Genomic DNA, 131,692 nt, shown 5'->3' with positions numbered 1-131,692 from the left:
TGGAAGCTGCTTTGCAAAACTTATTTCTGGGCCTCAGTACCTTTCACTTTTCAAGATGAAGAAAAGAGGTGTTTGAGATGATTTTTACTTGTGATAGAAGTGCTAGTAAATGGGATCCTGCACAAACTGTGTTTGGGAGAACAGCCTTGCTGGGAAGAGTTTATTAGTACCAAAAGGGAAATTCAGCAGAGTAAACATGCTTACTTCCAAACAGATCATGTAATGAAAGAATAGGATGGTGAACTTTTACTATTGTGAAAGCAGGCACCTATTTTCTGGTTGCACTACTACTGGTCCTCCTGTATGATCAGGGAGCTTGAAAAATTGCCTTTCTGAGTTACTCAGCAGAGTCTCATTGTATGCAAAGTCTTTTCCCAGAGATGTCAGGAAGAAGAAGGACTATTTTGTGCTGATGGCAGATTAACTGGATCCTGAATTGTGAGCATGAGGTCTTCATTTCAGGAAGTACAACAAGTAACTGGAGAACCTCAAGCTACACTGTCCAGCACTTATGGTAGTCTGTGAAATATCAGGCTTAACAGCCATAGAGATGACATCTGTTTTGGTTCAGGCTATGGTTGTTACTGACATGCTTGTTTTAAATGGATGGCATCTGTTGCCTTCTCTCCTAAACAGTGCTGGAAGCTGAGGGGGGAGGCACAGTTCAGCTTTCTTACCTCAAGATGTTTTGCAAGCCCAGGCACTGCTGGCCAAACTTTCACCCCTAGGTCTCCGGGAACAAGTGTTTTCCCTCCCAGGAAGGTAGAGCTCACCTGCCATCAGCTCACACCCGCTCTGGGGAGCCAAATTGCTTGCTTTCCTCACTCACTGCAGGAGAATGCTTAACTTGGCAAGTACTGCAATGTGTATTTCTCGCATCTGGAGGGAACAAAGCGAGCAGGGCACCACTGCTGGGCACATCAGAACTGCAGAGAGCCCAGAGCTCCATCCCTTTAGAGAGGGATGGCAGGAGGCAACACATCCCATACATCCACAAGAAAGAAATTTGGGAGATTTAGTGAAACAATTGGGAAGAAGGATCATAAAGTTACACCTTCAGCACCAGACACTGTAATTCCCTAGCGCAAGGGAAGTACGGATGGTATTAAAGCTCTTTTTAATGGCTGATTGCTATTAAATGCTTCTAATATGATGACAGCTTATCCACACGTGACAATCTTCAGTCATCCGTGGAAACCTCCACAGTAGGACAAGCCACTTTCTGCATTTTGTTTTCTGGTGAGTTGGGACCTGGCTCACAGTAAGTTCTGTTTTCAGCTCAGTCTTGATTTTTCATTACCTGCACTGTGACCCAAAGGACAGAGAGAGATGTTGGGGGTGTGCTCAGGACTTCTTAATGTACTGCACTGAATGAGGCTTTTAGCAAGACAAAACCCACCTCAAGAAGCTCATGACCATTCAAAACCATACCCATCCTCCTTAGAAACCAGTAACAGTCTGAGAGGAGAACACCGTATCCTCTGTCTTAGAAAATGGTCCTCAGGTCAGGACTAGGTAAAAATCCCAGAGACCTGTGTATTTAGGAGAACCCAAGAGGCATGTTGGGGAAGATGGCAGCTGTGGGAGCTGACAATTCCAGTCTTTCTGGCTAAATACTGTCAAACACACTTTTGCTGGAGGTGGGAAGCTCTACAGAGAGAGACCTTCAATCTACAACCTAAAATAGGGGGGGTGCCTGAGGCAACCGGTGTCCCCCACCCCCGGGCCCTAGCTGAGATGCAGTTTGGCTGCCACCCCCCATTGCAGCTCTTTCCACAAAAAAGAATTGTACTGCCTTCTCGGGACGCAGGCAGGGGCACAGGCAGAGTCTTTTCTGACACCTCTTCAACCACTAGAATTAAATCTTCCTTCCACAGCTATTGTAGCTTGCAGGAGATCAGATCGAGCAGCTCCTGCAGATGGCATCTGCATCCTAGGGATGAAGTGAAACCCAGGCTAGAGCACAGTAAGAGTCTTACTCGACGCAGTGCATTGGAGAGCAATCAGAGGAGCTTAGACAAACTCTGAACCACGCTTCCGTCCCTCCGCTGTTCAGCTTCCCACCAGGGTCACCCATCTGCTGCTCTTTAGCAGAAGAGGAGCTGCTCTGGTCTTGCTGTCCTGGCTTCTTCAGTACAGGCACTCTCAACTGTCATCGTTTAAATGTACACGCTATTGCTCACTTCCAAGTGCAGTTACAGACCTGAGGCTTCCAGCCCTTCTTCATCCCTGCATTGCTACCAGAGGTTTCTGCACCCCATCAGCCACAGCAGAGATAGAAGCAATTAATTGTTGTTGCTGGTTGTGCAGTCCTCACCACCTGAACGTTTCACCTCCACATGGCCTGTCCAAGGAGACAGCTGTCCTGCTGCCCCTTGCCTTGCAGCCCCAAGGCAGATGAGGGGTCACCTGGCTACAGCAGCGCTCTCCTTGTCCCATCAGCGCAGGAAGAACCAGCTAGAGCTATACGCTCCTGGTGCCTGAGCCGTGTAGTGGGGAGAGTGGAGCAAGAGGAGCTTGGCATCTCCCATACTCACAGCTTCGCTTGTTTGCGTGTGCAATTTCATTTGCTTACTGGTAACCCCTTACCATGCTCTTCTCAGCAGCTTTGTGCTGAAGGTTGTTGCTGGGAAGTGCAGAGAGCATGCACTTGGGGTGGAGACAGGTAGACCTGAAGTGAACATACAGGGGAGGAGGAGGAGGAGGAGGAAGTGGAAGAGCAAGTCCCTGAGCTAAGCTGAGCAGTGTGGTGTAGCCTCCAGAAGAACAGCAACAGCAGGAAGTGGCATTTGCTGGAAGCATTTTTAAAACCAGTTGGGGAACAGCTGTGCTGATTTTAATCCAACTGGACTGAAGTGCCTCCAGAAGAGCCATAAAGCCCTTTGATACCTGCCGCCCAGGCTCATCTCAGTTGAAAGTCTTTGTTCTCTTCATAGTGGTATTTTTCTGTTTAGAAGTAATATACTGCTGCCTGCAATCAGAGGCCCCACTGTAACATGGACTGTGCATGTGTAACAGAGGCGGCTCCTGCTGTAAAAACTCTAGCACCTGAGAGGCGACAGGCAGCTGGGGAAGCCCCGAGTACCAGGAGCATCAGGAGCCATGGCACAGCCCATCTGCTACACACCACTGTCCTGTCTGTCAGGGACTCCTTGCCGCAGCTGGGTTTCCTGAGGAGGGATAATATCGTGGCTCTGGGCATTTTTATAAATGTGTGGCAGTCTCAGAGAGCTACAAGAGCAAGTCTGAAAAGGAGCAGGCTGAGGTTTCAAGGGCAGGTGTGAGATACAGTCTCAAAAGCATATGAGATAATAAATTGGTAGCGGAGAGGCCCTGAAGGGCTGGCTACATGATCATTTCTAAACCGTCCCAGTGAAGTTAGTAGTCAGTCTCCCGCTGGGAGGTCACAGGGTCCCGTGATATGTGTACGGTTTCCTTGGATAACAGATTAAACCTTATTAATACAGGCTGCCAGCTGTACTTCCAGCACTGATCTGTAAGTACAGCTATTCCAACAGCGTGCGTGTCACTTACAGCCTTGCTCTGAGCAGACCTCAGTGACAACATCACACTTGCTGTGCGCACAGCAGGCCTGCCCTGCTGCGCCAGGCCCACACGGGCTCAGGCAGTGCCCGTGTTATCCGGGAATCCTGAGATGAGTTTGGCAGAAACACACCAGGCTTTCTGCTCCCCCATCTGTTTCATCCCATCCTTGAACCTTCTCAGTTCTCTCTTCAGAACTTCCAGCTCAAAATATGGTATTTTCTGTTCCATGTAATTTAATTTATATAATCCAAATTTTTCTTCAAAATCAGAGGAAGTGACACAGAAGGACACTCCAGCCTTACTGCACTGTCAGATAGCATTGTGTGCAGTGATAAGGTGACTAGTATCCTGTTTTAGAAGTGCATATAGTTCAGATTTCTTTCTCTCAGATCTTTTCATCATTTCCAGGGATTAGGAGAAGCTTCAGGCTGCCAAAAAGCTCTTACCATAAACAGGCATCTTCCATATCACCAGTCTGAAGCTCACAGCATCATCTGAAACATGAAGAGGGACTTGGAACTAGCTTTCTCATATCTCTTGTAATACCGTTGAGTGCCAAAATTACTGGGATGTTTTCTATACGTGGTTGCATTTTTTCAGTAGAAATCCTACCCTAAACCTACTGAATTTTCCTGGCTAATGTTCCATCGCTGACAGGAGAGGTTTGGGGCCTGATTGTTTGATGTTTCTTGATAGAAAGAAATGTATTTCTGAAAACATTCTGAGCATTTTCTGCTTAGCGCTGTGTTCTGAGATATCTCATTTTGGAGAGGGCACTAGAGATGCTACTTGTACTATCTGCAAGTAAAGACAGCGAGGCCATAGTGTTCTGTTATTCAGCATGTACTGTTCATGTTTCCATGATCTCAGCAATGATTTCCTGCCTCAGATTCTTTTGTACACTTCATTGTGAGATTTTAAATAACTCATCATTCCTCTAGCTTTTATCTGTTTCTGCCTTGTACTGCATTGATAGTCTCCATTATGCATTATTGCCATCAGAATCTAAAGCTGAGGTGAATTCTAGGCATAGCTTGTTTCCATTATCACCTTTATGTTGAAGGAATCATTTGTCTTCATTATCTGCAGCTGCATCCCAAAGGATTTTGAAAAGGTATGTGCAGTATTTTCCTCTTACGAGAGCTCGGGTTTTATGCAGGACTTTCCCTCTTTCTCCTGCCTGTTAAAAAAATAAAAAAAGTTGCTGCTCCACTGCTGGCGTGACAATACAGAAAGCGCCTCACAGATGGACTGACTCTCAAAGAGGCAAGAATCTTCAAATCCAGCAGATCTTAGCCTAAACCCCACTCTTTCCCTGCTGCATTATGAATCAGTATACCCTGGTGTAGTTTCTTTCCCTCTGCAGTTTTCAGCAGACTCCATCTTTTTAATTTCCTCTGTAACTCTGCCTACAGCTGGCAAACTAATCACTGCCTGAGCAATGCACCTCAAAATATTTGTTTATGCTAAATGAGTCTAGCTGGATTTTCTGTTCCCTTCATCCGCCAGTTATCTTAATCTGTATCAATGTTTGGTTCATGGTACTGAGCCCAAAGAACAATTATTTTATTCAGCGATGGAAGTGAAGCAGTAGAAAAAACCAGTGTGAGCTAGCTGTGAAAATAAGCATGCTATTAGCATGAAGAGAAGGAGAAATTTTTAGCAACAGCACAAGTTAGACAGTTACAAGGTCATTGTGTGGACTTAAATGTACAATTCAGTTTCTTCCTACTGCAGAGTCTACATGGGTACAGACCTCTGTTCCCACAGAATATTTAACACTGCAAACATCTGGCTTAGACAGCTGTTGAACATAGGTAATTTCAGCTTCACTCCTTTTGCCTTCAGTCAATCCCTCCCCTAGCCTTTGTTGCTGTGACCTAGATTGTGAACAAATGCTTTCTGATGGCATTTCAAAGGAAACTAATCTCGCACTCCGACTGCATCGTGACTGGATTCATATGTGCTCCATACTCTGTGCGTGCATAAATTTATTTCTGCCTCCATCCTTGAGCAGCAAAACCTTAATGACCTGTCCTTACACACAGCTTCATCGGCAAGGCACAACCTATGGAAAGACGACTTACGTGGCTTTTCTTTCTCCAAAAGCAAAGCTGCTGCCGGCTATAGGGACTAGAGATTTATCAACACTGTTCACAGGTATTTCAAAATTTTAACGTACAAAGTAAAATAAAAGCCTTAATTAACAACTGCAAAAACACGTTGTAAGACTGATAATGACACCCTAGTAATTACCACATACGCTGGTTATACTGTGCTAACCAAATTCCCTGTCCAATTGTGCTGCCTGAGTGGAGTAACATACAGTCAATAATACACCATGTGGAGAGCAAGATACCAGTATTAGCGTTTTCCTTGGAGTGAGACTTCCTCACAGCCCCTTGAGCTCTGGGATCAATAATGAGACAGAGCAAAAGAAAAATGCAAGTAAGAAAGCCAGCTGCTCAAAGAACCCTTTTAAATTGATGTATGTACCATTGGATTTCTGCATGAAAATGGTGACACTGAAATGGCCCTTAGAGAATGATGTATCAATATTAGCACTGCTAAATGTGCAACTTACATCGTATATGAGGCGACTTCTGCTTTGTTCATTTATTTCTCCGAACTATACTGCCCATTCCCTTCCTGTTAAAGGTGCTGAAGCATCTGCTGTTGCATAAACCTGCCCTTACTGTTTTTCACACGGACAATGCAATTGTCCTATTCCCATGTTATTAAAGTCTTGCTATTACAAGGGGACAGTCTGATTTAAACCTCTCTGGCACTATCACATTTACACAAGCACTTACTCCCTAAGAGGGACTACCCCAGAGAAAGTGCTGGGTATATGGATTTGAAACATGCAGCATCGTACTCCCAGGTATGGAAAGGTTTGAGTTGGCATCCCTCTGATGCTTCCTCTCATAGACTAAGAGCATCCTCCGCATCACAGTAACGAAAAACACAACTCTTTCTTTCCACCCCCCTCCCAGGACATCACTGGCATTATTCTTGTGCACATACAGTCATTTACTCAAGTGGAGTGCTCCATGCTGCTCACTGAAGCTAAGACATGGATGTAAAGGGGAATGAAATCAGCTGCAGTAATTCCTGGCACTGAGGGCCAGGGCTGATGGGCTTCCTTCCAGGGACATCTGGTCATTAACCCTCACAGAATAAGGGCTTTTAGGTCCTTTCAGTCAGGACAATGGGCTGTATGCTAGGAAATGCTAACTTCATGCAGCAGAGGCTTAATCACACCTTTTGGGACTTTAAAAGCTGGTAGCTATTGATTGAGGCAAGGGTGGTGAAGCGAGGTCACAGCTGCCTTCATCTTTCATATGGGGTCCATGGAGACCACACGTAGTAGCATGCAGAGTTCCCTATTGATTCAAGTGGCCTGGCAATTAAAAAGTCCTGTGTTCATCCTTTCAGTCATTTACCTTTCACCAGATGAAGCCAAGTGTCCTCAGCCAGTTATCGTGGCTGCCCAAACCAAGCTGGATGCACCCAGCTGTAACTCCAGACTAAAGCTGAGCACAGCTTCATTTCATGGGAGTGAGGGTTGTCCCGAGTCACACACGCACCCCCCACGACAGATGGGGCAGTGTTTCCGAGGCCCAGACTGAGCCAAGGACGCAGTGAAGTGAAAATGGCGTGGCTCTGGAGGAAGGCTTCGCTGGGGAGACAGCTGAGAGGGGAGGTGCTGAAGCCAGGCTACATGAATGATTTCTGTGCTGCTCTAATCCTCCTCCTGTCCCTCCAGCTCCCCACTGAAATACAAGAGATGACAGCCTGCGTGTGGAGCATTTGAACCCCGTGAGGAAGAGGAACGTGTCTTTCCATCCGCAGGACTGTTGTTCCAGGGCATTTGCAGAGACTGAAGCTTGGGAGGTCCTCAGACCGTCTTTGTGCAGCACCTGGCACCGTGCAGTATGGGGCCGCAGAGCAGCCCAGTCCTCCTGTGCACCGCAGTAACAGAAATGGTGCCTAACTCCAGCAAAGGCACGGTCTCAGCCCACAGTCAGCTCTGGGGCTTAAAGCACATACGAACTTCCCAGCAGGGCAATGGATGTGTCTTTTCATAAATCACTTTGTTGCCCTAATAAAATAAAAGGCCATTTAATTTTCATAGCCCCGGTTTTATAATACAATAGTCAAAAGCACCCAGTTTATCACGCACACAGATGATGAGACAGCTGAATAATGCATTCAAGCTACAAAGATTTCCAGAAACAATAGAGGACTTTACCACTGGTTATGGAGAATACAACATCTCTGGTGCAGACTTCATGCAGACTGAATGCCTTCTGGCTATTCTTGCAATGCTAAGCATGAGAAGACAGTAGTTATTGTACCAATATAAGACAAATTATGCCCTTAAAGTCATGTATACAAAAGGCACTGTTGCTATTTTTAAAGTCAGCAATGCAGCTGGCATTTTACAGATGAACCTTAAAAGACATTCCTTCTGCCCACACCAGCAGTTTCCTTCAGCAGCCTTGCACCAAGATCTCCCAGTGCAGAAGTGTGTCTGTGCATGGACAACACATGCTATGCAGCCTTTGAGCAAGTAACCATATTGCTTTCAAGTGAGCAACGTCCAACACACTGTCTGCAGGACTGAGGCCTTAACTAGGTGGAATGAAAGCGCTGTGTGAAAGGGCATCCTCCAATATAAGGATAGTCTTGCATCTGTTTTCAAAGGATAAAAGTGTGTCCCAAACAAACATCTTCCATTTCGGTGAATCATGGCTGCACTCCCTGACCATTCGCCTGCCTGTCTTTTCCTACATTCCTGCTCCTGTTCCCAGGCACACCCAGGAAGGCACGTCCTGACTGTGGCCAAGCAGGTGCAGAGGAGGAGCAGGAGCAGCAGCTGCTTCCTTGGCCAAAGGCAAGCTGGCTTTGCCTGCTGGCTGGCACTGGCTCCGTGCGTAGCATTCTCTACCCTGTGGCTCCATGACATCTCACATTTGTGTGAGGCATAGGTCTCACATTTTATTTCCATGGACACCCCTCCAAAGCCAGCTAGGTCCTTCCATCTTCTGTGCAGCTGTACTAAACTCTGGACAGTGCAGAGACTCACTGGACTCCGCTGGGAGCATATGCCCCAACTACAGAGCCAGGAATTTATTTTAAAAAACACCTTTACATATTTGTAAGCAGCTATGGTAGTGAAATCCGTGCAAGGCAATAATAGGATTTCATAGGAATGACCTAAAAATTGCTGCCCAGACTGCAGTGTAAAGAATGATTATAGACCTCCCAGAACCAGGTAACTAAGCGGGAGGTTCATCCCATTCCCAGCCAGTGAACACCAGGATGTTTGTAGGTTCTCATTTCCTTGAGACTGACCTCATCTGTTTACGACCAGCTTATGTGAACTGTTGCCTGTAGCAGACGCACGTCAGTGCGCTGCCATCAGATTCTTACGCCCTACTCAATACAAAGGGCGGCTGCCCCCAACCATCCCCATGGGCCACCGCCTGCTTCTGCCTCCAGCCACCCAGCTGTGACGGCAGCTATCTGTGAGAGCGACTCTGCGACACTGTCACTGTTGAATCAGCTCCAAAAACCTATCTAACTCCTGTCTTTCTTATAGAGACACATCTTTTAAATTCTTGTCCCAATATCTTCATCTTCAAGGCACAAACTTTTCCTCCTCACCCAGCAATTTCCTTCTGTTATTTGCTTTGTGTTATTAGATGTTAAAGCCTGACTAACAGGCACCCTAATTATTGCAGCATCCAAATGACAGGCTTCAGGCAAAATGATAATTACTTACTCAAAAGTATTCATAAAATTAACATATTCCTGAATAAATTCAAGCTAAATTTAACAGGCCACTGCACTTACTACAAGCATTTAGTGCATGCAATTGTTTAAACTTAGTAGAGAGCAACTTACTCTTTCACAAGATATCAGGGTCAAAAGTAGATGTAACCAAAGTTTGCCCTAACAAGAGCAAGTGTCAAACAGTTTAGGGAGCTACACAGCAATTTGTTCAAATTCACATGAGTTAAAAAGCATACAAAGACGCTCTTCCCACGCTTTTAATTATGGCAGAATATTCAAACTCTTCCTTAAATTCTGTTTCTCAGCCAAAATAAAGAAGAAAAAAAATGGTAGGAAAAGTTATAAATTCCCTTTCTCTCCTCCTCCCTACCTTGGAACAGATTCAGGGCTTTATTCTGAGATCCTTCTATGGTTCCAAGTGTTGTATTTGAGATTTTTTTAACTTCTATCTACAACGCAGAGTGTTCCCCGCTGACATAACACACAGAATACTATCCATGGTGAGAGGGGAAAGAGCTGTTTGAGTTTTGTACGGAAAATCTTGTGTGCCACAGTGTCAATCTGCACAGTAAAATCAGAAATCTTTTGGGAAAATAACGGAACGGTACATTTCACAGCAGGGTTCACCATACCTGCAGGAGGAGACAGTGTCCCCTTCCGTCACTCAAACTGTGTCATCTGTACACTCTCACGGTATTTTACCCTGGTTTCCCGAGACTGGAGCAAGGCCCTTCAGCCGTGCCATCTGTCTATCTTTCAGTCAGATAGAAGTGAGTAACTTTTGAGCAAAATTGGTCACTTTCTGAAAGGCAAGCGAGCACTGTGTTGATCTTTAGCTGTTAGTACTAGAGCCGCGTGAGAACTAGGTGTTCTGACATGGTGGCAGTTTCACACACAGACAAACACACACTACACCTTTCTTGCCTCCTTCCTCCCTTTATTGAAAATGTAATTTTGTGTCTGTGCTACTTGGGACTCTGGATACAGGGTTGGGAGAAACATTGCAAGATGCGCCCCAACCCAAGTCCTGCAGTATCTTCAGAGATATTTTTCCAGCAGGATGAAATGTCAGCGATAAACCAGTGGATTAATTCATTCTCCTGTTTCTTGAACAATAGCAAGGAGGAAAGCTCTGTCCCTGAAAATGGTCCTTCTACAGCATTCTGACCCTTCCCATAGCTGCCCTGTGCCCTGTTTTGAAGGTTCTCTTTGTTGCTGCAGCAAAGGCAACGACCGCAACATTTCTGCCTAACCTGTGCCAATGGAAAGTGTTAGAGACCCTCACTGTTTGTTCTTCATGTTCATTACAAAGTATTGATATCAAGTTCATTAAAGGAATTAGGAAATAAATCACACTTGAGAGAACATGGTGCCAGTCAGGTCCAGATGATTCCAATTTACTTCACTAAAAGACTTCTGATTAAAACACATTGCTGGTGAAGTGCCTTAAAAGGAACTTGGACTTCAAGCTCTGTAATAACTGCAATATGTTCTCAGTCTCTAGCCTTGTCACAGACTGCATAAGCTCAGTGTTAAAAACTCCTGCAGAAAGAGTTATTAGGTGCTTACTTGAGACACAGACTTCTCACTGCAGCCATTGCTGATGTCCTGGCACACTCTATGGAGGATCATATGCAAATTAATATCGTTATTTAGATGTTCCAGGCTCACTATGCATCGTTATGGCACAATGTCAATTTTACATAAACTTCCACATATGGAACATTTTAAAAATCTCCCAACTGCAAGAGAAATGGAAAGAAATAGCTTCAGCAATCAGCAGCCTCTTAATGGCATCAGAATCTCAGCACTGACATGGGCAATAGCTGGCGGTCAGAAAGTCTCTCCGAGTCACAATGATAACACTGCTTTCTATCAAGATTGTTTTAAATCACTGATCTTTCTCCAGAGGTGCTAAGATAAACGCCCATCTCGTGGGTGTATTTTCTGGGTTTGTGTCACAGCGCAGAATGGAAGCTAAACACAAAAGGATAGCAAACTCTTCATTTTACTCACAGTCGGTAGAACCCCTAAGTCCTTGGCCATCAAAACTGCTGTGAATTTCAGTGATGCTGTCTGTCTCAGCCCAACCTGAGACACCAAAAATTCTCAATGCATTTTAAAAGTGACGGGTCTCTTGGTCTCTTTGATGGGAGTAAAGAAGTGCTGCCATATTTTTGTGCATGTGGAACACAGCAGCAAGGAAATTAGAGTGAATGGGACACAAGCACACAGAGGTATTTCCAAGGTGTGATTTGGCGGCATACTAGCTGTGTGTTCTTCAGCCTGCTAAAGAGATATGCAGGTTCACAGGGATCTCAGGGAAGAGTCTTAGGCACAGGATACAGGAGGAAAGAGGACCTTTGTACTGACCTACTATAGCTGTTCCTATCTGCAGTTTCTGTAAGATCACTTGATTTCCAATTGCACCTTTATCTCCCAGCAGGCAGCTACTTGGAGATGAAAGCTTCAGCCCTTTGAAAACTTTCTGGGAACTCATCAGACCTATGATGGAATCAGTCTACCAGCTTTACATGAACATCTTGTAAAGATTAACATTGAGATACATGTCTGCAGGGCTTTTAAGAAATTTGTAGTTCAGCCAGTGACCTAGACTGTCACCCCCTTTCTGCTTGAGCCACTGAACTGCCTCCCCCAGTAAGCAGCTGATTTGTGCAGGAGGCAGCAGTATCGCAGAAGGCTGCAGCACTGCCTGCTGCAGGAATCGTTTCAAGCCTCACCACTTCCCTCTCTAGCTGCAAAGTCCATAGAGCACATTCTAACAGCAAATCATGCTCAAGCTTGTAAAACAGATTAGCTGCCAGATTCCTCTCTGAGAACATGGCAAAAACCCTGAGTGCCTGCCACGGATCGTGCTGGCGGAGCATCACTGACAGGCCCTCGGGTGGAAACAGAATGAGATATAAGACAAAATCCCTGGTTTCAGAACTTTCCTCTGATTCAGCAGCGTGCAGCAAGAGTCAAGTTAAAAGTGAACTGAAATTTCGAGAATCCTGGGGTTTTCTTGATTGCGATCAAAGCTGGCCTTATGTTCTGGGGCGCAATGTGGGGAATGCTGAAAATGAAGAAATTAGCAGAAAGCACTCTGACATCTATTCCCACCTATTCCTCCATTATTAATAACAGCATTTTTCCCCACCACCATCCTTAGCCAGCCAGCCAGCCATCTGTAGTATCAAAGGGAACACCTCAGGTTGTTACACTTCTGACATGGCAGTATTCAGACAGCACATGTTTTAACAGGATTCAAAGACTCTGGATTCTGCAGCCATGTGGGATTTGGAGCTTCCCGTCAGCAGAAACAGATCTCTTTGCACTCAGAGTGCAAAAAGTGATCACTTGAGCCAAAGCAGCAGTAGCTCTCCAGGGCACAGGGCATGCGCTGGGACAGCTCTGTTCCTACACAATAGTAGCTGGTGGTACAAATACGTGTGAACTGAACAATTCAATGCAATATCACATTTCTGGCTGAGATATTACTTTTTTTTTTTCATATTTTGGGTTTCCCAGGGTGGATTATTTTGAATTCAGCTTCACTGCCTGATCTGTTTACTAGTTAAGATGTTTATTTTTCCTGGAGAAGAGAAAAACAAGAAATGTTTTATAAAAGCAGAAGTATGGAAAATCAAAAGAAAATCCTAAAATGAACTCTTCTTGCCTTAGGGCAGAGAATATGGCTGCTGTGTCCTAGTGTTCCACTCATGTGGGGAAGTGGGTTTTTTTGTGAAATGTTACACACGTGCCAAGCTGCTGCAGATATCTGTAGAGCCCTTTCTTTGCCTTGCTGTGGCTGTTAGTTATCAGCATGGTCAATGCAGCGCACAGCACTGCAGGCGTTGTGGGGAGTCAGTCCCTAACCACAGCTATCTGTGGGCGATGCCCTCAGGCTTTGACTCAGGTCTGCTGCTGCCTTTCCAAAAAAAAGGCACAGATCTCATGCAGAGCCTGTGTTATATGCCAGCTTTGTGCTGGCATACACAGGACACTAAAATAGTTGTAGATACCTAATGCTGAGGCAACTGAATACTCACTTGTACTCTATCCATTCAACCAGCAGGACCGTTCAGGCAGCTGCAAGGCAAAGCCTTTGGATTTCAGGGAGGAAGAGTTCTCACCTTCTTAGCTATCTGTATTCTGCTGGCCTTGTGTGGAGAAATGCTCTCAAACATAAACAGTGGTATGTGATAAACTCACTGGGAAGGGTTCCCTGACACATTCACTCATATGGTCAGAAAGATCTTAGCAACAAAGCCTGAAAGTCATTTGGCCATCACCACTGAGCACTGGCAGACCCCAGAAATCCAGCTTCTTGGGCAGGGAGACTGGCAAGCCAGCAGACACCAGCGGGTTGTTACATGCACAGGGGTCCACCGGCTGCCATCCAGACGCAGGTGAGCTGTTTGTCACCATCCTATGCTCGTCACCACTGAGTGCTACCAGGTCAAGTGGCAAGTGCTGCCTAGAACAGAGCGGTGTGAGGGGAAGGGAGCTCCGGCTTGCTCCCCGATACACAGAGCTGCCAGCTGGGCTGTCCCAGCCCCCAGCCCACATCCCACCACAGGCCAGATTACAAGACCCAGTGATGCAGGGAGTCTGTCTTTCCTTTGAATCTGGAAGGCACGACCCATAAAATCCTCAGGGCCCTTTTCAAACACCCACAAGCTATCAAGGAACCCACAAACCATTTGGGTAGCCCTTAGGCTCTCCGCTGTCCTGGCACTTTTGCCTGCAAACACCCCTCCCTGCTACGTGCAGAGTGGCTGCCTGAAGCTCTCGGGATCCTGTTCCACCAAGCAACTGTTTAACACTTGGACACAGTGAGACCAAGTTTTTGTGGATGCCAGCTACAGTAACCTTGCTTCCATCACGTCATCTAGGGAGAGTGAATTCATGGTTTCTCACACAGAAAGTGGACAAAACTGTCTCTGATGGCCACCCTGGCATTGCTCAACTTCTGTGTTCCCCCAGGAGCTTAATCTCAGCAAAGAAAAGAAAGGCAGAAGAGAACTGCAAGGCTTTTAGCCAGTAAAATCACTCTAAATCCTTGTGTGCCTAGAGCTTTTAAATCCAGGAGGACTCACAAAATGCAATTTGGCCTTTGCACTGTTTCAACAATGAGCCATAAAACTAACACCCTGGACCGATTCTAGTCTCCGTAAGAATTTACCCATGCACCAGTAACTCTAATGTAAGTCCATGGAAGTCAATCAAGTGGTGAAGCTTCCATGCTGAAATTACTACAGAAAGGAACTTCTGCTGTGCCAGACTGCAAATGAAGCTTAGGGGAACAGTTTCAGTCCTGGAAGAAGAACGTTCCCAGTTATGCAGGGTAGTTCATATCTCAAGAGCCTGTTTTTAATCACAACCTCTACAACCCAGTCACACAGCTCACACTTTACTACTTGGATAGTAGTTGCCAACTGGATGGAAACTTGACTTGGTATTTTTGAGTTAAGGGGAAAGCTTTCTGAAGGATATTTGCTGGAGCAGCACAACAGCTTAGCATGAGCTTTCCCAGAAACGGAACACAGCGATCACTGCTCCCATTAAATGCACTCGCTTCAGGCAACGCAAGGTTCATTCGTACCCACACCTCGCCGAGCTCGCAAACCGTCCATCAGGGCTGCTTTAGACACAGGCAGAAAAGGTCATTGCTAAGAGTAGCATTTTTCTGGAATGGCAAAACAGCCCTACTACCTACTGGCCTTGGCCATACTGCCTGCCTCATCAGCCTGTCCCAGCCCCCCACACCCACCACCCACTTTCTGGGAGGCAAAGCACTCGCAGTGCTGGTGGGCTCCTGTTGCTGCAGGACGCAGCATGTGCCAGCACGTCCTGCAGCGCAGTGCGATTCACTCCTCAGCCTTGATGTGGCAAGACAGTTTTGTCGGCACCACAGAGAAGCTTTGAGCTAGCTCAAGCCTGGCACTTGTTATGGAGTCCCTTTGGCACAGCTGATTGCACAAGCAGGTCCAGATACTCCTGAAATTGAATTTGTTTGGAGAAAACCACCCAACTATTTTAATTTCAATCTTAAAAGAAGACAGAAAATAAAGATAGATGACTGTCATTCCCCCTCATGGTTTAATTCTTACCGAGAGGTAGCTTCAGCTGCATCCAAACCACAATTAACTGATTTCAGTCCACGCTTCATGTGAGCTAACGTGCACTGTATTTAATTGGTACCAACTGAACCAAAGTCTTGGAAGCAGGGTTTGGCTTAAGGATAGAGTGTGGAAGAAAAGATCCCCCTTTTCAGTTGCAATATTGTATCTTGAGTGCTGATGGCAGAAAAAGAAAGTGTGACCTGTCAGAGCAGAAACAGAAAACATCCTACGTTCTCTCCTGTTGCACTGCTATAGCTCACTCTGCAATATATAGAACAGGAGGCTGAGTTCTCCATGGCAATCTGACAATCCTACCAAAGGGGATTCCTCTGCATAGCTATGTGAGTGACAAAGAGACAAAGCAATTTGTTTCCCACGGATATCCCAAGACGATCAAGATTCGGACCCGTGTTCCCATTCTGAATACTGAGCACAGTCCAGCGAACAGGGCACATGCTCTGCTTATTCTGAACCTCTTAAAAATCCTCTATGACTAGGTGACATGAAGCAGATAAATTATTCTTGCAAAGCTGAACAGATAAGCTTGGCTATGGCACTGAAATAAGTAGTGCTCCTAGTCTCAGTCTCCAGGTATTTCCAGGGCTGAACAACAGAAGAGTTTCTGGTTCATTAGAGTAATGTCTGTTCAGCTTGAATCTAATACTTGATAGTGCTGTGGCCAGAACTCTTGAGCCAGAACAAATACATTAAATTGGGTGTTTCTTTCATTCTTGAACTATGGCCCTGGTTTGTGAAATACTTGGTTGTTCAAAGAATGAAATATTGAGGCACCAAACCCGAGAGCTGTAACGCTGAGGGGGAGTGCAGCCATCGGTAGGTCTCTGTCGCGGGTGAGGAGGTAGGCGAACGGCAGCTTTCCGCAGCGTTACCTTTCACGGCCCAAGACAAGTGAAATCTGTCAGATTCTGCTGACTCTGCTGACCTGAGGTGCTTGGGTGTGATGACAGTAAGTATTAGTCATGATCGCAGTGTTATTTGTCCTGTAGATACAGCTGGGTTTTCTGCTTGGATAATGAGTGCCCCAGCAGGGACAGTCTGGGCATTCTTCAGGGATGCAGCAGGGAAGAGGGTAAAGATCTCGCCTGGTTCTACTGAATCACAGTCCCAGTAACCACAGGACACAGGAATTACTCCTCAACAACTCTGCCAAGGAGACAGGACAGCAAGAAGGAGAGAAGCAGAGTCCTGGCTCTGAGAGCGCCCTGTGCCAACCCTTGCCAGTCACTTGCCCTCCCACAGGAGGGTCCCTCGGCAGCACCACACCAGCTAACAGCAGCACGACACCGCTCTGACGTCCACAGCATACAAACTGTTTCAATCTAACCAAAGCACTGCTGGGTTTTCTGTTAAAAACACCCCAAAACGGCTGTGAGTTATGCCCAATAAGTTTAATAATTGACGAAACCATAGCAAGGGACAACTACAAAATACAAAGCAGACATGGAAAATGATGGCATAAAAGTAGGAAGGAACAGTGTCTGCGATGAAAAGTGAAATCAAAATACACAAGGGAGGATATGGGTTCAGATACAACACACACGGTCACATACAACACGGCATTGGCATTAGTAACAGCACACACAGATACTCATTATACTGGGGATTTTTCACAGTTCTCCACTTCATCCCAGATGACAAGTAAATTGATGGTTTTACTCTCTTACATAAATTCTTGTGCACACAACATCATCAGCACCAAAGGTCTGGAAAAGAAACAGAAATCAATCAGAAGAGATGGAATCAGCAAATATTTAAGATATTTTTTTGTTATTTTTGCTATAGCAGCTAGTTCTACAGCAGAAATACATTTTCTTATGCCTTTTGACAGCCAAGAGTAAAGAAAGGAGTCATTTTGGAAGAGGAGTGCAATGTAAGTGACCTTTTTTCCAAGGCAAGATGAATTTTGTTAGAATGATAAATGACACAGAAATTCCCTTTCTCTGTAGTTTCTTGGCATGCATTTAAAATAAACATGAGAAAAGAAAGAGAATTTGGAATGTACTGTTATATTTAGAAACAGTTGCAGCACTTTGAACTGGAAATGCTGAGGGTGGAATTCAGATGGCATGTTCAAAAGGTATTCTTTGGTATCCGCAGGTATAAATCACAGGAGTTCAAACGAAGCCAAAGGAGCAATGCTGAAGATCTGGAGAAGGTACACCCAGCCTGTAAACATAACGCTGCTGCAAGATGCTGACACACCTTGCTGGGATACCGAAACCTCCCGGGCTGTACGGTGGGCAGTGTCAATCGCAACCTTCTTTGAGGATACTGTGACCTTAAGCAGTGAATTCATTAACTTTGATAAGGGTTGGAAATGAGGACACATAACGCCGAAAAATGTGGTGGAGATCACTCCTTCCACATCACTTAAACCTCATTTCCTATACCAGGTTCCGTACCTCAGTGCACCTTCATTTTCCAGAGACTTCAGAGCTGGTGTTACATGATGTTACACCACCGACTGAAACAGTTTCAGATCTGCATCTGACAGCCCGTGTTTTTTAAATCACTGTCGTTCTGCACTTAAAGGTAACTCCACCAGAGCAGTACGGCAGTACAGAGCATCAGGACACGCATGCGGGACAGAATTGTGGCAGCGACCTGAGAAAGTGACCTAACCCCCAAGCACGTGTCTGTAGTGGCAGGTCTGGCAGGCTAAAATCTAAGCAAGCAATTAAACATGAAGGAAATAATGGCTGCAAGAGCAAGGAAATACTGACTGCGAAAAACCTCACGTTCAGCTACACTGACAGACAGTTCTGAGCTCACCACCACTGAGCTGCAAGGTGGGATGCTGGGCTGTAAGAACTGCCAAGGTCTCACTGAAAAATATAATCAAGACCTACCCCAGTGTGTCAGGAAAATTCAGCTGGACTTTATTTGTTTTAATGATTTCTACACCTGTTTTGGCCAACACCTCTTTGAAAGGACTTGGCTTTAAAACTGACTCTGGCTTATAATTTGTTCACTTTACCAAGGAGAAAAATTTGTTAGTATTCTGGAGGTACAGACTTTGGGTTTATGCATATAAAAAGCTTATCATATTGATCTTTATATAAATTTTTAGCTATACATGAAAATGTAATGTTAAAGGATGCAGATAGTTTCTTGCTCACAGCACCAGCTGTAAGTACCCTTACTACGGCTTCCTTTGGCATTTCCAAAATTATACACAAAGGTGAAATTATTTTGGCAGGAGCCTCGCCAGAGAAAGCAAGTCAGAGTCAAGGCCATCCAGGGCTTGAGGTTGTCTGTGGGGACTGGAAGGTCACTGCGACAGTGACTGGCTTCCTGTGGCATGTTCAGGCACTGCTAAGCATGGCGAAGTTTGGGTCCCCCACTGATATTTCAACACAAATCACCAATAGTAATGAACCCATCTTTGTACAGTTTCTTCAGGAGCTGACAGGGCCCCGGTCTGACACCTGGAGCTGCATCCCAGGACGTGAGCGGGTACCACACCACCAGCTCAACCAGAAAGGCTGCAGCAGCCCTTTGCTAAAGCTCTCGTAAGCTCCTAGAATGTTTAAGCGTCTTCTTTCGGGGAAAGTAAGAGACAAACTCCTTCCCCCAAACCTTGCTATACACAAGGATTGTCATCCTCTGCAACACGCCAGTCTCACAGTCTGAAAAACCACTATAATTTAACACAATCTTTCAATCTAGATCATAACAAGATAAAAGGAATGCAAAGCCCAATTGCAATTACTCTGGAGTACCATGCAGCCGCTGGGCACTTCTCAAAGAGCCAGGCATCCTTTCCTTGAAGGCCCAGCTTAGGTTCTGTGGCTTCTGACCTGTTTCAAGAATAAGCTGCATTTTTTAGCACTTAGATTTTATACCTTACACCCATTCAGATGATTAGCAACCTAATTCCATACTGAAGCACATAAATAAATGGCTTTGATTGTCATGGTTATGCATGTGGTTTAAGGGTAGACTAAGGTAAAAGGCATTTCTTTATCTTATTGTAACTTACTACTGTTGATAAAATTCCATTAAATGTTGCTAAACAAAGCAAAAAGGAACATGTTCAGACTTGCTGTCTTCCTTTCCTCGTGGTTTCTCACAGAAACATCTACTATGTACAGCTGGGCCCAAGCTCAGGGGAAGATCCACATCAAAAGGTGGTTACTCCTCTGCCCTTCACACTCAAATCCTTGTATTCAGGGGTAGGATAAAGCAGTTTGGTCTGTGGTTCCAATTCTAGTGACAGTTCCTATCAGAACAAACGGACTTTAAAGATTTCCGTGACCCAAAGGAGAAGAACTTCCTAATAAAAAGAAAGAGAGCAAGCAATCCTGGCTATTTGGTGGTGAAGTTTCACCAAAGCAACTAAAAAAAAAGTGCAACGCTACCAAACTGCAATTCAAATCTGATGAGAAGATGCAGGATTTTCATTAGCTTGCAAAGGTCCCACTTCTCTTACAAAACGCTGCAATGCAAGGCTTCTGTCTAAATCTAAACCAGGATTTTAAATGTGCAATGGCTGCAAATGACAGAATTGTTTTCTTCACTTAGCTTGTCATAATCTATAGTTGAGTCCAAAAGCACATTGCAAACAAAGCCCCGCACAGTGGGTAATCCAACAATTGACCTCTAACATGTTCACTCTGAATCTGATGGCCACTGGCATCATTAGAGATTGAAAGAGAATTACAGGGCAGTAATATATTACTGTATGAGTAAATCTGCTTTTTGAAGGCCTTCTTTATAAACATTTGCCAAGAAGCCTTTGTGATAAATGGAGCACACAGTATAATTAGGAAGACTGTCATTGAAACAATCACCTGGGAAAGACCACTTCTGCCAGTGTATGCAAAAATCCCGTTAACCTGCTTGTGACTGACCAGCCTGCAGAGGCAACTTACAAAGGGAAGACAGAACACATCGGCAAACAAATGGAGAAGAGAGGAGATTACTTAAATGAATCCTCAGGGAAGGCTTTGTCCACATGCATACTTCCATGTTATCCAGAATAAAGATATAAATCTTTCCAGTAAAGGCATACTGCGTATTTCTGTTCTACTCCTGACTCCTGTGATGTTCCATGAAAGAGGTTGATCATTACGGTCAGAGAAGGTGCAGCCCTGACCTTCACACTTGGACGTTAATAGCAAATCACCCAAAATACAACCTCCCTTTCTGCAGGATGTGAATCACAGGACCATGCAAAATCAGGTCATTTACCAAGGTAGTTAAACATTGGCACTTGTGTTTGCATACTGCTATATTACAGAGTTTCCTCCGAGCCATGCAATGCGTGAATGACAGAGGTAAGAACGTGAGACAAAGGTAGTCTTGAAAGCCAGTACACAGCAAACATCTGAGCTACAACTGATACTGTAAAAGGCTATATACATAAATATAAAAATATATATATATAAAGATGCAAATGGCTTTGGCTTCTTGGAGCACTAGTCTTAAGAAGAGCAGCTGAGGAAACCGGGGGTTTTTAGCCTGGAGAGGAGGAGACTCTGGGGGGACCTTATCACTCTCTACAACTGCCTGAGAAGGGGTTGCAGGCGGTGGGGGTTGGTCTCTTCTCCCAGATAAGAAGTGACAGGACAAGAGGAAATGGCCTCACGCTACACCAGGGGAGGGATAGGTTGGATATTAGGAAAAATTTCTTCACTGAAAGGGCGGCCAAGCATCGGAACAGGCTGCCCAGGGAGGTGGTGGGATCACCATCCTTGGGGGTGTTTAAAAACGCTTAGGGACATGGGTCAGTGAAAGGCTTGGGAGTCTTGGGTTAATGGTTGGACTTGATGATCGTAAAGGTCTTTCCCAACCTAAATGATTCTATGAATCTTTCTCTGCTTGTATGTTTGGGATGTGACCCAGACTAGGCTGTACTAGTGAGCAGAGACTGCAGATACCTAAGCCCCCTTGTAACTCTGCTCATGGCAAATAGTAAATTAAAGCATTAGGTCCATGCAACACATACGTATGTGTTATTATTATAAGCTTCTGAACTTTTATCAAGACTGCTTTAATGAGGTCAGCAGCAAAAAAACCCACTGACCTCAGTAAGAGTAGACCCTCCTTTTGATAACTGATTTTACTTAAGATCACTCTCCAAAAGCTATAGAAAAGTTAAACACTTAGGTAGCCTAACCTTGCTTGATACCAGGCTTAGGCACATCACAAATCTCAGCATTCGGCTGCAAAGTATCCTGTCAAATCTGCACTGACCCGTCTTACCTACTATGTTTAATTTTAGAAGCCAGCAATATTATTTAAAAAATGTTCACTCGCTCATCTAGGCTCCACAGCTCACCAGTTTTAATCAACTATGGCATAATTTTTCTGGGGAGGGAATGTAGAATAGAAACCATGCTTGAAACCCCCCTAATGTTCTGATCTTTGACCCTTGCTATAATTGATTCTGAGAACCCCTGTGTGATACGTGAACTGTGTAAAATGCGGTTTGAGGCTGTTTTTAAAGCCCCTCTTCAGTAATCACCCACTTCAAAATGTTTCTGTGTTACAGATTAAACTAAAATATATAGAGGCATGAGCAGCCATGAAAGCAGTAATGCAGATAAAGTCTGAATATAAATGTTTCTCATTTGAATAGCTAACATTTGGAAGAAGCATCCTTTAACTTTGTAAAGAGCCAACCTTTTGTTCTTCTGACTTACACAAGTGATTGATAGCTCATTAATGTCCCTGACAAAAACACACAGCCACAGCAAAAAGATAGAGTATAAAAGAAAAGAGAAAGAGTGTTAGAATAGACTTTATCCCAGATCTTAATTTTTAGACAAGGAAATAAATATTTTTATGTTATATTCTGATCTTAATTGCTCAAGTGCTAATCCAAGTATAATTTATGAATGTGGAGTTGTAAATACAGATACTCTGATTCTCTGTGGTTACAGTCTTAAAGTACAATGTAATACAATCTAAAGATACAACCAAGACAAACAAATGTGGACTTTGATGGGGAACTGTCATTTTCACCCTCCCTTGCTCGCATATTCCCTGTAAAATTTTTTATCTGTATTGTTCAGCACTTCTAAAATGCAGCACTGAAATCCCAGCAAGTGCTTCTGATGGGATTAATATAAACAGCACGGATGGAAGTAGTTGCAATGTTCTAACGCGTTCACAGCACCTTTTTTTATAAAGCAGAGCTTGATCCTTCTTCCTTTATGCAGCTGAAAGGACTTTTTCTAACAAGACTTTAAACCTACCTCTGCCATTGTATGAGCCAAATATTACTCATGCTACTGATAAGGGTAATCTCATTCTCCATGCTGCAAGGAGCCAAGGAGAATTAAAGGCAAACTTAACTGGTACCTGAAGGTAAAGGAAACCGTTGCTAACTAGTTTACTCCCAGCATCTGTGTACCAGAGGATGTGATGTGACATGGAAGACCACATATTGCTCCAAGGGAATATCTTTGAAGAACATAAGGAATACTTCTGCCAGGATGCAAGAAAGATTGATAATTACACAGTAATATGGTTTCTATTTTAGCTCTGTGGTAGTCATGACAATTCAACACTGATTTTTAAAATTATTATTATATGTGATAATAAATGCATTTATTTAATGTGCTGTGTTGGGGAGAAAAATACATCCTTCCACTAGGAAAATGTCATAATCAAATGGACCCCTTAAGCGACGTAGCATATTAGATTAAAATGATGTGGCAAAGCTCCAACATTTATGCAGCCAGTATTAGGAGAGTAAAACTCATTCCTTACCCCCTGCCTGTTGCCCCAAGCCTTTTTTCTATTCATGCCTCAGTCTAACACAGTTTAGATTCCTTCTTGCAAGTTTTTCTGAACAGGGTATGAGTTTTCCTGATTTCTTCTGCAAATGCATGTAATAGCTGAGCAGGAGACTCAAGGCATCTTGGAAGATTTCTTTGGATAGAGAAACAGGCGCAGAGACTGTGAGAATTAAGTACCAGCCTTACAGAGTTCCTAAACTGCTACGTCGCAGGCTCTGCCCCATAAAGACAGCTTCCCAGCTGCAGACATCTAGGACTTCACAAGAATGTGGTTTCCTTCTCCTTATTTAAGGTGCTCTGCCAGAATGGAAATGAGGAGGGCTTACCGGAGCACATCAGAAAGAGCAAAGGAACACAAAGTATTTCTCAGGTAGGGAGGGAGGTTTGAGAAGTGTGAAGATGGGAACTGCTGAATGTTTGAAGTGGTATGGGCAGCAAGACTGAATGAGAATGAATCTCAGGCCCTAGAGAACCCTAAAAAAGCTGGGGGAATGGAAGAAGAAAGAAAGAAGACAAAGAAAGATCCCTTCTTACTGTGATCCTAGGTTTGAAGAAGTAAGATGTAAGCAGGGGTTTGCAGACTCAGATCCAAGGAAAATTTCCAAGCATAAGATAAAATATTTTACAATAATCTAAGATGAATATTGTATTTATTAATAGATTACTTTATCTTAAATTGAATCTTTCTTCACTGGTGGGATGAAAACCCCACACGCAATCGATGATGGGATCAAATAGGATCACAGGGTCTCCTTACAAAGAGCTGCTATCCTTACTGTGCTCCCCGTTACAGCTGAGGAGCACACCTCAGCCAGTCCCTCCAGGTAGTTTAGCTTCTAAACCCAAATAATAGTCTGGATGGAATATTCTAGCATTCTAAAATTAGGGGCCACAGACAAGAAAATGTCACTTCCCTTACCCTCTTCTGCCTTCCTCCAAACAGCAGAACCCTTTGCTGCCTCCCAGAAGAGTTAGCTTTGGCCATCTCAATTTCTCTGAAGGACCAGACCCCTCACACTCACCACTGTTACTCCTAGAAACGCGTCATTGCTGAGCATCAGGGTGTCAGAAGATTCTGAACACCTTGACCCATGTATTTAAAAGATTTAGTACATTCAGTCCCTTCAAGTGTCACGAGGGGCTTGAAAATCTTTGTCCTGAGGACCAAGTCATGTCCTACCGTTTAATAAAGCAAAAGAGGCCACTACACTCCAGAAGGAGGCAGGAGAACGGAACTGCACATCGTATTAAATAGTGACGGGCAGAGACAATGCTCTGGACCATGTAGAAGCAAACACTACTGTTTTCATCATGGCCACGGTAAAATGGTACATTTTAGTTTACCGACGAACACAGTCCCAGCTTGGAGGAGAGGGGAAGGGGATCAGTTGGGGGAATCCGAAACCAGGAAGATTACTTGGGATCGTGATCAGCTGAGCATGAGTTCCCAGAGTCTTTGGATATAAAGCAGAATAATTTCAGGTAAGAGTAGGGAGATGAAGTCACCACTACGTCAGGTGCTAGTGCGGTTGCTAGCAACACAGTTACGTGTGGTTCCGATGTTCATAGTTTACAAAGGATACTGATAAATTGGAGCTTATGGAAGCACTGGAAGAACAATTCCAGGAAAGCTTGCTTTATACTGAAGGGCTCAAGGTCTCCCAGTGGTTTAGCTTAACAACAAGAAGGTTCTTCCTTCCAAGAGGCAGCTTGATCAGTGCTGTTAAGACAAGTATTTGCAGTAACTTCAGGCATATTATTTAGGTTCTTTTATACGCAATATGTAATCATGGAAGTTGAATCCAGACATGTACAGATTAGAAATAACGTGTACTTTTAATGGAAAGGAAATCAACCAGCAAAACAACTTATCAAAAGTTGTGATTGAGTTCCTACAAATGGAAATATTTTAATAAGAAGGAAGTTTTTCTAATTTATACCCTAGTTTGAAAAATAATTAATTCAGATAATCTCAACAGACTGCATTATACAAGAAAAAAAGGTTAGATAGCTTTATAATCTTTGAACCACTCTGGTTTCTTAACCAACTTCATTCTCCTTCCCCAGCAGGGCAAGTTCACATTGTTGATTGCAGGAGGCAATTGTATTATGACTGGCTTTCCTGCTTTCCCTGGAGCAGTTCTCTTCATTTAACAGCTGCCTCATTAGTTTGTTGCTTAAATAATAAGCTACAGAAATGGATTGTTAGAAAGCTGGAACAATTATCATTGTGAATGTATTTTGTCCACTGCATTATACATAAAGATGTGAAGCAGAGATCAAAGTACTTTGCCTCCCAGAGTTTTTTGATAATATAAGGAATTCCAGTGGTTGAGTCAAAAGAAATTATCCAGAATTGGAGTATTCATTCAATAGAAGTCAGTGTGATTTCACTAACAGCATACACCTCCTCATAAGGGGTGGGTGAACTGTTCCAAGATGTCTGGAATAATATTAACACTTTAAAAGCCTTTTGTTTACACTTGGTTAGGTTTGGGTCCTGTTTTTGTTTCAGATGCAATCTTAAAAACAGAGTTTCAACTGCTTTACAGAAACACCGGGGAGGGTGTTTGTTTTTTAAAGTGCAGAGGTTTAGTTCATGTGAGAGTCTGAAATAAAATCTCCCTGCTTTGATGTTTTCTTACCCGTCGCTCCAGCAGCCTGTCTTCCATGTCCAAACTGATGAGGTGTAACAGTCAAATCAACTATTTATCCGGAATTCGCCAGTAAGAACATGTACAATAAAATGATTCTGAACTCAAGCTGAACTGTGCGACTTGTAACCCGGAGAAAGTGTGTCTCTATCCAGTTTTGAATATCGTTTCATTAATGTAGAGTGACTACTGAGGAAAGATTCAGTGAAGAGAACTCAGCTGTAACAGACTGAGTTCAATATAACTCGCCAACCCCCCACGATTCGCAGCACACATGGCAAGGCAGTTGCAGAGGTGCTGCCCAGCGCGCCTGCTGCGACCCTGCTGCCATAGGAGGGTCACGCCGGACTGGGGGTGTTGGCTGACTGCACATGTGAAAACCGGCGTATTGCGGAGAAACTCAAGGCAATTCTGAACTGGTTCAGATCTGATCGAGGAATTGGGGAAGGTGGCAGAGATGGGGAAGGAATTACATGTTCATGAACAGAATGAGATTAGAGTATGCTAACAACATGCCACATCTTTCCTGCTATACAGCGTGTGATTGTGGATAAGAAGCAACTTATTATGCACATGACTAAAAGAGAAGGTTCTCCAGAAATAAGGTCAAAATGCCTTGATCTCACTTTCACCAGAGAAGATCTGCAATAAATCACACGAATTCTTCGGTGGTGGTATGAATTTACAGAGCAGAAGTGGCCCACTTGTGATTATTCTACCAGTAGGAGTACAACAAAAGTTATAGCAATAAAATGTGACAGCTGGCATAGATCTTCATTTGTTCTTAAAAAAACAACCCCACAACAACAAACATTTTAGAAGAAAGGAAAAAAAGTGATGTATGAATTGTACTGCAGAGGATTATGAAAATGGTAGTTTTCCAGATGGATTTCAGTAAGGAAAAATAGTAAGTCATGCTACATGGTAAAACTGTTAATATGGTGCATGTATTGGGTGGGTTCAAGTTTCTTACCAAAATCAGCTCATCATTAGCTAGCTCTCGAGTCCAGTATGTTTTGGGGCCATCTCCCTCAATAAGAGTTTGTTTGCAATAGATCTTGTTTTCATTCTCCCAAGTGGCCAAACTCTGCAGGCAAGAAAACCATTAGGAATAACATTAATTATATTCCCCAGCAGCATGAAGCAGAGACAACAATGAGCAGCAGTGAGAATAATTGCTGCAGCAAAGGAGCAACACACAGATAAAGGCAAAAAGAAAAAGGTATCAGTGGAAAGTGGTGAAATCAAAATTAAGGTGTTGAGGGGCCATTTTGGAAACAGGCATATATTAATCAAAAAGTAATTGTAAATGTGTCTTTTCAGTGTAAATCCACATCTGTTGCCAAATTAAAAAGCCACCCAGTTTTCATAAAACGCTTGATGCTGAAAAGTGTAATTTAGAACCACGTGATAATGCAGTGTCTACATTCCCAAGCATCTTTGCACACATGTGGTTTGATCTGACATGTTATTTATCACTACAGAATCCCCTTAGTGTAAAAGCATAAAGAACCTTAAGTATCGTGTCGTCATCATAAATAACACAGTACTTGTCACTTATAACCTTTCATGCTATATGGCACTGTGCCATGTTAACTGTATGTTAAACACTTACTGTGCTAACAAACTAGAATAAATCACAACTAAATTAAAGAAACTTTGTTAAAATCCTAGTGTTTGCAGTATTACTTTTTTTACGGTTGTGAGCCTGGAGATTGAAATACCCTTAGGCATTTTTCAAAGCATTTCAATAATGACTACGAAACCACTGAAAAAGAAAAAGAAGAAAAACATAGGATTTTGTTTAGCTTTCACAAACAAGCAAGCCCTGACTCTGCTGCTTTTCATTCTAGCACTGAACTATTATTCTACAGTGCAATGGAACAGCTGTGCAGAAGGATGCCCTGTAATGAATGTGCAAGTAATGTTAGTTTGTGAACATATACATATACACATACATGTGTGTGCATATGTATGCATAAGTTCAAGTTAACAATTCCCAGACTTTTGAAGGAAAAAAGCCTTTACTTTGATTTAAAATTAGCTGTTTAAGTATTTTTTTCAAAACAATAGGTTTTTTAAGCCAACAACCCTTCACAAACAGCAGTTATAGAAGCTATGCCTTGCAGTATGACTACATAGGACTCCCTCTTTGTCTGTATGAACAATGGATCAAGTTAGTTGGCAGAACAAAACCCTCCACCCCGTAAAGTGTATCAAAATCTATCACCAGTCAGCAATTTTGCCAGATATTGTGAATTACATCCTGAAGTATTATTTTATTATCTGTCAGTTTCTGCTCTGTGGCCACATTTTGGTTATATACACACAGCAGTACGACTTACTCCTGAGAGTGGACTATAAATAATTTCACAACACATGGAAAAAATTTACTACTTCACAAAACACATTTCTTTCAGATTTTTCCAACTTTCATAGCTTACAGCCATAATTATTGTTTTTCCATCTGCAGTGATAAATCCTGCTCTAGAAAGCAGGTCACATTTATTGTATATGCATTATGCATGAAGACACTAAAACACTACTTTTGCCGAACAAGATAAATTAGCAAAGCCGGCAACATTTCCTGAACAAACTGTTAAATATATGGTAACTCGTCCTAGAGATCAAGTGGATGTCCTACATGGTCCCTGATGCCCAGAATCTGCCTCCCTTTTGCATAAATTTAAATTTACAGCAGTTGCGCTGGAGACAGTAAGTTCGGAATTTTAAGTGGCGCAAAGGGTTTCAGGAGCCAGCCCACGATCTAGCAGAGGTCGTATTTGGGAAAGTCGAATGTTTCACCAATCACAGGGTACTTCTAAAACTGTATTCTTATTTGGGACTACATTCTGAAAGTCTTTATTCATACTTCTTTTAGAAGTGTTTCCTATATTTCCCTGACAATGTGAGAGTGCCCGAGGACAGGATAACTAACCCACCCACGCCTTCGATACCTTTTTTGCGAAGGACAGCCACGGTCACCGCCCAGCCCTCCGACGGCCGGACCCCACAGCGGGGCCGCCCCGCAGCCCCCGAGCGGTCACGCCGGGGGGACGCAGGGGCGCGCAGGGCTCAAGCCCCCACGCTCGGGGAGCGCCGCCGGGGCACTGCTGCTGCGGGGGTGGGTGGGGGGTGGGGGTGTGTGTCATCATGGCTGCTGCAACACCGGCTGCAGGGCTGCCTCTCGCTGCTAAACACTCACCTGACAGCAAACCGGAGGCACGCACCTGTGCGGGAACGGGTGAGGACTGCAGCCCCGGTACCGCCGGTCCGCGGTCCCGCTTGCGAACTCGGCTGGTTCAGTTCAGGACAAAAGTTATGTCAGGTCTGTGCACCAGATTCTGACTCTTGAGGTCTCTCTTGCTCCACCGTTCCCCGCGTACCCGTCAGGGACCGGCTGGGCAGAGCTCGGGCCGCACGGAGGGCTGCGGGGGAGCGGGGAGCAGAACGCGCCGCTCACCCCGCCGGCCCGGAGCTGCCGAGCAGGGACCGCCGCTCTCCGGGTACCGGCCCGCTCCGCTCCGCGCCCGCGGCTCTGCCCCGCAACGGGGACCCGGGCACCGGCCCGCTCCGCGCCCGCGGCTCTGCCGCGCACGGGGGAGAACGGCGCTGCCAGCCGAGGGACGAGGCGCGGGGAGCACCCAGAGCCCCCCGAGCGCTGCTGGGGGAAGGGGGTGGGGGGCTGCGGTGCCGCGCCCTGGGGACGCCGCCAGCAGGTGCGTTTGTCCCACCTGAAAAACACCCGCCCGCCCAACATCCCCCCGTCCCGCTCTCCTCCTACCCTGCACTTTCGCCCGTCCACCGTCTCCTCCTCGAAGCTCTCCCCGATCTTGAAGTTGATCTCGGTGGTGCGGACGGTGGTGGAGGTCTTGATGTAGAACTGGTCCCCGTCCTGGCGGATCTCCACGTGCGGCTTGGAGGCGGCCGCCACCGCCACCTTCCTCAGCATGGCGTTGACACCTGGGGGAGCCGGGGGAAGCGGAGCTGCAGGAGCCGTGCCCGGCCCAGCCCCGGCGCCGCCCGCAGCGACAGCGCGGCCCCAGGGCTCGGCGCGCAGCCCGGCCCCGCAGCCCGCCCGCCCCGGACGGCAGCGCGGCCCCGCGGGTCCCGGAGGCGCCCCCGCACAGCGCGGCAGGAGCCGCCGGCCCGGCGCAGCCCCCGAACCGGGCAGATGAGGCTCGGTCTGGCCCCGCCGCGCCCCCGGCTCCCCGCCGGCACCGGGCACCGGAGCGCGGCCCCGGCCGCAGCCCGCCGTCCGCCCCGCTGCCGGGCTCCCCCTGCCTCACCCAGCGCCTTGAGGAGCTCGTCGAAATTCTCGCTGCTCCTCATCTTCCAGGTGCCGGCGAAGTTGGGCATGGCGGGGCGGCGGCGGGGACGCGGCGCTGCTGCTCGCTCGGCGGCTCGGGCACCGTGTGAGCGGGGCGGGCCGCGGCGGCGGCTGCAGCGCGGGTCACACCCCCCGCCCCCCACCCCTTCCCCCGGGGCCGGCGCCGCCAGCCGGCCGCCCCCTCCCCGCCGCCGCCCCGCCGGCCGCCCCCGGCCCCATCCATCACGCCCTGCCCTCCCGCCGTGCCGCCTGCCAGCTGCCTGCGGGCTGCCCCGCACGGGGGCCCGGCTGTCGCTTGTCCCGCAGCCGCGGTGCGCCCCGAGGGCTCGATGAAAGGCCGCAGAAGCGGGCAGGGAAGGGGCGGCGATCCCACGGGCCATCCCAGTGGGCGCAGCCCGCCCGGGCGCCGGGCTGGACCCCTCACGGGAGCACCGGGCACCCCCGCCCCGAGCCGGGCCCAGCGCTGCCACCGGGGGACCGCCGGCCGCGGCGGTGCCGGGGCGCGGGCCCTGCCCGGGGTGGCGGGGTGCAGCCCCCACGCCTGCCCCTGGCGAGGGGCGAGGGCCGAAGCCATGGCACCCCCGCGGTCTGACCGCGCTGTGCCCCCCCCGGCAGCCGGCGGGCAGGGCTGCAGGACCGGCCCGTACTCCGGTGGCACCGGGAGGAGCAGTGCCCTCCGCGGTCACCAGCCTTTCTGGAGCAACACATCGAGCTGTCTCACGCTTCTCAAAATTAACACCAGTGTGCTAAAGATCAGAGTGCCGCGCTGTGCCTCCCGCGCTTCCCACGACCGTTTCCATCATCTTTGCATTGAATCCCTGTGTCAGGTCAAAGATTCTAAATTAAGATTCCTTATTGCTGCTGATTTATCCACACAATTAAGGGGAACAGAATCTGATGGGTTACGGCATGTGGTGTTTTTCTGCTGTTGTGCATAAGGAAATACTCAAAACATTCAGGGGTCTGTGACTTCCCACTCAGAACAGAGCCAGATGTATTTTAATTGTAGGAAAACCTTTGCTGAGCCAGCTTCATGGTACATTCACAACCGTTCTTCACTTCTTAGGCTCACTCTGTAAAACCAGCAAGTCAGTTACTTCAGGTATGTATAAAATGCATTCACTCCTGGAAAATGTATAGCTCTGGGAGTTAATTTAGCCATGTGTTAGGCAGGATTCTCCAGTTCCTACATGCTGAAATTTGCTCTCATTTCTTATCCCAGGAAGTGTTTTACCTGAGTAAGAACCACAGAACAGAACCGAATATTTGGCTGTTAATAGTCACTCTTTTTCTACTGATTCTTTTTCCCCTGTCTTTTCAGAAGGACACCCTGGAGACCTGGCATAGCTCTTTAACTGAAATATTTTGATGGAAAATGTGGGTTTTTTTCCCAGGAAATGAAAATTTCAGTGAGGGATATCTGTTTTTAATAACAGGGTTTCTCTAAAAAAAACCCAAACCAAGGAACCAGAGCACAAAGCATTTTCCAGTTTTTACTAAATGACAAAATAATTGGTCCCCATCTGAAATACTTTGTTTAAAGATTTCCAATAGCCTCAAAAAAACTCTAAAACAAACAAACAAACAAACAAACAAAACACTTGGGGAAAAAAAACGCAGAGACACAAATCGCTTCCCTATTGCAGGTAGGGTCAAGCCTTACAAAGAGAAGGCTGCAGGCCCAAGAAACCCCTACCAGGTCTGTGTATTGCTATGAAACTGAAGAAAAACGCTGCTCAGTCCCTCAGTTTCAACTTCCTATTTGCGCAGCTGATGGCACACTACATGACCCAGGCCTGCTTCCAGAATCTTGCAGAACATGTGCAGCGAGCCTCGTGGAAGTGATACGGCGCACGCTTTGCAGGACAAAGTCTTTAGCTACCTCTGAGAATAAGTTTGTGCAGCATAAAAGAGATAGGAACCACCGATCTCTGCCTGAGAAAATAAATTGGCCCAGAAGATTTTAAGGGGGAACAATTTATTCTTTAAAGGACCATTTAAGTTCCACAACTCTTCTTTCCTTTGCTGCACCACCAATACGAACAAGAACTATTCCAGCACATGTTGGCTGTGAGAGTGTTGCTAAGATGCAGGACTTGTTTTCTGGGTGCTGGACTATGGCCATTGACCAATTTTATCAAGACCAGGAGAGAGCCCTCAGAACACCCTTCATCTAGAAAGTGCATCAAGCTAGAAGGAGCAAGGGCCTTTGGGCAATAAAGGGTCTCTTCTGCAGGGGCAGTATGTTGAGCTATTCATCCTGATTCCATAGACATCAGTTACATTTTTATTTACATGATAATCTTGTCTAATGACCATGAGGTACCGATCCACCTCTACTGTACAGTTTGTGAACCCCCAGATACGCTCAGGGGTGTCTGCCTGGCCCTGGCGGTGTGTACTCATCCACACCTTACTCACACGCTGAGGCATTCCCTTCATCCATGGCATACTGTGGCCTCACCAACCGGTTACGATCAGACCCCGAAGTTCAACCACAGAAGGAATTGTCTCTCCGAGCCTGTGTGGCCCCTGCTGCCAGCACCGGCTGGAGACAGGCACGTGCGTTTCCAGAGCCAGGACCTTCCCTGTCACCAGGGGTTCTTCATGCAGACACAGCAGCTGAGCTGATCACCAACAGCTCTTCCTCCCTTGCCCATTGAGTTACATTTTTCTTTGCATCCTTTCTGTAAGCTTCTTCCCTTTCCTTTTAAATCATTCATGTTTCTCCTCTCTATCTCAAAAATATGCACTCATGTTTCTCTGACTTTACTAATTAATTTAAAAGTCAGCAGGAGCTAAACTCCAAACTCATAAGGAACCACTCCATCACAAGTTTAAAAGCAAAACAACTCATATTCCAGTCCCTTAAAACAGTGAAAGCTCAGGGAGAAAAACGGTCTTTTTGTTTTTCCATTTTGTGTTTTATGAAAATATTGTGGATTGTAATCCCATTGCAGATAAGGCAACAGAGTGAGATGTAACTTAAAGGGCAACAAATTTCACATGGCTTTTGTACTAGTTACACCAATTAATTATGCATATAATAATAAGATATAAAAGTCAGTGAGAGCTACGTTTCTATTTTACAAGCTGTGATCATAGCAATTAGCTCAATACTATTAGATTCATTTGCATGCTGAACTTTTTAAAGTTTAAAGGAAAGAAAAGAAAAAGATAAGGAAGAAAACATGGAAAGAGGCTTAAAGGGAAGGAAAACAGAGGTGGGATGTAAGGTCCACAAAGAATATAGCACTGTTATAATAAAAAAAATTAAGAGGAGACAGAATGTGAATTAGGATGCATGTCTTGGATCACTCGAAGGACAGAAATAATATCGCTGTGGCAGATATGGCTCAAATCTCCACTGTTATAAGGTGAAGGTAGCTCCACTGAGATCAGAAAGCTATACTGATTTATATTAGCTGAGAGTATTGCCCAGGGACTTTAACCCTCTTCATAGATCCTTATCCTAGCACAGCAGCAATAGATGTTTATCAGGTCACACTGAAATAACCCAGACCAAAAGGCAGTTTTACTTTTCTTTTAGTCTCCTTCTGTATGTAATTTCCCCATTAATGTTATGGAAAACAGTTTGATTTTCAAAACATCCCCCTCAGCATTTTTTCCCCTTGGCATTTATTTTATTTACCTGAATCCCCTAAGGCTGGTCCTTCCTTGCAGATGGACCTAATTAATCTCTCCAACAGTGCTCCTAAGACAAAAGAGAGTAATATATGTGCAGATGGGACCGGGGCACTCCATCATCCATCCAAATAAGTGACCAGTAATGTGACCAAAACTATCCCCTTGGGGTTATTGACTGACCACTGCTAAGTCACACAAGGCTCAGTGTAAACAATAAATTTTATTTACTAAGGTGGTACCCTAGAAAAAAAAAAAAGATTGGTTTAAGGGAGGATATAATAAATTATTTCTGACATGAATAAATTATACAACTGAAAGGCAAACTGCCATTGTAAATTTATCTGCCAAATTAATTTACAATGGGCCTCTAGCATGACAATAGTTGAAACGTAATATGAATATACGCAGAGTAACCAGCATTTCTGCAGTGTTGCCCCGTATCTTCTACTGCACTCTCATTAAGCTGAAAGAATGCCCACTATTCCCAAGCTAAAACGCTAGAGGGATTTCCAGTCCCAAGTTATCCTTTTGGGTTTTGAGACCTAACTAATAGGAAAGTAAATGAATTCTTGGATTGTTAGAGGGAGATAGGAAAGCGTTTGCCAGTTTTATGTTCCTGAAGAAAAATAAATATTATCATCTTAATTCCTTCCCTACAGCATAACCTTTCAAGGGGAACTAATTGATCTGTGTTCGCTTCCGCTGTCAGGCTTTAGGCTGGCCACCTGCTCTTTCTATCTTCTTTTCTGAACTGCTACAAGAATACAATAAAGTTGAGAATTGTCTTCTTAACCAAAGTAAAATTTGCTGCTCTTACTCTGAAAACAAAGGGAGTTTGATTGGCTTTTCACTTGGGCATTAATTCTGCAGACTGCTGAGCAATTTGATCCTGATCCGGCAGTGCCTATGAGCAATGTTAGTAACACAATAACTATGAACTGTGTTTTAGAGGTGCTCATGGGTGTGTTTTCCTGGGCCAGTACCAGAATAAACCCACAAATATCAGTGGAGAGGAAAATCAAGACCACTGAGTCTCAGACTAATATTCTATCTGTAATATAAATTAGTTTAGATCACTGCTTTGGAAAACCACTTACAAACTGCTAAATCGTTATGCAGAAGGGTCATATTGAATAACCAACATCCGATACAGATTTTTAGTAGTTGGACCTTTTCATGTACGTGCACAGACTTTGAGCATTGACTGAGAGTGTTAGGAACATAAGTGACATCACCTTCTGTCCAAACCATCCAGCTACCACCAGCTGCCTTGAACAATTCCTGCCTCCCAAAACTTGGGTTCCTCCTGTGGCTTGGCAGCTGGAAGGGAGTTACCAACCCCCAAGCCCCTTCAGTTCAGATAAAGCAAAATGGCAGAAAATAACAGTTTTGAAGCAACATGAACCATCTGCCAAGTTTTAAATACAGCCTTGTATGAAAAAAATCTATTCAGATGATTAAACGGAGCTTTATAGAATAGAATCAGAGAATCATAGAACCATTTAGGTTGGAAAACACCTCTGAGGTTATCAAGTCCAACCATTAACCCAGGACTGCCAAGTCCATCTAAACCTTGTCCCTAAGCGCCGCATCTACCCATTTTTAAAACACCCCCAAGGATGGTGATCCCACCACCTCCCTGGGCAGCCTGTTCCGATGCTTGGCCGCCCTTTCAGTGAAGAAATTTTTCCTAATATCCAACCTATCCCTCCCCTGGCGTAGCGTGAGGCCATTTCCCCTTGTTCTGTCGCTTCTTATCTGGGAGAAGAGACCAACCCCCACCGCCTGCAACCCCTTCTCAGGCAGTTGTAGAGAGTGATAAGGTCCCCCCAGAGTCTCCTCCTCTCCAGGCTAATTTTTTATTTTATATATACTAACTTACATTTTATTGGGTAAAATACTGTGCTTCAGAAAGAAAAAAAAAGAATTTACTGAATTTCAGAATCCATAATGGTTGAGAATGTCCTGGGGGTGAAAGTCATGCTCTGTGAAGAGCTCTATGCATGTTTTAATGGATTTTTTGTGGATCTGTGAATCAAGGATGGCTCTCTGAATGAAGAAGATCCTGGAGAACCCAAACAGATTTTTTACGAACTAGTCAATCAGGCTCTAGCCTCCTTTTCTCTTTCCCCAGCTTATCCTTTACTGAAGGAAGCTAAATGAAATAGTCTATTCAGACTGATTCAAGCAATTTTGGGGATGCTTCCCTTTGGCCCAATACCTTTGCCTCAGACAAGATGATGAACAGCTCTCCAAGCAGCAAAGTCACTTGCACTTGCTCAAGGGCAACATAAGGCAAGGCCTGTGCTAGGAGAGCTGAGGATCTGAGGAAGGAGCTTCCTGAGCTCCCACGGTTGGGACACACTAGTCTATATAGATCTCTAGGGAATAAAACCAAGCTATCTCCAAGGCAAAAAAGCCTTCATAGGTATGTCCAAGTCAGGAACAAAGTTACCGTTCCCCTATCAGAGGCTTTTAAATAAATACCTCCTATGGTGTATTTATTAGATGTCTCCAAATGTGCACTTGAGTCAGGCAAGGGGTAGAGATGTTGATAAAGCAGCTTTTAACCCCAGCTTTTCCTTTGAGCTATGTCTGGTAGTTTCCCTGTGTGGTCACAACAAATAACTGAACAGTGCTAGGAAAGCAAGAGCAGTGCTCAGCGCGTCGCACAGCCTTGCTTTGATACTTCAGGTCGTGACACTGCTGAAGTTTGGTTGTTAAATTGGAAGCATTACCCATAATCACTCCCCATAATCACTACCTCAGGAATCACGACATCAGAAATCAGTGATTTTCACAGAAGCTTTCAAGAACTCTGCAATTCTCATTCACTTCAACAAAAGGCATTAATAAAGCTGTAGCTGTCAATATAAAAGTAATCAAACCGTGTCAGCTCTTCTCTGAAGACAACGCAGGTCTATTAAGATTTGCTTATTTGGGCAGATGGACCAAGCTGATGCATGGTCATTGGAGACTCTTAAAGGACCTTGGTCTCCAGGGATTGAGGGCCATGCTATTTTTTCCAAATGTCCAGAAGAAGAATGAGTGAATTCAAAGGAATATATTCTCATTTAGGACTGGGCTGAACTCCCAACAGGGCCATGTCCTGAAGCTATAGGGGCCACGCCATTTGCACAATCCTAGGTTTTACTCTGGTGCCCTGACCTTTATGTATATGCTAACTTCAAAAGCTTTCCACTACATCTGTCAGACAAAAAGAAGATGAAGAAAATTCATTTTCCCTTTCCTAACAAAACAGAGCACTTAGCATTCCACATAAATTAGAACCAGGAAATAGGGATCTCATCCGTTAATTCAATTTAAAATTCCAAGTGTTTTTGAAAGGTTTTTTATCAGCCCATTTCAAAGCAGTAATAAGTCTGAGGGTCTGGAGTTAGCCCTTACCGATATAAACAACTATAATTTCACTAGTTCCAGTGAAGAAATGACAATTTATACAACCAGAAGATGAGGTCTAGAAATATGTAAGCCATAGGTGTCCTAACTCCTACCAATCCTTCTCCCATCTTTGTTTTGTCCTGCTAAACTTTGCTCAGAAAATGACCTTGAGTACAACTGCTCCTTCCATTGTTAACCCTCTGACCTTCTAAACTAACATCCTTTGCTCTTTCTAATTCAGAAGGTTTCTGGGGCTTATTAACTAAACAGGCCAAGTGACCGTTCCCAACTGAAACCAGAGTCTTTGACAAGGAGGTCATTGTTTTCCAGGCTTCCTCCCTAGTACTAGATCTGCAGATTTCAGACTGAAAAGGAATAATGCAGACATTCTTTGTCTAAACATTATCTGGAAAGCATCAAGATAACTCAAGCCACTTCCTCGTCAGTTAAGATTAGAGGGGTCATCTCTAGGGACCTAAGTGATTATGGCCACAATTTTCAAACTTGGATGCTGAAATTTGTAGCAAACTATACAATAAGGTGTCTAAATGAAAGAACCTCTGCCTTCAGAACTAATAATAATTTGAACACCCGCTGATGTCAGTAAAAGGAGAGGGTAGTCAGCTCTTTCATGAACAGCAATATTTTTACGTGCCTCACTATATGCTTAGATGAATAGCTGAAAGCAATCAAATTTGGAAAGTATGAACAAAATTCTCAAAAGAAGATGCTGTATTTAGGCTTCTACATGTATAGGTTAGGATCCACATGATTTCCAAAAGTGCTTATGAGTGAAGTACCTATTTTTGAAAATTCTTTCCCTTTTCTCTAGGTAAGACATAAAAAGTTTGATGTTCTGAATGGATGTACAGGTTGATGGATCTTCGTATAATACGACCTGGAAAAGCAGAAATTCTGGCTTTTCAGAGATATCAGAGATACGGGGGCATACTACTAGGGGCTTCAGTCCATTAGGAACAGCAGACATTTTTACATTCACACAATCCATTAGTACAAATAAGTAACTCCCTACGGAGTTTGTCTCATTTTTCTCAAGAGCCCCTTCCTCAAAAGAGCCCATTCAAAATCTAAGAATCTAAGAAATCCGTTCTGTACATCTCAGAATGTCTTTGAACTCTTATTTTAAAGATGATGGCAGTAAATCTGCTGGAGGAGTAGAGGCTGTAGTTCTCCCATCAGCACCACCTAGTGCAGAACAAGCTTCGTGTCGCTGCACCCCCACGTAGCTCTTCCATCTGCATCCCAGATGCGTTCGGCCTTGAGCAGTTTTCTATGAGCATCTTCCATCAATAATGTTAACAGGAAAAACATGGGAGAAGGACAGGATATTATGTCAAGTTATTTCAAGACATCAACTCTCCAAGTAAGACTAGGTGAAACACTACAACTGCATTTCAGGAGGGCATCTTCATAAAAGCTGACCCACAAACAATAGATCTGTATTCCCCTATCAAAGGGCAACTGCTGAACTTTAAACTTGACTGTGCTGATGTAATCTCTCTACTTTTCAGATCAGAGGTGGCAGAAAAAGGGGCCACAGTGAAGCTGCAGGGGTAATTAAATTTTTATTTCAATGTCATATCAGTTTATTTTGCAAAGAGCATTATCATCTTTCCATTTGAGAAATCTAAACAGCAATCCCAAACTGCAGATTTTAAAGTAAAAAGCTAAACAATTCCTTTTTACTATTAATTGCCTTGGGTCACTGAATAAAGAGCACTTTCCTCATTTGAACTCAATTTTTGCCACCAGAGCGTCAGATGGCTATGGCTTTGCAACCCATACAAGAGATTCTCCCTTTAAAAGCGGGGAGAAATAAAAAAAAAAAAAAAAGGAAAAAAGAACGGCATTGTTTGTTCTATCATTTAGAGTGTTTGTGTCTGGGCAGACAGTCTACAAAAGCAGAAATGTCATTATGAGCACATTTTAAAAGCAATACTAAGTCTACACCCAGAAGAAAAACTCAATAGTTCCATGTAAACAGCCAGACCTAAATCATAAAAAGGCCTATGAACACGGACAACGCTAATCTTTTTCAACTACGCACTGTTTTTTAATATTACATTAAAAAGGCCCTGCCAAGATTAAAGTCCCCATTATACCAGATGCTACAGATGTAATTCTGTCTACATCTTTTCATTCATAAATAATCGTGAATGATATTTTCTTGGCACAAACAGATCAATGTATATATCTAGGACCCAGGCTGCTGAACCTCTGCTAAAAAGAAGTCTACAAGGCTAAACAGAATTGCTACAGAGAAATGGAGCCCATATTTCAGAGACATAACTCAAGATTTTGACATCTGGAAATAAAGAAATTGTAGCATACAGATTAATTTTGATTTTGCTTAATGAGCTATGACAGAAAGCCACTCAGCTGAATGCATCTTCCTTTCTGGAACAGGAAGAGTTCTGCCCAGAATACCACTGACCTGGAATGGACTCTCTAATTTTGTTGTTGGTGGTTTGTTTCTGAACTTCCGTGATCAGCTACTAGAGTAGTAGTAATGAAAAGACTCAGACTAACCAACTTAGAGGGGAAGAGAGTTTAGTAATGGAGGCTGCTTTTCTGAACAAAGAGACGTTCCACTATCAGCAGAAAGATGACTGGGCTGTCTGTGGTCCAAAACAGGAGGGAAAGATCGGTAAAGATCAAGGCAACTCAACTGTATTCGGGAGCTTGTTGTGCTCTAGTAATTCAAACTCAGTGTCTGTTCAGGACTTGATATGCTGTGGATTTCAGTAGGCTGTGGCACAGGTGTAGCAGCTGTGGCACAGCTGGCGCGATGCTTAGGCAATCAGCCTATGGGCCACCAAACACCTTCGCCTGCAGGCCCAGATGCAGGAGCCATACGGGTGGGTGAAACCCGAGGGGCACGAGCGCTGACAAGGGAGGGAACTAAGAGCTGGTGGGCAGGATTCAGCACTGGTTCGGTCACAAGGGAACGGTGCTCTCCTGACAAGGCACACAAGGACGGATTGTGACACCAGCTACAATTGTCTTTTTCCGCTCTTATTTGTGTGAGAGGTTTGCTGGTCTTCTCAAGTGACACCAGGAAACCTCTCTGCAAAAGAACACCACTTTACTGCTTATGATTTTGAGATATCCCAGTTCCAGAAACAATATTTGCCTTTGCAAAATGGGCTAAGCACCATGGACTTAATAATGAAACATTTACATTAACTCGTTAGAACAATTATAGACGCAAAAAGCGAGGTTCACCATCCCTTTTAGGGTAAACAGCATATAAATGCCTCCTGACTTTCTGCTGCTAAATCAGACCTTCATTCCGATGATTTATTTCCTGCTTCAGAAAGACGCTGCCTGTGGCTGTGATTAGGCAGGACACACTTCCACAGCAATCTCTAATGCTCTTCCCGGGTTCTTTAGTCTAATGCCTGTGACAGCACAGTTTGCTGCTGGCTAAAGGTTTCCAACTCTCTTTTATCTGACGGTTCTAAAGGCTTAGTTGTACCATGCTCACATGCAGCAAGTGGTGTGACACTGACTGTACAGAGCATGTCACACCACTACTCACTTTGGGCAGGAAGAAAGCCCATAAATACATGTAACGTACTGCTGGCTTAAGCCATTATCTCACGCATCTGACATGATTTGCGTGGCCAGTTCAGCTGGCACACGTTTCAGACAGAGCTCCCAACTTTGGAAAAGGCTAGGCAAAAAAAAAAGGTGAAGTATTTGACTAGTCATACTGTATGATCCTGCTGAGGGAACCAGTCTGTGCAGCCAGCTCTCAAATGTCATTCCTTCCTGTGGATGCTGTGACATTAATTACATCCGACAAGAAGAGTAGGTGGGCCACCGTGCTAAATATGAAACAGACTCACAACGGCAATGAAAAGTGAGACAGGAGCAGAAAGGATAAGTGACAGACTGGAAAGACAAACAGACAGCTGACTACCTGTGTGGGACTCCAGCTGAAGCAGTACTGCCATATGCTTCCTGAAGCAAGAATTAAAAGCCCTTAGTACCTTGCAGGATTTGTAACTTGATTTTCCTAGCACAGACCTTAGCTCTTCCCAATAAACCCATTAATGAGCTGGAAAAAAAAGATCTGCACCATGGTCTCCCAATTCTAAATGTGTATCAAAAGTGGAATGTAAATAGTCTGTAAGGCCAGCTAGAGCTCGTACAGCACTGATGAAGTGCATGACAGTCCTGACTATTGTGACTAGACTGTTTACTGCTGCTTGTCACAGCCCAACAGCAGCACATCAACACTCCGCTTTCAGAACAGATTAAAACCTTTCATTTCCTGGCCTTGGGCACTGACAGCAGTAGAAAAGAGAAGGTCATTTATTCATGATATCTCTGCTTGTTTTGCAGTAGCTCTGCTCGAGTGACTCTTTGTGATCTCTAGACACCATGTAATGTTGTAGCAGATGAGAATATTAGGGTAGCACTGTATGCATGTGCAGAAAGACAACAGGAGTATTAGAAACATTTACTTTACAAAGCCATCAAGCGTACAAGCCAACACACTGGAACAGTTTTTAAGTTCTTGGCATCTCCCCCAGGCTGTTTCATTTGTACGTGTACAAAAAGAAAGAATGTATATTTGGAAGTTTATCAGAAGAATACAAAGAAAAATCACTTCCCTTAGCCTGCAATTTGAAAGAATAGTACTGTAGATAATACCATGTATCTTAATATTATTTTTACATAAAACTGATGTAATTTAAGGTGCCACAAATTAAGGAAACAAATCATATCTGTCTGTAATTGTCCTACAAATTCCTGTAAATGTAAAGAATTGGAGAAAAAATTTCTTCTGATATTATTTTCAGATTCTTTACCCTGTGAAATGTAAGGCCCAGTAAATCCTGATGTTTTCTTCCAGTTCCCTCTGGATCCAGCTCTGCCCTATGGGGTTAGTTTCAATTTGGAGATGAGAGGGAAATCTAGTGAATCTTAACCAGGACTGTGCATGGTCACTGTGGCAATCCATGGGCATGCGGTAGCAGGGTCACAGCATTTAGTTGTTCATATCTTTACCAAATAAACAGTATAGAGTAAAGCATTTAAAAAATTAGAAGTGGTAGCAAAGCCACAGACCTACAGTAAGACTCCATGCAGCACCTATTTCTGTTCTAAACGCATTGCTTTAAATTGATTAGATTTTCTGCCTGCTGTATCTCACTCTCACAGCACATATTTACAGTGACAGCATGAAAGCAAAGTCACACTTTTAAGTGAGATGCCAGAATTGGAATTCAGTAAGGAAAAAAAATGTGGAAATCACGTTTTAAAAATCCTTGTTCTATCCCTGTCCTCACAGGAAAGCACATTGACAGAATACGCCTCTGGGTCAGGCACGAATAGAAAACAAAGACGAGAGTGCTGTACTTGCACGCTTCTAGAGGAACCCCTGTGGTATAAAGCACTGCGGGGCAATGTGGCAGGCGCACAGACTGCCGCTGCAAATGCTAATATGGTCTGCTGCTTTAGGAAACCATTAGTTTTCCTCCACTTGGATCTGTCCTGCGAAGATTAACTCCTACCAGAATGGATGTCACTGTACTGATCTCTATGAACTTCACCTGCCAAAACCCAAATTAATGTCTTTCACATACGTACACTTTTGTATACAGCACCTCCTCACCATTTTTCCCTACACCGAATGGTGCAATCCTGCAGCTAGAATGATAATACTTTACCTATGAGACTGATTTCACTGTTAAGCAAGCTTTTATAAGAAGGCAGTATTTTATCTGGAACATTATAAAAATTGAGCAATTTGCTATCCCTTTCATTAAATGCATGTCACATTCACATACAAAGAGCATTTTCCCACCAGCTTAGAAAGGTACTCGTAACTGAACTCTTAATGCAATTGAAAATGGGGGAATATATTCAAACGGAAATTATAAAGAAAGCAGCTAATGACTTATTTGTGCCACTTTCAGAGTTTAAGATGTATTTTTTACATCATGGAGTCTGCATAAACCATTGCTTTTCACCCTACACCATTTAAAAAATAAACGTTAGTAGTCACCAAGTTTTTAGTTATTATCTACTCCAAAGTAGGTAGTGTTACCTTTCTGATAAAGCATAATATACACAGAAACAGATCTTTACCCACTATACAAATAAACAAACCAAACAGCAAAGAATTCCAACTGCTGTTCTAGGAAAGTCTGCATCTTGGATTTGAAAGGAGCTGTTTTGTTCAGCAAAACTGTTAAATCCAATCATCTCTCAATGATTGCGTGATTCCCTGTGGCCACAAGAGCTACTTCTAGTTTACTTGATGATGCTTAACTAAGTCTCCATTAATGCTCATTTTTAAACAGTTTCATCATTACCAAGACTGGCTACTATTGACTGCAAAGAGGTTGACTGCAAAGAGGGTAGCCCTGGGCACAGGGATATCAAAGATTAATATATCAGCTTATTGTTCACCAGTGCAATTTTAAGTCTATCTATATCTGTCTCTGAAAGCTTTCTAAACTAGCTAATGGTGCAGTATTATAGTTCTCATTGTATATAATTTTATTTTATTATGCTAATTATTCATGGTTTCCTTACCCCTGTTATTATAAAACATGAGCTGATGGATGTTACAACAGTCAGGGCATTCCGGCTCAGGCATCTATTTACTCCATTTGTAATGCATGTTAACATGACGATACATCTGTTCTTGTTACTTTACTATTTCAAAGGATACCGATTTTGAAATCAATCCAATTATTTCATCTGGACGTTGTTTATTACATAATAATAATTCAGAGCAGATTTTCCTAACCTTGCTCAGAATGGGTTGTATGCAATCTCTCAAGTACGCCGATTGAAACCAAAGAGGCTACTCCAGGAGTAATATACTGTTGCATGTGAAAAAGAGAAGCAGACTCCATCCCATGACTGTTGTTACCATGATCGTTGCAGAACCTGTTACACCGAGTGACAGACGATAAAAGGGCCACGGTTCGTAGCTACAAATGGTCTTGAGAGCAAAGACAAGTAGCTTATGCTTAGTGTGATAAAGATACAAGAACAAGTGAGTCTGCACAGATGAATCAGAATGGTTATAGCAAAATCATTCTGGATAAAGCAATCCAAAGCATCAAGACAGAGAAAGGAATATTACAGCAGCAGAGACTCAAGTCCCAGGATGAAGGCTTAGCCCTGTGGCTGTTATAACCACAGAGCTATTACGGAGAAAGACTCTACAAGCCTTAGAGACGGACTTATAATAACATAGAAAAGAGGCAAGTCCAATGTGAAGCCCAAGTCTGAGAAACAGACCTGAGAAATACAGTGAATGATTATGGTTTCCTCAGCGACTGGGAAACACAGAGAAATGGACTTAAGGCAGAAAGGAAGGAGGGAGTCAGGGTATAGGGAAGATAAGGAGCTCTTTTTGGCTAGATTGAACTTCAGCTGGTTGTGAGGCCTTAATGAAAAAAGACAGACCTGGGAGATACAAGTACAGCGATTCCAGTTGTAACTGTAGTAGGAAATGACGTTACTCAGAGGTAATGTAAGATGGGCAAGAAAGAGATTTATTCAACAAATATGCTTTAATAATTGTATGCTGTTACTAATTTTACACTCATTTTACAAGGTCAGTTCTACCTCCAAGTACAACTGAACAACTACAGCTACACACAGAATGCATTTCCTTTGAAACAGTGGGGAGCCAGAAGCATCAAGGAAACATTCGCCCCTACACAGAGAAGGGGATCTCCAGAAGAAATCTGCACTCACCTACTAGAATGGGGTCTCTGGATTCACTCCGAATCCTCAGGTTTGTTCTTCCTTCTCTGTTTCAGCTGTATGTTTACATCCTGATTTTCTGCAGTGCTCACTGTCTTCTGGTGCAAACTTTATTTACACTCCACATGAATCCTTTATCTCACATAGGCCTCATATAGGATGGCAAGAGATGCCAGTTTTACATTCCTGGACCTCTGATATCAGTGCTTTTAATTATAACAACTCTGCAAGAAAAAACGCACCTAAACCACAAATATTCTGCCTACAGCATTAATTTATCTGAGCATGTGTGTTTGCAGTGGAATGCACTGTAATGATACTAACGTTCTGAAAACCTTAATCCCGAGATAAACATGTCTCTGATCAGAATTCAGTATATGGTCTGTGTTGCAGAACATGGGTCATGGACTTTGGGTTCATCAGAGGTAAAAACAAAAACTCCAAAGAGGAAAGGTTATAGCTGTTCTTGCAAGGAGTTTGGCATGATGTCAAAAAAATGTGTTGTCTTGACAGGATCGCCTTAGGGCAGGACCATCTAGCAAACCCTAGGATTTCTTGTGTTCTTTTTTTGGGCAGTTACCTAAAAGAGGAGGAAGGGATGAAAGAAACTCTGGAAAGAGGGGTAGTCGTGACCCCCAGCCACTTCGTGTGCAGCAGCATCCACTCACGGGACAGCAAGCTGCAGCAGTGCCAAGGGCAGCAGAGAGCACACCCTCCCCCCTCCCTCCAGCCTCCTCTCCCCCATTAAACGTGCTGGAGCTCTGGTTCCCTGGAGCCCAGTACTGCCCACACTGCCCAGCTCGGCTCCTCTTGCCTCAGCTGAGGTCTACTCAACTTGCAGTAGCTAGACCTCACCACAGAAAAGCAGGTAAAGAAAGAAGCAGTAGCCTGGGGCCGTCTCCTTTCTCCTTGCACAGTGTAGCAGTCTGAGAAAGTTAGATCAGCCTGAGAGGATGGTCAGTCCACCCTAACTGGGGGTGTATCTCAGATCTCCCTGCTCATCTTCCCCTTCCCTTATGGACTGCCTCCCAGATCTGCTTTACCAATCAAAACATAGTCCAATTAGGTTTTCAGCAGTTTGCTGAAAAGTCGGTCAATGAAGCGCTTGGAAGGAACTGAGATTGTGTTTTCCAAGAGATTAAATTCCTTCAAGGGCAGAGCCTTTCTTTGCTGCCTTACACCTCCCTCTTGAAAACATTGGAATGTTTGGGGAACTGTCACATTGGATTTTGTTACCATGCTCTAATGCAAGGAGACTGGAAAGTGACCCAATTCGTACAAAAAACCCCCAACAAACCAGACCAGCAACAACAAAAAGAATTTGTGCAATGCAAAGATGGCAAAGCAAAGGGGATTGTGTTTACTCAGCAAGCTGGTATTTTCTTTAAGGAGCTAGGCAATGTAAAATCCGCACAGACAGACTTACTCTGTTAACAACTGAATTTTGTCCACTTGCTTTTGGAGGAATCCTAGCTCTCAAATTCAAGATGTTGATCACTGAAGACATCACAGTGATCTTTCTGCTATTATTCAGTCTTTCTAAGGTAAAACTGTCCACTGAAACCCATGACTTACAGTCTTTAAATCAGCACCTCATCAGCAATTGCTGCAACATATTTCTATTACCACACATAATAAACCCAGGAACTTCCCATCTCTGGAAAAGAAGCTGTTCATTGTGCTGAGGATAAACAGCCAGCCAGGTTTACTACTCTTCCACTTACAGGGTCAGGAGGAGGATGACTGGATTCTAGCTATCCAGGACTTAAGGCTCCAAAGTGTATCAGATTCCACCTCATATTACTAAGTCTCCCTTAGCTTTTGTGCATTACTCTCCCAGCAAAGGCTGCCTTCTGGGCACTGCTCAGCTCCTCAGAAGCCGAAACCTGGAATCAGTATTTGGAAACAGGAGACGATTGGTCCTTGATACTTACACTGCAAATCTGTAATTTGTTTTTTCTTCACATTGTAAATTATTCCAATTCTAAACACGTGCTGGAAAAGCTGCTTTTCACAATCTAAAACTGCTGCAGAGGATCATGTGCCAATATATAGACCACCCAGCTATGAAGCTGCATTTCCCGTTCTCTCTTCTGATGTTTGATAGAGCACCTTTAATATTGAAAAGTGACTTTTCTCACAGAGGGCCCCAAAACCTGCACACATTTTATCAAAATGCCTGGAGACTCTCCTAGGAGCATCTCCAACTAGGAACTGGAGATACTGACCTTGGCAAAACATCAGCCTAAAACATCTCCTTAAAATTGGTTCTTCAGGATTTGGGCAACAATCTTCACTGAGGAGTTGGGAGAGAGCGTTTATTACCTTCATCTCCTGTTAGTAAAGCTCAGAACCAGCAAAATACTTAAGCATCATGCTTCAAAATACTTTCACTTCAGCGTTAAAACACTTAGTGTATGCTTAAATATGCTGCTGGGTCAGGACCTGAGCACACTTGTATGTGCTTAGTTCAGAAGCGCAAAAGATCCACTCTCACAGACCCCCATTCGTAATGGCAACCCAGACAGGAGCACTGCTCTCCTTTCTCTTATTCAGTACTGAGTTACTGGGCCAAAACTACAGTTCTCTGCTTTCTAAGATCGCGTCCGTGTGGGCAAGAACCAGACCTCTGTCTGTCTGTTTGCACTAGGCCGGTGATTGCTGTGCTGGCCAACACTCACGTATTTTTGCTACTACCTTGCTCAGCAGTAAAATTTCTGTGTGTGAAACTGCCAGTCATGGACTTGTACCGGTCCCGTATGCTATTACTGTGAGACACCATATATCACAGTAATACCCAGCAATGGTATTAATTTATCAATATCAATCTTAAAAATTTATATTATTTATTTATTAATTTAGGCAATTATTTTTATTTATTTATTTTAATTATTATTATATTTACTGTTAATAATATTAATAATACATATAAAATTTGAAGCATCCCAGTCATTTTCATGGTGACTGCAGTACCTCAAACAATAAACCTCTACGTGCCTGCCAGTAACCAAGATATGAACTACGACGAGTAAATGAGAGCTACAGACTGCACTGCACGGAACCTGACGGCGCACGGCAAGGGCCTGAAAGCTCACTCTCTTCATTCCCGACGTCAGAGTTTGGGGGTCAGCAGGTAATTGTTTTCATGCAGGATCAGCTCTGGCCCAGACCAGACGCACACCGACGCGTTGCACACAACTCCACGCCACAAGGAGCACCAAGAGCTGCAGCTAACTGGGTCACCGATGGAAGGACCGCGCAGCACAGCCGCACAAGCCAGCTGGCCTCTTTCGGAGGGACACAGAGGGCACTGACTCCTGCACAGTGCAAAAGCCACTCACTAACCCCTGCCAAACATCATATGATGAGCACGTCAGGGTTCCTCACCCTTGATACCTCTAAGTCTGCTCCTGAGGGCCAAGACACCACAGGGAACATTGCACTCTCAGTATTTTCCATGCATCCATCGCTGAAGAAAACCTTTCCTCAGAAGTTTCGTACCATGGTTTTGGGAACTTGCAAGTCCAGTTTGGAAAGGACATTGCGTTTTAGATGGTATTTCCAAGCCAGCAAAATTCATGAATCTCTTGTCAAGAGCACAGGGTGCGAGTTGTCACCTCATAAATTAACACAAATGTTACAGTTCTCAAAGGATAAGTTTTCTTGTCAGGGAAAACACACAGAACTGAAGATTTCCTTGGGATCACAGTGTCCAAATTCCAATACAGTGTTCTGTGCTGTTGGCAAAAATCTGCCAGTCACAGTGAAATCAGGCAGCATTTTTCTTTTTTTTCTTTTTTTCTTTTTTTTTGGGTGTGTGTGTGTGTGGGTTTTTTGTTGTTGTTGTTTTTGTTTTTTGGTTGGTTGGTTCTGTGTCTGACTTAGAAAGCTTGAGACCTCGAGGATGACTACCTCACATACAAAATCTGTTATTTCCTCATGCCATGCTTCTGCTCACGTCACTAACACATTGCTAAACACAGGGGGACCAAACTAGTTAAATAATCATCTCATTAGAAGTCAGGAATTTTATTCATTATATGAAACACCCATCACTGGTGCGACATCAAATGTGAATGAAGTACCTATGATGGGAACTCACAATAGCAGGGGAAAGCGTACAGCATATTATCTGAGGTATTTATGGAAACAATTCAGCACACACTTGAACATGTGCTCAGGACCTAGTAAAATCCGTGAGACATGAACACATGCCCTTGCCGTGCAGAAATGGTATGTTGAATCACCACTGTAAAATGGGCTTTCACAGCCAGCAACTGACACAGATTTAACAAACATACATCGTCTGATTCAAGCACCTCATCCAGAAGTAGCTAGACGTACTGTTGCATGATGTGCCATGCTTAGTCCTCCTCCCGCTGACTGCCATGGGAGCCAGAGCATGCAGAGCAGTGGCGTTTATCCTCCAGCATAGCTCCTCTGTGTAAGGTTAATACCGTCAATTTGATTCACAAGGGTTTGTGAGCCAAGCAGGCAAACTGAAGAAGAATAAGCCTCTCTCACAAGGAGACAAGAACACGAAAGAGGTTGCCCAGCAAAGTCATCAAAGCAAACAGCATGAATGAGACAGTGTTGATGAAGACAGAAGTGGCATTGAAGGCTGCAATAACAAAGCAGGGCAGTGACATGAAGATAAGTGGCAAAGTAATTGGCTGGTTGAGCCAAGTGTATCCATGTAGCTGCCTGCCAGCAACCCACGCAAATGGATACCGGGCACTGAAGATCTAAGTGCCTATTTATGTAAATATATTCCAGACCGTGACACAAAAATACATAGGAACAAACACTTACTAAATATAACTACAGGTTTCTGAGGGTATCTGAGCTAATTATGACAAACTTTTGCATCTACTAACAATGAATGAAAGGTTTTATTCCTGAGTTTTCTTACTAATTATTCTCAAAAGCCAGTGTCGTGTCTTCTATATTTGATCCTATAAAACTTTTTCATACCAAAAAGACCCTTGAAGTTCCAAAGGTGCCACATTGCCAGGTCAGTTTCCAGCTCCCCACTCAATTTTACCTGCTAAATGGATTGGTTGTTTTTTAAAAAATAGTATCCCTAAGAAGCATAAAATTAGTAACATTTTACAGTGGAGCACACGATGTACCCAGAGACCATGATGCCTTCATTCCAGCAATAGTGAATTGTGAGCAGCTTGGTCAGGCAGAGAATGTCCCACAGCAGGTGGAGGAAACTCCTTTCTTCCTCCCTGTGTCCCAGTCCAGCAACCTATTCAAACATTCATCTACATAGACCAGAAAAAAAAGTTGCTTTCTCTTGTTGTCTTTGCCACCACCCTCCATACATTCACATGACCCAGATGCAAGTAGAAAAACTAGCATTCTAGTGCATGGGATCCCTGATGCTTTCATACTCTTGCTTTATGAGAATAGTATCTTGCTTTTTACAGGTAATAACTGCAGACATTCATTCACATTTGAGAATTGAACATCACTTGGGCGACATTTGGCACAGAAAAGCCTACCAATATGCATGTGTTTCTTACTGCATCTTCTTCTACAGCATCAGGCATGGATCCCAGAGTAGAAAGTACACAATCAGATTTCAAATAGTGGCTTAGATTATGTGTTTTTTATTTAGTTGCTCACAACTAAACAGACAATTATTAACTGACAGCCAAAAATATTTCCATAGAGCTTAAGTCCTTCAGTTTCGGTACATCAGGTCACTAGCTGTCATGTGTATCTGAAGCCACAATACCAAGGGACATTAATTTTGGTAAAACATGTGACATTCATCATGCTGGACAGAAAAGTCTTATTGCTACATTTGATGGATGGATTGCAACTTTGTGCTTTCTAAAAGCAAGTCCCTACTACATGCATGATGTTTTAAAGGGCGTTATTCCAATCCTGACAGATGAGCACCAGATGTTTCTTTTATTGTACTTGCATTTTATATAGACATTCAACATTTCAGGCTCATGTTGAGGTCTTAGAAACCCTCTGACCCACTTCTTGCCCCATAAAAAATGAGAGGCTGCAAGAGAGAACAAAATCAATAATAAAATAATTCTGATTAAATACAGCAAATAAATAAAGGAAGAACTGAAGTTTTTTCACAAGAACAAAGAGAAGATAGGGTGAGAATAATGTCTGGGTTCAGTTATCATCAAGCACAGACCAACTGTTAGAAAATCTCTCATGAAGCACAATGCTTTTTGCTTATTTTTGGTTTATTTTATTACTCCTTTCAAAACAACTGTGCTCTGAAAGGTTCCCTTTGACCTATAAATGCCATAAGCAGGAGATTAAAAGGCCTGTAATTACATCTAACTTCTGTCTTCTCTGCAGGTGACGGTGGAGATGAGGTTGCTTCCATGGAAAAAGGAGTCTAGCTTTTAGGATTTATTTGTTTAATTAACTGTTGTATTTTCTTCTTTCCTTCCTCGCAGCAGCTGTTCATTCACTCCGATCTCACTGCCCACTGCATGCAGTCTGAAGAAACCTCATCCATTCTGAAGGGAAGTCTCTCCGGGCTGAGCTTTCCCCTGACCAGTGCCCGGCAAGGACAGCTTGGGGTGGAAATGCACAGTGCCAGACAGACAAATTCCTCCCTGCAAGCGCGATCATTTTCATTCCTGTTTGGCTCTGTCTCTGGCAGTTTTGGTTTTCTTTTCTGTTTTTGTCTGTCCCAAGAACATTTCACTCCTTGTTGACTGAAGACATTGAAAGGCTTGCTTTCTTGCTAGAGAAGCAATTTAATATTTAAGTGTAAGCTTAAAGCAATGTCAATGTGTAGGTACAGACTGAGTTAGAGCACATACCAATAGGTTGAGAAAAGGGTTCCACTCCTTGAGCTACCACTGACTAAATTCGTCACCTTGCTTCAGATTTCACCCATCTGTGAAATGGGATAATGATCCTTCGTTAACTCACAGGGCAAGAATGTCATTAATATTTGGACTTGGTTTCAGAATCTTGAAGAAGAGCTTCTCCATTATATCATTTCCCTGCTTGGGCCAGCACTTGGACTAGTGATGTGTGTGCAGTTCCAACTCTGTATCCTATAAAGCCCGGTGGCTGGGTGTGGTGCCGTCACCTGGAACATGCACTGCCTTTACAATGGATGTGTGAAAAATAAGAGGAGAGATTGTTTTAAAGCAAAGCCTTGATGTGAAACTCTGAGCTTCAGGAAACTTTATACTTGACTCCACATCCCAGTTTAGCTGCTTGAGACCATCAAAGACAAACCAACCTATCAGTGAAAAAGCAGATGAAGTTCCAAGAAAACAGAAGAAAGGGGACTGCAGCTGAAAAAGATATAACCAAGAAATAAGTGAGCAGAGGGAAAAAACCCCAAAGCAGAAATATTATCAAATCTGCATGCAAGCAACTGAACTAACTTCAAAAGTGGAACTGCAGACTGTATTAGGATCTGATTTTCTGTGGCTCTTGCTTTTGCCTCAACTACCCTGATGCTAATGCACTACAGTGCTGATGGGAGCATTATACAGGCTTTTGCACTCTTTGAAGACAAAGGTATATGTACTGTGTGTAACTGTCTTCCTGGAACTTGATGGAGGGGACAGATATCTGAAATGAATGAGCTAACAGTGTGAATGCCATTCCGATTCACTCCCAGGAGCAGTCCCTTAATGGTTTCCTACAGGCACATCAGGCAACATAAGCAGAGGATTCTTTGCTCCTGCCACAACAGTTCAGAGTCCCCAGACACAGAAGGACGTGAATGATTAATGTTTCATTGTGAATGCCAACTCGTTGCTACTGGGAAGAGGTGGAGATTGTCTTGATGCTGCTGCCCCACAACGGGCAGATGGTAAAAATCTGCACACAGGCTCCAAGCTCTGTGAGAAGTCACCCTTTGTTTATGCAGCGCCTGCGGGCTTCTGTGACTGATCCGACACTGAAGCCTAAGACGGAAAATCAAACGCAAAATTGACGGATCAGCCCTGAAAGGGACCTATAATTGAATCCAAACCTCTGCAGGTACAGTTACATTACACATAGGTCTGGAACTGACAAGGTCGTTCCATCTTAATAACCACAAGAATACATATTCACGTATTACCCACACTTGGCACACACCACACAGAACTTTAAATACCGTGATCGTTTTCCTCAAACCGACTATTAAGTGAATTATTTAGTGTGGAGAGGGAGACGAGTTGACACGTCTGACAACGTTTGAATGCTGTAGTGTTTGTGTACCTGCAGAGCTGAAGCTCCCAGATAATTATCTAGCTTTACTGTTCTATGGAGGTTCATGTGTCTTCAAGACCGTAATAAATCACGGCTTACTTGGCATTTGTCTTCTGTGTAAGGCTGAGCAGGTGCTGAACTGTGAATGCTGATCAGAATTGTGATTGCCGTAGCTGGCCACAATGGCACTCAGTCTATTATTTTTGAAACGAAGTGTTTTGCTCTGTTATTTCTCTGCAACTGAGCTTTGGGACAGGAAACGCCATCTGCAATATTTATATAGCATCTCAAAGACTTGACCTAATTCGCTTCTCTGTGTTAGCACAATATCAGGGCGATCATAATGTTTTTACATACATCAGGCTTTTTCCTTGTAACATTGTTTAAAAACCTGACATTTAAATACATATGCACTCATAAAGTATTACTCCGATTAGGGCTGAAATATCTATATAGATACAAAGCGTGCTAGTCCTCCAGAACAAGGACAAACATAGAATCACGCTCTCAGTTACCATTCCAAGGAGGCAGTTTATCTACAAATTAAACATGTGGCACACTTTGCTTCAGATTATCCTCCTGATGCACCAAAGCAGCATCTAATCAGCTTTCAGCCTTAACAAATACAGATTTGTGTCATAAGGGATGTAGGAAATAACCCACAATCTCACTCTGCGCCGCAGGAGAAAAATACCAACCTTTACGCCACCGGTCTGAGGTGTTCCATGTACAAAGTCAATACTGGTGTGTAGAAGAACTTTGCATGACGTGAAAACCCCAGAGGGATTAGAAACACTTTGCCTGTCAAAGATTATATTACAGTACTGCGGCACTCGATACAGGATTGCGAAACCAAATCCTGATCGTTTAAATGTAAGGTAAAATACTATGTTTTGAGAACAAATTTACGTGGAAGAATTATTAGGAGAATCCGGCTAAGAAATCGGAACAGAGTAATTTCTCTGACTTTTGGAAAGTGCTTACTGTGGCATGATTAGTAACAAGAAAATGAGATTTCTGAAATTCAATATATTAAAGCAGTATGCCTTAAAATCCTCTGAAAGCTCAATCTAAATAATCAGAGAACTAAGGATTCTGTAATTCTGTGTAAGAGTTTTACCCAGATTTTCATTCTTAATTGCAGAACTGTGTTAAGACACTGGGAATTCCTGGTTTGGCGGTTACCGTGCTTACTCAGGCAAGCTGCAAGCGCCGCTGATCGCCAAGAGCTCTGTGCCCACATCGGACCGATTCCGGCCGCGGATCCTTTGCCGGTAATTTTAAGCCACAGGGAATCTCACTCACTCTCCTGAACTTTAATTCTGGCATTTCCCACCCCCCCCCCCCAACTCAAGCAGAGGCAGCAACATGAAAACACCTCCAGTTTCCCCAGCAGTCGCACCTGGGTTGGTTTTTCAGGGGCAGATGACTCGGAGAGTCACCGCCGCGCTGCCGCCACAGCGGGCACGGCTGGGGCGCCACAGCCGCAGTGGGCACGGCACGGCCTGTGCCGGGAGCAGCTGCTGGCACGGCACGGGACGGCACGGCACGGCACGGCACGGCACGGCACGGCACGGCATGGCATGACCCGGCACGGCACGGCGTGGCCCAGCACGGCGTGGGCCGGCACGGCATGACCCCGCACGGCACGGCCTGGCATGGCGTGGCACGGCATGGCATGACCCGGCACGGCACGGCATGGCATGACCCGGCACGGCACGGCATGGCCCAGCACGGCGTGGCCCAGCACGGCGTGGGCCGGCACGGCATGACCCCGCACGGCACGGCCTGGCATGGCGTGGCACGGCATGGCATGACCCGGCACGGCACGGCATGGCCCGGCACGGCGTGGCCCAGCACGGCGTGGCCCGGCACGGCATGACCCCGCACGGCACGGCATGGCATGACCCGGCACGGCACGGCATGGCCCAGCACGGCGTGGCCGCCCGGCCCGAGCCCACCGCCCCCCGGGGGCTGGCGCTGCTGCCCCTCCCCGCGGCCCTGCCCGCCCGCCACAGTCCGCGCCGCTGCTGCCGCTTCTGTCGCAGGCGCGGGCAGTCCCTGCTGCACAGCCGGGGCCCGGCCCCCGCCCGGGGCTCGGTCCCTCAGGGGGGCGGCGCGGCGCAGGGCCGACAGGGCACGGCGGGCGCCATCCCGCCACCATCCCCTCACGCTCCGGCGCGGGGCTGGCACCCCCAGGCTGACGCCGCCCGGGCGCGGGAAGGGGCGAGGGACAGCCCGGCCGGGCGCTGCCCGGGGCCCTGCTGCTGCCGGCGAGCGCCGGAGGCCGCTGGGCCGCCGCCCCGGGGCACGGGCGACGGAGGGCGGCGGGCCCACGAGGCCGCAGGGCGCCCTCTCGGCCACACGGCGGCAGCAGAGAGCGCCAGGCAGGCGCCCCCCGCCGCGGCGGCGAAGGGCTGTGGGGAGAGGCGCTCCTGCCGCGCTCTCGGTGGTAGGACACGTCATCGCGGCGCGGCGGTGACGCGGAGGCCGTGGGCCCGGGGCTGAGTGTGCGGGACGGCCCGGTACGGCGCGGGGAGGCCCGGTGAGGCTCGGGAGGGCGAAGACGGGGCGAGAGCCCCCGCGGGGAGGCGGCGGCGCCGGGCCCCTGCGCGGCTGGCGCCTCTGGGCGCGGCGCTTCCCTTCCCTCAGGCCCCGCTGCGGAGCCCGTCCGTGAGGCAGGGCCTTACTGCTGAGCCTAATGGGTTTTCTCTTTCCAGAGCGTTCCTGCTAAGACCGCTCCCGTAAAGACATGACCACACAGGTAAATAAAAACAGCGTTAATTAAACTAATCGCTAGCTTGATAATTATTTTTTAGGTTGCTCGTATGTAATATTAATTATTTTTTCTTTCTAGTACGGTATTCTCTTCAAGCAAGAGCAAGGTGAGAAAACACTGACATGTATTAAATAATACGGGCCTTCTTGGATGATGTAAAGTCGGTAATGGCGGATATACTTGTGAGATGACTTGGATTGTGCTTATATGAAGTATAAATGAGAGTAACTCCGAAATAGCTATGCAGTTTTTTCAACAGTGACCTTGGTGAACAAAATACAGCACAATGACAGCGGTGAGGAGACTCTTGGAGCACTGATAGACCTGAAGAGTCAGGGGTCTATTGCCAACATCACAAGCAGGAATTTTAGCATGACCAAAACTGGTAGTTGTCTTCCATCAAAAGAAACCACTTTGTTTTTAATTTCTATGTTTATATTCTCTTGTAGCTCACGATGATGCCATTTGGTCAGTTGCCTGGGGAAAAAATAAAAAAGATGGCTCTGAAACAGTGATCTCTGGTTCTTTGGATGATCTAGTGAAGGTCTGGAAGTGGTAAGTGCACCGTATTAACCAGTTCTAAGCCTTGGAAGTAGTCACTATGGAGATACAGCAGTCTTGAATTTCCACAATCTGCAGGGAAATTAGAAGTTGTATCAGGGAAGGGGTAGCCTGGCACATCTCTTGAGTAAGCTTATCTTCATTTGGTGCATGCTTTCTCTTGGAGTGGTAGCATTCTGATGTGCTTTAATTCAATTACATTTATTTAATTTTATTAAAAGAGTGCAAGCCTTTCTGAAAATGCAAGCCAAATTTTACACATTGTCTGCCAGAGAGTAGTACAACTTGTATTTCTAAACCCAAGAATTAGAATGTGCAGCTTTTTATGAAACAATGCATTGGGAGCATGTGTACTGTGAAAGGAATAATGAGAACAGAGTAAAAGAAGAAGTGACATCTTACTGTTTGAAAAAAATCCTCATAACCCTTATACAAGTGACACTGAAGTATGCTTTTGCGAAGAAATTGTTCTCTTAGCCAAAGCAGTATTAAGTATGTGCTTCACTTCAGTAACATGAGTAGCTTGGTTGTGGCGATGATGAAAATGTTGGTCGTTGCATTTTGTGCTTTGCTACTAGATTGACAGTCTGCTGTGTAAGTACCGGTGCATTGATGCGTAATGGTCATGTTTCAGTGGGACTGCTTACAAACTTAAGATGATGCTTTGCAGAAATGTGGCAAACAAGTGATGTATCAGTTCTTTCCCTTAAGTACAGAGAGCAATTTGTGCGTAGCTATTTTCACATTTTGTGGGTGAAGTTGGATTCCCCATTTGTTGAAGAAAATGGAGAAATGTGGGTTGTCTTGTTTGTTTCGTCTGAGGTTGTAGATGGGTTAATTACCCCCAGCTATTCATAACTAAGCTTTTCTTTCCCTTGAACAAAAGGAATGATGAAAAATTGGATCTACAGTGGACTTTGGAGGGTCACCAGCTGGGCGTGGTATCTGTGGATATCAGCCACACAGGCTCCATTGCAGCATCCAGCTCCCTAGATGCCCATATTCGCCTTTGGGATTTAGAAACTGGCAAACAAATCAAGTCAATAGATGCTGGTCCTGGTAAGATGTCAGTGTTTAGCTTTTTCTGCATATGAAGTGTACTTACTCTGGATAGTAAATACTGTACAGTGTATAATTAGGCTATATGAGGTCCCTAAATTGTTTGGTTTTTTTCCTTTTTTATAAAATCTTTATTTGTCTGCAAAAATCTTTGTGATTTTTATAAACTCAGCATAAAGTAGTATCAGGGAATTTTACATGTATTTTTTCACACTACTTACACTTTTTCAGATACATTTAGATATGCTTTTTGCTAGATGCATAAAGCAGAGTGGAAGCCAGCTTGTTTTTACAGATGTATTGATTAAAGGATGTCTTAAAAAATAATTAAAATGCTTATTCAAATTGATTTACAAAGCCTGAACTTTCATCGTAAGCATTGCACTGCACTGAATTTGAGCCATATATGTGATGCTTATTTATGTAGTACATCCAGTCCTGAGTAAGCATGTCAAAACACAGAAAAAGCTGAACTCTGGGTCAACGTTATGTCCTCCAAGTTGGAAATCTGGGCCTAAGATCTTACTCTAAATATTTCATTGGTCCACTGGCAGTCCCTTATTTAAGAACAATCTTGCAGGTTTTAGGTAGTTAATATTAAGCTTATAGGAAAGAAAACCCTGTGAATTACATTGTGCCAGATAAATATGTTGTACTGCTGTAATAAGGTAGGGCTTTTTGAATTCCGTTGCAAGGCCTGTTGATCTATGTTACAATCATATATCTGTTTCTCCTGCATCTTCTGTACTTCGCTACATACTAGTTTTGCTTTCTTTTACTGGTTTGGTACCAGGAGAAAAGTATTTACACTTCACTCATTGCCGTCTTAAATTCTGAATTTATTGTTACAGGAGAGTCTAATAAGCTCAGGGTCTTGTTAGAAAATGTAATCTTTCTTAGATCTTAGAAATCTTAGAAATATCAGCCCAAAATCTTAGAAATAAACGGCCCAAGCTATGCTCCATTAATGACATTGAAGGAAGTAAGCTTTCATGAGCTTGTACACTTTCTTAAGAGTACATAGTAGAGTTTAGAGTATTTAGAGTAAATGGGGTGTGTGTGTGGTGTGTGTGAATGTCTAAATAGAAACAGTATTCAGCTAACTGATGTTTTCTTTTTAATACAGTTGATGCTTGGTCCCTGGCTTTTTCACCCGATTCCCAGTACCTTGCAACAGGAAGTCATGTGGGAAAAGTAAATATTTTTGGTGTTGAAACTGGAAAGAAGGAATATTCACTGGACACCAGAGGGAAGTTCATCCTTAGCATTGCATATGTAAGAAGAACAACTGATAATGTCTTATATGAGATTGCTATTGCTGTAATACATTGTAAATCAGACATTTTTTGTTTTCACCTGTCAGTTTATCTCTACGTAATACTAAATGACAGCCATACTTTGATAGTTCCAGATATAAACTGCATGATATTCCCCCACTGCATATATGGAAAATAGACCTTGTTCTTGCTTATATACATATTGTGAGTAAGTCCACTGAAGTCTTTAGGATTTTTGGAGCCCAGGTATCTTGCATAGATCATAATTGTTAAAAGTTGCCAAGAGATGACAGGGAGGTGCACAGCATAAATGCATACTGTTGTTAAATGCATACTTTTTTGTGTTTTATTACAGAGTCCAGATGGAAAATACTTAGCCAGTGGAGCAATAGATGGCATTATCAATATTTTTGATATTGCCACTGGAAAACTTCTGCATACGCTAGAAGGTAATGGTTTGTGTATTTGCAGTACTGAAGTTCTGGCTTCCTTCCTCAAAAAAATTAAAGGATATAACGCCAAATCTGAGTATGATACAACAGCCATGGCATAAATGAATTGATGTTTCTGTCCATTAGATAGTATTCAGTTACTTAGTGTGCTGTAACTTAAATCACTTGAAATATTAGAGGCAAACCCTGAACTCAGGCTTTCATCATAAAATGCCTATCTCAAAAAATACAGTCAGTAATGCTTACCTAAATTCTTGAACGGCAGTTCCTTCTTGTATTGTAGTGCGGTACAAGGGAGCGAAGCTAAGGCAATTGCATGCTGCCACATGTATGATTTTTACTATGGTATCAGTTTTATTCCCGTTTTAAAAAACAGCCAAACATTTTGTGTTGTAGAAGACGTGCATTTTTCTAACAGCTAAATGGGCTTTTAATGTTCATGCAGTGTCTGTGCAGTTGTATAATAAAAAAACCCAACCACTTAATATGAAATCGTATTAGAAAATATGACATCCTAGCTAATAGATCCAGATCAGTGGATTTTGTTGCAGTGGACATGGCTTAACATTCAAAGTTCAGAATTACTGTCAGTTTGCATTTTATGTTGTGCAAGGAAGCCCACAAGAGGCATGGAGAGAAAGACTTTTCAGAGGTTGCTTTAACAGGGAACAGTGTTGTGGTGTGGCTTCTTAAGCACTGCCATTAGTAAGAGGAATAGTTACATTCTAAGCCATATAAAACTTTGAATTTCAGGTCACGCGATGCCTATTCGTTCACTGACATTTTCTCCAGATTCACAGTTACTTGTAACTGCTTCAGATGATGGCTACATCAAAATCTACGATGTGTAAGTTGTTTTGCAAGACATGCTAAAAGGAAAATAACTGTTCAGAGAGGCTGATACTGCAAAAAATATATCAAACCCTCTGCTTCTGTAATTCCCTTCAGCTTCTGGTGACTTCTTTATACTATGCCCTGAGATAGTTTTTAAATAAAAAGTGCATAGGTGGATGACAGCCTTCAAATTACTTTCCCTATATTTGCCCTGTAGGCAGCAGGCTAATTTTTTTGTATATCAGTCCTGCATGTTTATGTTTACCCATCTTAAACATCTGTTCTGTACCCAAGAAATCATTTATGACCTACTTCTCTTGCACTGTGCAAAAACTTGGAAGACCCTGTGGAGGAAAAGGCACTGTTCAGTGATCTTCACTCCCCTAAACCTGTGTTACTTTGCCTTCTTCGTGGGGAAACTGTTTTGACCACCGATGTATATATACTCTTGGTGACTTCTTTTTATGTTAACCATTTGAAATGGAAAATCTGTTGTAACACCAGTTCAGCTTGGATGAACAAATCTCCAGAAGTCACCTTCCATGACCTTGCATTGAGCCATTCCTGACTGCACTAGCTATATTCCTGTTGCTCTTTCCCTGGAATTTGCAAACCAAATATTGAAAATTTGTTCTTTCCACAGGCAACATGCGAACTTGGCAGGCACATTAAGTGGTCACGGATCCTGGGTATTAAACGTAGCCTTTTGTCCTGATGATACCCATTTTGTTTCCAGGTATTCAATTTAACTTGTTTATGCTTACTGGGGGGAAAAAAAACCCCAAGCAAACAAACTTTATATTTATAAAGGAAGATGGATCATAAAAAAGTACGTGTACACATTACCATGGAATCTATAATGGGATAGCATACGTTACAATTAAAGACTCGAGCCAATCTGTGATGTGATACCAGTTGTAGTGAATAGGATTTCATAGTGTAAGTCATCCCATTGCAGCATACTTCCCTACAAGTGAAGAACATCTAAGAGAAGGGCAATTTGATTCTAAACAGCTGAAAAATTGCCATAGCATTAAACAGTACAACCTAATGTGGTAGAACATTAATCTAGCTGAACTTCAGTGTTAACTCTTAGAACAGCTCAGGCAGTTGGTGCACCGAGTCTATGTAACACGTTATGCAAAGAACTTGCTGCTAAGAGTTCTGGCTAAAATGGGAGTCTCATTTTCATGTTGCAGATACTGAAACAGTAAATGTATTTTAAAGGTAACTGGGACCTGGCAGAAGATGCACTTCTTTGCTACTTCATCCCTGTATTTGATGGGGGAAGAAGGTTTCTTATATCTACCGTATGAGAGCTTTTAAGCTTTGCACTAGAGTTATTCTTAGTAATTCAAACATTGATCCAATACTGTTTTTCATCCAGTTCATCTGATAAAAGTGTAAAAGTTTGGGATGCTGGAACAAGAACCTGCGTTCATACTTTCTTCGACCACCAGGATCAGGTATGTCTGCTATTGAATTATCTGGGTCACTGCTCACAGGCGAACTTGTTGTGTCATTGTGCACATTTGTGCCTCAACTTGGTGCTATAGCTTCAGGGCTAAATTTCAGGCTGCTATAAGAAAATCTTAAAAGTTGTTCATGATTATTTGGCACTTAATATTGAACTGAACTGATACTCCAATTGTGTAGGTTGATCTCTTCCATGTAATTAAATTTTTCCAGTCCAAATAAGGGCAATCCTGAGTAGCCAAAAGCATTCTTCAGACTTTATTTTTTATCTTTTGTCTACGGTCTTACTTCTGTCACTTACATGGCATGTGCCTGTAGGGTAGAATGCTTATTTAAAGGAATGGAATTACCTAAAAAGATGCTTGAAAGCACACTTGAAACTTCGGACTTTTCCCTCCTCAAATGTAACACCCTAATTTTTGTTTTCCTCAGTGATAGTTACCCATGAGGGAAGTTAGGCATCTACTTTCCAAATGTTATGTGTTAAGTAGAACAATGCGATTTTTTAACAAACCATAGAGGAAGATGTAACAAAGCAAATTATTTCAGATTTTATTTGGGCTCTTTTTTCCATAGTACTTTTTTTACTGTAACCTTTGTTTCAGCCGTGGCGGGTTTAACAAAGTGGAATTGGATTTCCAGTGGTGTTTTAACTGTTGTCCGTAATCTTCCAAGTTTGTGGAAGGCAGATGTACCAGCTCATGGGAAGGCTGGCTTTTAGGCATTAATGCCAAATGGTGTACAAGTCCCCCACTCTGCTGTCAGCACCCACCCACTCTGCAGTCGCGTGTGTTAACATGGGTGGCCTTCACTCTTGCTGGTACCATCCTCACGATGGAGGTGGGGGGTCACTTAACTGCTTGTGTAACTGTCCTAAGCCAGAGGACTGACCTGAATTTTTCTCTTTTGCACTGGTAAGTGGCGGCTGTCTTAATTAGCCCAAGGATAAACTGGATCATCCTTCGGTCTGTCATTATGTCTCAGTCTACATGAAAAACACTTGTCCTCTTTGCAGACAGCACCGTAACATACTCTTTTCAGAGATGTGCAAGAGTGAAAATGTTAGGTTTTATTTTTGTAAACTGGGACAAGGATTTTTCAGCCTTTTTCAAGTATCTGTAATCCATTGTCAGAAGTGGACTGTAAGATCATGTCAGGCTATGTGACAGTGTCCTCTGGTTCATCAACCTCATCTGCTATTAAAGCAGAAGCCATAAGTGGGCCAGCTCCAGTAAGGTGATCTTAAATAATCCTCCCTCTTCTGCTTGTTGTAGTCAACAACTGTGACGGCTGTCAAGATTTTTTTTTTTCTTCCATGCCCTATTGATAACCTTGCCCATGTGCTTTTTGCAGGTTTGGGGAGTGAAATACAATGGAAGTGGGTCCAAAATTGTATCTGTTGGAGATGACCAAGAAATCCATATTTATGACTGTCCAATTTAAATATCTTGATTCAGGCCCTTTGGTTAACTCTTGTGGCAAGTTTGTAGTACTGTCCTTCCATGTCGTGTTTTAGTACTGCAAAATGCAGAGCTGCAAAATCAGATATATTTTATTTTGCATGAAAGCAAGTTTTACTTTTTAAAAAATAAAAGCTACAGATGCAAGTAATGTGTCTAATCCTTGGAAAAAGGTATTTTTGGAAATACGTAGTCATGGGTGAAGTAACTGCTCAGTTAATCTCCCCTGACTTTATACATAAATAGACTGGAGCTGGGAAGTGTTGACAAAGTCCCACAGCAGCTTATTTTAGCAAAAGGAAAAGCAACTGAGGCAATGGTGTATGTGTGGGAAATGACAGCCTGCACTCATCTTCGTGCTGCCCCAGTGAGCTTAATAGGGTCACTTAAGTTCAACACCTGTTCCAGCAATTGTATGGTGGCATGTAGCTTAATTCATCATGGGTTTCATTTCACAAAAGGGTGCTAGTTCTTTCCACCCCTGACTTTGTACACACTACTAGAAAACAGATAAAAGGGGGGAAGAAAAAAAGGCTTCAATGTGCTCATTCTGCTATGGTACCTTGTCACATTACAGGACAGCAGCAGCATACCCAGGGCATGCAGGTTTGATTTATTCATCTTGATTAAGGCTCTAGTGTACCACATACTAGGGAAGGCTGAAATGCAGAGCCGGAGATGCTGAAAGATCAAATATTTGCCTGTCTGTACATTTGTGTGGTACACTATGCACAGTAGAAGGATACCTCATAAACACTATGGTACAGAGCTGAGGAACACACTCTTAATACCAACAGACTAACCCAGGAAAGGCTGCCATTACACAGGGAGCAGGGTGCGCAAATTGCTTGAACACCACAAAATGAGACAAGCACAAGCATTACAGCTAATGATGTTCAGTACCAAGAGTGATCCAGGTGATAGGAGCCTGAGCTTAAAGAAATTTACTTGAAAGGGGTTGTAGAGTAGCTTAGGAAGTACAAGCAAAACATGACATAATGTGAAGAGTTCTATTTATTAGAAGTTATTTCTACTATGGTTTATTCTATGAAATTAATTTTCCAGTATGAAAGTATTTACATAAGACACTCCACTTAGCCTCTATCAATATTGCCAAAGTCTTATATAAATAGCATTGGTGAAATAAATCCAAGAACCTTCACAGCAAAGGAAAATGTATACCAACTCAGTTGGTTCTCAGCTGTGTGACATTTGCTTTATATATAAAGACTACAAGAACACAATATAAATTAGTTACAAAAAGGTGATACTGACAGCGCAGCAACTCAATTTGCTGAACACAAAACCCACAAGCAGTGGCTATTACAGCCATGCAGTTTTCATTGTGAAAATTTACATTTGAGATGACATCCATTCCACCTTGCTTTAAGATGTCTGACATTGTACTCCTGTTCTTGGACCCTCCTCATCTTCTTCATATGCTTCTCCCCCACTGTTGCGGTAGGTTTGCTCACTTGGATCAAAGTCTTCAAGGTCTACCTGATCCATCTCATCTGTGATCATGACATCTTCTCGTGGAGGGAGCAGAGCCTCCAGCAGACACAGTTTCTCCCTTGGGAGCCAGTAGTGCTCTGGGAACTGGACCTACAATTTAATGTATTTTTTTAATGAACAGTTATTCCTGCCAACACGTATCTTTGCTACAGAGAAAAGCAGTCAACTTACCAAAAATTGTATAATTAAGCTGCCTTTGTCCATTGGAGATTTGTAGACAGGCATTCCTTCGTTGTAGATACACTTTAGGTCACCATGTTTTATCACTTCACCTACATGGAGGTAAGAGCAGGAAGTAAGCTTGTGTGAACAGACGTTGCACAACCATGAAAAGCTGGGCTGTACACCAGCAGCGTTCCCACAGCATCTGAGGGACACTACTATGCAACCCCTAGAAAAGGCTGCGGACTGGGAAGCACTGCAACCAAGCTACACAGAAGTAAGGCCATTTAGACTATTTGCTCTACTGTAAGATTCAGCTGCTCTTAGCCCAGCTTTCAGGCTGAATTAACAGAATCTAACAGAGTTTAAGTTTCTGGCCTCTTGAGTATTTTCCTGGCTATCACCAACCGAGGGTGAAGTTCATTAAGAGGCATTTGACAGCTTTAGCTGTAATTCTGCATGTAATGCTTTAGAAGCAGTGGCAAGAACAAAGAGCCAACTAAACTAAACAACTGTTTCCATCTACTGCATCAACTTGTTAAAAACCCAAAAAACACACACCCAACCCCCCAAAAAACCCAGTCCAGGCACGCTGGAACATGCGAGCAGTTTACGTAGCATCACAATTCTTAAGACCTACCTGGCCTAGATGTTATAACAAGAACTCTGTTATCCAGAGTTTCAATGGTCTTTCTGAAACCACATAACGCCTCTGAGAGTTGAATTCTCATTTTTGTGATTAAGTCATGCCCTCGTCTCTGAAAGACACTGTGATCCTTTTGATCAAGCACAATTATAACATCACCAGGCTCCAGATCAGGCTCCTGGTCACCTTCTCCATGAAATACTATCTTCTGACCGTCTTTCATACCTGGAGAGAAGAAACCCATTTATTCTCTGCAGAATTGTAGGCAATGATCAGGGACATAAAAGAAATACAGGGTTCTTACCCTTATCAACATGAACTTCTATGATCTTTTTCTCTCTTACAACCTTACAGCCATTGCAGTTGTCACACCTGTCCTTCGGATTTATTCTTTCACCTTGGCCTTTGCATTCTGGACACACAGTTTGTATTTGCTGTACCATACCAGGTCCAATTTGCTGAACTATAACTTGCATTCCTCTTCCTTTACACACAGGGCACTTTTCTATTGCCCCTCTCTTTCCGCCATAACCTTTGGAAAAAAAGTTAAATCTGATCTCAGTCTCAAAAAGGGAAAAGTTAACTCCAGTCAGGCTGGAACTCAGTGGCTTCAAGAGTACCTTTAGGACAACTTAAGAGTAGTTTAGTGATTTATTTCCAATGTTAACTGGAGTTTAGTTTCCTTCATGAAGCATGCTCCGTAAGTTAGAAATTTCTACAAGCAGAAGAAAGGCGAGCTTTCTATATACCACTTTATCAGCCTCTGCCCCACCTCCCAATACATCCTGGTTTTCAAGAATCTATCAGAATACTGACTTCAAGACCTAGACATTCCATTAGTACTTTGGAAAGAATCCACTTGCTGAATATTTAATTGAGTATCAAGATACAAGACCTCATTAGGATTTATCTCAAAGAGGACCAGTCATTATGGATACTTAATAGCAGTAAAATGAGTTGCTTAATACAAGTTAGACTTCTACCCAGAGCAATTTTAGTAAAAGGCTGTTTCATTGAACTTTAAAAAGTTCTGGATCAAGACACTTTTAGTTTAGGTGTTCTTAACTATGATTTGCAGTGAGTTTAAGTCTGCCACTAGAACAATTATTACACTGTGTTTAAGAAAGCCTTATTCCTGGATAACTTTAAGTAAGAACTAAATACCCTGGCAGACTTTCAGGCGCAGGAAGGAGAAAAACATACGAATAAGAAAACATACACTTAATTCCCAGTCCCTCCCTCAATATTAAAAAAATAAAAACCATGGAGTAAGAGGGGTTTGGAACCATTAGGGTATTTTTTTACCTTCACACTTGCCACAAATAACATTCTTTTGCAGTGCCAGTTTCCTTGTAATACCATTATATAAATCTTCAAGTGATACACCTAACTGGTGTACAACGTTTTTGCCTTTTAAAAAAAAAAAAAAGATAGGATTAATTCCGGTTCAGCTGTTGTAAGGAAAAGTGTTTATTTAAAGGCTTCTACTCATGTTCATACATGCAGTCTCACTGAAGAAATGTAAAGTTAATTCCAAACTGAGCACAGTTCAGCTCCCTTAAAAACATGTGCAGTTCCATCAACTTCCACTGAGCTGCACTCAAGTACGTATGTCAGAACAAGGTTTAGCTGCAATTAAGCAAAGCATCAAAGCCACCCTATCCCTGCTCCTACCTCTAATTGTGTAAGCTTAACTGAAACAGCAAGATGCAAGGACACTACCAGCTTTCGAAGTTGCTATTATGCCTACCTATAAATTTCCATGCCACTTCATAGCATGACTTCAAAGATTTTACAGCAAGTTACTGCTTGCTCCTTCAAGCATTGAAGAGGGGCATGGGACAAGACAAAAAGCATACTGTGCTTTTGGCAGCACTCCATTCTCAGTTTGACATAATTTCTCCCAAATATTTTCATGAGATTAAACACTGCTTAAGTTTTAAGTTGATGGTGTCCTTTGAAGCAATTTGCCCAAAGCATACGAGCAAGTGAGGCACAGATCTGGAAAAAAGGTACTTAAAACAGGTCTAATTCAACTGCTCCAACCTGCCGAAGTTTCCCCCTCCCCTACAGATTACCCACACCCACTTTAATGAAAATTAAACAGAACTCATCAGAAAGATTGCTATGGCTGCATCATGTTATCTACTTCATTAGAATCTTAATGCTAGAGTAACTAAACGAACAACAACCCAGTCAACCCAGTTTACTTGATCTATGGTTGCAATGAGTAATATCCACACTATGTGCACTTAGCAGAACAGCAGTACCATAGCACAGTTGTTTTATGCTTAAGTGCATGGTTAGAGTTTCTAGAACTTGTTTAGAACTGTGTACCTCTTCTCTCTCTATTCATTCGGCCTCCACCACCAAAGAACATGTCAAAGATGTCCATGGGTGAAGAAAAGCTGCCGCCACTCAGGCCTCCTTCTTTAATAGCCTGCTCCCCACCCTGGTCATAGAGGTCCCTTTTCTTTGGGTCCGACAGAACTTCATATGCCTGGGATATGAGTTTAAACTAAAAAGAAAAAAGAAGCTCTGAACAACTACGACCAAGAGGAAAAGTAACCCTCTTATATGCAACTCCATCTTCATATTGCACCACTGTAGCACTCTCTTGTGGCACTGTTCTTTTTCCAGGAGGAACCTTCCTAAACAAATGTGTCATAGACTATAATAGTACACTTTCGTCCAGGAAAACCACCCCTTTTCTCCCTCTCCTCCCTCCTCCCATGTTACAAGTGGGCTTAATTCAGAATCACATTGAACTTACAAGCATATGAAAGCTGTGCTTTGATGATTGTGGTTGCAAACTTCATATACCTCTAACAAATCCATTTAGAAAGGGATAGGATACTATCACCAAAGCCTTGTGGGTCCCCAGATACTCAATGGCCACAGCAGTGCTAGTCATTCTAGAGCTACACAGGGATCCTTCATGCCTGCTGAGCTGCTACATCCAGCTAGAACTGAACAGACATGTAAGTGACCAGACTAGTGTTGCTTACTGATCATGAATACAAGGACTTAAATACACATCAAAATATCCACATCATGAAAATTAAGGGATTATTTTTTTAAATAGCCATCAAGAATTTCCTATTACTAAGATGACTAAGTCAATTTTTAAACAGTTTGCTGTTGCTGAAACGACTACTTCATTTTAAACATTATTCACTTATGACCAGGTGTGTGTACATGAAGTGTATATGTACACTTATTACCAGTGCTGTACATAAAAAAAGCAGGCCAAAAATAAAAGCAGAAAAGGTTAACCTTTGACTATACTACTATTTAAGTAGCCTGAGTTTTGCGAATTAGTGTACTAGATAACATGGGAATAGAAGTTCCATATTTATTTAAGGTATTATCAGAACAACTTTTAAGTATCACTTAAGTATTCAGTGTTTCTCCAGTTGCAGTGCTGACTTAGCCTCCTAGGCAAACGAATTGAGTGGGCCTCTGCTAGAACACGTGAAACGGTTCTGTTGTAAACAGTCTACCCATGTGCAGCCCAATGGCTTCCTCTGGACAGTTACCTCGTGTACCTGCATTACCGTTTTCTCTGAAGGAAACCCATCCTGTTCGGAAACACAGATCCATCCAGTAGCACCCAGCGCGCACAGTAGTGCTGGCAGCTGGACCCGCCATATCTGACAGCCCGACGGCCATTAGGGCACTGGAAATCCTGTCAGATTTACCTCCTTTAACCAGCATCTCTCTAAGAGCGAGCTCCCTTTGGCAGCTCCGGGGAGACCGGGAGGAACCGCGGCCCAAAGAGGGGCCTCGGCGCGCCCTCCCGCCGCGGCCAGGCCTGCTGCCAGCTTCAGGTGTCTCCTACGGCGGCTGGAGGAGGGGGCCTCGGCGCGCCCGCGCCCCGCTGCGGGTCAGCCATTACGCGCCCCCCTCAGGCGAGGCCGCGCTTTAAGGCCGGGCGGAGGGCGCGCTCCCCGCCCGCCAGGCCCGCGGCGCCCCGCACCCCGGCAGCCGCCCGGCCGGTGCGAGCAGGCCCCGGTCCCGGCCCCGCGCAAGGCAGCGCTGCCGCCTCACGGCGGGCGGCCCACCGGCCCGGTCCCGGCCCCCGCGTACCCGCTCGCCCTCGCTGGGGTTCTTGTCGGGGTGGTACTTCAGCGCCAGCTTGCGGTAGGCGCGCTTGATCTCCTCGGAGGAAGCATTGGGCTTCACCTGCAGGATGTCGTAGTACTCCGTCTCCTTCACCATGGTGCCTGCAGGAGAGGCGGCCGCGTTACCGCGCGTTCGTGCCCAGCCCCGCCGCCCGGGCCGCCCAGCCCCGCCGCAGGCCGCCCCCAGGCTCGGCGGGCCGCGCTCACCGCCACAGATACGCCGCTCCCACCACCTCGCTCGCCGATCGCTCTCGCCCCGCCTCTTCCGCGGGTTTTATATGGGCACCGGCCGAATCTTCTGGAATGACGCCGCCCTACGTCACGGCCCTGGAACGGTCTAGAATTGCCGCGCGTGACGTCACCGCCGGTACGTACAGGGGAGGAGCCGGGGCGCTCCTGCCAGCCGCCGCGAGAGCCGCTGAGGGATGGGGGGGGCCGGGCCCCGTCTGAGGCGGCTCCCGCCTCCCTGCGGGGGAGAGGCCTGGCCAGGGGCCGCCGGGCACCGCCGCTCCCCGCGGGGCACCGCCGGGAACCGCGGGCCGTAGTGCGGCGGCAGCCGGCGGCCCCTCAGCTGGGGGTGCGGCCTCTGGCGCCTCGTCCCCCGGTGTCTGGGCGATTTGCAGCGATTCAACCAGCGGTGCCCCAGCGCCCGCTGCCTGCCGTGTCCCCTTCCCTCACTGCCGCGGCGGGAAGGCTGGGTGGCTTGCGTCTTTTCTCCAGGCAACCAAAGGTCTCCATAAATTATTTACTGCTCAGGTGAAAAAAGAACCCTGGTGCTGGCGTGGGAGCTGGCTGAAAGCATATTGTCATAGAAGATGGCCGGTTAATACTGAAAATCACAAGTGGAAATACAGAAAATCTGTATGACCTAAGAACGGATTTTGTTCAAACTCGAGCAGAAATGCTTATGAGCTTTTTTTTTTTAGTTCAGGAAACTTTTTTTTTTATTATTGGAAACACTTCTACAAAGCAGTGTCTCCTGTGGTTGTGATAACCCCAAGGCTGCAGTGTTCCATCAGCCACTGTACTAGCAAAAAGTTAGGATGACTGAAGAAAGGAGCTGGGCTGCATTGCCCAACAGCAGAAAAGGGACAAACAGGAAAGCTGTGTGGGTTTTGAATGAAATATTGTTGTGATTTAAAGTTCAAGTGTCATTATAATGAACTTCCCACTTATTTAACGTAAATAATATTAGAAGATTGAAATAATGCTATCTGTTCTTTGTGTACTCCTGCTTACATCAAGCATGTCGACTTACTAAAGGAGGGGGAGCTGATTACAGAAAAATCGCACAAAACATCAGTGAAGGGAACAGTTCAAAGCCACAAGAAAGAAATCGGTGTTAGTAACTACTATTTTTTCTAAGCATAATTATCAGCAGCTGAACATGTATATTTGTTTTGCAATTGTGAAATTACATTCACAAGTAAATACAGAAATTACTTTCTAAAATAACTATAGTAACTTACTCTGTAAAGTTCTTTTTTTTTTTTTTTCCTTCTAGGCTGAGAACTATATGCCTCTTTTTTTAAAAAAAGAAGCCATTTATTCTAGTAATAGTCTTCACCTTAAAAGATAAATTAGATATGATCTTACAGTCCTGAAGATGGTACTCCTATTTAAGAAGAAATTATAAATCTGGTAACAGCTTTGCAGTAGCTGAATGCTTCAGCAGATGAGAGGCTTTCAGAGCAACATAAGGAATTTTGCTGAGAATTTATTTTTAAATATCAATTTATAGTATGTTGTAAGGAGACAGCATATAATTTCTGTGAGTAGAAACCCTCGTGTAGGTATGTAGATATTTGAGCTCAGGCTGGTGGGTGGTTTCTTACTAGTAACAACTGTTACTAGTAGTAACAGCCAAAAACTTCACTGGCATGGATCTTTGCTTAAGAGGGTTGAGCCTCCTGCTTTGTTTGCTTTTCTTTCATTTTGTTAGAGGGAGCTATCGGGTTATATTTACTTTATCTCTAATACTCAGTATTTGTTTTCTCCATCTTTTCTTCCATTTCATACAAACAAATTCCTTATTTATTCAAAGAATTAGTGGGAAAAGTAGTAAGGGCTGGTGCTTTGGATTAGAAAAGTAGGAGAGATACCAGTCCATCGGCGTTATTCACATCATCTGTATCTCCTGCATTGGTCTAGTCCGAGAACTGCAGTCATCATGATAGCCGATGGGAATACTGTTCTTCTCCAGCTGTACGAAGCAAAACATTTCTGATTTATCCATCCTGTATTTGTGGAACAGAGTAGGAATCCTCAGCAGCTGATTTATACTCATCTAATTTGACATAGTAATAAAAGTAATACAGCCTTTAGACATATGTATATGCATGTTTCTTAGCAATGGCAGTGGTGGTGTCTTTACTCAACCAACCTGGTCATCAAGTGTGTACATGCTAAATTCTGTTTCTTTCGCTACACACCTTGCCTCCTTAAGTCTGTAGTTGTTCCTGACCAGCAGCTGCTTACCCATTTCTCACATGAACAGGTGATCTCTTTTACTATTTTCTTCTCTTCCTTTTCCTTCTGCTGCACATACTGTGAATCACCTTGTCACTTTTTGCTTGCACAGGATCAAATGTCTCTGTGGGTGTACACAGGAAAACAAGCAGAGAATTTCCCTTCTCAGCAAGTAGGCAGGACTGGGAGTGGGAAATAATTAGATCCTACTGCCTATTTTATTTAACCACTGGAGGAGTCTGCCTTTGAGTCTGATATAGGTATTCCCACTGTTAGCACAAAACAGGAGTCAAAAGGCTGCCTTCCTCCTGGTCCTGAGAGCATACAGCATGTTTCATGTTCATATGCTGCAGGAATTATGCATTTATCTTTTAATCTCTGCTGTATGAAATGCAATAGTGGCTTGACCCTGGCTGGACATCAGGTGCCCACCATGCCACTGTCACTCCCCTCCTTGACTGGACAGGGGAGAGAAAATATAATGAAAGGCTTGTGGATCGAGATAGGGACAGGGAGAGATCGTTCACGAAGTACTGTCATGGGCAAAACTGACTCGACTTGGGGAAATTAGTTTAATTTATTACCATTCAAATCAGAGTAGGATAATGAGAACTACTTAAAACCACCTTCCCCCAACCCCTCCCTTCTTCCTGGGCTCCACTTGATTCCCAATTTCTCTGCTTCTCGCCCTGAGCGGTGCAGGGGAACACGAAATGGGGGTTACAGTCAGTTCATCACATGTTTCTGCTGCTCTTTCCTCCTCATGTTCTCCCGCTGCTCCAATCTGGGGTCCCTCCTGTGGGAGACAGTCCTCCATGAACTTCTCCAATGTAAGTCCTTCCCACGGGCTGCAGTTCTTTACATGCTGCTCCAGCGTGGGTTCCCACAGGGTCACAAGTCCTGCCAGCAAACCTGCTTCACCATGGGCTTCCCTCAGGTCCCAGCCCCCTTGGGGCACCCCTGCTCCGGCGTGGGGCCCTCCCCGGGCTGGGGGGGATCTGCTTCCCCCGTTACCCCCCGGGCTGGGGGCACAGCCTGCCTCACCATGGCCTTCACCGCGGGCTGCCGGGGCATCCCCGCTCTGTGCCTGGAGCACTGCCTGCCCCTGCTGCGCTGGCCCGGGGGCTGCAGGGCTGCTGCTCTCACCCTGTCTCACCCCTCTCTTCCGCTGCGATTATTGCACAGATATTTTTTTCCTCCCCCCTTCTTAAATACATTATCCTAGCAGCGCTACCACCTTCGCTCCTGGGCTTAGCCTTGGCCAGCAGTGGGTTCGTCTTGGAGCCAGCTGGCATTGGCTCCATTGGGTGTGGGGGAAACATCTAACAGCTTCTACATGCCTGTAGCCCCCTGCTAGCAACCCGTTGTCAAACAAACCCATTACAGATACTCATAGAAGCTCCTTGTTTGCACGTCTGTCTTTTATCTGGCCATATTACCATTTCTCATTAATCATGACTTCTGAACAACTGGAAGCAGCATCCCGCTACACAGGTACGAGTACAATCTGCTAAATTGCAGCTGCCATTTCTTGCAGCACTCTCAATTTATTTTTTTTTTTAAAGAAGTGAAGTTCCAAGAATAACTTTCATTACAAACACCCTAAAAAAATTGGGAATCCGAGGGGTTGAAACTTGTATCTGTTTTCAGTCACACTAAATTTGCATAAAGAGCTTCAGGAACCCCTCTGGAAGGTGAAATCAGAATCACAACAGGCTTCCCATGGTGTTGAGCTGGATTCCTTCAGTATGCAAACCTGAGCAGGTGCCATGATTTCTAGAAAGCTGTTAGGAAATTTAAATAATATTTTTAACCTATGATTTTTTTTGTCTTATTTAAAATATACTTTAAACAAGGCTATTTAAAGTATGACAGTTTCATGTAGCAGGCCTTTAATGGTACTGGAGCTTTTTCCTTATAGTTCATGTCTGAAAAGGAATGTTTGGTACAGAAACAAGCTCTTAGGAAAACCTTTTTGGCTGTGATAGAAAGTAAAAGATGTGTATGTGCAAGAGAAGTTAAATGATGGCAGTTGTTTCGAGCTGGTTTAGGGCAATGTACAGTCAGTGACTAGGACCTTTAGAATAGTTTTCTGAGGCAAGTCTTAATTAAAATGCAACTATCTGTAGTAATTAATTTTTATTGCTAGTAATAGAGAAGGAGTAAGAGAGACCTGTGTTCATGGTAGTTTTGGTTGGTTAATAGCTGGGCATCTCTGTGTTTGGGACCTGCAGAAAATGTGACTGCAAATATGATGGGATAAATGAACACCTACAGGTAAACATGAAAATGCAAGCTACTTCCTTTGAGTCTAAACTGATCTTTTCCTCAGAAAGAAGCAGCAAAACTGTTTCTAGATGTGCCTGTCCTCAGACAAACTGTTGTCTTGACCTGACAGGATGTTCTGCCGCTCTCCACTTGCTCAGAAACTGCTGCTTCTTTCTCCAGATGTGTATTTGCAGCTGCTCTGGTTTTTTTCCCACTTGCTTATGATTGTCTTTCTTAATCCGTCCGAACTGGTGGTTAGAGTCAAATCTAAGGTGCTTTTGTTATTGCCACTCAGATTCCAGAAACTTTGCACAAACCAGTCTGTGTTTTTCCACTATGTTACTGTGAAACATTTCCCTAGAAAGCAGAAAGCAGCATGAAATTTCATCTTGCTGTGGCATGGTCAATGAGAGAAAACGTTTTTACAGAGAGATCACTACTGGAAATTTCATGAAATCATGCAGCTGTTTATGCTTGTGGATAGCAAAGCATTGTGTGGGATAACTGCTTCACCTGATGGAGATGCTGATTTGAGTATGGATAAATTCTCTTCAGTTCTGCAAGTATGGGGAGCCACAGTTAGGGTGTAAAAGTTACCCTTTTTCTAATCTGAATTCCTTCATTAGAAATGAATTAGTATTAAAAGTGTATGTGAGCTGTTGCTCGCCTGGGGCTTTTCATTATGGAATCTGCTCCTTGGCCCAAGCTAGTGTAAATTTCCTGACCTTTAAGGTATGCTTTGAGACTTATTTGTTGCCAAGGCTTAATGGCAGCTTAGCAATAGTAATGTTTGGATTTAGAATTTCGCTTAAACCCTGAAACCTACTCTTGTTTAAGAGTCACTGTGGAATCGATCATGTTTTTATTTTAGCTAAAATGGTTTACAGGCCAAAATTAAATCTTTAATTATGAGAAACGGGGAGGGGGGGAGGAATATGAATGTATTGTGTGTGTATATATAGTCACAGCGAATGCAGTTAGCAGCCATTCAGAAGCACAGCTGACGGAGGGCTGCAATTAGTAGCAAGCCAAAAAACTACCAGGCTTTAAGAAGACTGATTTGAAATAATGAAGAAAAGATTACATGCCATGTAACATTTGTTCCAATTTATTGCACTTTAAAGTAATTTATTTTAAAGTAATTAATTTAAAGTACATGGGTGCCATGTAACAGAGCCTTTGAAATAGAAACTGTAAAATTTATTAGATGCTTTGCTGGTGGTAGTTGTGGGGTGAGTTGTTTTTTTGTTTTAGACTTGGTGCTGGAGGTCTGGAATAATAATAGGACTACCAGTTCAATGTTATGCTTGTACCAAAAAGCATTGTTTTACACCAAGATGTTTGTAACCAGTTATGTGATTTAAAACAAAACAAAACAACAAAAAAAGGTGGCCAATCACATGTTATTTTATTACATGAATCAACAACCTGCTCTAAACTAATTGGGATGAACAGAAAGGAGCATCCAGAATTAGTATACTCCTCCATTTGTTTTAAATAAATACAAGTTTTTTTGTGAAATACAAACATTCTTCCCTTGCAAGTAAAGAGATGGGGGAGTACACAGCTACAGGCAGTGGTCTATTGCCATAGTGGCGTTCTGAATTGAACCTGAAAGGTTCTGTCCCCGGCACGAAGGGTGCCATGCACCACAGCCACGCCGAGGCTGGCTATGCATCACAGTTCAGTTGGTTACTGACCTTAGTAACAACGTGGCTTTGTTTTGGCCTCTGTAATATTTCTGTGTTGGATCTTGTGACAGCGCGAGTTTGTAGTGACAGTGTCTTCAGCTCTTCAGTATCAGTCACTAAATCCTGAAGGATACCAATCATAACTGTAGAGCAAAGGACATGAGCAGCATGTGCGCTTTAGTTGCCTCTTACTTTCCTTAATAGCTTTGTGAGCCTGTCAATGTCCAGAAATCTTAACCTGTAGCTGGAAAAAGCAGCTCATCCCGCTGCAAAGATTCAGGCTGAATCTTGTGCAGTCTTGTTCAAGTTGCATGCAGGTAAATACAGGCATAAGGAAAAGGACAATACAGCATCATGTGATCTGCAGCATGTAAAAATCATTTGAAGGTGAAGGTCATTCCTTACTGAACCCTACGTAAATTTCCAGCCTCATTTGTTAAGATTTATTACTTGAAATTTGAAGAGTCCCTAGAAATGTTGGACCACAACTACAAAGGCAAATTCCATGTAGAGCTGTTTCTTACAGCATGATATTCGTAAGCCTATTGTTAAAATGACAGGAATATTTGTAGCTGACACATGGTAAGATTCCTGCAATTATCTCAGTTATGTGAGTTTCCTATTATAGTCAAACAATACACAGTCCAAAAGCAACTCTTCTCTACCAGTCCCCCCAGATACATCCCCCTTGCTTCACAGCCTGGCTGCCCTGCAGCCACTTTTGTTACTAGGCGAGTGATTGAGGCGAGGATCCTCAATTGCGTCAAAATAATTTTCTAACTGTCAATTTAAGGAAGTTGATATATAAAAAAATCCTTTCTAAACTGTATTTATAGAAGAGATGTATGTTTGAGGTTTTCTATTTATTTGCTGAAAGTACAGGTTTTAGAGAATTAACAAGCTGTTTTCCATCCATGAGACCAGCCTGTTACCTAGCCACTCAACACCCAAGATGCAGCTCAACAAGGTAATTAGTGGTTGCCTGATTGTATTCTTTCATATAACATAGCATGTAAAAGATTTTAGATGACCAGAAAAAAAAAAGCACTAGTAAGATTTCTTGCAGCAGAGTTTAATTCTTTTCATCTTTATGATATTTCTGGAAAACTAGTTGCAAGCCTAGGGAAGATATCTAGTGGCTTTCTGCAAAGAATCATTGGAACAAAGTTGGAATTTAGAGGATTATCCCAAAATGAAGGAACTAAATCAATCCTGACAAATATGTTTACTATTTCCACTTGTTTACTATTGAAATATCCCCTGTTCTGTGTTCAGGTATTTTCAAAGCAAGTTTCTGGTGTGAGAATAGACTCCTCAGAATCCCACTGTGAAGCTTGCTCTCTTTTCATTTCAAATTGTGTTATCTACAATTAGGTGTTTCGATATGGTGCAAGATGCTCTGGAATAAAATCCACATCTTTCTGTAAAGTTAGATGTTGACTTGTCTCACATTTTCCTAATGGCTGTGGCTGTCTTTGTACCACTAAATAAAACATTCTAGATTGTGTTCTCTGGCTCTGAATGCCAGCGGCGTGGCACAGCTTACATCCCTCTCTCCCTCCTCCAGACAGGGTGGTCATCAACATCGTCTCCCAGGAACAGCCCCTGGCCCGGGTTAGCCCCTGGCTTAGGGAAATGCCAGTTAGCACGGAGCAAAACCCTCCCAGGGAAGGTGCTCACAGTGCGTGGCTTGAGCCATTCTCTGGATCTTTTTTGTTTAGTAGGTAGCCAAGGTAGCTAAACTAGGCTTTCTTATGTCCTGGAAAGTTATTTGTTTAGTCAGGTGTAGGAACTTCTACAGGATATGACAGGCTTGGTTGGGTGAAGCTGATGAAGTGCTGGTGTAGTTGCGATGCTGCAGGAACTGCCTGGCTGTTGCAGCGCTGGGTTTCATAGGTATAACCGGCTTGAAGGCATTTCCTAATGCAATTAATCTGTGTTTTGTTTAAGGAAATAACTTCATTGAATGCGCTTTTTTGAAACTAAAGTTAATGAAATTAGAATTGCTTGAACTTCTGTGAACAAATTCGTTCAAAATCTTGGCAAAAGAGAAGATTTGCATCTTAAAGCATTGTAGACTCATTAAAATTCTTCTCATGGATAATTAAAGAAAACTGAATTAAAAGGAAAGTTTAACAGTAAGCAGCTCACAGGCACTGCGACATTTCAAGCATGTTAAAATCGGAAAGAAATAGCTTTTGTAGCTGTAGTCTCCTCCTCTTGTGTTACGTGTTGGGTTTTTTTAACAAATAACCGGTTACTGTTGGTTTCTTCAGTTGTCCAAGTAGCTTATTTTTGCCTGACCCACACAGTCCTTCAGCATTTTTGTGACCAGCTTTAGCGGGTTTGTCAGCATGCCTAGCAGTGGAGAGACTCTTACGAAAAAATCACAAGATGAAAATGCAATGAATATTTCAGAAAGCTCTGAAAATGGGTAAAGTAGCTTGAGTATTTATTTTAACAAATTGATATTTTTCACAACAGAAGTTTGTCTTCTACTACCACACAGATCCACAAGAACCTTGTCTACCTAATGATGTCTCTGCTATCCAGTGCAGACTAAGGTGTATCTTTTCAGGCTAGAATGAGAGAAAATTGTACTGAAGGTTCTAAATGGATTTATTCTCCTATGCTAACTTCTAGGTTGTCATTAGACCTAACAGTAGTTCCGTATGGACGATGTTGCTTGTATCCTGTTTGCATAGATCTAGTTGTATAGTATTCGTTTGGTAGCACAGAGGCTCTTAGCCAAGAATTGGGCTCAGCGGTTCATGTGTAGCAGTTCTGACAAGAGGTATGTTTAGCATCTGTGAGTCAGCAACTCATAGCTTAGCAAAAATATGGAAGGCTAGCTGAAAATACTGGTAAGCTACTAGGCTCTTATGCTTCGGTCTGTTAAATGATTAATGGATTTTCAACCATGCAGTGAGATTACAGGCGTTCTCAAATACTAGAAAATAGCAAAGTTCAGACAGTCAAGAAAACACTAAGCCAGTTGATGTTCCTGTGCCATCGCTGCCTGTGTCTCTGATGGTAAGAGCTGCACTAAGACTCTAGAAGTTCAGTAGCGGTAACTCTGTATGTCCTACAACACAGAATCGACTTTGAATGGACCTTCCAGAATGCCCTAGCTGCAGCTGTGGAAGTAGGTCTCTCTTCCCTTCTGAATTTGGGGGAATAATCCTTAGATAATAATTGGCCTTTGTGATTGAGCATCTTCTTCCCATCAAAGGTAACAGAACTTAACCAGGTAATCCATATCTTAGAGAGGGGAGTGGGGAACTGAATTTTAGAAGAGTTTGGTTTAGGGTTTATATTACCTTTTTTACAGGTAAGATAACCCTCCTGGCTGCTGTTTTCTTGCTGTCCTAGGCAGCATGAAAGGGAAAAATATTAGCTTTTCCCTGTTACTCTGTCGTTGGAATGGCATCTTCTGTTAAAGAAAGGTCCCCATCTCTAGAGTTTTTGGAAGTACCTGTTTTAAGAATACAACACCACATCTCATAGGAAATATTTTCACTTCTAATTAATCTAAGTTTGTCAGTATTGCTGAGTAATAATTACCCATTCCCAGAGGCGGAGCTACTGTATCAGGTTAACGTTTCTCTTAAGTTAAATATAACTTCACATTTGTTTAGATAACAGCTTAGATGTTATGTGACTTGAAGATTTGCTCAACACTTTCAGGTAAATGGTAGGTTGGGATCATTTTTATCATAATGGTTTCTTCTGTTCTGGGCTTTGTAATCCTGGATAAGCGTCATTAGGAGCAAACTGTAGACTTAAAATTTTTAGAAAAGAAAAAAGTTTAAGAAATCTTGAATGTTTTGTTATTGTTCGTGGAGTCCTAATGCAGTTAATACTAGAATTGTATTTTTTTTTAAATCTGTCCACAGATCATGAAGCAGTATTTGACTATTGATGGGTATAGGTATATGTACACACTGACTCATGAAAGTTAGGTTTTTGCTACATTAGTAATAATGCCTCTGTTTTAGTCCATGCATACTTCTATTTGTGACATGCTTAAGGAAAAAAAAAAAAGAAAGAAAAAAAAGTTTCCATGTTTTCTTTATTTAAAAAAAAAGCTAAAAGAGATATTAAAAAATACATATAGTGGTTTGCACCCACTGCAAAAGGAGAATTAAGCTTCCTGTATTAGAAACATGTTTAGTATTTGGTTTGTTTCTGAATTTCTAGTGAAAGAATATCACAGGCTCTAGAACTCCAAATACTTTTGATGCATTCAAAGTTCTTGACATAAATGCTTCTTTGTTAGTTTTTTTGAAGAAGTCAGTGCATGTTGTCCTGTTAAATAGTGTTTACCTGGTGTGGTTTGAAGTTAGGTAACAAACTATGTGCCTTTTTTGTGTGCTGCAAGTAGGATTCCAAGTAGAAAGGACTAGACAAAGAAAATATAATCCTAGCAAAATAGAAAGAGGAAGAAAAGACTTTTTATAGGGCTGAAATTCAATCAGTGTGGCCTAAAAAATGAGGAAGAGATGAAATAATGAGTGCAGTGTGACCTGACTTTGCTGCACTCCCTGCACACAGCCATAGAGAGGCAGCTACTCGAAGATTTCAGCTTCAGGTCTGGCTCTTTGCTGTGCAGGGAAGAACACAGAAAATCTACACCAAGGTCAGTGAAGGGTTGTAGCACAGTCTCAAGTGCTCAATAGAGCCTTTGTGGGAGGCAAGGCTGAATACAGAGCTTCATAGAATCATTTAGGTTGGAAAAGACCTTTAAGGTCACCAAGTCCAATCGTTAACCCAGCACATAGTTCATTCCTCCCCATTCACCCACATAGTTCTCAGCTATCTGTAAAACTGGTCTGCTCACCAAAATACATGGCCTGATTTTTGAGGCTATTTAAACCTAACAAAAGAAAAAAACCAACAACTTTATTTTTTGCAAGTAAAGAGAGAGGTTTTACTGGAAGGTGTGTGCCAACTATGTTATATGGCTAAATAGGTCTCAGCTGTTACATTTATCCTTAGTACTTTGTTCTTTATTAAGCATTTGTCTTGCTTTTAAATATAACTTTGTGTGGGAAGATGTTATATGAAATTTGAGAAAGACTAGTTTCTTGTGCGCTGAAAAGCAAACTGCTTGTCAAATCAGCTGGCCCTTTTTGCAAGAGTAGGAACATATCTGGGCTGGTATGTGGCCCCCTTTTTAAGTCTCACGAGGGCATGAAAACCAATTAAAACCTACATCTAACCTGTTCTTCGAGGACAAAGGGAATTTTGAAATAGAACTAATAAGGAGTGTGTTATAATATTGCCCTAATTTGAATAGAGGAGTAATTAGTAAATAAGACAACCAGTCATAATAGACAGCAATGTCCCTATAAGGGACCGTAAGGACTTCTTGTGACTCTTTGCTTTGCTCCTTAATATAGGAAGAATTTTACCTGTAATACCAAATTAGGGTTTAAAGAACCTAGTGTTGTGTGTCATTACTATGGGGTTTTTTCCTTATGCTGTAGAAAAGAAGAAAACATCATCAAAATGTCTGGAGTAACATGTCACAGCTTCTCAGAGTCCGGAGGTGCAGTATTTGATAGTTGGTTTTTATGTGCTGGTGGCAGGTGTCTATTTAGCTGCTGAGCTATCAAAGCTGTGGTACTGTGTTGCTATGTTGATTTAAGTCAGAGTGATTTTACTGTCTTTGTCTAGAGCTTTAGGACAGATCTGTGATACTAAATTGTCTTGCGCTCCCTCCTACAACCTCTCCCCAGAGCTGTTTCAAAATATTGCATTCAGCACTTGCAGGATGCCTGGGGAATCGGGAAAGGATTACTCATGATTGAATGGGATCCAGATGAAGATGCTGAGTTTCTGAAGTTTCTAGGCAAAGTGCCAGAATCATTACAGTTTTCAGAGGTACCCATAAGTAATTTAAGCCATTGCTTTTTGCTGCCAGAAGAATTGTCAGATGATTACTTAATGATTCCATCTTTAATTCAAATGCCCCAGTGAGCTGTTGAAAATGCCTAACACCCAATGAAAAGTACTTTGGAATGTGCAGATGTAACCCCAAAACATACTACCAAAAGCAGCTCTAAAGTAGATTAAGGCTGGTGGAATGTATATAGGTGAGTTGTACTGGAGATCATGTAACAAAAACTTAGGAAAACCCCATAATTTCCCATTGTTAGGACAGAGATATATATTTAGGACGCTTGTCACAAAGAATGAAGCAGCAAAAGATGCACACTGATTGGAGGAAGGAGTCTTTTTTGGTCTGCTTTATTATGAATTACTTAAATAATGAAACAGCCAAGCTGTAGGGAGTTTAGAGATGAAATTCACCAAGTCATTCTCAGGAGAAGCCAGCAGTGAGAGATTAAAACAAAGTTTATGAAAAAGTCCTGCCTTGGAAAAAATCTATATTTTCCAGTTTGGCCTATTTTTTGTATATTAAATAGGATTAATATTTAATAGTTGGGAAAGCCAATTCAACAGAAGTGTTTGAGAAAAAAGCACTTGTGCAAATGGGGATTTGTACACCTTGCTCCCTAAGATAAACACCTGCCCGCTACAAAGCATTTCTTTGGGCAAGGCAGGCAGAGAAAGGAGTTTAATTATAAGGTGGAGACTGTGTTGTAAGAAATAGGTAGTAACGTGCTTACTGCCACTTGAAAGTAGCCTGTTGAGGGAGCTTGTAAGTGATATGCTCAGAGGAATAGTGAAGCAGATGAAGGAGCTGCCCTGCTTTGGATCATCACAGTATGGACAAACACAAGTGAGCCTTCCTGCGAGCCATGAGCTGGGAAGCAGTGCTATGAGAGATTCCTGGGAGAGGATGAATGGAGTGCTTTTTGGAAAAAGCATGTAAGTGACAGAAATTGTATGTACTCAGCAGACACTGTAACTGAGCATTTCCTCATTAACGGCTACGTTCTTTGTTGTAGAAAATCTGCAGGATAATTTATTTTTAAGTAATGAAAGAACAAAAATCATGCAATAGTTTATAATAAAGCTCTGGAAGTTAAGCAGACACAAACTGCAGTAACATGGTTGAGTATAGCCCTATGGTTTTGCACCTTGAATGTATTGTTCTTCTAAAATTAGGCATCATATTAATCTCAATTTATCTGATAATACATATTATGAATACAGTATCTTCAACAGTGAACATTTCCCATACATAAAACTAGTTTATTTTCTAAAATTCTAATAAACCCTGTAGAGAGGCAACTGGTGAAAACTAACATTGACAAAGCTACATGAGTTGAGTGCTAGTGATAAGAAACAGTAATACAAAAAAAAGAACATTTATCTTTTTTTATTTGCTGCTATACATGATCTGTTTAATGAATAGCTTCCCCTTAAATCTCATGAACAGTGTTCATATTCTATTGGTGCAACTTGTGATCTTAGAAATCACTCTGCAGAACTGAGGCCAAAATATAATGAACCCTACGACATAAAGTTCATAGTTTTTAAATTTGAGAGAAAATATTCTAACCTAATTATACAGGACAATCTGTATTCTGTGAGTTTTTCTGTAAAACACATTCTCCGTAGAAATCATCGGTACATTATCATATTAAACACTGGCTTCATAGATTCTTGTCAGTTTTATTCTTTGTATTTTCACAAGATTTTACTAAGAGGAGAGAATTTAGGGGACAGCAGATATCTGACTATATTTGGCCTAGAATATGCGTTACCGGAGAAGGAAGCATAGAGCCTATGGAAGGAAAAGGCCAATTCCAAAGTCCCTTAAAACTAAAAAATTACGGACATTAGTATCACAGCAAGTAGTGCTGTTAGTCAGACACTCGTATCATGATGGTAACAGAAAAAACAGCTTTTGTAATGTTTAACTTCAGCAAAAAAGCACTACCATTTCATAGTGATAAAAGTGGAGAGATTTAGCTGTTACATTTTGTTTCTGTAGTTACGATAAGAAGTTGTACTGTATTCATTGGTTTCCACCCAATACACTTAGTTAAAAAAAATATTTTCAATTTCAATACACTTAGTTAAAGAAAGAAAATAAAGAAATTTCTGTGCTAGCAAGTTCAGATTGGATGCTTTGCTTCTGGTGGTTCATCACCAGGAGCAAGGACTGTCAGTTACATCAGTCACTATTTTACTATTATAATACCAGTTGCACATGCGTTACTGCCACTGGTTTGCAAAGATTAATCTCACTAGAGCTCACTACAATCTTGGAAACAAGGAAGGAAAGGAAACCTTCCCTTTGTTAATCCAATATAGAGAATATTCAAATTCTTTTGTTTCAGGTTGTTGGCCTGATGGGTGAGAGCAGCCTCAGCATGCTGTAACATCTGACTGGCACAGAGGAGTGGGGGTCGCTGGACTCATGTTGTGCTCCATTAGGGTTTGCCTCAAACCTCTGGATAAGGCAGTTGGCCTAAGCATGCTGTCCCTCCGGTGGGGTGGGGTGGGGTGGGGGTCTGTGTGCATTGAATGCAGGCAGCAGGTGAGGCCATCGATCCAAGGATAGAATAGTAGCTTGAAATTAAATCCCAAATTGTATCAGGAAATACTGTCATTCCAAACCCACTCCTGCTAATGGAGTTATACAGAAGTATGCTTTGTTTAGTTGTAGCTGGTCAACGTTGTGCTACGTGCACTCAGGTTGTTTTAATTGGCTTGCTAAAGTGACCTCTACTGTTAAATCCTCTGTGTGTGCTTTGTAGAGGTTTTTACATATTATGGATTACCTTTTGGAATCATAAACTTTTTTCACTTAACTCAGAAATTGGATGTAGAAAACCCAGTTTTAAACTGGTAGTTGGATTTTGGAACATGCTGTCCTTGCACCAATAACGTTAAATAATTTATGCAGAATTGCAGCCTTATCAACAAATTTAACAGCCAAAGTTCAGATTTCCAAAGCATTTTGGTTTTGCTGGGGCATCTCACCACCAAATTGTAGTTCTGCAGTGTTTTCTCCTTGCTGCAGTATGCTTGGTAAGCTCCTGATCAGGCAGTCCCACTGAATTCTTCTTGATTCAGTCTTACTTGAACAATTCTAGATAATGTAACCGTTCTTGGATCTTTACTTCTTTTTTAGAGGAATGACTCCTAACAGAAGCTAAAAGTAACAACATTAAAAACATGATTTTTCATTCGGAAAGGTTGGTTCTGAATGTGCATATAAATTGTTGGTGGAAGAGGAAATTTCTTAATTGTATTTTCAGGGCAAAAAAATCCAACTTTCAAATTGGCTACTTGATCCATAGAGGCAGGTATCAACTGCTTTGCGTGTGGCATCAACACTCCTGAGATATTAGGTGCGTAGAGCTCCTCATACAATGGTTGCATGTTGAAGCATTACCAGAGCAAGTCCAGAAGTTCAGACTTGTAGGCTGATTATTTTTCTATTAAGGGAACATAATTTAAACTGAACGAGTATCCTATAACAGTGGGATGAGAATAAAGCAAGCTAAAGAGATTTTTATCCGGGAAAAGTCATTAATGATGATCATTAAAAGTTTTTGGAGCAGCCTCAAAGGAGGCTTTTCTGATATATTGCTAATGAGATTGTTTTCTTCTGAGGGCTTTTTTGCTATTCGTTTTTGCCAAGAGTAATGTTTGGTTATCTTTTGGCTAAGACTTGGTTTTATTTGCTTTGTAAAAGAATAAAAATTTGAAAAGCTTTAGTATTCAAAAGATACTTAAAGGAAAAGATTGCACTGGATTTTTAAATATCAAATGTAGTTTTTCTTTAAAATAGGAAAAAAATTCAAGAACTGTCAAGTGTTTTGAGATGTAAGCCAAACACATGTTTTTCAGTTATTTATATGGTCTATTTTTATTCCCAAATAAGTCTTCCTGGTCTGTCAGTCTGTCCTTGCAATCCCACTTCATGAAGTCACCATTTTCCCATACATCAAACACAGGTTTATATTTCAACATGCAATATAATCCCTTCTATATTTAAATTACTCAGTTCCTCAACAACATCCACCTTCTCCAAGCCCGTGACTGTTTCCAGTGCCTGACTACTGCTTACCGGGCAGGCGCTGCCATGTTGTGTCCTGTGACGCCGTTAACGAGAGAGGAAGGTCCTCGCAGGCAAGGTGGGCGATGGCTCCTCGTTCTCCTGCAGTTGCTTTTGTGACCGGCTCCTCTGCTCGGGGACACGGAGATCTGCTGCGTGGTAGTGGCAAGGGGGCAGATGGACTGTGGTTGTCACTGCCGATGGGTGAATAGTTACCAGATCTGCTAAACTCTTGTGAAAGGGAGCCAGCTTGGTTAAGGCTTTCTTGGAGTATGATTTCGTTGTGAATAACAGTAAAATTCTAGGAGTGTCCCACATACAGGTATTCTACAAAATCTAGTTGTGAATATGAGATAGGAAATAATATCTGATGTATTGTTTGGTCCTACTGTGTGCTCCCCGACACCGCTGTCTAAAAACCCTGCTTTTGAAGTTCTTTATTATTTATTTGAAAGGTGGGAAGGGCATTGCTTGGACTTACATTTTGAGTTAATTTATTCCACTGTGGAGGGTAAGGACTTCCTGAGCTGCACTCAGGACTCTTCTGCTGTACCTGTTAAGAAGGAATGAAGGCAATCCGAACTTGTTCATGGCCCCTGAAGGCTGCTGGTTCCCACCCCTTGCTCTCCTGAAGTCAGCTAAACTAGAAAATCTGCATGCTGCTATTCATTAATAATCTGCAGTGCATTGCTTTATGCATTTAGTCATTTCTAAATGCTTACTTATTGTTTAGAAGTTTTGCTCATATAATCTGTTGCAGTCTGTTACTTTACAGATTTTCTGGTCTGGAATTGCTGTTAATCTGTGCTTTAAACATTGGTTAATTTAAAGCCAAGAAAGGTTAATTTTATCCATGTGATAATGATAATTTGGTGCTTTGGTGATGTTTTGAGACACTCTGTTATTAGGAACTAAATCTCTTTCTGTTCCTAGCCTTAAAAAAATAAAAAGCACAAACAAAACAAAAAAAAATCCTAACCTCAGAGCTTCAACAGTATCAACAGTGACAAGGCATTGTGATATTAGTGGCAGTACGATCAAGGCTAAGATGGATAATTCATTCTTCATCCTTGCATGGTTCATGGCCTCTCTGTTGAGATTCAAAATTAGTGTCTCCATCTGGTATATTCCGCGATGTTGAAACCAAAAGTCCACTGTATGAAAGAGGAATGCCATCCTTAGAGTGCAGACATATCCATGTTTAACCTGATTGTGGAGGAGTTTGCAACAAAGAGGCAAAATGGGTTTTGTTGCTCTGAGCTTTCTGTTTTTTCTTCTTTGTATTTCTAAGTGCTTGCAAGTTGTGTTTTCCTTTTCCCTTGGATACATTGTATGTTGGTTGTAGTGGACCCTACTGGCACTCCTGGATAACTTTTTAATAGGTATATTTTGTTTTAGAACCTTTCCAGATGCACAGACTGTCTGCAGAGACTGGCTTCCTCATCTGGAGGTGACCCAAGATGAAGGCATAGAGCCAACAGGTAAGTATGTAAAAAATGATCCTTGGAAATTTAAGCTCTCTTCAGAATTTTTTTAATGTAATTTTTGTGTCTGTTCTATCAAACTATGACTGACAATTTTTCAGGGCTGGTATAAGGAGAGGCAGCAAAAAATGAAGTCGAACTGAAGTAAATAAGGGCACTGAAAAGTTTTCAGGAGCTTTCTGTAAACTTGCATAAATTTAATCGTTTCTCTTGGGTTTTGTAGACAATTAGTAGATAGAAGTAAAAAAAAGCCTGATCCCATGGAAAATCATATCCATTCTTGTGTTACCTTTGGCATCGCAGCCTACTTACCGGCTGTCAGCTATTGAGGTTTTGGCGTACTGTGTAATGACTGGGGCTGTAAAGGAATATCTGTACTGTGGTCAGTTCTTGGTTGTATTGTAGCAATGCATGCTACTGTCATTTTAAACCGATTGCGGGGGTAAGTTAACCTAGTTGTGCTACTGTGTGGCTTAAAGGAGGCTTACTAGCAGAACTTTCTGAGGTTCTTTGGGAGGTTTGCAGCCCTGAAGGAGCTCCCTGTTGCCTTGGTGAGGCTGCCACTGGTGTCTAAATTTGCTCATTTAAACAGGGAATATTTGTTCTATGAGACAATTAGAGCAATAACTGCAAGTGTTTTTTAAGAAAAAAGCAGATCTATGTAGGAATCTCACATGCAGACTTCATACATGTGTCTAAATGTATACCTGTATGCATATATATTTATTTTTAAAAAGGCAGTTATTTGGTACAGAATGGGTTTCTTTCCAAGAATTGAACTGGTAGCCATTGCTTTTTGTTTTTCAATAAGCAGAAAATACATTTGGATGGATAAGATAATTAACTTCTGTTTTCCAATTTTCAGGGTATTTTATTGAACTATTTGAGACATACATTGTATACGTAGATTATTGCTGAGACTGTGGTTCTGCTTGTGTGCTGGTGAAGGCTCTGACCTATTTTTCTAAGAATTTATCTGGGACGCTGGTTCCTGCTGTCAGCTGTCTGCTCGGCTTTTCTCCCAGAGGTTGCTGCTGGCCACAGTTCAGAGAGGCTGCGAGCCACAGTGCTCAGGAGGGACCCCACATGCCTACAGCCACTCCTGCAGTGCCCACAGCCTCTGGAAGAAAGGTGAGGTGAACAGCTGAGGGCAGAAGCCATTCCAGCTGTTCCATCATAATTTTTGTACAAACACAACTCACCCCCCATCCATTTTAATTAAGCAGTTCCTTTGTTTGTATTTAGATATGTTTCTAAGTTGATGAATCAGAAGCCTACAATTTAAGTTAGCCTTTGTCTTTTATTTGGCTTCAAGAATCTGTGGCATTACTTGTTATCCATTTAAATGAGAAGCAGTGTTTGACTTGGAAATATCACACAGCTATGCAGATGCTGACTGCTAAAGTGAGGACTGTGTCAAAAACTTCTCCCAAAAAATCTTTTGGGAGAAGGAAGCTCAGTGTCTAGTTGTGGTGGGTCTGCTTTGTATATCAAGAGAGGAGGAGGAGATTCTGATGTTTTCTAGTTGTGCAGAACTGTCTTTCTCTCTTTATAATTGATATGTTCTGCAACCTCAGGAGTAAATTTGTCTAATGAGGACCACAGATTGTTCTGGAATTTTTTCCCCATTCTTTCCTACAGATGTATAGAGGCTCATTCCTCTGGAAGCAGGCCACAATTTGGTTCTTCTAATGTATATTCAAATCCAGAGTAACCTTACTGTTGGCAGCAAACATTATATTGGCTTAAAACAGGGGTAAGGTTAAAGAGAACTAATTCATGCTGGTTTTATACTGATGGAATCGCAAAATAATTTATGTTGGAGAAGACCACTGGAGGCCAATTAGTCCAGCTTTCTGCTCATAGGAGGGCTCACCTGAGTTTTGAAAACTTCCAAGGATGGAGATTCCACAGCCTCTCAGTCCCTCTTCTTAGGCTGTCACCTGCATTGTGAAATTATTTTTCTTTATCCAGCAAGAGTTTTCATGGCTGCAGCTCATGTCCTTTGTTTCTTGTTCTTCTGCTGTGTGCCTCTGAGAAGAATCTGGTTTCATTATAGCACCCCGCTCAGCCTGTGGCAGACTGCAGTTAGATTCAGTCTTTATTTTCTCCAGATTGAAGAAACCTGGCTCCTTTAGGGACTTCTCATACATGGTACACTCCAGGTCCCTGACCATCTGGGAGTTCCTTGTCTGGGCTTGCTTTGATTTGTCAGGATCTGTCTTGTACTGGGGCTTCCAAAGCTGCACACTGCTGCAGGTGTACCCTCATGAGTACTCAGTATGCAGAAACAATCACTTTCCTTGATCTGCCGGCTATAATCTCGCTAATGCAGCCCGGGTTGTAGTTAACCTTTATCTCCACTGACTTGCATTCATCTTGTCCACCGGGAACCACAGGGGAGTTTCTGCTGAGCCAGCTGGCATCCAGTCTGTGCTGTTGCAGGGGGTTAGTCCTATGCCAAGTGCAAGACTTACATTCACCCTTGTCGAGCTTGGAGGTGTATGTCAGCCCATTCTTCCAGTTTGCCAATGTCCATCTGAACAGCAGCCCTGCCTTTTGGTGTGTTGGCTGATTCCCCAAGTTTGGTGTCCTCTTTGAAGCTGGTGAGGGTGCATTCTGTTGTCCAAGACAATAATGCTGTCATTAAACAGTGTCGTTCTCAGGACTAACCCCTGAGGAATGTCACTTGTAATTGACTGCAAGCTGGACTTAGAAATGTTGACCACTGTTCTTGAAGACTAATTGTCCTGCCAATTTTTTATCCACCTGTAACTCCAACTCCATCCGGTCTAAACCTTGCAAAAATGCCAGGGGAGACCTTGTTAAAGAGCTTCTTAAAGGTGAAGTAAACAACATGCCACTGCTCTCCCCATCTTGGAGCCAGTCATTTCATCACGGAAGGCAGTTGGGTTGGATTTACCAAGGCTGAATCAAGTCTGGCCATTCTGGCTGGTCTCAGTCACCATTATATAGCTCAACATGATTTCTAGGAGAGTTTGTTCTGTTTGTTGGAGAGTTTGCCTTTCCATAGACTGTGGGGAGCCTGGCCTTTTGTTATTTGAATCCTCTTTTCTTCCCCTTTTTGAAGACAGGTGTGACATTTGCATTTTTCCTATCATGGGGACTTGCCATATTGCCATGCTTTTTCAAAGACTATGGAGAGCAGCAATGACTCTGGCCTGGTCCCTCAGGGTATACTGAAGTGTCCCATCTGGGCCCATCGACATTTTTGTATGTGTCCAGTTTGCCTAAGCGGTCCCTACCTCAATCTTCCTCTAATGTTGTAGGTCAAACTTCTCACCTGCCACTAAGCACAGAAACCCAGGAAGCTGATCTTGTCAGTAAAGACTGAGGTGAAGAAGGCATTGAGTACGTCAACCCTTCCATGTCTTACATCAGTAAGTTGCCCATGAGATCCCTGGCTCTCCTTTTGGCTGCCAGCGTACCTGTAGAAGCCCTTCTTGTGGCTATTCATATCACTCACCAATTTCATTTCCAACTGAGTGTTGACTTTCCATTTCTGCATGCCTGGGCAACGTTTCTGTAGTGATGTTTCCTCCTGATCGCACCCTCCACATGCTTCTATTTGGGTGCCTCGTAATCAGTTTCAGAAGCGTCAGTATTGTTATGAAGCTTATTTTGTACTCATCCTGATGTACCACTCCCTCTGTGTCAGCTTCTAGAGGCATTCTTTGGAGGATATCTCTGACCCGCAGTGGTAGTAGTTTATTGATGTGAAGAGCAGTATATTTTATTGCAATTCATAAATGTTCCTTTTTCCTCCAACAAGTTTCCATTAACTGAAATATTTGTGTGTGGTTTGGCTCATTTAAAAATATTTCCACTACTCATTCAGTCTTTTCTGTCTGAGAGTTTAAAGTTACATGTTTGTGGTGGAAAAGTGGTAATAGAGCAGAAAACCCTTCTCTTCCCTAGCTGTGGTAAGGCAAGCAACAGCAAGCTGGTTTCTATTTTTTTTTTTTTTTAAGAATCGCTATGTATGTCTTCTGGCTGATACTTCAGGTTCACTTGAAATCCAGTTCTCTGCTTCTCTTTAATCTGTTCATTGGCACAAGGGGAAGCTTGACACAGATGCCAAGCTCTCAGACTCCAACCTGTGTGTACTCAACTCTACCTTTTACTAAAAAGAAGTTAAGCTTTTGGGGCCACAGCCATCTTGAAGAAAACTAAAAAATAGTAGGTGAGAGGAGGAATGATGTCTTTGTGTTGTCAGCAGAATGTGATGGCATCATGGCAGTGGAATCTGGGATGATGACTGTCAGGCAGAAACACCTCCAGCAAAGGCCAGAATACCTTCTCTCATCATTAGAGCAGAGTGATGTTTTGCAGGAACTGGCATATAATCAAGATTCTGTTTTGCGAGTTAAATCTGAATCACTTTCCAGCAGAAGTTAAATTACTGCTTTTGCTCCTGCTTCCCAGGGCACATCTGAAACAGAACAAGGTCTTAAAATAAAAAGATTAGTCAGGATGAGTTTGGGTGGGTTAGTCAGGATGAGGATGCTCTGGGTGATGCTCTGTTTGTGTTTAGAAAGGAATGTACTCTGAATAATTAGAAAAGAAAAGGTGGGCACCTGAAGGAGATAAGGAGACCATCAAGTCAGGAAATCGTTGAGCAAAGAAAATTGAAAGGTCTGCTCCACCTAGATCCCACCTATTGTGAACGGAATGATTAGGTGTCAAAATCAAATGAGTATGCATGTAAAGATGTTGTAACCTCTCATGAAAACTGTGTAAAATACCTAACTTTTCACTGAAATCTTTGGAGTTAGTTTGTCCGGTGCAAACCGGCTAGCTCCCTAACGTTGCACGAAATAAATACCTTTGCTGCTTAAAGACAAAATTCATCTCTGAGCAGTTACTCTGTGCCGTTTTGGCATCACATCTGTGGAATACCACTTAGAGTTGCTCAGGTCGTGTGGCAGGGCCATTCCACAGCCCACCTGCTTACCTGTCTGAAAGGTGACCGTGGTTCTTTTGCATTTTATCCGGCTCCGGGAGTTGTTCTTCCATAAACATCAGGATTCATTTACATTCCCAAATTCCATTCTTGCAGTCACCAGGATATTTGCAGGTCAGATAGTGAAGAGAGAGGAGGTTTCATTCATATATTAGCTTTAAACTGTAGGATTAGTGTTTTTTCCTCCTTTTATTTTTTTTTAGACTAGTACACAGTCTCCTTCATGCATCCCAGAGGTCCAGCAATTTCAGCCAGCTGGATTATTCATGGAGAGAAAAAAACCAGAAGGACTCGCACTTACTTTGTCTGTTTAAAGTAATTTTTGATATCTGGGCTGGGACAGCCAGCCTGTACTATGCCACAACTGTTCAGTCATACATAGCGGAAAGGAATAACAATTGGCTAATAAAAATACAAAAATTGTAATGTGTTTATGTTGTATGTTATTTCAGACTTGGTAGAAAATAATAAGAAGTGTGCTTTTATAAATCAGTATTCACGTGTAAATGGTTCACAAGTCTAGGATTATATTGTAAAAGATAACTGAAAACTCTCCAGGTGTTTAAGTGGTAAACAAAGCTTTTAACTATTTTTCTCTTCTCCTGTAAAGTTTCTTGTTGAAAAACTAGACTTTAGTGGAAAAACTGGACACCTAAAATCCAAAATATTTAGAACAGCTGTGCTTAGAGCAGTTCCTAAGACAAACTGCAGTACCGTCACCCTGTTACGTACTGTATGTTATGAGACTACTCTGCGCCATCTCGTCCTTCAGCAGCAAAAACAGTGAATCATGGAAAATTTAATCTGATCATGGAATTTGGCCTTGGAGAGAATGACATGGAGGGGGAACACTTGAAGAGGCTCAAACAGTGACAGTCAAGACTACCTATCTCAATGAAATCTCTGCCGTTTCTTGTTCTATCTGACAAAATAGTCTTATTCAGGAGCAAATCTTTTCTCACCATCTCTGACCTTCATCATATGAAGGACACGAGCCAAGATCACATAGTAGTGAATGAAAAAAGCATTTTGGGTACAAAGAATAATGCAGGTGATAGGAGTTACTGGAAGAAAGAGGGAAGCAACAAATATTCCTGTTTGTTTGCAGTGGCATTGAGTACTTTGAGCTGGAATGCTGTTTTAGTTTTTTTCTTATGCTCTCTGTAAACTTACAGGTGTATAATGTACCAATGCTAATCGTGTATTTAAAGGATCTCTATTGCGATTTCCACTTTGGTTTCAGGTGCTAGAGTTAATTTCCAGCCTGGACATTGCAGTTTGACTTTCAGATGCTAGTGAGGCACAGCTCGCTGTTTTGCTTTTCCCAAAGTTTATAATCTATTCATTCAGTATTTCGCAAGCCATTCCTCCCCAGGCTCTGCCGGAGAAGGATGAGCTCTGCTCAAAATCCCTCCACAAACTGACAGCGGAGTATGTTCATGTTGTGCCATTTTTACGAATTCTATAGGACAGAATAATTAGATCTTCAGGGTTATTTGGTTTATTCAGATTTGGAAACTGGTTTTAGATTTAAGTTCTACCTGCAAATAAATGCAAGAATAGACATTGAATGGTCATTCAAGTTGATAGTCCTTTGCAGTATATATTGTGTATTATTAAAGTGATTTACTGAGTCTCCGTGAAACTGATTCTGTTCTTAGTCTTTGTCAAAGATGCCTTTTTGACACCAGAAAGAACTGTATAAGGAAAAGCAAAAGTTTCAAAGTACATTTTTGGTTTCTGTGTATAGATAATGCAATGATTTGATTGATTTTCACTCTGTAGAAGCTATTCTGTTATCTATTGTACATCTGCAGTGAAAAGGTAGTAATTATGCAACTTCTGTAATGTTGTAGAAATGTTGCTAATATTTTCAGTTCCTGTGAAGACAGATACTATTTGTTCAAGAGCGTTTTTAATAATAAATGGAATAGAATGTATTTTAGCTCTTTATGGTATGAATTTGTTTTGAACAGAGCAGTCACCCACCTGTGCCCAGTCACACCTGCAATCCCTGCCAGCCTCATTGGTTTAGAAGCCAGAACATGACACAGAGTTTTTCATCTGGGCTTTGGTGTGTCACTGCAGAAAATAAGCATTTCGATTAATGCCAGCTTCTCTCAGAGCCCTTATTGCTCGCTCGTCCTTTCCACACCAGGGTTGGGGTTAAGTGCAGAAACACCTACTCATAACAGATTTGTTTACACTTCGATAAAGGCTGTTTATTACCTAGAATCTGTTATAGATACTTATTTTCTAAACTGTCTGGATTTGATGCCCTTCCTCCGGTGACCGAAGCAAAGCTCCACACCTGTGTTTTGAAAATCATTATATGCAATTTACATACGAGAAGATGAAGGCACAAGGAGATAAAGCAGCTTTATTTGTATTTATTGCTGTCATTATTACTTTGTTTGTCAAGAGAACAAATGCAAGACTGTGAGTCAGGATGGTGAATGGAACATAATGTGAGCCAGGGCCATTAATCCTGGATGGAAACACATCACAGCCTGGCTGCTCAGTTCACTTTCTGTACCAGGGGTTTTATCTCCTTACCTGGGAGGGGATAAAAAGGTGAATTTCCACCCCCCCCCCCCCCCCAAATACTCTGCACATGCTAGGAAATAGCATGGGGCAGTGAAATCTTCAGAAGTAGTTTCATGGAGTACTGGCAGCAGAATAGGCTTGTTTTGGTGTTTCTTCATTTACCAGCTGACTGTGCATGAGCTATTCTGCACTGCTAAGGAATGATTTTTTTTTTGCTACAAGAGAAAGTTGAGTTTGGCTTTTTTCTTTATGTACACTTGTGAGCTTACAATAGCTGGCCATGCCTCTGGTTCTCTGTGCAGATGGTAAACGTGAGCTGAGTGAGGCTGCAAGCGTGTTCTGAAGCGCGTGTGTGGATCCAGCGCTGGCTGATGAGTTCCTGCATTGCCAGAAATGCTCAGAGGTAGTTTGGGGGCCCACTATGAAGTACCTAGAGGAATAGCATTTGAGAGGGATGTGAAACGTGTTGTATTTTGAGCACTCCAGAACTGTTCTTTTCAGCCACTGAGGTACCAGGAAACAGTATAGATACTAGCTGAGCTTTCTATACAGGTTTTGCTTTCCATAGGTGTAGTAAAAACAATCGTGATTATTAACTTGTATCAGAAACTTCAAAAAGTTGTATTTTCTGACAAAATTTCTGACAAACCTAAGGTCTTTGATGTGAATTTTTCCACCAGCTCTCTATAGAATATATATATATCTTTTTTAAGTTTATGGTAAAAATACTTCTAAATTTATGAAAGTAAATCTAAGGCAAAAATGTCCTTAAAATGTTCTTGTACTATTTGGTTCAGAAGTATGGGAACTGACTTGTTGGTTGGGAAGTCATGGGTGTCTTTTTGTCTTCCTTGTGGGAATTCATCTAAATTTTGCCAACTTACTAACGCCTACATTCTCTAAGGAGTGTATTTATACTCAGCCTGCTTCTTGCTGGGTTTGCAAGAGCCAAGTAGAGTCTCTGAGCGTCATTCCTTGTGAATGCCAGGGACTGCTCTAGCCTTTGGCACCAGCCGTGAGAGCCAGGTGATGGTAGTGGTTCCTCTGTGCCTGTGTCCTGTCAAGGAAGGGGAGGAAAAATACAGGGCTAAAAAAGTGGGTGACAGAAACAGAGGGTGAGGAAGGCAAGAGCAGAAGAAGGTGAAAGATGATGTGGAAATAGGGCAGGACAGGAGTGAAGTGGATGTACGTACTAGACACAGGGCAGATGACCAAGCAAAAAACCTGTGCGGAGTAGTGGGGAACAGGGGCAGGATGAAGGAGAATAGCTGGAGGGGAAGGAGGGAGGAAAGAGCTGCAAACAAAAGGAGCTTGAGTGCTGAACAGGGGTGGAAGTTTTGGATCTTTCAGATCTCTGTAGCCTTCTGATTCACCAGCTCCTCCATTAGCTCAAGGGCAGTGGGTTGTGCAGGGCTGAGTGTGGGACTAACAGAATCTGCTGGGATTGGTGGTGTGCCTGTAACACACAGATCAGCAGCATTCTGTATGATGGCATTTTATTCAAAATGCACAAAGAAGCGTAAGAAATAAAGATTTCCCTTTCTGCATGGCATATTTGGTGGTAGTTATAAAATGGTAAAGCCCTCCTCTCAAAGGGTGGGAAGTGCCAGAGTTGTGCTTGGTCCTGCATCTTTATCAATCCCCTTGTCTCGGTACACAGTCACACAGTGTTTTTCCAACGACAGAATTCCTTGACGATAATGCTTTACTTCCCAGAGTCTCTGTGGACTTCCTTTGCTGACGGCAGAGTCAGGCTGCGAATAGATAACTCGTGTCCACAGACTCCCATAACAGTTCATCAGATGTTCAAGACGAGTCTAGAAAAATATGGATCTCTTAATGCTTTGGCCAGCAAAAAGGACGGAAAATGGGAGAAGATAACTTTTTCAGAGTATTATTGCCTCTCCAGGAAAGCAGCCAAGAGCTTCTTGAAGGTAGGTACAGGAAACAAAATCAGTTCCTTTTTTTTTCTTTGTCTCCTTAAAAAATCCCAAAACAAAACAATAAATAAATAAACCACCCACCAAAACCAATATAAAAGGCTTTTCCCAATTAATTGAAGGTCAGTAGTCACATTCTTTATTGAAATGACAACAATGAAAATTGGTTTTGGTCCAAGAGATAACACTGCTGTCAAGTGAACTTGACTGCAAGTGAGGAGCTGCTGTGTTGCACTGTCTCGAAGGGGCATGAGTACAAAGATAAGGCCTGAAGATTAAAAAAAAAAAGAAAAACAGGTGAAAGCTGCACTGAATTTGGCAAGATAAGGACAGATTTTGAAACAGACGAAACAAAGGGTAAGATTAGTACTCACGCTTTTGTTCATATTGAAACGTTTTGGGCCCTTCAGGGCAGCAGAGCTCAGCCTGACTACAGCAGGTAGTGGAAAGTTTGCATCACGTGAATTGCTGATAAATACTGGGTTTGCCTGGATACCAACACAGAGATGTGCATGGACATGTCTTGGCAATACTGAAATAAGAAGTATATCAAAACTTCCCATGCTTTATATTGTGTGTATGTTTAATGCTGTATGGTTTTCTCCAATGTGCCTATATCATACAACCTTATGCTTATTATTTTTTAAGCTTGGTCTAGAACGATTTCACAGCGTATCAATCCTTGGATTTAATTCTCCAGAATGGTTCATCTCAGCTGTTGGAGCTGTTTTTGCTGGGTAAGACTTTTTGACTTGATTTTGCGAGGGATTTGGGATTTCTGTTTTGCTAGGTCTGGAAATGTAGCAAATCAGTATTTTTTGTCTTGTCTTGGAAGTTGTGCTGCAGCTGATCAGCATGTTCACCAACTTGCTGGAGTCTCATAGCTTTCAGTATGTCTGAGATAGTCCAGACACTTAGAAATCGAGCCTGTTTGCTATGGACATAACTGTGACAGTCACACAGAAGCTTTTGTACAGTATCTTATCACTGGAAGATGTGGGAAACAGATGAGACTCCCAGTTTTATACGTTATGTTTGTCTACAGCAAGATACGTTCAAGTAGATGAAGTGACAGATAAATACTGACTGATACCTGTTTATACAATTTGGATTTTACCTCTTAAGCTGTTGCTGTGCCAGTGAAATTCAAATTGGTACCTCTGTGCAGCTTGAACAGCAGGAGGACATAAGTGGGTGTTTTACCACTTCCTGAGCTAATTCTCACATAGCCTTCAGTGCGTCAAAATGCTGACTCCTAGCCTGTGGCATCTTCTGCTGCACAGAGGTCAGAGATTAATTTTTACCGTGTGCGTATATCAGAGATATTGATGGATATTAATGTATATCTGAATACTTGAAATAAACATGGCAGCCGTGCTGCTGTTTACTTGCACATAGTCGTACTCCTTCAGCTTTCATTTCATCCTTGATTATTATTCGTTTTGATACTAAGTGCATGTATATGTGTGTGTATGTATATAAATATATGTTCTATGTGTATCTATTTCTGCAGAGGAATTGTCACAGGAATATATACAACCAGTTCTCCCGAGGCCTGCCACTACATTGCTCATGACAGCAAAACCAATATCATGGTTGTGGAAAACTGGAAACAATTGGACAAGATAATGCAGGTATAACATAGCCAAATGGTTACTGAAAAGCCAAAATTTTCCCATTTCTTGATGCTGTATAGGTCCCGGATACCATATTCACCATCTCTGTTGTGAACCCTTCCATGGGAGTGTTCCTGGTGGGAACTCTGCTGCCTGGTGTTTGGGCCGTTGGGGGCCGTGCAGCCCTGCTCCTTGCAGTGCCGGTGGCTGGCACCTTGGCGCTTCTGGTTCTCTCCAGCAGAGCTCACAGGCTGGGGCACTGCAAGCCCACCTGGAGAACCCCCCCATTCTTTATAAAGATCTTGCCTTTATAATGTCACCACCTGATTCTCTTTGGGAAAGCGCAGATCACGTATGTGGAAGAGGTTATGGTGATGCCAGTTTGGAAAGGCCTGCCATTTAAATATTAAAGATTATAGCATCCAGAATTTCGTCTTCCCAAAGTGTCATCTTTTCCTGCTTGTAGTATTAACCATAAAGGCTGTTCAGTTTACTGCTCTTTGCTAGGCCCCTCCCAGTACAGACTGGGCCCTGTCCCAGTATACACTGGATCCCATTGGTCCTGCCTCAGTACAAACGGGCAGCTGCAGCCCGAAACGCCTGAGCCAGCGGCAGTGGGCAGTGGCTGGAGCTGGTGGCAGTGGGCAGTGGCTGGAGCTGGTGGCAGTGGCTGGAGCTGGTGGCAGCGGCTGGAGCCCTGGAGCCAGCGGGCAGCGGGCAGTGTGCGGTGGTGGGTTGGCGCTAGGCCGCCCTGCCTGGCACAGGGAGCTGGGCCCCGCCATCCCTGTGGGTCCCTTCCAGCTCCAGGTCTCCGCTGGTGCTGGGGGTTGGTGGGAGAGGTTCCTGTGAGAGACAAGGAGTCTCTAAGGAATGGTCACAGTTCTGACAGGCCGTGGCAGCTCTGAGCGGGTCCGTGCAGGTGGAAGGACCATTTGGCGGAAGGTCCCTGTTGTGTGAGTGGGGGAGGGGGCACAGCCCCGCTCCCGGGCAGGGGTCACCCTGGTGGGTGCAGGGGGCCGTGGCTGGAGACGAGTTGTTGCACTGGCACCAGCTGCAGTTGCTGAAGCAGGGGGGGTGGGTGGAGGGCCCATGGTGGAGTTTTCTGCCAAAAACATTGCACCTGCCAGAGAGAAAATGTCTGTGGGATTTTTTCACATGCACATCATGTAGGTTATATATTAATTACTTTGCATTTTGTTGTTCTGTTTTTCATGTGATTTGGAGGAAGAGAGATTTTTGTAAGTATTCTGGAAAAGCACAGTCAGGAAGCCCTGCAGTGTCGTGGACTGAAAGCTGTGCTGTGCTGGCATGGACATGCAGAGAGACTGTAAATTGAGCTCAAGGGCTTTGATTAACACACATTTCTATCTAGAAAAAGACAAGACAGCTCTGGCCAGCACTGCTTAATCCAGCTGAGAGATTTTAGAAGCTTTTGTTTTTTTCAGGAAGAACCTAAGACCGAAATAATAACATTTCAGTTGTGATCCGAACAGTATATACGTAATGGTGACCATCAAGGCACCGCTTTTGTGCCAGCAGCAGGCTGATCAAATCCGTTCACAATGTGATTAATTCAAAGGCATGTGTGGGGCGCGGGTCCCGCAGGGGTGGGTGTGATAGATGCTGTCTGCAGCCACGCAAAGCGGAGGGCGAGCTGCCGAAAGCAGCAGCATTGCTGTCGGCCTGTAAGCCCTGCAGTCTCATGTTTTTATTTATTCTTAAAAAGTGCATATGGCTTTCTCTTTTGTTTCTTTAAGGAGGTAGGAATTTCTTCAACAGTTTAACAAAAGGTGCTGCTGAGGGATGTGCTCCATCTGTATCAGTAACCACAGCAGCTCAGATCAGCTTCTAGCCTGACCTAGACTGTTCCTTGATGTGCCCTTTGGTGTGTCACAAGAGAGGATGCCGAGGAGCCATTTCTACTGTACTATTTTTTCCCCCATCTTTTGACTGAAAACAGGTTTTCTAGAGCAGACTCTATAGCATCTTTTTTTCCCCTCCTTCCCCCCCTCCACTCCTTGTTGAGCTAGTTGTAAGTTTAGGGGAGAATATTTGAGGGTAGAGGGAAACGGGGTTTCTTGTGACTGCCAAGCCATTACAGTTTTGGCAGTATTTTAATGGGAAAAAAACCTCACAAGATATAAGTAATAAATTTGTTTTAAAAAATCCAACAGATCTGGAATCGCTTGCCACACTTGAAAGCCGTTGTGCTATATAAGGATTCCATTCCAGAGAGACATCCAAATTTGTATACGGTATGTGAATGCTAAAACAGAGTTATAATTCATGGGATATTATTTATTTGATGAATTTCTACTATGTGTAATCTGGAGGATGTTTACCTTGTGTTCCAGCAAGCACATTCAAAAGGTTCACCAGCTTTTTCTGTTTAACTTAAAATTAGAGCTACATTGCTTAACTGTCTGTCTTGGGTCTTCTTGGCTTTTTACTTGACTGGGTTAATGAAGCCCCTGTAGGCTTCAGGTGGGACTGTGCACTCTCAGAACAGCTACAGTAACATTGTCCACTGGTGCTAGTGAGAACTGAATTGTGGTTAGTTACAGCGGATCCAAGAACATGAAAACACTTGTGCTTTTACAGATGATAATCACATTTTGTTTGCACCAAATACTTCTGGTCACAGGCAACAACCGAAGAGAAATAACTACGGACCACATGGAGAGTTTGCTTTGTATCACATGATAAAAATAAAGCAGAAAAAGGGACAAAGGACTGAGTGGTAGAAGTCCAGCTTTTAAGAAGTAGGAGGACTAGAAGCAGAACAGATTTTTATAAACATGTTATTCCAATATATTTTGAAAATATAATTGAAACTGGTTAAGTAATAAGAATACAAAAATTAGCATTTTAAGTGGACTACAGATTATCAGATTTTAGGCTGAAAAACTTCAACTGGGGAAAAAAATAGATATTAATGAAGATAGCAGCATATAAGTATTCTAAATATTTGTGGGTTTTATAACCTGAGGGGTACACAAGAGAAGTCTTCTGCACTTGTTTTAATCATACCTTCTTTTGCTATGTGGCATAGCAATGTAATGTAACTCTCTAGTAATAAACAGGTACCGTTACACTGCCATACATACTGGTGTAGAGTGTGCCTTGCATCTCAGTACAATAAAAAAATTAATACAAAGAAGACCTTACTATTTATATTTCTTAGTAAGAAGAGGGAGTACTAGCAATGAATTCCAGAACACCATTCAGTTGCTGAAACCTGAATACCCGAGAACTGATACACTTGACAACCCCCTGTTCAGGTGTCACGTTGGACACGTTTTCCCAATGGAGAAGGGCAGCTGTGAGAGTGTCTGACAGTTGCCATAGTTTATGTTGCTAGAGGAAAAATCAGAGGTCAAATCACCGAAGGCAGAAATGTTTGTTTATTAGGTTTGATGTAAAACAAACCACCCAAACCACATGACGTGATAAAAGGGATTTGTGTTGCAAGTTGACAGCTAACCTGTAATGAGCAGTTGCTGCAGTAAAGGCAGAGCCCTGGTTCACTGATGAGTGCATGTTTCCAGAAGGCAAATGCAAAGTCAGTAGCGTGTGTGACTGGCTTTTTGTACCTTTCATGCTCTGTGGAATGGGCATACTGTCTGTTGCGGGTCCTGTTCAGTAAACAAAGCCTAGACAACAGATGCGCAGTGATTAATGCATTCTAGTTTGAGAAGACAGCAGGGTCAGGAAAACAGGAACAACTGCTAAGTCACACACAAACAATTACATCCTTGGCACCTCCAGACTTTCCAGGAGCTCGTGAGATTGATGCAGCCACATTCTGTGGGAAGGGATAGGCTGTGACAAAGCCTCTGTTTGCTACAGAGCTGCTTCATCTCTTTTCAGAGATGTGGTTTGTTGCAAGAAAGCATAAAACTGATGAGGGATCCTTAGGGTAGCCTTGCCACCCAAGAAGGGGAAGTCTAGGTGCCACAGAGGCTAACCATTGTAGCCTTAGTAGCCCACTGGCAATGGCAGAGGTCTGAAGGAAACGATGAACTCAAGCACATCCTCTCCTTTTTCACCTCTGCTGCCCTTTGCATCACCCCTTCACTGCTGGGTGGCCCTAGATAGATCTCCGAGGAATCACTGAGGAGTGGAGGTGCTGCATTTTGTGTTTGAATAACACAGTTCTGTAGCACAGTGTCAATCATCTGATTCCCATGGGAAACTGACTGTTTGGTTATTGGCTTTCTTAAAAAATGTTGTTATACACTGGTTTTCGATTAGCATAGAAATCAATGGTACACTCGGCAGTGTATCAGGTGCAGGCAATAGAAGTATCTGGGAGCAACCAATCTAATATAGAAGATCAGGTTCAGCATTCTGCTGGGCCAATTTGTGCAGCACAAAAGTCCAGCATCATAAAAGGTTTTGCTCATTCTAGATTGAGCCAAATTTGAATGGAAGTTGTGACCAGCATCGTATGCTCTGTTTGCTATAAAATAGCAGATAATTTGGGCAGACATTCACACATCTAGATAATGATGCTTTTGCAAAGAAACTTTTCATCCAATTGCTTAGATTTATATTTGTATTTACATAGAGGACAAGGCATTGTAGATGCAATGTCACAAGTGTACTCTGACTTAAAAAAATGGTACATCCAGATTATTTTAAATGAGATTAAAAATCATTGTGATAGTGTGAGATAGTAACAGAATTTTAGCCTCTGTGACTTTTCCATAGTATCCATCTTGGCGGAGGAATAGTATTACTATTCCCTTAGACAATGAAAAGCCTCATGGCAGCACAGTTTAGGACAGCCTGTGTGCAGTTCACACGTAACGTTCTGAGCTGGCCTTGCCATATATCTAACGTGGGCGGGGGAAACTTGCTTGGGAAACACGTTCAGAGCCAGGCACTGAAGGTTCCTGCCATTTTTGAGACTGGTAAGGTACTGCATTTTCCCCACTTGTAAGGAGCTTTTTCTATCCTATCTTTTCTGTTACATATTCTAGATGGAAGAGTTTCTGGAATTGGGAGATGACGTATCTGATTCTACTTTGGATGATATTATTAACTCCCAAAAGCCAAATCAATGCTGTGTACTAATATACACATCCGGAACAACTGGGAAGCCAAAAGGAGCTATGCTGAGTCATGACAATGTATGTACTTTAGGCTCTTCCTTTACCAGAAAAATAGCAAAGTATGCAGAGATTTATTCGTGTGTTTTGAAATTACATGTACGTACTAGAGCCTTGAAATGCTTTTGCTTTTGCAACATGGGTAGCGTACTACAAAGCAATATTCAAAATGCAGTCAGCAATTTCCAGTGAAGTATAAGCAAGGTAAAAGAATGAAACTCCATTCAAACTAGCATTTCACAAGGCTGAACAGTTTGTTACGACTAAAATTTTTTTATTCACTGGTTTTCTTGAGATATAATGCATATATTCATAAAGAGAATTCATGGAGTGGCATAAAGTCTCTCAGGTGATGTCACAGTCATCTTAAAACAAGCAAATCATATACATCATCTATCAGAACAGCTTGATAGGCTGCTTTCGCAAATTTTATTAAAATGGGGGTGAATGTGTGGGTTTTTTGCTTTGGTTGGCGATATTGTATTACTAGACTTGCGTTTCTGCATCTTTCACTGGAGGACAGTACAACTCTAGTACACAGTGCTGGTACTGGAATAGCCCCACCTGCATTGCTGTGAACAGAAAATTTCCCAGTGACAGAGAAGAGCAAAATCGTTTGCAAAAAGGACTTTCTGCAGAGGTCTGCTAGCAAAGATCTGTAGTGCAGGTTTTTTGGGGTTTTATGTTGTTAGTTTTTTAGGGTGGCTGAGCAGGAGTGGAAAGCAGGGAGCCTTTCTGAACACACAGACAATCTGTGAAAAGGCTGGGCTAAGCTGTGGCCTCTCCTCTCAAAATAAAGCAGAAACTATTGCAGGTGTGCACACTGTGAGGAGCAATTCACCCAGATGTAGGGAAACGGTACAGTGGTGTCTGGAGGCAGAACACAGTGGATGTGGTAGACAAAAAGACTGATCTGACATTGCACATCCTATGCTCTTCCATCTCGGAGGGGTCTGGTGTCATTTCCACGTTAGCTGCCAAACTATTCCTGGCTGCTGATCACAATCAGGCTATTTTTATGTTGACGAACAGTGGAAAACATGCCTTGCCTGTGGCTGTGCTGCTGCCTTCTTTAGTCAAAAGATGTTTGGTACTGTCCCTGTGCAAAACCAGTGCTGAATCAGTCGTGTGTGCCCCCCGCACAGCTCTGCTGCGAGTGTGCCTGCGGCTGGGAGGCTTGGGGGACAAGGGTAAGCAATCGATACAGCCACATCTCAAAAACATCCCATCCTGCCTGCTCTGTTCGTCCCCCATAGCCACTTGTCCAGTGCTGCCGTCTGAACTTGGAGTGGCCCGGCCTGACAGCATGCTGCTCCTTGAAAACCTCTCAGAATCTGTGTTTCCTTAGACCAAATGCACACCTGTACCGTACAAAGAAAAGGAGCTGGCAGGAATGTAGTGTGACAGCAATACTGCATGTGATTTGTATCTCTTCCTGGCCATCCTGAATAATCTCACTGCTGTGTCCTGCTCTCCCCATTGTAGATTAGACTCCTCTGGGAAAGAGCTGTTCTTCTTCAGGGTTTTGGTGTTTTTTGGGGGGGTCGGGGGTGGATGGGTTTGGAGGTTTTGTGTGTTACTGGATTTTTGGTGGGGTTTTTTGCTGTGCGCAATTGAGGGGGGAGGGAAAAGATATACCATCACATGTATTTGTGGGTCTTCCATATGCTATGTTCTGATAATGAAGACATGCATATTTAGCATCCCTGAACTGCATCTTCTGAGATAAATTAGGAATTGGGAAGAAGGGAGGGAAGCATCATCCAGTTTCACTAAGAAGTCAAGCAGCACATCTTCAAAAATATTCACCTATGGACTCCCACTCAAGGGGGGGGGCCTGTCATTTGTGAACCCCCACGGTGAATACACCAGAGGATCCCAGAGGAGCAGAATACAGCTGCTGTCTTCCTCAGTGCTTGGCCAGGGGATGGTTACTCCAAGACAATGAGCTTGTTGCTGATACTGAAATGTCCTTGGAGCTCACTGATCACTGAGTATTTATTCTTTTTCAGCTAAACGTATAGACGTAGCAGTGGTGAAAAGTGCCAGCTTGACAGGAAAGTATGCACAGTAGGAGTGCTGCAAAAGAAGGGGCAGATCGATTTACTCCTTGTCCATCCAGCCTGTGGCTGCTCTGCTCGGTGTGTCACTAGGGCTGGGAGCTGGTGGCATTCAGAGCCCAGGCAGGCAGGAGAAAGATTGCGTTTACTTACATTGTCTGCAAGTCTGTGTTGCTGCCGCGTTCATCTTGCTTTTGACTGACTGTCCCCCAGGGAACTAACAGTCTGGTGTGTTGTCAAAGATTGCAATGTCTTCAGCAAATTCTGTGAGCACAGATTCTTCATAGTTACATTAGCACAGCATGAGGATCCTTAGTTTGTGTTAAAAGGAAAAAATAAAAAAAAAAACCAACACAAAAAACCCAACAAACAAACCATCATACCTAACGTGTTTTATTATTTATTTAAACAGATAACTTGGACGTCAGCACATTGCAGCAGAGCAGGAGATATGCAACCTGCAGAGGTCCAGCAGGAATCTATAGTCAGTTATCTCCCGCTCAGCCACATAGCCGCGCAGATATACGACCTGTGGACTGGAATCAAGTGGGGCGAGCAAGTGTACTTTGCTGAGCCAGATGCTCTGAAGGTACCTGCCTTGTGTTGCACCTAATAAAGCTTGTGCTTCTTCCTCTCAGAAAACATCCCAAGGAAAGAATATGATTTTTGAAGAGTTGCAGAGGATGAAGATTGAGAGTCCATTATTGTAAAAATTATGGAAGAATAAAATCCATTAGACTTGGGATCCAGTGCTATAGGCTGCAACTAAAATATATAATCTAGATTGGTAAGGTCTTTAAAGGCAAGAGTATTCATCTAAAGTGAAAGCAGTATAAGCAATTTTTGGTGGAAAGGGAGGCAAAAGGAACAAAACCACTCACGTATTTTCCTTCTTGTGCACGTGCCTCCCCTGAGGTGCCAGAGCTGGCACGTGTTGGCGCATCTGTCTGACTGAAGCAGGTTCAGCAGTCCTTCTTTATATCCTGGGTGTTCAGTGAGGTTCTACACGTTAGTATTACACCATGCAGACTGCATCAGCAAGGCCCTTCAGCACTGCTGCGGGCCTTTCGCAGCATGTTGAAACGATTTCACGATTTTAACAGGGCAGCTTGATCAACACACTGAGAGAAGTGCAGCCAACGTCTCACATGGGGGTTCCCCGAGTGTGGGAGAAAATCATGGAGAAATTAAAGGATGCTTCTGCTCAGTCAGGATTTATGAAGAAGAAGATGCTGTCATGGGCTATGGCACTTAGCTTAGAGAGAAACCTGAAGTGCTCAAGCAGGTATGTATTGCAGAGGGTAAGATTGCCATCAGCCTGAAAGTGGCTGTCTGCTTGTAATAAATAAATAAGCGTGCGGCAGCGGGACTCCAAGTGTGAGTGGGTAAAATCTGGCCTGGCAACACAGCGAATACAGTGCAAGAAGGGGGGTGTAGCTACCAGATAAGTAGGCTGATCTTAAACACAGGTGACAGTTGTGTCCCTCCATCCTTCCTGAGATCATACTCCCACTGACATGTCCCCCAGCGCTGTCGTCTGTGAACTGGAGAGGTTGGTGTTCGGCAGGGGGAGCGCCCTGACGCAGCGTGTCGCTGTGAGCTGGGTGCTGCTGCGAGCTGGGTGCTGCTGCGAGGAGATCTGGAGGATGCGTATGTGAGGGGGCAAGTTTGGGGGACAGCGCAGACAGAACAGCTTACGACACTGCGGTGTGCTCTGTGTGAGTAGGAACATCTCTGCCACACAGAAAATCAGGGGCACCCCCGAAGAACTCGCTGAGCTCTAATTAAATCACTTCTGTTCTGAATAATGTTGGTGTTTTTCTCTGTAAGATTGCCCTGACAAAGAATGTTGTATAAATTCAGATATTTAAGTTATTCACAATTATTTCCTGTTTCCAAGTTCTTTAAAGTGTGATGCAATGGAGTGTGAAATTGCTTACAGAAAATGGTGTTCCCAAAGGTTGTGCAGTGATGCTGCTTTGCTGGTCTGATAATTCAGCTTTTCACATAGGGCTGGAAATGTTCAGATTTTAGCAGTATAGGTTCTCATAGACACATTTAATTGATAAAGAATCAGGAATACATGAGCTTTGTTTTCTACAATGTAATTTTATAGATTCTTTATGTATTTGCAGTATTCAGACACCCCAAGAGCTGGAGTTCATTAGCAATGAAAGCCACTGAATGAATGAAAAAAATGACAAATGTGTGACCTGTTCTTACCGATGTAACTTCTGTCAACACCTGAAACCAAATACATCCCTAAACAAAATCTGTGTCTGATTTTGTTTTGGAAGTTTCATTGGTTGCTGTGACTTACTGTCTCCTTCCCTTGTGTGTTCGGTACTCAGCAGCGATGTAAAGCAGTTCTGGGCAAGGTTAGCAGACTACTTGGTGCTGGCAAAGATTCGCAGCGCGCTGGGTTTGTCGGCCTGTCAGAAGCACTTCTCCGGCGCTGCCCCCCTCAATACTGAAACACTGTATTTCTTCTTGGGTCTGAACATCACCTTGTACGAGGCTTACGGGATGAGTGAGACCACAGGCCCGCATTGCTTATCTGGGCCCTACATTTACAGGCAGCACAGGTAATTTGACCTTATTTATTTATTTATTTGTTTAAAATATGATGTGTTTCATTACATCTATGAGAAGATATATTTACTAATATATGGGAATCTATATAAATAATGAGAATACTAATATATGAGAAGAGTATTTACTAAGTTCAGCAAAGATAGCTTATTTTGTTTTCTCTCAATGCGTTGCCACTCTGTTGTGAGTTTGTGCAAAAAATGCTTAGATAGTTCAACATATCTGCCCTAGCAAGTTAACACTCCATAGCTTACAAACAGGTAACAGGGCGTTATCTACAGTCACTAGTATTTCGATAGGTTGGGGGACTGGGCATGTTAGATGTCATATCAGTATTATGGTTAATATTTCTGTGCTTCTTGTGCTTTTTTTGCTCTTCTGTGGTAGCTGTGGTAAACCAGCCCCTGGCTGCAGGGTGAAATTGGTGGATGAAGATGAAGAAGGCAATGGGGAAATCTGTTTCTGGGGGAGGACTGTTTTCATGGGCTATTTAAATATGGAAGATAAAACAAAAGAAGCCTTTGATAAGGATGGGTGGCTGCATTCTGGAGATTTAGGAAAACTAGACGAGGATGGCTTTCTCTATGTCACTGGAAGAATTAAAGGTAATAAGCAAAATCTTGCTCCGTGTTTACGGTAACTGTTGGGCACTGCTCAGTCACCTGTCAGGACTGGCCCATCTAATTTGGTGTATTTCCTCTATGCCGCAGCACTGACCTAACAGGACGGTAAAATAAACTTTCCTCTGAGGAAAGCGTGGTGTGCCCTGTTCAGGAGAGGTTTCCCTCTAGTCTGTACTTGGTGGAGATGACTCGGTTGCTACGCTGAGGCTGTCTATCTCCCAGACCTTTATTCAGTATTAATTACAGTTAGTAATATAAAATAATAATGCAGGTTTCATGTGTCTTCTTTGATTCTAATGATTCATTAAACTGTCCAGTCTCCTTTTAAAACTTGCTAAATTAGCTCAATTGTACATTAGAATGTGTGGACAGTAACGATGTTATCCCAAACCTGGGCTCTTCACCCTGTGTGCAAGAGCCGCTGCACACACGGAGCCAAGATGTTACTGTGGAGTGTGTCTCCGCAGGGATGGCTGCTGGGTCGTAAATCCACAAATCTTAACACATGGTAAAACATTTTGTACACTTTGAACTACAATTAGGTTTAATCACACCTAATTCTCACTGGTTCTTATGAACCTCATCTCCATCTAAAGGTACAGCTTCACCCTGCATGTTCTGTGGGGAGGGGGCTTTGTTAGCAGGGGCTCTCTGCTCAAGGGTGGATCTTTTAGTGTGGTGAATAGGATAAGTCACACATAGTTCAAACAATTTTCTGTTTGGTGCATTAACCATCTGGTTCTCCTTGAGCTTATCTTGTTACCTCTTAGCTGGAGGTATTTATGGTGTCTGCTCCTTCTCCCAAGGCCATGTTCTGGTAATTGTAAGGATTAGCAAATATCCTCTGTTTTTCAAATTCTTTCCTTTTTTATTTATTTATTTTATTTTTAAATATATATTATATAAAAATATATTTACATATTTCTTTCCCCCCCCCTCTTTTTTCTTAAAAAAAGAAAATAGCTCTTGTATCAATGAGAGATGCCCCTCTATGATACAGAAGTTATTGAGATGGGTCTGTGCCAAGCTCCTCTGATGCCTGATGTGATGCTTGCAGGGACTAGTGGTGAAGCCTGAGAGCAGGAGGGAAAGTTAGAGATAAAGCAATAAACCTCAGTATTATTACGGTACATAGCTGGAAGCCTTGCAAGAGTGAGACTGGTCACGATACATATTCAGAGAGCAGGATTGGTCACAGCTGAGATGTAACTGAAGATTTAAAAATTGAGTAACTATCATCTTCGACTATATGATGAATCACTAGGGAGATGACCTGGATGGGTGAATTTGTCAGGGGATGGCACAGTGTCCTGTCAGGAATCAGGACTTAAGCAGATACTATTAATAGGCTGCACCAAACGCAGATACCTTGATATTTAACTTGCTCTCTTATCTGATTCATTTTCCTTTAGCACAGCAGTTAGCAACTCCGTCTCATTCCATCATAACATTTGTGCTTCACTTACATCTTCCTTGACTGCTGAACTAATAACAATTACTCTAAATTACAGAATAGGTAGACCGTCTGGGATAAAATACCTGCAAATCCTCTTTCATTAAAGTTTTAATTCCAAGTCCAAATAAGGTAACACCTAACAGAACATAGTAAAGAAGCTTTGCTTTTAGTGACCGAAGCAGGACTTCGTCCGTTGGTTTGTGCTCTTAGGAGTTTTAGGGTGGATTAGCTGCAAAGCACAAAGATGGAGCTAGAGAAGTCCATACAAGGGAGTATATAGAGGTGTGGAAAAAGTTGTTACCATTATTAGTTGTCTGGATCAGCTGGGAAAAAGCTGACATCTCAAAAAACCAAAACCAACAACAACAAAAAAGACCACCTAAGTACCAGAGAGATTGGTAGAGGATCGAAGACAAAGACAGGACTAAGGCAAAAGGAAGGTGGAATGAAAAGAGAAAATAGACCCAGGCAAGTCTGGATATACAACTAACTTTGGTATTTATCTTGGGTTTGACAGAAGCCTTTCATTCTATAAACACCACTTGTTCTTCCTCAGATGTGTGCAGTGCGTTGACTAGGGAGATAAATAACTTCTATAGTTACGAGATCAATGCCTATTCCATACCAGAAGGTTGAATATAGACTGGAAGTTATATCTTATCATATTTCCCAAACCTGTGAACACCGAAAGGGCGCTGTATTCCCTTGATTGCATCTAAATTCTTGAAGTTTATCACTGACGGGGAACTGGGTACCAACCCGATCCTTAACACATGCCGTTAGCTGTTAGTGCACAAAGGACGGTGTGATTGTGTGCATCATTTGTTGAAGCATGTTCTGACATGCTGCAAGGACAGTGAGAAGTCACCACTGTAATGAAAGCAAAGAGTTGGAATTTACTTAGATAACACTCAAATTTGTAATAATTCCAATGAATATATGTATTGTACTTTAGAACGAATACATTCAAATAAAAATGCACTTGCCTTTTTCAACAGAATAAGGTATCACTTCTGTAGTTTGTTAAAAAGAACAAAGATTCCAGCTGGTCGTTCCCCTGGTGTGGAAACAGGGCAGGAATCACTGCTCCACTGCAAACCTCCTCTCCTGAGCTCTCCTGCACTCGCCTCTCCTTTCTTTCCATGTTGCTGTTACGGTGCCTTCCTGCAGCAGTAACTTACTTTTGTCTGACCCCTCTTGGTGGCGTTAAGAATCGATTTTAATCATGATAACAATGAACTTGCTTCTTGGCGAGGTACCAGTGAAGTAGAGTGAATCCTAGGCTAGTTTGGAAGAGACGAATGCTCACAGGGAATTTCCAGATAATGCAACAGTGTCTTGAGAACAACTGACCTGCTACTGGATTATGTAAAAATTACCTGGAGCAAGTGTGCTATACCGAGGGAGAGCTGAGAGCCTGAGCACGTATTCGAAGAATATTAGCATTTCTTTTTTTGAATTAATGTATAGGGGTTTTGTTCTCTTTGAACACATCTTTGAAAAAAAATCCCTCATTCTTTATATCAGAATAAAAAGCGTGTTGATCCAGACATTAACCTGATCTTCAGAATTTATTTGAATTCAACTAACAGCCTTTGGTTTTTTGTGCCTAGATTTGATTATTACAGCTGGAGGTGAAAACGTGCCTCCAATTCCAATTGAAGATGCCGTTAAAAAAGAGCTCCCAATTGTTAGTAATGCTATGGTGATTGGAGATAAAAAGAAGTTTTTGTCAATGTTGCTGACCCTAAAGGTAAACCAGTTTTAATATCGACTGCAGTGAAATCAGACGCCCAAACCTAACACAAGAATTTTGAGCTGTTTTTAAAAAGACGCAAAATTAGCTAGGAGGATGTTAGTGGGCAAAAAATGTGTAGCAACTACAGACTGAATCCTGATGGGTCTAAAATTGTTATGGTTAGATGATCTGCTAAACATCTACATGTTTACTGCTGTTTTTCCTATGCATATAATAAGACCTATTATTTTTTAAATGCAATTTTTAAATTAAGAAATGTTGAAAGACTGAGAAGTCTTTGCAAAGGAGCACAATAATAGCTTTTATTCTTACAGATGAGCAAAGTCAGCAAATGGTTTTGTTATGGGCAAAACCAGTTTCTAACAGAAACTTTCCAACAGAAACAGGCTTTCCAACCGAAGCATTTCTCTACAATTTGTTCTCTTCGTATGACACAAGAATGATGACTGTAGAACAAAATAATGAATACTTTGGTGTGGAATACACTACAATTGAGAAATCACTTTTTTCTAAAACATTTGTAATTTATGTTCTGGGCACATACGTAATGAACAACCCTTTTGTTTTTCTCAAGTTGTTTCCCTCTGTGACTGATACTCCCTATCTAGGGATATGATAGAAACGCTAATTTAAGAACTCTTAACTTCAAAGAATGTTTTTATCTCAAGTTGGTTTATGTTACACCACAGTGATTCAATGTAATGATGAGCTAAATGTTCCCCTGTAACATTGGAGTAGTTATGGTAGAAATTCAGGGTCTATAGATGGACTTCAGTGCCTAATTCATTGATGTATTTTAAGTCTGTTCACGTCATCTGTATATAAGCCAAAAGCATTTGCATTTGGTAGCCAAGTGGGAAGAAAAGCACTGTCATCCGCAGGTGCTTCTGCTTTTTAAGGCTTATAAAATGTTTGGGTGTTGATGCTGAGCCTTCTTGATTCTTACTAGTCAGGGACGACCTGATCAGAAAAACATTCCCTGCCTTCTAAGAGCGAGCAATTGATGATTCACTTCATCTGGTATTTTAGAGTGTGCTGGACCCAGATACATCCGATCCTACTGACATTCTCACTGAGCAAGCTAGAGACTTCTGCCAGAAGACTGGGAGTAAAGCCACCAAAGTATCGGAGATTGTAGCTACAAGAGACCAGGCGATCTACCAGGCCATTCAGGAGGGAATCAACAAAGTCAACATGAACGCTACCAACAGGGTGCATTGTATTCAAAAATGGATAGTCCTGCCGAGAGATTTTTCCATTTCTGGGGGAGAACTAGGTAAGATTTACTATTTATATTGAGGTATACAGAGAGTAAAGAGGCTGCTGATCTAAGAGTATTCAAATACAGTTTTGTATGTCAAATGCTGGGTACCACTGCTGGAGGGGAAGGAAAAAACCCGTTAGGCAGTATATGTTAACGCACAGAAAAATCAGAGGGTTTGCTGTGTATGTATGTATCAGTCTGTGTTCATTTACAAGTACAGCTCTGGTTAAATTTCAGATTGTTTGGGCAATTAAATAATCAATTCTGGTTAATTCCTTGTGCATTATGGTATTGGTTATCTCCAGTAATAACGCTGTCTTACAAATGGGGCTCATTACCCCAGGTGCAGAGAGCCAGTCTCACGCACAGAGCCAAGACAGCCTTTATTGCATGGCGGCGCGGAGATGGGTGCTAGGTGGCAGCCCACCCAGGCAGCACGCCTCTTCAGCCTGGTAAAACTGCTCACAATTAGGTTCCCTCACAGCTAGTTCTCGCTGGTTCTTACCGGCCTGGTCTCCATTTAAAGGTACAATGTACTTTTTTTTTTCTCACCACAATGTACTTTTTTTTTTTTTTTTCTCACCTTTCTGTGGGGAGGGGGCTTTGAACAAGTAGGAGGCTCTCTTTGCTTGAGGGTGGATCTTTTAGTGTGCCGATTAGGGTAGTTCACATATAGCTCAAGCAATTTTCTGTTTGGTCTCATAAACCATTTGTCTCTCCCGAACTTATCTTCTAATGACCCACCCTGACATATCTATGGTATCCATTCCTTTCCCAAGGCCATGTTTTGTTAACTATTTGTGACATCTATTTTTCAAATTCTTTCTTGTTTTTCTGTTATTTTTATATATATATATATATACACACACATACTTTGTCTAAATTTCGAGTTTGATCTAATACTGAGCTGGTTGACTACAATATTGAAAATTTCTTGTTTTAAAAAAAAAAAAGCTGCAAGACAGTGAGTGAAAGTGAAAGCCTGCCCACAGAGCCCCAAGCACATTACCAGGCTCTTTGAATAAACTGGGAATTGTTTAAAAGCTTTCAAAACCATCATCCTTTTAATTATTTTTAATGAAAATACAAGTAGTAGTAGGTCATCACCCTCTTACCTGCAGCTCCCTTTGAAGTCCTCTTGCTTATGTGGAGGCAACTTTACATACCATGCTTGCTTCTCACTTTTAGCAGGTTTCTACACTGAGTGAGAGAAGTTCTTCCAAACAAGCTCTTCAATAGAAAATCTTAAGAATCAAAGCTCAAACCGAGTAGGAATTTTTGTTCCTATTTCTGTTTTTGTGACTCCCTCTCTCTTTTAAGGTCCAACAATGAAGCTAAAACGGCTCACTGTGCTTGAGAAATACAGAAGTGAAGTAGACTCCTTCTATGAAGAGTAAGAAGTCTTTTGTTCAAGTATTAAGACCTGTGAGCTAAAAAACCTATTTCCTAATCAAAGCATTAATGAAGATTTATGCTCGTTTTGATTGTGTAGTCTATTGAACTGAACCACTAGAAAACTGCTGTGTCAATTTAGTTGTTCCTGATACTCACCTGATGGTTTGTCCTTTTTACAGAAGCATCTATGCAGCGTGTCCATTTTCTAATACTGTTTTTACTTTATGACCTACATGATTAAGATTAAAAACATTCTTTTGTGTTGCATAAAGCAGGTATAACAAATTAATTCTTCTAAACTGAAACACAGAAAATTTTTTTGTATAGCTATCTTTTTTGTTGTTGTTTCTTCTACAGGACGGTGCCTGGAGCTCATGATATATTTTGGTAGATCAGTAGTTAGCAGTACTGCTTAGTGAAACTGACACCACTCCAATAATAATTATTTAAAAAAAAAAAACTAACACAAAAGGGCTGGTTTTCTTCCTCTCCCAGGGAAGAGTTTCTTCTTGTTCACTAACAAATTTCACAATCTAAAGACACTCCTCTTCTGTTTTTACAGTGGCTAGAATTCAGACTTTTGTGAAAACAGCAGCTCATAATTTCTTAAATCCATGTTGATTGCTCCTAAAAACAAATAATCAAAAAAGGTGGGGGAATAGTTCATTAAGACTGGAAGACATAATGTAGCTCTCACATTAAAGCGCTCTCAGAACAGAAACATCTTTAAAATTGTTTACAGCACTTTTAAGCAAAAGAGTTTAGAAGTAACGTTTGTTTGCATGTTTCAGTATTCAGGTTGTACCAGTTCTGACCGACGTGAGCTGCAGGTCTTCCCCATATGGAAAAATTAATCATTATGTGAAGGACATACGTGACAGAAAGTGGTCTAAAGTGTTTGTGGTTGGCGAGTTACAATAGCCAGGCAGGCTCCAGCCACTGTTCTCTATCAAAAAACTCATGCAGGACTGGATGTTGTTTCCATGAAAATTTCCATTACCAGTCTTAACGCATTTTACAGACTTAAGATTTGTTGCAAGTACCAAAAATCAGCTCAATACACAAAAGATGACAGCAGCCTAGGATTAAAAAAAAACAAAACAAGCAACAGGACTTTGAAAAGTTTATTTTTCCCCATTTTGTGCGCAATGGTAATTCAGAAGTTCTTCAACAATATTAATCTAAGAAACAAGGAAGCAGCAGCTTGTAAAACACGGAAAGAAACGTTGCCCTATTTACCAAAAGCAGAGTGCGTGAGGAGTAAAGCTCACTGTCCCTCCTCCAACATGTTGTTAGACCGTATAAAAAAGCTGGGATGCTTACTTTAGAGTGGCACTGGAAGCTGTTACTCAAAATTGATTTTACTTCTGAAACAACCAGCCTCAACAATCTTAATAGAAAGTCACGAAGAGGAGTAGTATCTATTAATAGAATGGAGCATTAAGAAGCCTGGTTCTGGCAGAAGGCATAATCCTGTGCTACAGTCATGAGTTTTAAAATACACATTCTCTTGTAGGGTATGCTGATGGAAGCATACCTTAAGACACACAGATCAGAATGGCTCACATGATCTGTATGCGATGAAGGGAAGGAAAGAGACCTGCTTTTACACCCATTGAGCTTAGCAAGCAGGGAAAAATTAGTCTCAGATCCCCTTGAATAGGGATGAAATGTATTTCTGGAACGTCGGCACCAGAGCCAAACCTTCAATCTGTCTTAATCCGTTCAGGACTAGTCCCTTACATTCAGAGTTTCTAGAATAAAATTACTAGTCGATACAGTAAGACACACTGAACACTGTGCATAAAAGTACAGCACAAAAAGCATTCTAGCAGAAGTCATGAAATATTTAGTATAAATTTGCAAAGTTAATACTTTCCCCTCAATATACGGCAGAATTAATTTTGTGTGATTTACTCTCATTAGAACTCTGTTGTAAAGTGTGTTTCAGAAAGGAAAACTTGTAAGAATTATTTTGGTATACAGGTTTGGAAAATAACTTTACTTTCAACATTAACTCTCACCCCCTTGCTGGTTAATTCTTTGTGGACTTTTTAAAAATACACAAATAGATAAATATCTAGAATTTTTTATTTCTTTATTCATGCCCTTGGAGGGCAAGGATGTATTTCATGAATCACCAGAGTATCGAAAGTGGTTTTTTCATAGTTTTTAACATGAAATTGCTATTTTAAGTTATTTTATACCCGTTTCTGTTTATGAAGGTCATCTTGTGCTATTGTTAGGCTGAAAACCTATCTTTTGAATTTCAGTGAGATCAATAAAGTAGGTTTTAACCATTAAGGTGCTTTTACATTTCACCAACTCTGTTACTGGTTTATTTGCATAATTTTTCTTTGTGGAAAGTAAAAACCTCTAGTTGAAATGGAAAATGGTAGACAGTTACAGTGGCAATAGAAGAATTCACTTACATAAAAATATTCACCAGATAGAAAAAAAAAATAAATAAGCACTTTAAAAGTCCACTGAGAGCAGGCACAAGCATCATTTGTAGCCATTTGGACTAAATTTATTAATGGAGAGGCCCTAACTAAAAAGTTTGCTCTCTGAAGAGACAAGCAAACTATATGCATATGGATGTCAGGTTACATACAGTGTACTTTGTGTGATCCATCCTTTCGGAGTTCTTACAAGTAGCACAAGAAAAGTTTAGTCTGTGTCCTGTACTCTGCGGCAGATCTCCTCTGTGAATTCCGAACACTTGGCGCTACCTCCCAAATCTTTGGTCAAGACCTAAAAGAAAAAAAAAAAATAGTATTACTAAAATGCTTTACAGGGCTAGTCTCGTTTCTGAACAATTCTGTATATTCTTCTTACATGTTGTGTATGGAAACTAAATAGGGGTGAGAAGGAATACATCGGGTTTGAGTTTTTCCACTTCCCATAGAGCCCTCCTCAGTAAGGTCTATGCAGACTGAACAGGTAGAGAAAATCCGAGTATGAACATTAAGTATTGTGTTAGCAGATTTCAACATGATTTTATCTTAACTACAGGAAGGCATGTTTGGCCAAAGCTCTGCAAATTCCCTTGGCCACTTGATGGTGTAACTACCTGTGAAGTATAAGTTTTCAATAAGAAGTCTGTGCTTTGGAAGTAAAATCCATGTATGATGCACGCAGAGGCAACTAATTGAGAGTAATTCCGTAAGGTTTTGGGGGTTTGGTTTTGTTTTTTTTAAAAGGAAACCCACACAGGAAAAGCACGCATAGCTCTTAATGCTACATGTTAACAGTTCTTTAAGTTTGCTTAGTTTAGTTAAGAGATGGAAAAATGCAGAGTTAAAACTTTTTCATCAGATACAAGTCCTGTTTGGCAGCATGAAGACAGTAAAATAAAAAAAGTAAGTGGGCAACACTGCTTGTCCAGCCTAGCTAAAATAAAGCAGTCTAGGAGGTAATTTAAAAAAAAACATTAGTTTTTCCCTTTCATGACACATAGAGAGATCTTAATTAAATGGCAGGGGTGGGGGAAGCGAGGAAAGGGAGAAAGAGCAAGCAGGAGAGGCAATCAAGGTTACTATTTTAGGATCTTGTAATTTTAACTGCATTATGCTTTTTTGAATTGAGAAATATTCTCTCCATTATCAGCATACAATCACAACGCTGTAAGTAACTAGTAAACAAGTAGCCGTGTCACAAAACTTGCACTATGTTATCTTCATAAAATTACTGACCTGAAGATGGAGGATTTCAATTCCAGGAAAACTTTACAGGAGCACCTCTTTATTCACTTGTAAGTTTAGATTATTTTTAACTGGCTCCTACACACAGTAAGATAGCTGCAAACAGACCACTTATGAAATGATGACAGCTTTTTGTTTAAGCATGCTTGTTACTTTTAATTACAAAGCAGCTTCTTACGCTCCTGCTCAAGATAACTGAACCAGTACAGCTAACTGCTATGCAATCTTCAGGACCTTTCCAGTTATGTTTTGAAAAGGTGGATGTCAAAGGAGCTGAGTGAACCAGTAACATTAGGAGCAGAAATTCAAGTCAGGCTTCAGAGTGTAAGCCCCCGAGAATATCCCATTTGGGTCTTGAATCTGGAACCGCTTACTGCCAAGGAGAAATCACATAAAATCTTAGAGGAAAAAAGTAAACGCTGGATAAAACCAATTCTTTTGTAGTCCAAAAAGGAGTGAAAGTAGTTAGGAGGAAAAAAAGAAAATAACCAACCTGAAAAAACAGGAGCAGAAGTATTAAAGTTAGGACTGAAATGCTATAAACAAAGTGGATGATTAAGCCTGTGAAAGGCAAGTAAGCGTCCTTCACTTCAGGATCCAGATGTAAATACATATGCTTTGTATCCTCTAATCCCCTTCATGAAAAAAGACGTCCGGTTCTAGCTTTTAGAATTAACAAAGCTGTGGAAATGTAAGACGAGCATTACTGAGACACAACAAATGCCACAGGCTGTCCTTAGTACTGAGCTGGGCAGATCTAATACCACCAAAGATAATGTAATTGCTATCAGAGGACAGTGGCACTGCTCATGCGTCAGGCCAGCACAGCAGGTCATCCACTGTTCTGGTGTTAATGTTCTAAGTTAATTTTTGCTGCGATAGGACATGATTTTAACTCACTGCGTTTATTTGCACACCCTCATATTACCTTTCCATCTTTGATTGTATCAAAGCAAGCGGTCTCAATTTTTGTGGCATGTTTGTGTAGTCCCATGTGACGCAACATCATTACAGCACTCAGAAGAAGGGCAGTTGGATTTGCCAAGTCTTTTCCTGCAATGTCTGGTGCCGTTCCATGAACCTAGAAATGAAAGAGAATCTACCTGTTACCATGTCAATATGCTGACTAAAATGTCCTAGGCAATTCAAGTGCACGTAAGTAACTTGAAACATACTCCTCACGCACAAGCATGTTAAAATAGGAGTTCCTGCACTACTGTAATACAGTTAGTGGAAAGGAGACGGGAAATGCCAGACCAGTTCAGTTCAAAGGCATCAGAAAGTGGGAACTAGGTCACCTAGTATCTCCGTTATGCACCTCAAGTTCTATTTCACAGAGGGTATTTCTCTTATGAAAATGAGGGGAATAAAAGCGTCAGTAAAAGGACATGCGAAAAACTATGTTCAACTAGTCTCTCTGGGTAAAGCTTCAGTGTCTTCACAGTAAAAAAAAACAAACCACAACAGTTTTACGGAGAACTTCGTTAAATGACAGCCACATCATATGTCATGGGAAAGTTTTACATTCTCAGGTTCAGGCAAAGTAGTTATTACTACTATACCTCACATAAGACGACATACCGATTCAAAAATTGCAACTCCATTAGCACCAATATTTCCACTTGGTGTTACTCCAAGACCCCCAATTAGGCCAGCACACAAGTCACTGGAAAAAAAATGAACACCATCAAACAGAAAAACCCACAAGTTTTTCCATATACAGTTGCCTCTCTGCAAGGTATACAGTATTTTTGTTTCTCATTTTATGGCAACAGTAACTTATTTTATATACCCATACAGTCTGAGAATAGTATTGGGAAAGAGCAGGTGCTGTTAGCCACTTGTACTCCACTAGAACAATTGAAACTTTGTAGAACTACTAGTAGAAGACAATTTAATAAAGGAAAATCAAAAGGAAATTCCAAATACTACAATAAAGCTGATTAAGACACAGGCACTCAAAGACAAAAGGTTGTCTTTAAGATTAAGACAAAAAGTACTCAAAGCACAGAGTATGTGTATTGTCAAAAGTCTCAAAAACTAGCAAAAACTGTAATGTACAGTTCCCTGTAACTATTCCCAAGTCTTAATTTCCTCCAAAGAGGCCACAGAACTACTTTTCTTATGTGAAGTCCTTCTAAAAAGCATGGAAGATTTTGCTCAGGTACATGACTAGTAGTTGTAATGTTTATTGCATGTAGCTTAAGGAACATGTTCCAAGTGACACTAGACTAGCTTTCCCCCTCTCTACTGAACAGCCCACAAGTCACAAGTCTGACATTAGCAGATCATCAAACATAAACAATTTGCATTTGTTTTCCCCCAAAATTAACACGGGGAAGGACAAACCAACTGTGCCTATCGTCATCGCTGTACCCTCAAAGCTGAACGTACCGATAAACAAGGCTCTTAAAACTCTGATATTTTAGTGTACTGTTTCGTTGCTACAACTTAGCTAATCAAGGACTAACAAGTAGAAAAGTTTGGATGACCTTGCAGAACAGTATTTAGGTTTAAGCTAAAATAAACTGATTAGCTTTGGTTGTATAGAGTCTGGGGGGGGGGAAAGTGGATACAGTCTACATTTGTCGCTGTAGGTATTCAATGGTTCAAGGTAAGGGATTTCCTTCTGTGCCTATTCAGTCCAAGAGACCTGGTAGGCATTATGTTCACACTTCAAAAATCTTTTTTAGTTAACAACCTAACAGCTGCTGCGAGGGCCCTACAGACTCCTCTACCAACTCTGAAAGCAAGAAGCATTAGCTGGAGTCTAGTTTTTCTTAGAGACCAAGAGCCTCACCATAGACGGTGCAATTTTAAGAGAAGCTCAACAAGCATTTCTTCTTACACATGCGCTACCTTTACATTTATTATCTGTACAAAGCCAGGAGATGGATTCTAAGATTTAAACAGTCATTGAACTTCGAAATATATTCTGATTCAGGCTGTTTTCTCAACCTCTCCTTAGAAGTGCAAGGAGAAGCAGTGTTTTTTTCACACTTACAGGTTCGCATTAAGATAACTAAATACTGCGTGTAAAATTAAATTTACTCTACCTAAACATTTTACAGAATGGAAAATGTGTGCTGATGGATTTTGCCATCAAGAACCTCTAGTATTAATGTTACTCAAATATGAAATTTAATTTGAAGATGAGGGAAAAAATACAATACATAAAACAAGCACTGGTAGGATACTAAGAGGCCACCTGTGTCATTCTTCAGTGACTCTGCAGACCCATTTAACTGTAAGGCTAGCTTGCTGTAAACATCGTGGTCCTACAGTTATCTTGCACAATCATTTCACTGCTAAGATTAGATTTTTTTTTCTCCAATATCTAACTAAGCATTCTTTATTACAATTTAAGCCATTAAATTCTTCACATATTTGGAGAAATAGCTCTTCTGCCCCACCTGAACAATATTCATAGCCTCCATAAGCAGAAACTTTTTTTTTTTTTTTTTTTAAATAAGAAGCACATTCTCATCATAGCCCCTCCCAACAATGTACTAATAATTGCAGGGTAACAATGTCATCCTTTCTTCCCATTTAAAGTCTAATTTATAAAGTTTTAAATTCTGAATGCAGAAAATCATCACCCATCTGGCTGTGTATAACCTGAATAACTGTCTGGAACATTAACAGTATTTTACATGTTGGGTTAGTTTAAATTAAAACCTCCATACCTGAGGATGTCACCATACAAGTTCGGCATAACAAGCACATCAAATTGTGACGGATCTTGAACCATCTAGAAAGAAGTATATTCTCATTAAGGTTAAGAATTTAAACTAAAAAATAACCACAATTAAAACATATAAATACTCACATTCAGGCACACAGTATCCAGATACATTTCATTAAATTTAATATCTTTACAGTTTTCTGCTGCCTCCCTGCATTTTCTCAAGAAAAGCCCATCAGACATTCTCCTGCAATTAAATAAGCGAAAGAATACTGCAGTTACTGTAAGCAAGCAGTACTGAAGATAAAGAAAACTGCACGCAACACAAGATTAAATAAAAATATGAAGAGTGCAGAAACTTAATTTGTGACTCATCATCCCTTATGTTAAATACAAACAATATTTAAAATATATTACAATCAGAGAAGTTATGCCTTTTACATTTCCTCCTAAAATATTTTTGTATCAGTAGTTTAACAGACATATATTAATTCTCAGAATGACTCGTATTCATTTACTAAAGGCTTACAGGTGATGTCAGGTAATATCACACACGTTATGACTCAGTTCAATATAAAGTGGCTTGGAAGCTGGAAAAGACACTAGCCATTTTCACCCTCAGTTTTTAAATACATTTTCCTAGTTTAAGACTACGTTTATAATAAGAGTTTTGCAAGGAAAGTCAAAGGATTACTACAAACTTAGTAATAAAAACATTAGTATGTAATTATTATAGCCCTATCAATACTGGGTCAGTATTGTCCATTTTACTTAGGAGGAGTCTACTTTACTAATCTCCCATTTTACTTACTCCCAGTAGCATCAACAGAAGTTATACACTTAAGGAATATTTAAAAAGTTATTTATAATTAAATTTGTTGTTCTCCTCAAAAGCGTCAACGTACATAATATTTGCCTTGTGCACAGCAGTAACATGGCTTCTCTGATTATTTCTGGCGTACTCAAAAGCAAATTCTGCAATACGCTTGCTAGCTGCTTCTGTGATCAGCTTGATACTTTGCACAACACCTTCAACAATCTGAAAGACAGTAGTTGCATTATTAGTAAAACCTAAGCTTGTTTTTCAAGTCGGTAGTACGAATGTTTGGGACAAAGTAGTAGAATTCTGAGTGAGGCAGTCTCAACAATGCATTTCACAATAAAATAACTATTTTATGGGTAGCAAACAAAAAACACCACCCAACCTCTTAGTACTACGCCACTGAGACGGGCAAAGTTACCGTTCATGAAACACAGAAAACCTGCCAGTAACCCAACAGTTCCAGCAACATACCACATGCTCAATTCCACTGTATTCGCCTTCTGTGTTCTCTCTGATTGTGACGATGTTCACGTCTGTATATGGGGTTTTGTACCCTTCAATTGAAACGCAGGGACGTACGTTTGCATAAAGGTCAAAGGTTTTACGCAGAAGCAGATTCATTGATGGATGCCCTGCAGCAATTGGGGTCTTTAGAGGCCCTGAAGAAAAAAAAAAAAAAAGAAAGAAAATTGTTAAGAATGAGTAAGAAGATAACCCCCACCATGAATTTTAGAGTTGCAACCCTAGGTAAAGTGGTACTCCTGACAGCGACTCTCCAAATTCCTATTCAACCCTTATGCTGAAACGCCACGGGAATTCTCTGTGCTATTAAGTGATGCTGATCAGCTGTTAAAAGGCCAAACTACAACTCTTACAGAGATACTATTCATTAGGAACCTAGTTATCGCATACTATTGTGTAGCGACAGTATTAGAAATGCATTCTGCACAGCCCAAAGGTCGGTATGGAGTAATACCTGCCTTTAATGCATTTCCTAGATCTATGAGTTACGGCTTTGAAATGAAAGGCTGTTTTAAGATTACAGAAGACTGCCTGACAGGCTGTCCCCTGTAATTAGCCATTTTAGTGTGCTACAGATGAAGGACTTTAAATTAGACTGACAATAAACCCAACAGTATTTAGTATCTTTGTATTAACCCTTAAAGTACCTTTTAATCCCATTTTGTTTTTATCCATGGATTCTTTGGCATCTGGAGGTATCATCCACTTCCCTCCTGGTCCTTGGATAGCCGTAACATTCCTCTCTTCCCACTGAATAGGAGCCTGAACACATTTACTCTATGTTAACTTAAACATCATGACTTTTGCTTCAAGTTTTAACTTCCCTTTCACAAAAAGATGCATAAGGAATTTTTTTCCAAGCTTTCCCAAACAATTTTTCTCTGGTGACTGCAAGCAAGCATGAGATATTTGAACTCAGAAATAAACAATTTTTTAAAAATGTGATTAGGTAAGTGAAAATGAAATACTATGAGCAACATACCGTCATAAACTTGAATACCACAATGCCTCCCTAGGCAACGTACACACAGAATTTGTGAGAATTGCAATATACATGCTACTTCTTTCAAGCACTTCAGAGCTGTTGAGTTCCTCGTACACAAGAGACAAGATATTTGAAAACTGAACTCGCCGAGAACCCATCATCTGTACTGCCTGGGAGACAGTACATAACACAGATAATATATCTGTTATCTAACTGAAAACCTGCAAGTGTTCCACAGTGCCTTCTGAATTCGCATTCACTATGGGCATCTTGTAAGTGGAGGCAGGCTGCCACCCACTCATCTCACAGCAAGGACGATAAAGGCAAAGACACACGGCTTTTCACAAGCAAACAGAACCAATCAAAGCATAACATACTAGACAATCCCCTTTAAAACAAACCAATCTGATTAAGCATTGCAAACATGCACTCACTCGCAAACGTAGGTTTTATTCGTCCACACCTCCTGCTTGACTCCCCAGAAACAACCAAAACTACTGTAAGATTTTCATACATAGGTAAAGAGAACGTCTAAGTCAGACAGTTGTCATAGAAAAGGAACGTGCCTCGGTGCTGTTACTAACATGGAACAATTTAACACGCATCTTTCCTGAAGAGCTGTATTTCCTTTCAAGGAAACTTGACAAATTCTGGTGAAGTTCCTCAGACAGGTAGTAAAACAGTTCTTGGATATATTCAGTTTTCGTATCACTTAAGTGAACGTGTTTGGCAGTGCGGCAGTTTGATTTCTAAGAATAAGCCAGTCCTTTCACACACACTTTCATCTGCACTGGAAGTCATAAAGAATGAAAGAACATCCTCTACCAGTTGCTCAGGGTTGCTACATCAACAAGATGATTACACATGATATATTGAGTTCCTACTGCCAAAAATTAAACACGGCATTTGCTCTCAACTCTGCTCCTCTGCCAGCTGACAGTTTCAAGTCCTGCCTCGATATCACAGTCCGATCTTTTATTAGCTGAAGCTTCAGACTCTGTCTGTTGTTAAGAAGTTTCAATAGCTTAAACATGACTTGCTCTTTTGGAAGTTAAAGAGAAAACATTTATTAATACTTGTTGTTGTTATAGTTAAATTTACAACGCTTACAGCAAGACAAATATGACTTACTTTGGCAGCATCAAAGATCTTCATGACAGCAGCAGAAATCTCAGGTCCTATGCCATCTCCTGGGATTAAAGTTACTGTTTGTACCTAGGTAAAAAAATACCAGTACTGCTACAAATGAATGTTTGTTTTCTACATAGAAAACATTTTCTTGTGTTGTAGGAACCAAGTAACTACTAGAAAAGAGCGGAAAGTTTCAGTTGCCAAATATTCACTATAAAGAATAGCAGTACTGGACAGAAGTGAGAATGACGAGCTTGCTTTCAAAGGGAGCGTGCAAATACTTTGAGAGAATTGTTTAAAAATCTGCCTGCATTCAGATTTCAAAACACAGAGGTTTAACCTGAAAGGCAGGTTCCTGCCCAGCGCTCTTTGAAATGAATGATCTCAGTATGCTTTCTTCTTAAAATGTGGTGAGGAGCTAATATTACCTAGTTATGGCTTGGTTACCCATATGTCTCCAATATGTATCGACATGCTGCGTAATACTGACACATGGTAGAAAAGATTAAACTTATGAAAAGCTACATTCACCTTAGAAAAAAAGATCTCATGCATATCTAAACGTCTCAGGTGACTTCCTAAAAATCTCAGGCTGATTTTTAACAATACCAAGTTCTTTTCTTCCCATAATGTTCTCAGTCTTGTTTTCTTTTATCATCACCAAACAGATGAAATAAATTGCATAGCCCAGGCTCACTGAATAACAAGGGAAGAAAGTGTGCTGCTTTGGTTAAAAAAAAAATAATTATGATCACTATTCTAATCGTACATGCCCCAGCTTTTTGTTTTACTTAAGGATTTCAAATAGTTCTGCAAGCGCTCATTATTACCTACACAAAAGGCAGCTCAGATACAGCATTATTTGCAAAACCTCAATTAGAAGCAACTCACAAGATACGCTGCTATCCTTCCCCATACAAAATATTCAGAATTTCAATATGTATTGACTGATTTTTTAACTACTTTGAGCCAAGCAAATTCACTGTGCACAACAAAAGAGGCAGAGCTTCAGATGACAGAACACTGCTGTTAAGCAAGCACAGAACCAGTGGAATGCCTCAAGGTTAGTTCTGTGCTCTCTTGTTGCTTCACAGCATGGCAGGACCCCACCTGAGCCACAGAATGTTTCATCTGGAACAGTAATGTGGTGTAAACAGACCCCGACGCACCTCACCTAAATCTTTTTATGCTGTATGAGTGACTCTTCAGTTTCTTTTCTAGCTGTTCTACCTGCTGTTCTACAAACCTTATAATTAAAAGCCACAGTTCCACTTTAAAATTAAGTCCTGCTTAAGGGTGCATGCAGCGGTGCTGAGCCCTGCTTCTGCCCAAGCAGTTTTTAAAGCCGCCTTCAGTGAAGAAAACAAAAGGCCCGTGGGCGCTGCAAACACACACACCTAAGGAAGGTAAAACCTCCACAAAGGAAATACACAATCAGTGTCTAAAATACTTTAAAGAGGGCATTGAAAAGGCAGAACTTTAGATGCAAGGTATTCTAAAAGCAGCAGTAAAATAAATCTAGTGCAATCTTGGCAGCAAGCCTGCAAAATAAAGAAAATGAGAAGGTTCTCAACAACTTTGCCCAATATTTGCCCATTTCCAGCTGAGTTGCAGAAGACTGGCTTATGTCCGTATTTTGTGAAAAGCATTCATGCCACTTCTACCTTTTGCTACAGCCCTTTGTGTTATCGCTTACGCTTTAATATGCAATTGCCGAAGACAGCAATTAAACCAATATAAAAGCAGCATGGCATTAAAGGCATGTATGTTCACTTATTTAGGCCTTATTTTTTGAGAATGTAAAAACAACAGCAACCTTACAAAAGCCAATTTTGGAACCCCTTTCTTGAGAAACTTCTTAAAAGAAAAAGATGGTACTATTATACTCACAGCACTACCAAAACTTCTGGTCACCTGTTTTTGGTTTTTGAAAGCACCTAACAATCGAGAAACCTGCAAGAATATAAAACAAAAAGATGCTATTTTACTATGCAAGTGGGATTTAAAAAAGTTAGTAATATTGAAGCAAACCTGCATTTTAAAATCATATCACTTTAAGCTTCCTATCTTAGACTAGTAATGAAACGAGTAAGTAACGCTTTGCCAAGTTGCTCTCTAACATTCTGGGTACTGACACCTCATGTGGATATTCTTAGCACAAGGTCAGCCCAGGCCAGCCACCTGTGCCCTGCAGCGTGCCACACGCTCCCCGCCTTGCCCGGGGGTGTGGGGAAGGCACTGCACAGTGACCCCAGTCCTTACACACCGCACACGGGACGTAAGGATGCAGTAACTCCTAAGTAGACTATATGCAAAGGATTAAGATTCGTGGAAAGCAAAGGGAAAAATCGAACACTTTCACCAAGGGTTGGGTGGACAGCATCTTTACATGTTTTTAGCTAATGTTTCCAAAACTTCTTTGCATTGGTGCCACTTCTTCCACTCCAACTCTGGTGCATTTTGTTCTTCCACCTCTGTAGCTTTTGCAGCGTTGCCTCCTGCATGCCCGACGGTTTTTTAAACGCCCAAACGGAATGCACATTAAAGACAAAATTCGTCACAGCGACCGGTCCCCACAGCGTACTTAGAGGATATTCCCAGCTATCTGCGGCTCCCAAAGCCGGGACCCCTCCCCCCGCGCTCGTGCCGCCACGGGCAGACCCCCGCGAGGTCAGTACGGACACGAAAGGGCAGCAGGAGCGCAGCCGCCCCCCGGCTCCCCTCCCTCGGGGGTCTCAGCCCTCTGTGGCTTCAGCCCGCAGCCCCGCCCCGCTGCAACGGCACCGCGGGCGCGTGCGGGGCACCCGCGCCCCCCGCCCCGCCCCCACCCGCGCAGCAGCGGGGCCAGCCGGGCTCCCGGGCACCGCAGCCACGAGCGGGTGGCGAGGCGCGCCGGGGGCCAGGCCACTTCGGGCAGGAGGTGGGCTTACTAGGCGTTTACAAGGCACTTACGCCAGGAGGTGAGGTTCCTTCTGACCCAACGTGAGCCACACAAGGTCACCGCATCGGGCGAGCAAGGCCTGCCGCCGCCAGCCGCGTAACGGCTCCGCGTGCGACAGTCCCGGGAAGGGCCCGGCCCGCACCCCCGCACCCCGCAGCGGCCGGGCCCGGCCGAACCCGCCCCTTCGGACCCTGCCGGGATCCATTAACCTTCGCGGCTCCCGCCGCACTCGCGTGGCAGCGGCGCCCCCCCGGCGGGCCGTCACGTACCCGCGGCGGGCCCGGGGCCCCGGCTGCGCGCCCCAGCGGGCCCGGTGACTGCCGGGCCGCGCCGCCCCCCGGGCCGCCGCCGGGCCCCGCCGCGGGCTGCAGCGCCCCCGGGGGTTGAGACCCCGCCGCCCGCCTGCGGCCCTGCGCCCGCCCGGCAGCGCTGCCCGGGCCCGGCGGCACCGCGACCTTGCGGGCGGCTCCGAGCCGCCGCCACGGCCAAGGTCACCCCGGCGACCGCCCGCGCCGAGCGCTGCGGGAAGGGGCTCCCCCCGCCCCTCCCCCTCCGTTACCGTCGGCATCCACGCAGCTGCGGCCATGATGCGCGCGGGCACCGCGGCTCCCTCAGGCCCGGAACGCCCGCGCCCGCCTCGAGACCGGAACCGGCGCGCGGGGAGCGGCACGCCCCGCCCCGGCCCCGCCCCCGCCCCGCCCCGGGGGCCCGGCGCTGCGGCAGCGGCTGCGGCAGCGCTGAGGGGCCGCCGCGTGCCCGGGCCCCTGCCGCCGCTCGCCGCCCGTAGCGGGGCCGCCCCCTCCTCCCGCGCTCGGCCCCCGCCCCGCTGAGGTACCGCGGCGCCGCCGTGCACCCGGCCCGGCCCGGCCGCCCCGGGCGAGGCGGCGGAGGCGCTGCCGCCCCAGCAGGGCCTGAGGCGCCGAGGAGCGCGGGCGGGGGGCGCCGCGGGCCGGGGCCGACGAGCCCAGCAGCAGGCCCCGGGAGGTGCCAGTGGGGAGTGGCGGGAGCGGCCTCCGGTTCCGAGGCGTTTGGTGGTTTGATGAAGCCTCGGCTCCGAGAATCGGGCCCTTTGCAGGAAGAAACCGGTTGGCCTTGGAGAAGCGTGAGCGGTGTTTGCAGCAGGGAAAAACAGTGCCCCACGTACCAACCCCCACAGGCGTTGGATTAGGGGCACTTTAAAATTCGTGTTTGCCTGAATTTCTGAGGTACTTGCCTCAGCGCTGTCGGCAGGACGAGGCAGTGGTGAGCTGGCACCAGGGCGCTTCGAGCTCAGGCCCCTGGGCGTAACCGCTGCCCCTGACCTTCATCAGCTTTTCCCACCCGTGGTGGTGACGCTCCGCCACCTTCCCTAGGGCCCGCTCAGCCGGCGGCGGTGCGGGGCCCTCTCACCGCGTGGCAGGCTCTGCCTCGTCAGTGGTCAGTGCCGGTGCTGCCGTGGCCTGCCGTGTTCTTCGCTCGGTTTATCTCAGCTGTTCTGTTCTCCCGTCAAACAATTGCACAATAGCTTAGAACCTCAGCTTTGATACTGATACTGAAAAAGTCAAGTAACGAGTTAAGAGGGAAACAATACATCAGCAGCAGATTCATGAAATTATGTATCTTGATACGCTTGTCCTTGCTTGACCAGACATAGCCAATAGCAATTAGTGCTGCAGTTCAGGTAAGGAAGTATACTGGTTTTTTGTCCAGAACTGCTTTTTGGTTTGAATGACGGCCTTGAAGCACTGCACGTGCTTCGAGGAACAAGGTAAAAAGTCCAACATAGAGGAAGACTGATCCTTCATCTTTAAGACCCTCAAGGAAGACCACCAGGAGACAGGGTGCAAGCGCCAAGAAGGTGTTCCCTTATTTTGAACAAAGCACCACCCACTCTCAGATAGTTTGTGAATATGTAAAGACATGTAATGAGTATGTATAAGTATATAAAGTGGAAATCAGTGAAGAGACAAAGCGTGTGTGTTAGGAGGAGCGATCCCCCACGCACCCAGTGCTGAATAAACAAATACCTGCTTAACAGTCACTTCGGCTATTGAGTCATTTATTCAGAACTTTCCAGGCGCCAATACAAAATTAAGACTGAATTTCTAAACTCAGTGGTTGCAGAGTGGTATAAAATACGGGTCATATATCCTGAAACTTTGAAATCAAAAGTCAAAAGAAAACCAAACCTACATTTAGTTTCTCACCCTTCAGCAACATAAAAATTTGGGTTCTGTCTTGGTATAATTTGGTGTCAGTTTTTGGCGATAGGGTTCTCAGCTTACTTGCAGCCTTTCCATTTACTTACCTTTCTCCTGTATGTGCTGGAAAACTAAGGACTAATACTGTGTGTTCAATTTGCTCTTGACTTGAAAGTGTGAATAGAAGTCCTCAGAATTGACATTCAACAATATATAGCATTAGTAGACCCTATTTTCTGGTGGTCGCTTGCTCTTTTTCTTTTTTATGATGGGGCATCAGAGGTACTCACAATTTTTCCTCTTGAAACAGCCTACTGTGTGTATGTTTTGTTCTATTTTTGATAATGCTTTGAATTGAGAATAGTTGCTTAGATGTTGTCTTTAATGGCAACTGTGCAGAATCCTTTTGGTTCTGATTTTCTTCTAGTAACTTTTGCTGGTTTTTCATTTTAGTCTTTAAAATCCAAATTGACCCTGCAGATATCTATTTAAAATGTTTATATAAAATAGTTGTTTAGGTTCAAAGCTTGATCATAGTTTGCACATATTGGCTCTTCTTTTGTGCCATCTTTAGTTTCCATACCTTACATGTCCTGTTCTTTGCCTTCCCCCGCACCCCCCCTCCCCTTTTGTAAATTGAGTCTTGCTCCCATCTCACATTGACCTATGATGTTTCCAGCACACACTGGCTGAATGTTTAATGTTTTTACTGTACTGCTTCCCATGAGATGTATACTTCTATTCTACCTGTTTATTTATATTTGTTTCTTTTGCCATGATGCTTACCAAAGGACACTTAGTGTTGATTATGTGCTATACTATGTTGATTCATGCTGTTTTCTTATGTTTTTTGACTGTATCTTATGTAATTTCTGGGTTTA

At 42.8% G+C, this 131,692-nt stretch overlaps 5 protein-coding genes across 14 annotated transcripts; 2 read left to right on the top strand and 3 right to left on the bottom strand.

Annotated features, from left to right (window-relative positions):
• Nucleotides 1-16,864: 16,864 nt before the first annotated feature.
• On the bottom strand, nt 16,865-30,401 carry CRABP1 (cellular retinoic acid binding protein 1). Its single transcript, XM_055717076.1, has 4 exons — nt 30,189-30,401; nt 29,684-29,862; nt 26,873-26,986; nt 16,865-17,200 (listed from the first exon to the last, which is right to left on the bottom strand). Exons 1-4 carry the CDS (start codon nt 30,256-30,258, stop codon nt 17,150-17,152), a joined length of 414 nt encoding a protein of 137 aa, XP_055573051.1. The 5' UTR covers nt 30,259-30,401; the 3' UTR covers nt 16,865-17,149.
• A 24,972-nt stretch (nt 30,402-55,373) lies between these two features.
• On the top strand, nt 55,374-63,287 carry SKIC8 (SKI8 subunit of superkiller complex). 2 transcript variants are annotated; one of them, XM_055716289.1, is made up of 11 exons: nt 55,374-55,773; nt 55,969-56,012; nt 56,106-56,133; nt 56,477-56,582; nt 57,475-57,647; nt 58,774-58,922; nt 59,280-59,373; nt 60,130-60,223; nt 60,854-60,946; nt 61,598-61,676; nt 63,040-63,287. In XM_055716289.1, the coding sequence occupies exons 2-11, from the start codon at nt 56,001-56,003 to the stop codon at nt 63,127-63,129; spliced, it is 918 nt and encodes a 305-aa protein (XP_055572264.1). In that variant the 5' UTR covers nt 55,374-55,773; nt 55,969-56,000; the 3' UTR covers nt 63,130-63,287. The 2 variants fall into 2 exon arrangements, with proteins under 2 accessions (XP_055572264.1, XP_055572263.1); XM_055716288.1 differs by having other exon boundaries at nt 55,375-55,793.
• An 856-nt stretch (nt 63,288-64,143) lies between these two features.
• Nucleotides 64,144-69,951, bottom strand: DNAJA4 (DnaJ heat shock protein family (Hsp40) member A4). 4 transcript variants are annotated; one of them, XM_055716286.1, is made up of 8 exons: nt 69,801-69,951; nt 69,559-69,695; nt 67,807-67,987; nt 66,775-66,879; nt 65,774-66,001; nt 65,464-65,694; nt 64,833-64,933; nt 64,144-64,751 (listed from the first exon to the last, which is right to left on the bottom strand). In XM_055716286.1, the coding sequence occupies exons 2-8, from the start codon at nt 69,688-69,690 to the stop codon at nt 64,533-64,535; spliced, it is 1,197 nt and encodes a 398-aa protein (XP_055572261.1). In that variant the 5' UTR covers nt 69,691-69,695; nt 69,801-69,951; the 3' UTR covers nt 64,144-64,532. The 4 variants fall into 4 exon arrangements, with proteins under 4 accessions (XP_055572261.1, XP_005434166.2, XP_055572262.1 ...); XM_005434109.4 differs by lacking the exons at nt 69,559-69,695; nt 69,801-69,951 and adding an exon at nt 68,243-69,510; XM_055716287.1 differs by lacking the exons at nt 67,807-67,987; nt 69,801-69,951 and having other exon boundaries at nt 69,559-69,689.
• Nucleotides 69,952-78,330: 8,379 nt separating this feature from the next.
• Nucleotides 78,331-115,834, top strand: ACSBG1 (acyl-CoA synthetase bubblegum family member 1). Of its 6 annotated transcripts, none has more exons than XM_055716321.1 (14): nt 78,331-78,455; nt 87,405-87,487; nt 96,738-96,955; nt 97,610-97,698; nt 98,475-98,595; nt 100,752-100,832; nt 103,563-103,712; nt 106,164-106,340; nt 106,855-107,036; nt 108,106-108,336; nt 108,731-108,948; nt 112,036-112,175; nt 113,211-113,457; nt 114,766-115,834. In XM_055716321.1, exons 1-14 carry the CDS (start codon nt 78,376-78,378, stop codon nt 114,840-114,842), a joined length of 2,094 nt encoding a protein of 697 aa, XP_055572296.1. In that variant the 5' UTR covers nt 78,331-78,375; the 3' UTR covers nt 114,843-115,834. The 6 variants fall into 6 exon arrangements, with proteins under 6 accessions (XP_055572296.1, XP_027653919.2, XP_055572299.1 ...); XM_027798118.2 differs by having other exon boundaries at nt 108,103-108,336; XM_055716324.1 differs by lacking the exon at nt 78,331-78,455 and adding an exon at nt 79,006-79,054 and having other exon boundaries at nt 108,103-108,336.
• A 116-nt stretch (nt 115,835-115,950) lies between these two features.
• Nucleotides 115,951-129,327, bottom strand: IDH3A (isocitrate dehydrogenase (NAD(+)) 3 catalytic subunit alpha). The gene is made up of 11 exons (XM_055716326.1): nt 129,191-129,327; nt 127,581-127,643; nt 125,691-125,774; nt 124,222-124,336; nt 123,524-123,711; nt 123,135-123,268; nt 122,374-122,476; nt 122,231-122,295; nt 120,126-120,210; nt 119,473-119,625; nt 115,951-117,594 (listed from the first exon to the last, which is right to left on the bottom strand). Exons 1-11 carry the CDS (start codon nt 129,215-129,217, stop codon nt 117,511-117,513), a joined length of 1,101 nt encoding a protein of 366 aa, XP_055572301.1. The 5' UTR covers nt 129,218-129,327; the 3' UTR covers nt 115,951-117,510.
• Between the last annotated feature and the right edge of the window lie 2,365 nt (nt 129,328-131,692).

This window comes from Falco cherrug, chromosome 7 (assembly GCF_023634085.1).
Source record: "Falco cherrug isolate bFalChe1 chromosome 7, bFalChe1.pri, whole genome shotgun sequence".
Taxonomy (NCBI): Eukaryota; Metazoa; Chordata; class Aves; order Falconiformes; family Falconidae; genus Falco; species Falco cherrug.
Note: the sequence above shows the minus strand (reverse complement) of the source record. Positions and strands in the feature narration are given on the sequence as shown.

What these genes read in the sequence shown, in the direction of transcription:
- IDH3A (XM_055716326.1), bottom strand. Translation starts at nt 129,217, where the DNA reads ATGGCCGCAGCTGCGTGGATGCCGACG. An exon ending in TTGTATGGTGACATCCTCAG is followed by an intron (nt 120,211 to 122,230) that starts GTATGGAGGTTT and finishes TTTTTTTTCCAG; the next exon opens with TGACTTGTGTGCTGGCCTAA. An exon ending in GAGTTGCAATTTTTGAATCG is followed by an intron (nt 119,626 to 120,125) that starts GTATGTCGTCTT and finishes TTTCATTTCTAG; the next exon opens with GTTCATGGAACGGCACCAGA.
- SKIC8 (XM_055716289.1), top strand. An exon ending in ACTTCTGCATACGCTAGAAG is followed by an intron (nt 59,374 to 60,129) that starts GTAATGGTTTGT and finishes TTTGAATTTCAG; the next exon opens with GTCACGCGATGCCTATTCGT. An exon ending in TACATCAAAATCTACGATGT is followed by an intron (nt 60,224 to 60,853) that starts GTAAGTTGTTTT and finishes TTCTTTCCACAG; the next exon opens with GCAACATGCGAACTTGGCAG.
- DNAJA4 (XM_055716286.1), bottom strand. Translation starts at nt 69,690, where the DNA reads ATGGTGAAGGAGACGGAGTACTACGACATCCTGCAGGTGAAGCCCAAT. An exon ending in TGTTATAACATCTAGGCCAG is followed by an intron (nt 64,934 to 65,463) that starts GTAGGTCTTAAG and finishes ACCTCCATGTAG; the next exon opens with GTGAAGTGATAAAACATGGT. An exon ending in GCTTAATTATACAATTTTTG is followed by an intron (nt 64,752 to 64,832) that starts GTAAGTTGACTG and finishes ATTAAATTGTAG; the next exon opens with GTCCAGTTCCCAGAGCACTA.
- CRABP1 (XM_055717076.1), bottom strand. Translation starts at nt 30,258, where the DNA reads ATGCCCAACTTCGCCGGCACCTGGAAGATGAGGAGCAGCGAGAATTTC. An exon ending in TGGACGGGCGAAAGTGCAGG is followed by an intron (nt 26,987 to 29,683) that starts GTAGGAGGAGAG and finishes TCTTGCCTGCAG; the next exon opens with AGTTTGGCCACTTGGGAGAA. An exon ending in CTAATGATGAGCTGATTTTG is followed by an intron (nt 17,201 to 26,872) that starts GTAAGAAACTTG and finishes TTTCTTTTCCAG; the next exon opens with ACCTTTGGTGCTGATGATGT.
- ACSBG1 (XM_027798118.2), top strand. Translation starts at nt 78,376, where the DNA reads ATGCCTAGCAGTGGAGAGACTCTTACGAAAAAATCACAAGATGAAAAT. An exon ending in AATTGGACAAGATAATGCAG is followed by an intron (nt 98,596 to 100,751) that starts GTATAACATAGC and finishes AAAATCCAACAG; the next exon opens with ATCTGGAATCGCTTGCCACA. An exon ending in GACATCCAAATTTGTATACG is followed by an intron (nt 100,833 to 103,562) that starts GTATGTGAATGC and finishes TACATATTCTAG; the next exon opens with ATGGAAGAGTTTCTGGAATT.